General features: G+C 40.7%; 1 protein-coding gene across 3 annotated transcripts; it reads left to right on the forward strand.

Moving 5' to 3' along the window:
* The first annotated feature begins 20,612 nt into the window (after window positions 1-20,612).
* Window positions 20,613-78,187, forward strand: LOC126108719 (uncharacterized). Of its 3 annotated transcripts, none has more exons than XM_049914047.1 (4): window positions 20,613-22,208; window positions 38,194-38,302; window positions 53,843-54,020; window positions 77,266-78,185. In XM_049914047.1, the coding sequence occupies exon 1, from the start codon at window positions 20,652-20,654 to the stop codon at window positions 22,014-22,016; it is 1,365 nt and encodes a 454-aa protein (XP_049770004.1). In that variant the 5' UTR covers window positions 20,613-20,651; the 3' UTR covers window positions 22,017-22,208; window positions 38,194-38,302; window positions 53,843-54,020; window positions 77,266-78,185. The 3 variants fall into 3 exon arrangements, with proteins under 3 accessions (XP_049770004.1, XP_049770003.1, XP_049770005.1); XM_049914046.1 differs by having other exon boundaries at window positions 53,843-54,039; window positions 77,266-78,183; XM_049914048.1 differs by lacking the exon at window positions 53,843-54,020 and having other exon boundaries at window positions 77,266-78,187.
* The last annotated feature ends 34,994 nt before the right edge of the window (window positions 78,188-113,181 follow it).

A 113,181-nucleotide genomic window follows, 5' to 3' on the forward strand; every position in this document is an offset into this window, starting at 1 on the left:
CTACAGCGAAACGCACAGCAACAAACAACCCTGCAGGACTGTAGCTGGAAACAATCCCAGCTTCACCGAAACCTACAGGCTGTTTCCTGTTGACGCAGCGTCGTGAACTCGTGCCAGCGGGCAAGGTTTCACAGTAAAAGTAAAGAAAAAAGTCCGAAAAGTATTAATTTCTAATTATATAACATGAATAAAACATTTTTTATCGTTTTTTATCCGACTTCAGGCTTGAAATTAAGTCATTCTCGAAATTCTTGGAACTCCTGGGACCGATACCTTGTCAATATCAATGCTGATAGCAGGCGGAAACCTTCGATATTCTTAGTTCCCGATACGTATGGACTGGCTACATATATATCATTAAATTTTGTACGGAACCCTTGGTGTCCGAGGCCCACTCGCACATGACCAGTTTTTCGAGTACTTTTTACCCACTTTCGTGGCGAAATTTTGGTGGGACTTTGAAAAGTTATGTATCAGTTCACGAGTTACGTTTTCTGAAGCGTTCCGCTGACCGATTTCTCTCGTTATATCTCAGTTCATTGCTTGCGAGACGTAAGCGTGAGCAAGGTGCGCTGCCTTCCAGTGGCTCTGAGTCGCGCGCTCCTTGGCAGTAGTGTGGGCCCTGGCAAACATTTGTGGCCCAGAAATGTATCGCCGGACAAGGGTGTCCTGTAACGTTGTTGTAAATGCGGCTGTGACTACTCGTGTGGCCGCAATGTTGGCGGACTATATTGTCGGCATACAATGTCAGCAGTACGCAATTTTCATGCACCGTGCGAAGGTATCTTTCACAATGCAGGAATACGGGAATCTTAAATAGTTTTGTAAACTGAGGCTACATTGCTCCTATGGTGGTCACTTTGCTCCAGAAATGAAAAAAAGTTTCAAACTCCTCTGGAGGGGAAGTCTTCAATTAAAATCAATATCTTTCATCTTTCAAGCTTTAGATGGCATCACAGTCTTCCTTTCAGTACTTTCTGGATTTGCCATTTTGTGTTAATTTGCTGAGTGGAAGTCATGGAGTTGAAGTATTTTTTATCAAACTGAAAGTTGCGTTTGGAAAGTCGTCTCTAGCAGAAAAAAAAATTTATTACTGAAAGGGTAAGTATACAACCATTTGTTGTAGAATTTAATGCTGAATTAAATTTACGTAGTCTGATTATGTGGTTGCGTTTGTTTTTCTCTTATTCAAAAATAAATAAGTGAGGTTATAATTTCAACAATTGTGGAGCTACTTCGCACCACTCATAAAATGGAGCAAAGTAGCCCCACTCATTTCTATGAAATGTTTTTAGTTATATTTTTGTATTATTTCTCATAGATATGGTTCGTGAATACAAAAGGAAACCAGGATCATGTCAATACATCGATTATTCATCCCAACAGTTAGATCAATGCCTGGGAAGTATGAGGAACGGTACACTTTCAAGCAGAAAGACTGCAAATCACTTCAAAATCCCAAGATGTGCGATTTTTAACAAGCTTAAACAAAAAAACAACAAAACACCCCAGGAATGAAGCAGGTTGTTAATGAAGATGAGGAGAATGCGTTTATGTCGTATATAGAAATGATGAGTGGTCACAGCTTCCCCCTAAATTCTGCTGATCTGCATTATGTAGTAAAATCTTATCTGGATAGAACGTAGTGTAAAGTGAAAGCATTTTCCAACAATATACCACGGAAAAATTAGACAAAAGCCTTCCTTCAATGACATCCTCAACTGACTGAAAGATTTGCCGCCAACATCAAATACAGCAGGGCAGCGATTGATGAAACCGTGCTCGGTAAATACATTGAAAATCTGACCAGTAGCGACAGATCTGACATAGTCACACATCTGGAATTTCGATGAGACGAACCTCACAGACGATCCAGGTAAAAGCACAGTTATTTGTCGCCGAGGTGCAAAATACCCGGAAAGAATTTGTAACTTTTCTAAATTTAGTTGCTCCATTATGATGTGTGGCAGTGCAGCAGAGGAACTTTTGCCGTCCTATGTTGACTTCAAGTCTAGGCAGCTGTGGAACACATGGACGGAGAGAGGTCCAAAGGGATGCAGGTACAGTCATTATAATCATCTTGTGGTGTTGCAGTTCTTCTTATGTCCGTGTTTGCTATGGAAATAGGACGAGGAATTCCGCCTTATGCAAGACACCTTTCGGTTTGTTTTATCCATCAACTTTCAGCACCTTTTGTGCTATCTTTAGTGGCTTATTATATTTTATTACTGTAAAATTGGTGTTACATATTTACATTTAGAGAAATGTTTGGTTCAAAACTTTTAAAATCGTGAATGAATAATTGTTGTAAAATATTATACATCATTCATTTACAGTTCACAGTTGAGATATGTATTAACGACATGAAGCACTGTATGTTGTTTATTACATTATGTTTAAAGTTCAAGTTGTACCTTAATTGGCAAAAGAGTGGATGTATGCATTAGTTTAGATACCTTACATGAAGCTGTTGGGTACTTATGTTGGTAGCAAGTCTGCTACACAATCTACAGCTCGTCATCTGCAAACAGCAAAGCATATTTTTTATTTTTCTGTTTATTATACATTTACGAACGGAAATGAGAATATATCACATTTTTGTGTGTAACCTACGGCTTTGATGTTGTAGTATTTTCTCATATATTTTTGACAAGGTGAATACACTGATTTCTGCGACTTTTGGTCGTTTGACAACACATACTTCTACAGATTTTCAAACATTCCTTGATGTTACTCCAGGTGGGTGTAAAATTGATGTGCGCAACGGAAAATACTGAACATTAAAATGATGATTTGGCCCTGTCTGACTACATCCTGAAGCAGATCTTAGGAGCTCTTAATGTTCTTTGGCATATAAATTACAACCTCATCGTAAATGGATGGTTAAAGCAACTAATACTACTAAATGATAAACGTTGTTTCTCATTTTACATTTATTGTAGATTAAAAAACAACCGCTTATAATACAATTGTCTATATTTCCTGACTAAAAATTGATGATCAATTGCCCAAATCTGCCCATTTTTATGGCCACGTGATCTAACATAAATAACGTGAAATGACTGACATCATCTACGTACCAAACACTACAAGATAATCTACGGAGGTGTGGAACCTCAGTGGAAATAAACTAGCATGACCACAGCTGTTTAGCTTCATAGCCCTAATAACCCGAAGCAATTAGCATTATCATCGTATGTACTGCATCCGATTCGTTGGAATGATAGTTCTTGTACATGTCTACGATGATGGAAGAACTCCAGCCACAAAATAAAACTATTTCAAACACTAGGACAGCAGAAGGCAGTCCTCTGACTAATATACTCTAATACTGTCTTCTCCTGTCTGTGTTCTACAGACGAGAGACGCGAACTCCCAGCCACAAATAACGTCTCGATGTAAGTGTATTAAGAAGAAATGCTCTCAATCACTGAACGCTACGTTCTCAGTGGCGACTTCCAACCCAGAGGCCAAGTCCAGAATCGTATAGGTTCACAACAGTACAGTGCCTAACCCTTCTAACTGTAAACTCTCCTGAGAGCAAAGACAGCAAGCCAGCCTGTAGCAGCAAAGCTGACACTGAGCGACCGTCACGCAAGGGCGCTCGAAAACGGAAGGCCTCTTCTCTCCACCGTTGGCTCCCCAGCAAGGCTCGGCTCCCCACCCTCGTAACTCAGAAAACAAATCGTCTTCTCGAAACCACGGAATATTTTTCCTCTCTACAGATTCTTCTGTACGCCGACCAATCATATTTTAGTCTTTTGTCATCCAGTGCAGAAATTTTTCTAGGAAATATCTATACTCATACAATGGTACGCTTCTGAGTAAAATCCGTGGAAATAACTCAGCCTGCGTGATTTCCGAGGTGACACTTCCTCATGCAGCTTTACTGTATGATTTAATGATGATGGTGTCCTCTTGGGTAAAATATTCTGGAGGTAAAATAGTCCCCCATTCGGATCTCCGGGCGGGGACTACTCAAGAGGATGTCGTTATCAGGAGAAAGAAAACTGGCGTTCTACGGATCGGAGCGTGGAATGTCAGATCCCTTAATCGGGCAGGTAGGTTAGAAAATTTAAAAAGGGAAATGGATAGGTTAAAGTTAGATATAGTGGGAATTAGTGAAGTTCGGTGGCAGGAGGAACAAGACTTCTGGTCAGGTGACTACAGGGTTATAAACACAAAATCAAATAGGGGTAATGCAGAAGTAGGTTTAATAATGAATAGGAAAATAGGAATGCGGGTAAGCTACTACAAACAGCATGCCTACTACAGTAGTACAAGTTTATATGCCAACTAGCTCTGCAGATGATGAAGAAATAGATGAAATGTATGATGAAATAAAAGAAATTATTCAGATAGTGAAGGGAGACGAAAATTTAATAGTCATGGGTGACTGGAATTCGGCAGTAGGAAAAGGGAGAGAAGGAAACGTAGTAGGTGATTATGGATTGGGGGTAAGAAATGAAAGAGGAAGCCAGCTGGTAGAATTTTGCACAGAGCACAACTTGATCATAGCTAACACTTGGCTTAAGAATCATGATAGAAGGTTGTATACATGGAAGAACCCTGGAGATACTAAAAGGTATCAGATAGATTATATAATGGTAAGACAGAGATTTAGGAACCAGGTTTTAAATTGTAAGACATTTCCAGCGGCAGATGTGGACTCTGACCACAATCTATTGGTTGTGACCTGTAGATTAAAACTGAAGAAACTGCAAAAAGGTGGGAATTTAAGGAGATGGGACCTGGATAAACTGAAAGAACCAGAGGTTGTACACAGTTTCAGGGAGAGCATAAGGGAACAATTGACAGGAATGGGGGAAGAAATACAGTAGAAGAAGAATGGGTACCTCTGAGGGATGTAGTAGTGAAGGCAGCAGAGGATCAAGTAGGTAAAAAGACGAGGGCTAGTAGAAATCCTTGGGTAACAGAAGAAATATTGAATTTAATTGACGAAAGGAAAAAATATAAAAATGCAGTAAATGAAGCAGGCAAAAAGGAATACAAACGTCTCAAAAATGAGATAGACAGGAAGTGCAAAATGGCTAAGCAGGGATGGCTAGAGGACAAATGTAAGGATGTAGAGGCTTGTCTCACTAGGGGTAAGATAGATACTGCCTACAGGAAAATAAAAGAGACCTTTGGAGATAAGAGAACCACTTGTATGAACATCAAGAGCTCAGATGGAAACCCAGTTCTAAGCAAAGAAGGGAAAGCAGAAAGGTGGAAGGAGTATATAGAGGGTCTATACAAGGGCGATGTACTTGAGGACAATATTATGGAAATGGAAGAGGATGTAGATAAAGATGAAAGGGGAGATACGATACTGCGTGAAGAGTTTGACAGAGCACTGAAAGAGCTGAGTCGAAACAAGGCCCCCGGAGTAGACAACATTCCATTGGAACTACTGACGGCCTTGGGAGAGCCAGTCCTGACAAAACTCTACCATCTGGTGATCAAGATGTATGAAACAGGCGAAATACCCTCAGACTTCAAGAAGAATATAATAATTCCAATCCCAAAGAAAGCAGGTGTTGACAGATGTGAAAATTACCGAACAATCAGTTTAATAAGCCACAGCTGCAAAATACTAACACGAATACTTTGCAGACGAATGGAAAAACTAGTAGAAGCCGACCTCGGGGAAGATCAGTTTGGATTCCGTAGCAATGTTGGAACACGTGAGGCAATACTGACCTTACGAGTTATCTTAGAATAAAGATTAAGGAAAGGCAAAGCTACGTTTCTAGCATTTGTAGACTTAGAGAAAGTTTTTGACAATGTTGACTGGAATACTCTTTTTCAAATTCTAAAGCTGGCAGGGGTAAAATACAGGGAGCGAAAGGCTATTTCCAATTTGTAAAGAAACAAGATGGCAGTTATAAGAGTCGAGGGACATGAAAGGGAAGCAGTGGTTTGGAAGGGAGTAAGACAGGGTTGTAGCCTCTCCCCGATGTTATTAAATCTGTATATTGAGCAAGCAGTAAAGGAAACAAAAGAAAAATTCGGAGTAGGTATTAAAATCCATGGAGAAGGAATAAAAACTTTGAGGTTCGCTGATGACATTGTAATTCTGTCAGAGGCAGCAAAGGACTTGGAAGAGCAGTTGAACGGAATGGATGGTGTCTTGAAGGGAGGATATAAGATGAACATCAACATAAGCAAAACGAGGATAATGGAATGTAGTCGAATTAAGTCGGGTGATGTTGAGTGTATTAGATTAGGAAATGAGACACTTAAAGTAGTAAAGGAGTTTTCCTATTTGGGGAGCAAAATTGATGATGGTCGAAGTAGAGAGGATATCAAATGTAGACTGGCAATGGCAAGGAAAGCGTTTCTGAAGAAGAGAAATTTGTTAACATCGAGTATAGATTTAAGTGTCAGGAAGTCATTTCTGAAAGTATTTGTATGGAGTGTAGCCATGTATGGAAGTGAAACCTGGACGGTAAATAGTTTGGACAAGAAGAGAATAGAAGCTTTCGAAATGTGGTGCTACAGAAGAATGCTGAAGATTAGATGGGTAGATCACATAACTAATGAGGAAGTATTGAATAGGATTGGGGAGAAGAGAAGTTTGTGGCACAACTTGACCAGAAGAAGGGATCGTTTGGTAGGACATGTTCTGAGGCATGAAGGGATCACCAATTTAGTATTGGAGGGCAGTGTGGAGGGTAAAAATCGTAGGGGGAGACCAAGAGATGAATACACTAAGCAGATTCAGAAGGATGTAGGTTGCAGTAGGTACTGGGAGATGAAGCTTGCACAGGATAGAGTAGCATGGAGAGCTGCATCAAACCAGTCTCAGGACTGAAGACCACAACAACAACACTTCCTCGTTCCTCTCAGCTGCATCGAAGATTTTCATCGTTTCCAAAGTATAATCCTTCTGGCCAGCTACAATATTGGCCAGCCGCCTCTGTATTGTGTTTCCGCACCCAGGTGTCCAGACTGTCCGTCCTGGCACGGTCTTTTTTCCCACCCAGGGCTCGAGTTGCGTCTGCCGTTTCATCTCCACTGGCATTCCAACCTCTACTAGTATAGACAATCATTCATTACACTGTTTTGATAATAAACACATTCGATCACCTTTCATTCAAAAGCGTTAACAATTATTTACAAGGCATACGTGACAATGTCAGTCTTCTTTAAATATTCATATATACCATGTACAACCTATCAAATGATACATAATTGTGGTTGAAGATCATGGCAAAGTATGTAGACGAGTGCTTGTAAGGTGCGAAATCATAGCCACCTTACAACATGGGTAGAGTTTTCGCCGCCATTGCGTGTTGTTGTAGCTTTGTAGTGTTCATTTCTTTCGTGGCGTGGTTGTCTGGGTGAGGCGTCCAAGTTTGAAGTGTATTTGACGTTTTTGATGTTTTGTTGTGTGTGTGTGTGTGTGTGTGTGTGTGTGTGTGTGTGTGTGTGTGTGTGTGTGTGTTCAGCACTGTGGCAGAGAGAGAGAGAGAGAGAGAGAGAGAGAGAGAATGGGTGTTTTTTTTCTCATGAGTGGTTTTGGTGTGGGTGTTATTTGTATAGATCTTCAATTGTGACAAAGAAGGTTTTATATACATGAAGAAGGTATCTGTTCATTTGAACATATCCGATAGAACAGATACCATCGGTGACCATGCAGCTCGTTAGAATGAAATTACAATGAAATGAATACCCCTAGCTGCATACAGGCGTTGATATCAGTCAACGGGGACAGTTGAAACAGTGTGCCCCGACCGGGAATCGAACCGGGACCACCTGCTTACATGGCAGACGCTCTATCCATCTGAGCCACCGAGGACACAGAGGATAGTGCGACTGCAAGGACTTTCCTCTGACATGCCTCCCATGAGGCCCACATTTTCAGCTCATCGTCCCACACTATACTCATAGTGCCCCTATTCATCATATTCATTATTTGCAGCTTTATTGCCGATTCCCGTTTTGCTGTTTGCAGATGAAAAGTTGTAGATTGTATAGCAGACTAGCTACTAACATAAATACCCAATAGCTTCACGTAAGGTATGTAAACTAATGCATAAATCCACTCTTTTGCCAATTACGCTATAACTAGAACTTCAGACATAATGTAATAAACAACATAAGTGCGTCAGGTCGTTACTACATATCTCAACTGTGAACTGTAAACAAATGATGTATAATATTTTACAACAGTTATTCATTCACAATTATAAATGTTTTGTACCAAACGTTTCTCTAAATGCTAATATGTAACGACAATTTTACAGGAATAAAATAAAATAAGCCACTGAAGATAGCACAGAAAACGTCTGGGTAAAACGAAACCGAAAAGGTGTCTTGCATAAGACGGAATTCCTCGTCCTACAATCATTCTCGTTCAGGATGGTTTGATGCAGTGACATACAATGACTGATCTGAGACCATACTGCTGTCCAAGCTGAAGAAACTGGAAGGAAAAAAGCTTGTGATTGCTGCCAATCCCTCTACGCATTTGAACATCCCAATTTTCCAGACGTGTAGAGAAAATGGCATTAATTTCATGTGTCTTCCACAAAACTCGACTCATCTCACTCAACGTTTAGATGTAACCTTTCATCCCATGAAAGTTGCATGGCGGCAGGTACTGTGAGCGGAAGCAAACACTTGAAGGAATGAAGTGTGCTGTTCTTCCTAAACACAGTTTCCTGTTCTGCTGAAAAGGACTCTTTATGTGATGCAGTCAAATGTAAAAAGTAACCTCCAAAGTGGCTTTAGGAAGTTTGGGACATCCCTCTGTCATACTGAACCATTTCTTGAAAGTATCAGACACAGAGAGGTGCAACAAGACGATCTGAACAATTCATTTCTGCTCGTTCCTCAAAGAGAGGAAACTCTCAACATTCCTGGGGATGAAGGTCACCCGAAAAGAAGACAGATTATAGTCTCATCCGGAAAAAGTGTCTCTCATGCGACTAGTACTGGTAGTAGAATGATGGAGAATGTGGATGTTGCAGCAGAAACTACTTCGCAAACTCCTAGAGACCAACCAGAAAAATCATAAAAGAATGCAAATTTGGCAATCTAAGAGAAGTGAAGATCACTATACACAGGACTCTTCTGACGAAGAATGCTGGGAGGCATACAGGAAGAGTTGTCTTCTGGAAGTAGAGCACGAAGAAGAAGAGGAAAACTTACAGAACTCGCATGGGAAGAACATGGCGGACACTTCAGCTCAGGTTGTAGGATCAGTCTTTGGACCCTACTACACGATGCGCATAAACCGTATATCTATGCGGCAGCGCTCCAAGTGTGCATATCTGTGACTGCAGGCTGCTTCATGTAGACCTGTTACACCATCCACGCGCGATATACCCGGCGCACATGCGCAGTAGAAAGCAGTAACACGAGAAAAGCAAATAGAGCTGTTGATCTCTTGTAAAGTCGTTCGTTCTACTGCACGAAACACAAGGGGGACCATGTGACATGTTGGAACCTGATTCGTGCAAATTATTCTTGTGAGCTCAAGTTTACTGTTTAATAAGAAATTGCTTTTATCATTATTTATTAAGTAGTTGTTATTCTCTTATGTAGGTTACTAGTGTTCTTAATTAGAGGTCCAACAGTTTGTTTTATGTTACGAGACTTGGTTATACAGGTATATGTATATCTAGACCTACATTTATAAAGCATTTTGCACATGGAAGGCCCACTTGTTTTTGGAGCTTTTGCCCCGTCAGTGACAGTAAGTCTTAGGATTTGTGCAGAATGATGATGAAAACGAAACGTTGTTGAGTTCGATCCTGGCTGAAAAGAAGAGAAGAAGGCAGGAGATTATATTCACTGCTTACGAAAGAAGTGAGGCCCGAAGATCCGCAAGAATTTCAGAACTTCGTGACGATGGACATGGCCTGTTTCGAAAAGCTGCAGTCTATCACAGAAGATGGAATTAGCAAGTGTGATATAGTCATGAGGGAGATTGTCTCATACTCTCGACAGCAAGAATTAAGTCATATATTTATACGTTTTGTGATCGTACCAGTCTAGATCCCAAATAAATACCGGTAAATGCCCTGTTATGATGCTGGCTGGTTGTAACATTACGTTTCCTGGCGACTGGGGAATCTTTCACGAGTCTGTCTTTTACCCACAGAATAGCACAGCCGACCATTTCAGAAGTTGTTATGGATGTATGTGCTCCAATTTGCAATGCTTTAAAAGATCAATACTTGAAGGTACATTTGTGCTATGTTTCCCAGTTTGCAATATAGAAAAACTGGCAGTGATAGGGGAGAAAGTCCGTGCGACAGACGAGGACTGCAAAACTGTGAGTGGCACATACTCAGAGTTTTGCAGCCCACTCATATATATGATGTAGCTGACATGGGACATGCGATACTGGATGAAGAATTTGACAGAGCACTGAAAGACCTGAGTCGAAACAAGGCCCCCGGAGTAGACAACATTACATTAGAACTGGTGACAGCCTTGGGAGAATCAGCCCTGACGAAACTCTAGCATCTGGTTAGCAAGATGTATGAGACAGGCGAAATACCCTCAGACTTCGAGAAGAATATAATAATTCCAATCCCAAAGAAAGCAGGTATTGACAGATGCGAAAATTACCGAACTATCAGTTTAATAAGTCACGGCTGCAAAATACTAACGCAAATTCTTTACAGACGAATGGAAAAACTGGTAGAAGCCAACCTTGGGAAGATCAGTTTGGATTCCGTAGAAATATTGGAACACATGAGGCAATACTGACCCTCTGACTTAGATAAGTCTTAGAAGATAGAGTAAGGAAAGGTAAATCTACTTTTCTAGCGTTTGTAGACTTAGAAAAAGCTTTTGACTATGTTGACCCGAATACACTCTTTCAAATTCTAAAGGTGGCAGGGCTCGAAAACAGGGAGCAAAGGGCTATTTACAATTTGTACGGAAACCAGATGGCAGTTATAAGAGTCAAGGGGAATCAAAGGGAAGCAGTGGTTGAGAAGGGAGTAAGAGTGGGTTGTAGCCTAGCTCCAACGTTGTTCAATTTGTGTACTGAGCAAGTAGTACAGGAAACAAAAGAGAAATTTGTAGTAGGAATTAAAATCCATGGAGGAGAAAACAAAATTTTGAGATTCGCTGAGGACATTGTAATCCTGTCAAGAGACAGCAAAGAGCCTGGAAGATCAGTTTAACGGTATGGACAGTGTCTTGAAAGGAGGATATAATATGAATACCAACAAAAGCAACACGAGGATAATGGACTGTAGTCGAATTTAATCAGGTGATACTGAGGGAATTAGATAAGAAAATGAGACACTTAAAATAGTAAATGAGTTTTGCTATTTGGGAAGCAAAGTAACTGATGATTGTCGAAGTAGGGAGGATATAAAATGTAGACTGGCAATGGCAAGGAAAGCGTTTCTGAAGAAATGAAGTGTAGCCATGTATGGGAGTGAAACATGGATAATAACTAGTTTAGACAAGAACAGAACAGAAGCTTTCGATATGTGGTGCTACAGAAGAATGCTGAAAATTATTTGGGTAGGTTACATAACTAATGAGGAGGTCCTGAACAGAATTGGGGAGAAGAGGAATTTATGGTACAACATGACTAGAAGAAGGGATCGGCTGGTAGAAAACGTTCTGAGGCATCAAGAGATCACAAGTTTAGTATCTGAGAGAAGTGTGGGGCTAAAAATCGTACAGGGAGACCAAGAGATGAATACACTAAGCAGATTCAGAAGTATATAGGTTGCAGTAGGTACTGGAAGATGAAGGAACTTGCACAGGATAAAGTAGCATGGAGAGCTGCATCAACAACAACATAGGTCAATTCTATATACCGTTTCCAGCCATTTGATGATTCATTAATTAGATCGTTTTTTCAGCATATATGGCAATTGAGAACTAGAATGGACCTCAATAGAATGTCAGTTCTAGTTACCGATTCCAATTTTTGTTGTACACCACAGTAGTTTTAGAGAGCAATTACAAATGTTGTTACTGTGGTGTCGTGCCCACTTATCTCTTATAATGTGCCTAAAGGATGCTGGTTTCTCAGATAGCTATACAACAGCTCAAGTAAATAACATTAATGGTTGTTATTACAGTAAAGTAGATTGACGATACTTAACTCTGCGACGTAAGCAATTGGCGACATGCAAGTAATCAGTGTCCTTCTCTATATACAATGTCCATACAAGTAATTCACACAAGATCGTACGGATCACGGCCCTTCTAGTGCCTCTCTTCTAGTGCGTGGTTTCTGGTCTGGGTCTGCCTGTGCACGTCTTCCGCTGTCCGTCGAGGCTGGCAGGAGCGGCGCTTACATTCTCTTCGGGTAGAGGCCGCTCCTGCCGTGGCTGATGTCCTCTCACAGCCTTCTCTGCTCTTGCGTTCTTCATCATCGTGTCGGCACTTATCGTTACGCCAGCACAATTACGTTTCAGTGCACACAACTGCAAAAATAATTCACGTATGAGTCTTGTCGCGGTTGGAATATGTGCCTGAAATTAACCTACATAGGTTAATTATGAAACTTCCTGGCAGATTAAAACTGTGTGCCCGACCGAGACTCGAACTCGGAACCTTTGCCTTTCGCGGGCAAGTGCTCTACCAACTGAGCTACCGAAGCACGACTCACGCCCGGTACTCACAGCTTTACTTCTGCCAGTACCTCGTCTCCTACCTTCCAAACTTTACAGAAGCTCTCCTGCGAACCTTGCAGAACTAGCACTCCTGAAAGAAAGGATATTGCGGAAACATGGCTTAGCCACAGCCTAGGGAATGTTTCCAGAATGAGATTTTCACTCTGCAGCGGAGTGTGCGCTGATATGAAACTTCCTGGAAGATTAAAACTGTGTGCCCGACCGAGACTCGAACTCGGGACCTTTGCCTTTCGCGGGCAAGTGCACTACCAACTGAGCTACCGAAGCACGACTCACGCCCGGTACTCACAGCTTTACTTCTGCCAGTACCTCGTCTCCTACCTTCCAAACTTTACAGAAGCTCTCCTGCGAACCTTGCAGAACTAGCACTCCTGAAAGAAAGGATATTGCGGAGACATGGCTTAGCCACAGCCTAGGGAATGTTTCCAGAATGAGATTTTCACTCTGCAGCGGAGTGTGCGCTGATATGAAACTTCCTGGCAGATTAAAACTGTGTGCCCGACCGAGACTCGAACTCGGGACCTTTGCCTTTCGCGGGCAAGTGCTCTACCAACTGAGCTACCGAAGCACGACTCACGCCCGGTACTCACAGCTTTACTTCTGCCAGTACCTCGTCTCCTACCTTCCAAACTTTACAGAAGCTCTCCTGCGAACCTTGCAGAACTAGCACTCCTGAAAGAAAGGATATTGCGGAGACATGGCTTAGCCACAGCCTAGGGAATGTTTCCAGAATGAGATTTTCACTCTGCAGCGGAGTGTGCGCTGATATGAAACTTCCTGGCAGATTAAAACTGTGTGCCCGACCGAGACTCGAACTCGGGACCTTTGCCTTTCTTTCAGGAGTGCTAGTTCTGCACGGTTCGCAGGAGAGCTTCTGTAAAGTTTGGAAGGTAGGAGACGAGGTACTGGCAGAAGTAAAGCTGTGAGTACCGGGCGTGAGTCGTGCTTCGGTAGCTCAGTTGGTAGAGCACTTGCCCGCGAAAGGCAAAGGTCCCGAGTTCGAGTCTCGGTCGGGCACACAGTTTTAATCTGCCAGGAAGTTTCATATCAGCGCACACTCCGCTGCAGAGTGAAAATCTCATTCTGGAAACATTCCCTAGGCTGTGGCTAAGCCATGTCTCCGCAATATCGTTTCTTTCAGGAGTGCTAGTTCTGCACGGTTCGCAGGAGAGCTTCTGTAAAGTTTGGAAGGTAGGAGACGAGGTACTGGCAGAAGTAAAGCTGTGAGTACCGGGCGTGAGTCGTGCTTCGGTAGCTCAGTTGGTAGAGCACTTGCCCGCGAAAGGCAAAGGTCCCGAGTTCGAGTCACGGTCGGGCACACAGTTTTAATCTGCCAGGAAGTTTCATATCAGCGCACACTCCGCTGCAGAGTGAAAATCTCATTCTGGAAACATTCCCTAGGCTGTGGCTAAGCCATGTCTCCGCAATATCCTTTCTTTCAGGAGTGCTAGTTCTGCACGGTTCGCAGGAGAGCTTCTGTAAAGTTTGGAAGGTAGGAGACGAGGTACTGGCAGAAGTAAAGCTGTGAGTACTGGGCGTGAGTCGTGCTTCGGTAGCTCAGTTGGTAGAGCACTTGCCCGCGAAAGGCAAAGGTCCCGAGTTCGAGTCTCGGTCGGGCACACAGTTTTAATCTGCCAGGAAGTTTCATATCAGCGCACACTCCGCTGCAGAGTGAAAATCTCATTCTGGAAACATTCCCTAGGCTGTGGCTAAGCCATGTCTCCGCAATATCCTTTCTTTCAGGAGTGCTAGTTCTGCAAGGTTCGCAGGAGAGCTTCTGTAAAGTTTGGAAGGTAGGAGACGAGGTACTGGCAGAAGTAAAGCTGTGAGTACCGGGCGTGAGTCGTGCTTCGGTAGCTCAGTTGGTAGTGCACTTGCCCGCGAAAGGCAAAGGTCCCGAGTTCGAGTCTCGGTCGGGCACACAGTTTTAATCTGCCAGGAAGTTTCATATCAGCGCACACTCCGCTGCAGAGTGAAAATCTCATTCTGGAAACATTCCCTAGGCTGTGGCTAAGCCATGTCTCCGCAATATCCTATCTTTCAGGAGTGCTAGTTCTGCACGGTTCGCAGGAGAGCTTCTGTAAAGTTTGGAAGGTAGGAGACGAGGTACTGGCAGAAGTAAAGCTGTGAGTACCGGGCGTGAGTCGTGCTTCGGTAGCTCAGTTGGTAGAGCACTTGCCCGCGAAAGGCAAAGGTCCCGAGTTCGAGTCTCGGTCGGGCACACAGTTTTAATCTGCCAGGAAGTTTCATATCAGCGCACACTCCGCTGCAGAGTGAAAATCTCATTCTGGAAACATTCCCTAGGCTGTGGCTAAGCCATGTCTCCGCAATATCGTTTCTTTCAGGAGTGCTAGTTCTGCACGGTTCGCAGGAGAGCTTCTGTAAAGTTTGGAAGGTAGGAGACGAGGTACTGGCAGAAGTAAAGCTGTGAGTACCGGGCGTGAGTCGTGCTTCGGTAGCTCAGTTGGTAGAGCACTTGCCCGCGAAAGGCAAAGGTCCCGAGTTCGAGTCACGGTCGGGCACACAGTTTTAATCTGCCAGGAAGTTTCATATCAGCGCACACTCCGCTGCAGAGTGAAAATCTCATTCTGGAAACATTCCCTAGGCTGTGGCTAAGCCATGTCTCCGCAATATCCTTTCTTTCAGGAGTGCTAGTTCTGCACGGTTCGCAGGAGAGCTTCTGTAAAGTTTGGAAGGTAGGAGACGAGGTACTGGCAGAAGTAAAGCTGTGAGTACTGGGCGTGAGTCGTGCTTCGGTAGCTCAGTTGGTAGAGCACTTGCCCGCGAAAGGCAAAGGTCCCGAGTTCGAGTCTCGGTCGGGCACACAGTTTTAATCTGCCAGGAAGTTTCATATCAGCGCACACTCCGCTGCAGAGTGAAAATCTCATTCTGGAAACATTCCCTAGGCTGTGGCTAAGCCATGTCTCCGCAATATCCTTTCTTTCAGGAGTGCTAGTTCTGCAAGGTTCGCAGGAGAGCTTCTGTAAAGTTTGGAAGGTAGGAGACGAGGTACTGGCAGAAGTAAAGCTGTGAGTACCGGGCGTGAGTCGTGCTTCGGTAGCTCAGTTGGTAGTGCACTTGCCCGCGAAAGGCAAAGGTCCCGAGTTCGAGTCTCGGTCGGGCACACAGTTTTAATCTGCCAGGAAGTTTCATATCAGCGCACACTCCGCTGCAGAGTGAAAATCTCATTCTGGAAACATTCCCTAGGCTGTGGCTAAGCCATGTCTCCGCAATATCCTATCTTTCAGAAGTGCTAGTTCTGCAAGGTTCGCAGGAGAGCTTCTGTAAAGTTTGGAAGGTAGGAGACGAGGTATTGGCAGAAGTAAAGCTGTGAGTACCGGGCGTGAGTCGTGCTTCGGTAGCTCAGTTGGTAGAGCACTTGCCCGCGAAAGGCAAAGGTCCCGAGTTCGAGTCTCGGTCGGGCACACAGTTTTAATCTGCCAGGAAGTTTCATATCAGCGCACACTCCGCTGCAGAGTGAAAATCTCATTCTGGAAACATTCCCTAGGCTGTGGCTAAGCCATGTCTCCGCAATATCCTTTCTTTCAGGAGTGCTAGTTCTGCAAGGTTCGCAGGAGAGCTTCTGTAAAGTTTGGAAGGTAGGAGACGAGGTACTGGCAGAAGTAAAGCTGTGAGTACCGGGCGTGAGTCGTGCTTCGGTAGCTCAGTTGGTAGAGCACTTGCCCGCGAAAGGCAAAGGTCCCGAGTTCGAGTCTCGGTCGGGCACACAGTTTTAATCTGCCAGGAAGTTTCATATCAGCACACACTCCGCTGCAGAGTGAAAATCTCATTCAGGTTAATTATAGTTATCTTTTCCAATATTCTTTAATTTTTGTAAATATTTGTTTGTCATGTGCTGGTTTTCTTTTAGAATTTAGTATCTCGGTTTCTCCACATGTTATGCTACTGTTTCGTATTTGTTGTCATTCATTTAATTTTCTTGTTTTTCTGATACATTTTACTTTCTCCCCACCAAAAACCCCCACTTTTCTGCGCTTCTCCCGTTAGATTCAATAAGTAATATAAGATAAACGCTATTTTATAACAGTATGACTTCACCAAGCACTTTACTGCACTACAATAAAGGTTCTCTGTGCTTTCCTAGTCACATTGATTATTAGAATACATCTAACCGGATATAAAAAATTTTTAAATTCGTGTTAATTATTTTCGCTGTCTTCAGTTCGTTTCTATATAATTCATGACTAAATATAGAACTACGTGAATGTGATTGTGATATTATCATAAATTACATCGTTTGTTTACGAGTATGATCTCTTGCTTTCATAGATTGCCTATACATACCATTTTGTCTATAGGCATGTGTAGTGGTTAATAAAAAGGAAAAAAGAGAAGAGAAGAAAAGAAAAGGTTGAAAATGTGGGAAGAAATGGTGAATAAAAAGGAAGGGGGTTTTAAAATCGTTAATGACCGTGAAAAAGGGAAAGAATGAAACGCAAATCGGACTTCGTATTACAGAAAAGTTATCGGATTTCATGATTCGGAAAAGCTATTGTTGGGGTGGCCCTTGTGGCGTTTCTGAGCAAAAGTCAAACCAATTTCCACTAGAAAAATTATTTGAAAAAAAAAAAAAACAGAGAAGAACAAAACGTGATTAATAGGGGGAAATGGCGTACATAAGAGTTCATCCTTTACCATGTTAACATGTCTTCTTTCGTGCAGCATCCAGGTCTTCAAAAATCTTCTACTTCGTTTCTGCGTGAAAAGTAGTAGCTGCTCTGAAATCTTGCAATCTTCAAGGAATCACTAATTTATACAAATCAAAATCGTCTTGACATTAAATGCAATGTATTTTATGTTACTGCTTCCATCCTCTGAATTTCATACAAATTTCCACAATACGTCTGCACATCACTAAGTTGTTTTTCGTCTTAATCAGACCAAGACTAGCTAATAAGTTTTTACGTCTGCATTAAGCTTCCGCTCTCGAGAGACAAAAGACAGATAGAAAACAGAAAGAGTTACAATTTTAGCACCTTCATCTTCATATATATTTTCTCTGCCATCGAGCGCTCATAAAGCTGTGACGGTATAATTTATATCTGAGGGAACGAGTGTAGCGCGGCGAAATTCAAAGTCACGCTACATATGACGTCATTTCTCAATCGGACACTAGAATTTATCCCGATTTCGGGATGACGTCATGAAGCAATTCCTTGCAGCCCACAAGTCGTACGCCATTTTACCATTTTATGCACTGTGAAATCTATTATGCTCTTTACATTCAGTTGTTATGGTTTAACATAGGGAAATTCCGCAGATATTTGTAAAGTATATCTATGAGAAATTCTGATGTGTACTGTACAGAACATACGTTGTTAAAGTACTGCAGTTAGTTCATTAAATTCCAATAAACATGCATCATCAACTGTTATGGTGAGGGAATTTATAATACTTATTATTATTATTTATTATAAGTACATTAAGCTTTCAGGGATACACTGGTTAAATTGGTGGTAGCAGACACAGATGGCGACGAACCTGCACTCACATAGCAAAGATCTCAAACACAGTCACCAGAAGAACATTCATTATTCCACATTAACATTGTCTTTAGCATAAACAGAGTGCACAGTTCTCCAACAAAAATCTTTGATCACCTGAGCAATGATATAAAATGTCTGACAACGAGCAAAGTAAAATTTGAAAACACACTGAAGAAGTTTCTCCTTGACAGCTGCTTTTACTCCGTGGAAGAATTTCTATTACTGTATTGTGTAAAAGGTGGCAGATAGGAATTACAAACTCATATATCTATAACATTTTTCCTTTTTGTAATGTATATTGAAAATAAAAGAGAGTAATGCATGATGTCTACAGTGACTATTGTAGCAGAATATTGTCACACGATCTTTCACACAATCCAAAGAAATCGTGGTCATATGTATGGGCTGTTAGTGGCACCGAAGTCTGTGTCCAGTCCCTGGCGAATGAGAGGGTAGCAAAGCAAAAGCTGAAATTCTTAACTTCGTTTTCAATTGTTCCTTTACAAAGGAAAATCCTGGAGAATTTCCCCAAATTCAATTTTTTTTTCTTTTTGCTCTGAGCACTATGCGACTTAACTTCTGAGGTCATCAGTCGCCTAGAACTTAGAACTAATTAAACCTAACTAACCTAAGGACATCACACACAACCATGCCCGAGGCAGGATTCGAACCTGCGACCGTAGCGGTCGCTCGGCTCCAGACTGTAGCACCTAGAACCGCACGGCCACTCTGGCCGGCCCCAAATTTAATCCTCGCACCACTGAAAAGATGATGAAATAAGTATTAGTGTCAATGGTGTTGAGAAATAGCTGAAGTCGTTAAAAACTGAACACAGCTCCAGGGGCCCAAGGAATCCATACCAGATTCCATACCAAAACTATGGCCGAGTTAGCCCCCACTTCTAACTATAAGCTATTGTACATCCATCAAACAAGAAACATGCCCAGTAGATGGAAGAAAGCACAGATCACACTTGTCTATAAAAAGGGTGGTAGAAGCTATCCACAAAACTAACGTCCAATATCCTTGACATCGATTTGTTGTATAATCTTACAACATATTCTGAACTCAAGTACAATGAGGTATCTTGAACGGAATGACGTCATCCATGGCAACCAGAGTGAATTCCGAAAACATCAATAGTGTGAAACCCATCCCGCAGTTTTCTCAAGACATAGTACTGAAAGCTTTGCATCAGGGCAGTCAGGTAGATGCAGTAATTATTTCTTCATTTCCGAAAAGCATTTGACTCAGTACGACACCTATGCTTATTGTCATAAGTAGCCTATATGGGGTATAGCAAAAAATTTGTGATTGGATTGAGGACTTTTTGGTAGGAAAGATGCAGCGTGTTATCTTGGATGAAGAGTCATCGTTAGACGTAGGAGTAACTTCAGGTGTGCCCCAGCGGAGTGTGTTGGGCCCCTTGCTGTTCATGATGTGTATTAATGACCTCGCAGACAATATTTATAGTAAAATCAGGCTTTTTGCAGATGACACAATTATCTGTAATGAAGTACTATCTGAGAGAAACTGCATAAATATTCATTTAGATCTTGATAAGATTTCAACGTGGTGCAGAGATTGGTAACTTGTGTTCAGAAATGTAAAATTTTGCAGTTCACAAAACGAAAGAACGTAGTTTTTTATGACTATAATATCAATGAGTCACTGTTGGAATCATCCAACTCATACAATTACCTGGGTGTAACACTTTGTAGGGATACGAAATGGAATGATCACATAGGTTCAGTTGCAGGTGAAGCATGTAGTGGGCTCCGGTTTATTGGTAGAATACTGGGTGAGGGCAATCAGTCTACTAAAGAGATTGCTTACATATCACTCATGCGGCCCATCCTAGAATATGGCTGAATTATTTGGGACCCATACCATCTGGGTTTGCAGAGTGCAGATGTAAATGTATGCTTAGAAATGTTCAGAATGTAACCATATGTGCAACTTAATTTGCGATGTTAATGTAAAACGACCAGTTCCACATCATTTCGATCTATCGTGCAAAACTAACTTACTACATATAATTACTAACTAACAACTGGTAACATAAAACTGGTCCACTTGACAACGCGGGACACTTTGCGCAAGCATAACCACACCAGCAGACATTTCTAACCTAAAGATATCAAGAAAATCATTCAGAGACACGAAACTAATTCTCCCGTTCACAACAACAGCAATATTATGCGCCTAAACGCGTTTTTATGACACATTTAAGAATGTGGACGGGGAGATAATAAACCGTTTATCTACTCACCTTTGGCAAAACAATATCGCAGTTTTAAAACGAATTATAAAATTCATTTATAAATGGAACCTTAGTGTGTAAAATCACCAGAACACTGAGAGCTGACTGTGCGGCTTCAGGCCAAATCCGACAATATATTAATAAATAAATATTGAATTTTCTCTGTCCATAGATGTATAGCCTAGAATCTTTGACGTTTGCCCTGCACGTAACGTTTCTGTATTGTTATTTTCTGGTGGCTTGGTTGTGATCGCAATGGATGTTAAATGTGAAGTTGGTTCTAGCGATGGCAATTGCTGTTACACGGATTCTTCGTCATCCAGTGAACTCGACGAGGATAATGACCGTAGGGATCAAGGAGTTGAGATAACTAAACGGACTCTTAATTCGATTTTAGACGATAATCGACGTACGTTTGAATTTCTAAGAAGTTTTGGTGTTCTTGCTGATAAGTACGTATGTGCTACATGCCGAAAGCCAATGTCCTGTACTAAGGTTCCACCAAAAAGAAGTAGGGATCAGCTTATGTGGCGATGCCGAAAAGACAACGTGTGGAGGTCCGTCCGCAAAGGGACATGGTTTGAAAGTGCGAGGCTTACCATTAAAGCTATAGTTTTGATGACGTACTGTTTCTGTATGCGTAAGTCTGTGTTGTCGACAAGTCGCATTGCAGGATTGAGCGACAGAAGTGCCCTCGACTGGTTTCTGTCGTGTAGGGAAATTTGTTCAGCGTTACTGAAGAGAAGAGGAAAGATAGGAGGCCCAGGTGTTGTGGTTGAGATGGACGAATTGCCTTTTAGGCGTGTTAAATATGATTTGGGAAAGTGGATGGCAGAAGTCTGGGTTTGGGGAGCAGTCGTTTGTGGGAAAGAACACGGGCAGCTGGTTTTGAAAATGGTCGAGAAGAGAAATGCGAGGACTTTGCAATGTCTTCTCGAAGAACATATCGAGGACGGGACTGTTATATGTTCAGATAAGTGGAAGAGTTATGAGGGTGAAGGGGAAGTGGACCTTCAGACTTTTGCAGCTGATCACAATTATCAGTTTCGCAATAAATTGATCGGTACTATGGAGCAACATTGGGAGGGCATACAGAGAGTTGTGGGGAGAGGGAAGAGAAGGCTCGGTAGCTTGCAGGGCCATTTGGACGAATATGTTTGGAGAGAGAGTGTGTTTGGACAGGGGTGTGTGTTTCATTCTTTCATGCGAGGTGTGGGAACGCTTTACGTACCGTGTGTAGAGGACCCTACACCAGCACTGCAGGACTCGAGGCGTGTAGCAGAACACACTAAGCCGGCAGCAGGAGTGATAATACCGGTAGCAGTAAAGAGAGAACCTTCGCTGCCACTAACTGTTCTGTCCCCTCCATTAGCAGCTGGAGACGCATCGCCAGCAGCAGTAAAGCGAGAGCCTTCACTGTCACCAGATGAATTCGAAGACCTGACACTAGTAGCAGTAAAAGAAGAGCCTTCGCTGTCAGCAGCAGGTCCATCCTCACCAGTAGCAGCTGCAGTGCAGCCAAAGGAGAGGCCTACGAGGCACAGGAAACGTGTGGTACGCGAGGATTTTTGGTATCCCACCTCGTTTCAGGACTTTTGTGATGTAGGGTTTGAGGATTAGGACAAGGTTTTGGTGTAATGTTCCTTTATTTTCGGTTCATCTGCCAGGCGTGGCGTATCTGGCAAAACACTTTAGAATTGGTCATTTTGAAACTTTGTCTGTGTGGAGGCATTTTGTGTGATGGCCCTTTGCTCATTTGAACTGTCAGTTTATCCTCGTGACATTCGAGTGAAGACTGTTTGTAACTTTGTGGTAAGTATTCTGGAGTTTACCCTTCCATTTACATTATTGATATAGCATCATTTGCTGCACTGCAAAATGTAACAAATATGCCAGGTTATGTTGTAAGTACAAGAAGTAACTGTGAAATATCAGCTTTATTTTAGGAAAGATTGCCATCTTGCTATTTTATGGTACATCACTTCAAAAACACAGGGACTAAAAAAATGTTTTCGAACACATCGTACACTTATTATCCTGTCAGGGTTTTTCTTTTCTGATAGATATCTTTAGTTAATCAGAACCATCTTCTGTATATCATATTCTTGATGTCTGTCGAGGTATGGAATGTATCCAATAAATCAAAGATTGGAACCTGATTATCCTTAATATTGGGCTACTTGTTGCTCGTGTTTACCTGTCTGCATTCCAGAATCTCATTAAGATATTGGAGCCATTGATCAGAAACAATTTCACTCGACATTTGAATTTGCTTCTGGTTTCCTTTAGACTTTTTAATATCTTTGTATAGGAGACTTATATGTTCTTTATTTCACACTTTTCTCTGCTGAAGTTAGGTTTGCTGGTGGAAATGGTAGCTTATTGCTCCTTGTAGTATTGTGTGCATGAATTACTCTTAAATTACAGTGAATTATTGATATCAGGTTTGAACAGTAAATAAATCCGCCACGCGGCAATGGTTAATATTTCCAGTTACTTAAACAGATCTTTTCCTAAGTGAGGAGTCACCCCACGAATCATCCTGTAGAACATCAGCAAATGAAAATCTGAAAGAAATGTTAACTGCCTTCTTCCGCATCAACCTTAGCATTGGAGCCATCCACTTCAAATCGACTTAATATTTGCACCTCATCGTCTTAAATATTTGAATTTTCATTCATTGAATGCAGGTCTACCTAAAGAGTTGGTAGACAAAATGTGGTATTCTTCGATACAGCCATCATTGGGCTTTCAAACATCAAAAAATAAAAATTGCTCATTTTTCTGAGTAGTGTGAAATGAAATTGGTAATTTCAAAAAATCTGATGCTAAACAGATGACATTGCAAAGGTCTTGGTTTAAGCTTTAATGTAATATATACATTTCAGAAAATCATTAAAGCCCCCTTTTGCTTAAAAGGTGTAATATTTTTCATAAATGTGTTTTCAGACAGTAGTTTAAATGTCCAGATGGGAAGAGAACGGAGTCATAAGATATACTGTTAAGGTCATTGTATTATATAAAAGAAATACTGATTTTAGTTACAATCATGAAATCGGTACTTTTCTTCAAAAACCAAACAGCGGTATTTAGGTTATTAAAGTTGATTTACCTATTTATTAATCCTATAGTGAAACTGTTATGATAGTTAAGTATTAAAAACTACCTGAAATAATGAACATGATCTGCATTTTTGTAGTAAGCACGTTGTACACGAACTATTTCTGACAATAAAATAAAAAGGCTGCACAAAGCAATCACTTGGATGGTGTTACCTGTAGTCTCACTTGCACGACCTCTTCGATTTAGACATCTTTTTATTAGAATAAGTGATTAATGGTCTGGACAGACCCTTCCAGCAGGTATCGTGGGCTTAACCGTTGTTTGGAATCAGTCAGCTGGCACTAAGATTTCAGGCTTGGGAAAAATTAAAATAAAATACAAAGCAGCAAGGTTTATGGAAGAATATCGATATAGAAATCCTCGGGCTGAGAATAGTTTCCGACAATGCAGATAATCACCCGCTAGCCCTACTAGTCAAGGGCTTATTTCATTTAAAATCACCCAAAATAAAGAAATCTCATTGCCATCATGTCACAGGCGGGTCATTCCATGTCAGTTAAACCAATTTAAGAAAATGTTCCAGCTGATAGTCTCAGATTTAGCTGAAATGTTGCACACCAATGCTACCAGGTGTGGAGCACTCGTGTACAATATTTTAAGTTCCCCTGCCAATTAGTTCCAGAATTACGGCTTGTGAAAGAAGGTGGCGTGACCCAGAAATTGCAACCCGCATCTGGCAATCTATCTTCAGGCCCAACTTCAGGTCTCAATAATTTTGGAACTATTCCGCACAGTCCAGTGAAATTTTTACGGCCCAGTAATATCCACTTAGAGAACACACTCTATGAACCAAAACACCAACAACGTATTTCTGAGGGAAAATAATAAATTCCAAAATATGATTTAAAAAATGTAATATATTAAAAGGTATATATTGTAGGTACCCTCTGTGCCAAATATAAATCACTCAAAAACGGTATAAATTTTTTTTTGTGGTAAGCTTAATGTGGCCTAAACACACACAGAACTCATCTTGCCCATATCAGTCACACAAACAGAGTTACATGCACATAAAAATACAAAAATTTGAAAAATTACCTGAAAAACATGGATTTTGTAAGTGTGGTAGCACAAAAGGGACAAGTGATATCCAAGCCCAATTTCAAACACTGCATAAGTAGACCATAATATAATATGTGGAAAAATTTCAGCTTGTTATTGCAAGACATTTGTGTACAATAAAAGCTGACAGAGATGTATTTGGTTACGTTTCTTTTAACACAATTTAGCAAGTAATAGTGATGGTGTAGACAACTTGTTTCAGATAAAGCTGCAGCAATTGTTGGGAACCATTAGGCAACAGAAAGCTAAACAGGGACAGAATGAGTCATTGTTAGGCAGGAACAACAAAGGAAACAAGCAACCATTATAGGTTACTCGTGTTTTTAAGATCCTAGTTCAGACTGGGCAGTACTGTTGTGGAATGTCAATATGGAGGCAGAAGAGTGTACTAGTGGTGCTTTTGTTCAAACAAGTTGCAGTATTGATGGAGCACAAGCATCTGAATGTCATAAAACAACATATGGAACAAAATGTGGCATTCGCTTTGTACTGTACTGTATGATCTGGATGAATCGGACCAAGACTTGTTGCTATGGAGATCCGGGACACAGCCTGTGGGCACAAGAAGTACAGTTCCAGGAAACTAGTGTTTGTTATCATCATATGAAAGTGTTTCTGGATAAGTATTCTTTCCTACAAAGAAGTTGTTTTGATCCATTTCGGATTCATAAGAAGACAGTGAAGTGTAGCCTCGGAGAAATTTATATAACATCAGTTTTGAAAGTGAATCGGTGCATGGGACTTAACATGAAACCAGGACAAAAGTTATGTTCCAAGTGTGTTACACTGCTAAAAAATGAAGAATATTCTGATAATTTACATTACAGTGACGAAGAGTATCAGCCACCTACGACGACAGCGGATGAGCAGTTAAATACTTCAGTAACTGCTCTCAGTTTGTCTCCCATGAAGACACACAAAGTTGGGAAAAGAGACAGGCCCAGCTATGGTGGAAGAAAACTACAAGAAGCTCAAATGGAATTAAAACACAAAATAGCTGACACACTAGTGGCGGAAGAGGAAGAACTATCTGCTCCAAAGGAACAGAAATCGTGCCAGAAATGCTCCGATTTGGACAAAATTGTGCACGATTTGAAAGAAAAATGTGCCATATCCACATGCCAGAAAAAAGTAGCTATTCTTACCCTCGCACCTTCCAGCTGGTCTATTGACTTCACAGCAAAGGAATTCAGTGTTTCTACATATATGGTAAAGCAAGCTAGGAAAATAAAAGAAACCCAAGGAGTGCTTCCACAACTTCAGCTGGTTCTGGGTAAGCAATTGAGTTTCTTATAAAGAACGGACACACGTGCATCGCACAAGTCTCGAAACGAAGCAAAGTACAGTGGAAGATTTTGTTCAAATGTGTTGTCAGAAAACGGACAAACTGACCACACACAGCTTCACAGCAACAGCACAATCGGCTTATCTCCAGTTTTGTAAGGATAATTTGAAACGAGATGAAATTATGGTATTATTAGACTATTCTGAAAATTATGCATTTATAGTTCAAGATGCCATCCAAGGATATCATTGGGACAAAAGTCGAGCAACTCTCCAGCTATTTGCGATTTACTATAGAGGTGAATCAGGTGATGTGTCTGTCATGAACCTGTTCGTTTTTAGTGACTATTTAATTCGTGATGCCATTGCAGTTCATGCCCACATTAGCACTGTCATGGCATATGTGAAAAACAAGCTGCCTCACATGCATTTTGCGATATACTTCAGTGATGGGGCAGCTAGTCAGTACAAAAACTGTAAAAATCTCAAAAATTTATGCATGCGTTCCCATGATTTTCAGATTCACGCAACAAGTCGTGGTAAAAATGTATGTGATGGTATTGGTGCTACCATTAAGCGCATGGCATCACGAGCTAGTCTGCAGCACCCTGCAGAAGGTCACATTCTAACACCTCTTCAGTTATTTACCTGGGTACAGAAAAATGTCTCTGGCATACTATCATTCTATGTTTCGAAAGATGAGTTGAAATCAGTCGAAGAGTTGCTAAAAAGCAGACTAGAACACGTTAAAACTGTTGCAGGCACAAGGAGCCATCATCACTTCTCTCCAACGGACTCTGACAATGTGCAGATGAGCAGACTGTCCGGTTATAACTATAGGTTCGTGCAGAACATGTGTCTTCACAGTGTGTCTGACTCAGGATTCAGAAGCAAAAGCAGAAACTTACAAGCAGGTTGCTATGTTATTGCTGTTTGTGATGACAAATGGTACTTAGGATGTGTTGCAGAGGGCTGTGAAGCAGAGGGTGATGTATTTGTGAACTTCATGGCACCAGCAAGATCATTTCATTGGCCATGTTTGGCAGACAGGTGTCGGATTCCATTTGAACATATTCTTACGACAGTTCCAGTTCGTACCACAGTGTCGGGAAGACAGTACAATTTGCCACTCAATGTACAGAGTACACTAGCTAGTGTGGGAGAACTTCTGTTCAAAGCACAATCGACTGGTTTTTAGCAGTTAAGATGCAGTGAACATTAATGATAGGTTATGTTAATCTGTCTATATGTTGTTGCTTAGCGATTAAACAGTTGTGGGAGAGGATAAGAAGAGGCAGAACAGTTTACAATATGTTTTTACAAAATTGCGTTGTGGAACAATGGCCACATCACCAGATACACTTGTCAACTTCCATTGTACACAAATATCTTGCAATAACATTCTGAAATTTTTAGATATATATCATTATGGTACTTCCCCCCTTGAACCATGGGCCTTGCCGTTGGTGGGGAGGCTTGTGTGCCTCAACGATACAGATAGCCGTACCGTAAGTTCAACCACAACGGAGGGGTATCTGTTGAGAGGCCAGACAAACGTGTGGTTCCTGAAGAGGGGCAGCAGCCTTTTCAGTAGTTGCAGGGGCAACAGTCTGGACGATTGACTGATCTGGCCTTGTAACAATAACCAAAACGGCCTTGCTGTGCTGGTACTGCGAACGGCTGAAAGCAAGGGGAAACTACGGCCGTAATTTTTCCCGAGGGCATGCCGCTTTACTTGGTTAAATGATAATGGCGTCCTCTTGGGTAAAATATTCCGGAGGTAAAATAGTCCCCCATTCGGATCTCCGGGCGGGGACTACTCAAGAGGACGTCGTTATCAGGAGAAAGAAAACTGGCGTTCTACGGATCGAAGAGTGGAATGTCAGATCCCTTAATCGGGCAGGTAGGTTAGAATATTTAAAAAGGGAAATGGATAGGTTAAAGTTAGATATATAGGGAATTGGTGAAGTTCGGTGGCAGGAGGAACTAGACATTTGGTCAGGTGAATACAGGGTTATAAATACAAATTCAAATAGGGGTAATGCAGGAGTAGCTTTAATAATGAATAAAAAAAAAGGAGTGCGGGTAAGCTACTACAAACAGCATAGTGAACGCATTATAGTGGCCCAGATAGACACGAAGCCCATTCCTACTACAGTAGTACAAGATTATATGCCAACTAGCTCTGCAGATGACGAAGAAATTGAAGAAATGTATGATGAGATAAAAGAAATTATTCAGGTAGTGAAGGGAGATGAAAATTTATTAGTCATGGGTGACTGGAATTCGACAGTAGGAAAAGGGAGAGAAGGAAACATTGTAGGTGAATATGGATTGGGGCTAAGAAATGAAAGAGGAAGCCTTCTGTTAGAATTTTGCACAGAGCATAATTTAATCATAGCTAACACTTGGTTCAAGAATCATAAAAGAAGGTTGTATACATGGAAGAAGCCTGGAGATACTGACAGGTTTCAGATAGATTATCTAATGGTAAGACAGAGATTTAGAAACCAGGTTTTAAATTGTAAGACATTTCCAGGGGCAGATGTGGACTCTGGCCACAATCTATTGGTTATGACCTGTAGATTAAAACTGAAGAAACTGCAAAAAGGTGGGAATTTAAGGAGATGGGACCTGGATAAACTGACTAAACCAGAGGTTGTGCAGAGTTATAGATAGTTTCAGGAAGAGCATAAGGGAACAGTGACAGGAATGGGGGAAAGAAATACAGTAGAAGAAGAATGGGTAGCTTTGAGGGATGAAGTAGTGAAGGCAGCAGAGGATCAAGTAGGTAAAAAGACCAGGGCTAGTAGAAACCCTTGGGTAACAGAAGACATATTGAATTTAATTGATGAAATGAGAAAATATAAAAATGCAGTAAATGAAGCAGGCAAAAAGGAATACAAACGTCTCAAAAATGAGACTGACAGGAAAGTGCAGAATGGCTAAGCAGGCATGGTTGGAGGAGCAATGTAAGGATGTAGAGGCTCATCTCACTAGGGGTAAGATAGATACTGCCTACAGGAAAATTAAAGAGACCTTTGGAGAGAAGAGAACCACTTGTATGAATATCAAGAGCTCAGATGGCAACCCAGTTCTAAGCAAAGAAGGGAAGGCAGAAAGGTGGAAGGAGTATATAGAGGGTTTATACAAGGGCGATGTACTTGAGGACAATATTATGGAAATGGAAGAGGATGTAGATGAAGACGAAATGGGAGATAAGATACTGCGTGAAGAGTTTGACAGAGCACTGAAAGACCTGAGTCGAAACAAGGCCCCGGGAGTAGACAACATTCCTTTTGAACTACTGATGGCCTCGGGAGAGCCAGTCATGACAAAACTCTACCATCTGGTGAGCACGATGTATGAGACAGGCGAAATACCATCAGACTTCAAGAAGAATATAATAATTCCAATCCCAAAGAAAGAAGGGGTTGACAGATGTGAAAATTACCGAACTATCAGTTTAATAAGTCACAGCTGCAAAATACTAACGCGAATTCTTTACAGACGAATGGAAAAACTGGTAGAAGCCGACCTCGGGGAAGATCAGTTTGGATTCCATAGAAATGTTGGAACACGTGAGGCAATACTGACCTTACGACTTATCTTAGAAGAAAGATTAAGAAAAGGCAAACCTACGTTTCTAGCATTTGTAGACTTAGAGAAAGCTTTTGACAATGTTAACTGGAATACTCTCTTTCAAATTCTGAAGGTGGCAGGGGTAAAATACAGGGAGCGAAAGGCTATTTACAGTTTGTACAGAAACCAGATGGCAGTTATAAGAGTCGAGGGGCATGAAAGGGAAGCAGTGGTTGGGAAAGGAGTAAGACAGGGTTGTAGCCTCTCCCCAATGTTATTCAATCTGTATATTGAGCAAGCAGTAAAGGAAACAAAAGAAAAATTCGGAATAGGTATTAAAATTCATGGAGAAGAAGTAAAAACTTTGAGGTTCGCCGATGACATTGTAATTATGTCAGAGACAGCAAAGGACTTGGAAGAGCAGTTGAACGGAATGGACAGTGTCTTGAAAGGAGGATATAAGATGAACATCAACAAAAGCAAAACGAGGATAATGGAATGTAGTCAAATTAAGTCGGGTGATGCTGAGGGAATTAGATTAGGAAATGAGACACTTAAAGTAGTAACGGAGTTTTGCTATTTAGGGAGTAAAATAACCGATGATGGTCGAAGTAGAGAGGATATAAAATGTAGACTGGCAATGGCAAGGAAAGCGTTTCTCAAGAAGAGGACTTTGTTAACATCGAGTATAGATTTAAGTGTCAGGAAGTCGTTTCTGAAAGTATTTGTATGGAGTGTAGCCATGTATGGAAGTGAAACATGGACGATAACTAGTTTGGACAAGAAGAGAATAGAAGCTTTCGAAATGTGGTGCTACAGAAGAATGCTGAAGATAAGGTGGGTAGATCACGTAACTAATGAGGAGGTATTGAATAGGATTGGGGAGAAGAGAAGTTTGTGGCACAACTTGACTAGAAGAAGGGATCAGTTGGTAGGACATGTTTTGAGGCATCAAGGGATCACAAATTTAGCATTGGAGGGCAGTGTGGAGGGTAAAAATCGTAGAGGGAGACCAAGAGATGAATACACTAAGCAGATTCAGAAGGCTGTAGGTTGCAGTAGATACTGGGAGATGAAGAAGCTTGCACAGGATAGAGTAGAATGGAGAGCTGCATCAAACCAGTCTCAGGACTGAAGACCACAACAACAACAACAACAAACAACTCCCTTTCGACGAAATGTGATCTTCTTTTAGCAATACCCTCGATTTCTTTACTGTTTATTCGCTAGTGTTAAAAAACATTTGATTTTTTTTTACTCCGTGAAGCTGGTGCTAAGGTAGTTCTTCTTTAACAAAACTTCTGCTGAATTTCTCTTTAAATTTTTGCGTTAAAATATTACAGTTATTACACTGCAGTTTAATTTGCACATAGAAAAAAATACAGCGGTAGACATTTGCTATTTTGAGTGGATTGAAAATGACAAATGATAAGGAGCTGTCACACATAGTGTCTGCAAATGAAGGCATCTGGAATCCATACATACAATAGTTTAAATTTCACTACCAAAATGAAATACTTTTCAATAACAATGAAAAAGTTTTGTTTTATTCTAGTGAAGATCATTGGTTACCACTTGGTGACTGGTTTGAGAAAAACAAGCTCATAGTTAACACAAAGAAAACCACTTACCTAAACTTCCACCTAAGATCAAATAAAATTATGCCTGATATGAAATTACACGGTTCCCAAATATCCCCAAATACAGAAACATGATTTCTAGGCCTATGGATTCAGGATAATCTAAAATGGCAAACACACATTAGTAAAACTAATAGTAAGCTAAACCAAGTGTGCTATGCCATACGAATCCTCGCATACTGCACAAGCCCAGAAACTGTTCACGCAGCCTACTGTGCACAATTCCCCAGTGTAATGCAGTATGGTATTATATTCTGGGGAGACTCTACACATAGGCCAAACATTCTCCTCCCCCGAAAGAGAGCTCTATAAGAATGATGAACAAGACAAAGCCGACTGATAACTGCAGACCTCTCTTCCAAAAATTGCTCATCCTAACCCTTGGCAGCCTGTATATACTAGAACTATGCAGATTTGTAAAAAGTAATATTACAAAATTTAATAAAAATGTAAATGTCCATGACTATGGTACTAGACAGAAAATGAAACTCCATGTTAAAGAAATGCGCATCTCTGCCTTTAAAAAATCTCCCTTCAACAAATGCATTAAAATATACAATAGCCTGCCATCAGAAATAAAAAACAGCAAGTCCCTGACTGTATTTAATAAAAATTTAAAATAATTCCTACTTCATCATTGCTTGTACAGTGCAAGCGAATTTCTGCTCCACATGGGTGGAAAGAAACATGAAACAAATTGCCGCAAAGAATTTTGTAAAGATTAAAACATTAATGGAAGTATGTGCAAAAATCTTGCATATATATCATCTGCTACCAAGCACATTAAGTGCAGAAAGAATATCCAACCTGGTATTTTGTGTATATGTGTTAGAGGAATACAGCACTAAAATACAGATGTGTAACTGAGTATGTAATTTGTGTTTTCATAAATTTGTGTGTTCATAACTTCTCAGAAAATATGTTTGTGTAAACTTTTGGCATACTACTTCATGCCAGCAAATTATCATAAGGTTCAACATCAAATGTATGTATGTGCATCACCATATGCATGTCATGTACAGTATTGATTCAGATGACAACAAATAAACAGCTCAGTCTGTACATTCAGCACTGCCAGTTTCTTCAGACACATTTTTCACTGGAACATGTAGCACTTCTGATGCTGTTTGCTGGAATTTTAAAGCTAAGTGACGAGACTGGGATCGAATGTATTCTGGATATCTGTCTTGTGCTCTCTTGGTAATCTTAAATGGTGAAATCTCATGTAATTAACAACTTCCATTAAGTTTCTGAAAAGCTGTAGCTGGATCTGGTGTATATTCTTGATCTTCAACTTCACATTCATCCATCCCTGGAAGGTTATCCCCCATAGGAGATAAAATGTCCTTATGGGATATTATGCACAGCTTGGTGCCTGGGATAAGTCCAAGGGTTTTATATTTCCTTACCATGGTTAAAGAAATGGGTTTCAAAGATTTCTTAGCAGTCTTTTTACCATTCTTCTTAAAAGGGTCACCACAAATGCTTTGTCTGTCTTCAAAACAACCACCACCACCACCGCCGCCACCACTACTATTCTTCTTACATACAACTGCTGACGCAAGACCTAAAGAACATTTGTTTTCCATTGTGATTTTTAATCAACTGTGTATGTTGCAGAAAAGAACTGGATGGTTTGAAACTTTTCCTTGTTCTATAATTAGTCAAGAATATACTATGAAGAATCTGTAAGGGGGAAATGACAAAGAGTTAATGACCACTTCATTAAGTGATCTCTGATATTCACATTATGAAACAACTTTGTATTACAGTCGGACCCTTCAATATGTAAAACCCCTCAATATGATATTCTAAAACCCCTCAACTTGATAGTGTGACATATTTTACGACAATCAGATGCTAATATAGGAGTGTAGTAAGATTCATAATACATAAAACCTCCTGTTGTGGAATTGAATTATGTTTATTATAAGTTGTTTTATTTATTTTATGTGAATTAATGTATAAAAGTAATAAATTTTACATAAATAAAGAAAATATTTTTTTGTTTAAATTCTGTGAAAATATGTAAAACACTTATAACCCTAAAAATGTAGTATTTATTAATACTTAACACCCTTTAAAATGAAATACCTTAAAAATTAACTTTCAACGGTCAATAACAAAAGCAATGACAAAAATAATTGTTGTTGTTGTTTTTGTGGTCTTTAGTCCTGAGACTGGTTTGATGCAGCTCTCCATGCTACTCTATCCTGTGCAAGCTTCATCATCTCCCAGTACCTACTGCAACCTAACATCCTTCTAAATCTGCTTAGTGTATTCATCTCTTGGTCTCCCTCTACGATTTTTACCCTCCAATACTAAATTGGTGATCCCTTGATGCTTCAGAACATGTCCTACCAACTGATCCCTTCTTATAGTCAAGTTGTGCCACAAACTCCTCTTCTCCCCAATCCTATTCAATACCTCCTCATTAGTTATATGATCTACCCATCTAATCTTCAGCATTCTTCTGTAGCACTACATTTCAATAGCTTCTATTCTCTTCTTGTCCAAACTATTTATCGTCCATGTTTCACTTCCGTACATAGCTACGCTCCATAAAAATACTTTCAGAAACGACTTCCTGACACTTAAATCTATACTCGATGTTAACAAATTTCTCTTCTTGAGAAACGCTTTCCTTGCCATTGCCAGTCTACATTTGATATCCTCTCTACTTCGACCATCATCAGTTATTTTGCTCCCCAAATAGCAAAACTCCTTTACTACTTTAAGTGTCTCATATCCTAATCTAATACCCTCAACATCACCCGACTTAATTCGACTACATTCCATTATCCTAGTTTTGCATATGTTGATGTTCATCTTATATCCTCCCTTCAAGACACCATCCATTCCATTCAACTGCTCTTCCAAGTCCTTTGCTGTCTCTGACAGAATTACAATGTCATCAGCGAACCTCAAAGTTTTTATTCCTTCTCCATGGATTTTAATACCTACCCTGAATTTTTCTTTTGTTTCCTTTACTGCTTGCTCAATATACAGATTGAATAACATCGGGGAGAGGCTACAACCCTGTCTTACTCCCTTCCCAACCACTGCTTCCCTTTCATGTCCCTCGACTCTTATAACTGCCATCTGGTTTCTGTACAAATTAAAAATAGCCTTTCGCTCCCTGTAGTTTACCCATGCCACCTTCAGAATTTGAAAGAGAGTATTCCAGTCAACATTGTCAAAAGCTTTCTTTAAGTCTACAAATGCTAGAAACGTAGCTTTGCCTTTCCTTAATCTAGCTTCTAAGATAAGTCGTAGGGTCAGTATTGCCTCACATGTTCCAATATTTCTACGGAATTCAAACTGATCTTCCCCGAGGTCGGCTTCTACCAGTTTTTCCATTCGTCTGCAGAGAATACGCATCAGTATTTTGCATCCGTGACTTATTAAACTGATAGTTCGGTAATTTTCACGGCTGTCTGCACCTGCTTTCTTTGGCATTGGAATTATTATATTCTTCTTGAAGTCTGAGGGTATTTCGCCTGTCTCGTACATCTTGCTCACCAGATGGTAGAGTTTTGTCAGGACTGGGTCTCCCAAGACCGTCAGTAGTTCTAATGGAATGTTGTCTACCCCCGGGGTCTTGTTTCGACTCAGGTCTTTCAGTACTCTGTCAAACTCTTCACACAGTATCGTATCTCCCATTTCATCTTCATCTACATCCTCTCCCATTTCCATAATATTGTCCTCAAGTACATTGCCCTTGTATAGACCCTCTATATACTCCCTCCACCTTTGTACTTTCCCCTCTTTGCTTAGAACTGGGTTTCCATCTGAGAACTTGATATTCATACAAGTGGTTCTCTTTTCTCCAAAGGTCTCTTTAATTTTCCTGTAGGCAGACTAGTGAGATAAGCCTCTACATCCTTACATTTGTCCTCTAGCCATCTCTGCTTAACCATTTTGCACTTCCTGTCAATCTCATTTTTGAGACGTTTGTATTCCTTTGTGCCTGCTTCATTTATTGCATTTTTATATTTTCTCTTTTCATCAATTAAATTCAATATTTCTTCTGTTACCCAAGGATTTCTACTAGCCCTCGTCTTTTTATCTACTTCATCCTCTGCAGCCTTCACTATTTCATCTCTCAAAGCTACCCATTCTTCTTCTACCGTATTTCTTTCCCCCGTTCCTGTCAATTGTTCCCTTATGCTCTCCCTGAAGCTCTGTACAACCTCTGGTTTAGTCAGTTTATCCAGGTCCCATCTCCTTAAATTCCCAGCATTTTGCAGTTTCTTCAGGTTTAATCTACAGTTCATAACCAATAGATCGTGATCAGAGTCAACATCTGCCCCTGGTAATGTCTTACAATTTAAAACCTGGTTCCTAAATCTCTGTCTTCACCATTAGATAATCTATCTGAAACCTGTCAGTATCTCCAGGCTTCTTCCATGTATACAACCTTCTTTTATGATTCTTGAACCAAGTGTTAGCTATGATTAAATTATGCTCTGTGCAAAATTCTAACAGAAGGCTTCCTCTTTCATTTCTTAGCCCCAATCCATATTCACCTACTACGTTTCCTTCTCTCCCTTTTCCTACTGCCGAATTCCAGTCACCCATGACTATTAAATTTTCGTCTCTCTTCACTACCTGAATAATTTCTTTTATTTCATCATACATTTCTTCAATTTATTCGTCATCTGCAGAGCTAGTTGGCATATAAACTTGTACTACTGTAGTAGGCGTTGGCTTCGTGTCTATCTTGGCCACAATAATGCGTTCACTATGCTGTTTGTAGTAGCTTACCCACACTCCTATCTTTTTATTCATTGTTAAACCTCTTCCTGCATTACCCCTATTTGCTTTTGTATTTATAACCCTGTATTCGCCTGACCAAAAGTCTTGTTCCTCCTGCCACCGAACTTCACTAATTCCTGCTATATCTAACTTTAACCTATCCATTTCCCTTTTTAAATTTTCTAACCTACCTGCTCGATTAAGGGATCTGACATTCCACACTCCGATCCGTAGAACGCCAGTTTTCTTTCTCCTGATAACGACGTCATCCTGAGTAGTCCCCTCCCGGAGGTCCAAATGGGGGACTATTTTAGCTCCGGAATATTTTACCCAAGAGGACGCCATCATCATTTAACCATACAGTAAAGCTGCATGCCCTTGGGAAAAATTAAGGCCATAGTTTCCCCTTGCTTTCAGCCATTCGCAGTACCAGCACAGCAAGGCTGTTTTGGTTAGTGTTACAAGGCCAGATCAGTCAATCATCCAGACTGTTGCCCCTGCAACTACTGAAAAGGCTGCTGCCCCTCTTCAGGAACCACACGTTTGTCTGGCCTCTCAACAGATACCCCTCCGTTGTGGTTGCATCTACGGTACGGCTATCTGTATCGCTGAGGCACGCAAGCCTCCCCACCAATGGCAAGGTCCATCGTTCTTAATAATTATTTTTTAATTGGTTATATATTGTTAAAATTGAGTGGATTAATGATTGGTTTGAAGGTAATATATATTTCTAGTATATAAATTACATTTAATAAATAAATATATAAATCTTGATTTTTTTTTAAATTTATAATGGAGTGGATGATATCATATAGTGAATAAATAATAATTTAAAGTGTAGTAACTAATTATAAAAAACCTTTAAAATGGAGTTATAAATATAACAAAATTTTAATTTAATGTATTTTTAAATGAATTATCAAAAATCATAATATAATTTTGTATGAAACAAAATTATTTATTAAACAAAAGGGCTGGCAGGTCGATAGACACACAAACATACACACAATGTATGTGTGTATGTTTGTGTGTCTATCGACCTGCCAGCCCTTTTGTTTGGTAAGTCATATCATCTTTGTTTTTAGATATATTTTTCCCGCGTGGAATGTTTCCCTCTATTATATTCATTATGTACATTCTTACATCAAATTTTCAGAAAAATCTGTGGCATAAGGGCAGTGGCCACTGGGTGATGTCACATGAAAATACCTCAAGGCAATTGTCACAAATCCAGCAGCAGAACTCTTCTTTTCGTATTCTGTTATTCTCCCTATGTACGTGTTAGGTTCTCAGCATTGCTTTGCTGCACCTTAAATTTCTCTACATATTTATGAAGATGTTCCTTCTCTCCTTGCAGTAGCAAGTGAAATCTATTAGTTACACTAAATCTCAAAGTTGCTAACAATTTTTTTTTTTTTTTTCCTTTTCATTTCTTCCCGGAAGCCCTTCTCATCCCCCCTTTCTTGACCGTCATAATTCAGCGGTTTTGTGTTCTACCTGTGTGGTACAAAAACTGCTCCTCCTCTCTGACCTCCCTGGAATAACCTACAGTTCTGTGGAAGAGTCTTATTGTACAGCCCAGTGTCTACCTGACTGTAACCACTGAAACAAAACCACATTAAAGCACTCGCAACTTAACAAACCCATTATTAATGTCCGTACTTGACACATACGTCTAACCTTCATTGGGAAAATTGAAACAGTAGATTAAATTTAAATAAAAACAGTAGGTAGTGAAATACAAAACTGTATGATTTACAGATATTTCCCACTTATGAAATTAAACCTAGAAATACATCCGTTAGCACAAGAAGAAATAATACACTTGTTACATGATTTTACTATAATTATCCCAATACTAACAACTTCACTAATGTAAATATACTTAAATTATGTTTATTCAGTGAGCAGTACTTTAAAGTTGTTTGAAATCTAGTATTTATTTCATTATTTATGAAATTCACAACATTATGTTAACATAAGCTGCTATTAATCTGAGCCTCAGTTTAACTGTGTTTGTATTCATTCACTACAAAATCTGTGGATATCGTATTCCACTGAGCGTCATTTTTCTGTTATATTGGGGTGCTTTTCTATGTGATTATTGGGTTTAACGTTATGTGGTATATGAGGAATGGCTTCTTTGTTTTTAAAAGTCTGTTCATCTTAAAGTTCATAGTTTTTTGATTGTACTGTGGAGGAGAGGGTAGGTGTATTTCAAAAACCACAATACAAGAAGTACAGATATTTTCCATTTTTTCGGTACGACTGAAATATGTGGCAACTGTTTATAAATGGTTATTGGAAATTATTGTAACATAACATCGTATTAATTTTTTATGTTTCAGGTCTGTGAACTTCACTTTTAACCGAAAGTGTAAGGAAGATAGAATGCCAGCTGTAATAGCTGATCAGGAAATGATGCAGCTTCCTCATCGAGATCTAGATTTGAAACAGGTACGCCGTTTTTCAGTTCTCGATTGTGATTCTAGCAGTGAGTAGAGTAACCTGCAGATTGTAGCGCAATTGGTAGATTCTGTCGTATTTCAATTTCCATCTCAATGCTATGCCGATCCCTGAAATGTACTAGAGTATCCCGAGAGAATTAAAATTTTTAAAAGCACCCTAAAAACTATAGTATCGAGTACTGATGCTCGTGCGTGCCCTAGCGTGTGACGTGAACTCGAAAGTGCCCGTGTGGTCGAACTCGGTCAGTAGCGTGCAGTACGACATTTTGTTTGAAATAAACTGACAGCCTCCCTAGAATAACATTTTACAGTATATAGCATCGTTAGGCCGCAGAAATGGTATCTTGAGCAGTTTCAGTTTCTTAACAAATTGTCACCATTTGACCTGTTTGAGAAGAAAGCAGAGGGGAGGGCTCAGTAAAATACTAGGAAACCAAATTACGAAAACAAACTTCCGCACGCACAACTACCCACATTCGAATACATTAGACAGTAATATGTCAAATCGAAATCGAACAGTCGGGAGGGGTGCCGAGATTTTACACGCGTCAGCTTGCCGATTGTCGGAACCGAAGTTCGGTGTCGACTACGTAATAGTGAAACAAAATGTCGTGTGGCGAGGGCCTCGTGTCGGGTAGACGGGTCACCCGGAGCGGGTCTTTTTAGTCGACACCCCTCCCGCGAGACGCGTGTCGACGGGGACAGTAGAGTAATAGAGACGGCATGACACCCGGTCCCCGAGTGGAGAAAATCTCCGACCCGGCCCGGAATCGAATCCGGGGCCCCTCGTACGGCAATCTGCCGTACCGACTACTCGGCTGTGGATTAGAAAGTAGCAAACTTTCGTATTACGAATATAAGGTTAAATCCTCACTGCATAAAGTCGATTGTGAGGTACAGCCTTCTCAGAGTTAAAAACTAATGGAACTACTACGGGAGGTGAGCCAGACGTACACTAGAAGTGCATTAGACGGCACCTACCTACACGCGAAATCCGCGGATTGCGAACTGGTCACCGACCTACACCGGGCATCCGGTAAGAAATTTGAGGTACTGTCAGATGTGTCGGAGTTAACTGTTTTTCAAACTTCAACTTAATTATTTCTGAAATTAGTAAAAGCAAAAGTGAGATCGATACTCGCCGTAAAGGTGGCACGTCGACTTGCAGTCGGGTGCTACAAAAAGACACTTTTGCGTCAGCTTTCGACCGGCACCTCCTTCGGAAAAAGAAACGCGGACACGTCCGTTCCCACGAGCGAGTACACCCCACGCGCACGTGACCGCCACCTGTGGCAGCTCGGACCGGAGTGCGACTGTCGTGTAGGACAGAAGCGGCAGTCCGGAGGGGGCGGGACTGCCGTGCGGAGCTCTGCCCACTCTGGCAGGCAGAGCTCTCCTCCCCAGCACCCCGCCTACTCCCTCCCCTGCCCACTGCCGACTGCTGCTTCCGATCTGTGCGACAGCTGCATTCTGGTCTGAGCTGCCACAGATAGCGGTCGTGTGCGCGGGAGGTGTACTCGCTCGTGGGAACGAGTGTGTCTGTGTTTCCTTTTCTGAAGGAGGTGCCGGTCGAAACCTGATACGTAAGTGGCTTTTCGTCATGCCAGTCTCCAACTCGGCGTGTCATTTTTACGGTGAGTAGCAGTCTATTCTTTTCCTTATATTCTTGACATTCCAAACTAGTTTCTGTTGTTTGAAATCGATAAAGTTAATGTAGTGTTTTTTCTTCCACAGTGTGAATATTAAACTGTAGTAATAAAATTTATGATATTTATAATCTTTAACTATAACAGATCAAGATATTAAGGAAAATAAAAATACATTGACAAACTCCACCCGACCTCACGATGAAGTTGACCGATTCTCTGTTATGTGATAGTTGTAGATTGTTTATCACTCTAGGATGACTTTAATTGTTCTGGATCTGGTATGGTAATTAAATTTTAATACTAATTTCACAGTAACTTTCAAAGAAAGTTTTAAGAACAAAAAGTGTGAGCAGAAATTTACATTATGAAATTTCGAAGAAAAACCACCACCAAAAACTGTCTGACAACCCTCGTGTTTTACCGTGACGACTACGAATCCTGTTTTTGGCCTTCCTCTTGGAATTTTGTTTTCTCGGCTAACCTCATTAATGCTTATCTTTCCATTTAAAAATATCTATGACAGTCAGTTCTTAAATATCCAGGCTATATTTCTTCAATTCACCCAGTTTACATTTATTGTTGTTGTTGTTATGGTCTTCAGTCCTGAGACTGGTTTGATGCAGCTCTCCATGCTACTCTATCCTGTGCAAACTTCTTCATCTCCCAGTACCTACTGCAACCTACATCCTTCTGAATCTGCTTAGTGTATTCATCTCTTGGTCTCCCTCTACGATTTTTACCCTCCACGCTGCCCTCCAATGCTAAATTGGTGATCCCTTGATGCCTCAGAACATGTCCTCCCAACCGATCCCTTCTTCTAGTCAAGTTGTGCCACAAATTTCTCTTCTCCCCAATTCCATTCAATACCTACTCATTAGTTATGTGATCTACCCATCTAATCTTCAGCATTCTTCTGTAGCACCACATTTCGAAAGCTTCTATTTTCTTCTTGTCTAAATTATTTATCATCCATGTTTCACTTCCGTACATAGCTAGACTCCATACAAATACTTTCAGAAATGACTTCCTAACACTTAAATCTATACTCGATGTTAACAAATTTCTCTTCTTCAGAAACGCTATCCTTGCCATTGCCAGTCTACATTTGATATCCTCTCTACTTCGACCATCATCAGTTATTTTGCTCCCCAAACAGCAAAACTCCTTTACTACTTTAAGTGTCTCATTTCCTAATCTAATCCCATCAGCATCACCCGACTTAATTCGACTACATTCCATTATCCTTGTTTTGCTTTTGTTGATGTTCATCTTATATCCTCCTTTGAAGACACTGCCCATTCCGTTCAACTGATCTTCTAGGTCCTTTGCTGTCTCCAACAGAATTACAATGTCCCGGCGAACCTCAAAGTTTTTATTTCTTCTCCATGGATTTTAATTCCTACTCCGAATTTTTCTTTTGTTTCCTTCACTGCTTGCTCAATATACAGATTGAATAACATTGGGGAGAGGCTACAACCCTGTTTCACTCCCTCCCCAACCACTGCTGCCCTTTCATACCCCTCGACTCTTATAACTGCCATCTGCTTTCTGTTCAAATTGTAAATAGCCTTTCGCTCCCTGTATTTTACCCCTGCCACCTTGAGAATTTGAAAGAGAGTATTTTAGTCAACATTGTCAAAAGCTTTCTCTAAAGTCTACAAATGCTAGAAATGTAGGTTTGCCTTTCCTTAATCTTTCTTCTAAGATAGTCGTAAGGTCAGTATTGCCTCACGTGTTCCAACATTTCTATGGAATCCAAACTGATCTTCCCCGAGGTCGGCTTCTACCAGTTTTTCCATTCGTCTGTAAAGAATTCGCGTTAGTATTTTGCAGCCGTGACTTATTAAACTGATAGTTCGGTAATTTTCACATCTGTCAACACCTACTTTGTTCGGGATTGGAATTATTGTATTCTTCTTGAAGTCGGAGGGAATTTCACGTGTCTCATACATCTTGCTCACCAGATGGTAGAGTTTTGTCAGGACTGGCTCTCCCAACGCTGTCAGTAGTTCTAATGGAATGTTGTCTACTCCTGGGGCTTTGTTTCAACTTAGGTCTTTCAGTGCTCTGTCAAACTCTTCACACAGTATCATATTTCCGATTTCATCTTCATCTAAATTTTCTTCCATTTCCATAATATTGTCTTAAAGTATATCACCCTTGTATAGACCCTCTATATACTCTTTCCACATTTCTGCTTTTCCTTCTTTGCTGAGAACTGGGTTTCCATCTGAGCTCTTGATATTCAGGCAGGTGGTTCTCTTATCTCCAAAGGTCTCTCTAATTTTCCTGTAGGCAGTAGCTATCTTACCCCTAGTGAGATAAGCCTCTGCATCCTTACATTTGTCCTCTAGCCATCCCTGCTTAGCCATTTTGCACTTCCTGTCAATCTCATTTTTGAGACGTTTGTATTCCTTTTTGCCTGCTTCATTTACTGCTTTTTTATATTTTTCTCCTTTCATCAATTAAATTCAATATTTCTTCTGTTACCCAAGGATCTCTACCAGCCCTCTTCTTTTTACCTACTTGATTCTCTGTTTCCTTCACTATTTCATCTCTCAAAGCTACCCATTCTTCTTCTACTGTATTTCTTTAGCCCATTCCTGTCAATCATTTCCTTATGCTCTTCCTGAAACTATCTATAACCTCCGGTTCTGTCAGTTTATCCAGGTCCCATCTCCTTAAATTCTCAGCTTTTTGCAGTTTCTTCAGTTTTAATATACAGTTCATAGCCAAGAGGTTGTGATCAGAGCCCACATGTGCTCCTGGAAATGTCTTACAATTTAAAACCTGGCTCCTAAATCTCTGTCTTACCATTATATAAATCTATCTGAAACCCTCCAGTATCTCCAGGCCTCTTCCATGTATATAACCTTCTTTCATGATTCTTGAACCAAGTGTTAGCTACGATTAAATTATGCTCTGTGAAAATTCTTCCTGGCGACTTCCTCTTTCATTTCTTACCCCCCATTCAGTATTCACCTACTGTGTTTCCTTCTCTCCCTTCTCCTACTATCAAATTCCAGTCACCCACGACTACTAAATTTTCATCTCCCTTCCCTATCTAAATAATTTCTATTATCTCATCATACATTTCATCAATCTCTTCATCATCCTCAGAGCTAGTTAGCATATAAACTTGTGCTAGTGTGGTAAGCGTGGGCTTCATGTCTCTCTTGGCCGCAATAATGAGTTCACTATGCTGTTTGTAGTAGGTTACCCACCCTCCTATTTTTTTATTCGTTATTAAACCTACTCCTGCATTACCCCTATTTCATTTTGTATTTATAACCCTGTATTCACCTGACCAGAAGTCTTGTTCCTCCTGCCACCGAACTTCACTAATTCCCACTATATCTAACTTCAACGTTTCCATTTCCCTTTTTAAATTGTCTAACCTGCCTGCCCGATTAAGTGATCTGACATTCCACGCTCCGATCCGTAGAACGCCAGTTTTCTTTCTTCTGATAACGTCATTGTCCTGGGTAGCCCCCACCCGGAGATCTGAATGGGGGACTATTTTACCTCCGGAATATTTTACCCAAGAGGACGCCATCATCATTTAACCATACAGTAAAGCTGCATGCCCTCGAGAAAAATTACAGCTGTAGTTTCCCCTTGCTTTCAGCTGTTCGCAGTACCAGCACAGCAAGCCCGTTTTGGTTAATGTTACAAGGCCAGCTCAGTCAGTCATCCAGACAGTTGCCCATGTAACTACTGAAAAGGCTGCTGCCCCTCTTTAGCGACCACATGTTTGTCTGGCCTCTCAACAGATACCACTCCGTTGTGGTTGCACCTACGGTACGGCTATCTGTATCGCTGAGGCATGCAAGCCTCCCCGCCAATGGCAAGGTCCATTGTTCATGGGGGGGGGGGGGTTACATTTATATTCATGTGCATTTTCACACTAATAATTCTTGCGATCTCAGCTGTACGATGCAGCAAACAGGACTGTGAAATATGTGATAAATTTATAAGTGTTGCAGATACTTGCCACAACGATTTCCTCATTCCACCACTAGACCGTTATAGATGACAGGTCCCACATACACTGCGTCACACAGTTTGTGCATTCACTAGGCGAAATACTCGCCTCGTTCAGAAATGTCTGGTTACAGACAAACCGCTCGAGAAAAGACAGTCGACTTCCCCCTGAATATATCGAGAGCTCAAAGTTTTATTTGTATGTCAATAAATGACAACCTGTAATAAATTAACTTTTGTTGTTGCTATAGTTGTCACTGTGAGGGGTCAGTGCGCGTAATGCTTGAGACTCAGATGCACGAGTTGTTTTATACCAACCTTACAAATAAAAAGATTTAGCTCACTAAAACAATGTAAAAAAAGGCAGTCGTTTTGGGTACGATTAGTATTCAGATGAGGTTCGATATACTTTACATTTAGCCATTGCCACAAATGAAGACCTTCCGAACAGTAAGTTAAGAACTAACACGGTAAACTCTCTGTAAGCTGTGAATTTTAAAATTTTCCCGGCAAATTGACTGTTCAAACAAATTTCGGGCTTGCAGCCGGTTGTCGTTCAATACTTCGCACGATATTTCAACTGGGCACCTGCCAGTCATCTTCAGGTGAGCCGTCGCAGACTGGCGATAACGTCCTCCGCTCCGCAATATATAGAGTACTGTAACTATTCTGCGCATGCGTCGAAAACTTGATAGTTGAACCACACTGCCCACCGGCAGTGCCCTCGCTGGTGGAATAGCGGAACTCGGTCGCCCTCTTCGTTGCTGTTTGCCACGGCCGTCGACGCACTCTGTCGTGTTCGATTTGAGCAAATCGTGGAGATGATGGGATTCCGTGCGCTGTCCAGCTGGTAGCCGCTGTCACGGTTTAACAGATTTTCCACCAGTCGTATTTCTACGGATTCTTTAATAATGGAGTCCCAGAAAGACGTTGCTGTGGACAAAATCATTGTTTTCTCATACTCCATTGAATGTCCAGTAGAAATACAATGTTCAGCAATAGTGGACTTGCTCGGCTGCAAAAGGCGGGTGTAACGTCGATGTTCAGTGCAGCGTTCTTTCACAGTGTGTGTGGTTTGACCTATGTAAGCCCTACCACATTGGCACGGTATCTTGTACATTCTCTCTCTGTAAGCTGGCCCTCGGTAATCCTATCTATACCCGGCCTACAATTACTCGAACAGAAATGATGCGCACGACAATAAATTATTGTGCACAACAATGCCATTACTTAATTACGATGTTAAACTATGTTATGCCTGTGTGAAATTGTGGCTTTATTTACGATTTGGTACCACAGTTTTTAAAAGGAAACATGTTACACTAGATCTAGAGCAGAAACTTGAAATTTTAGTCGAGTCGAACCGAGGTTCTTCATGGCGAGATGGTACTGCCGAGTACGGCGTCGGATGGGCGACTATCTACGGCAGTGGAAAGAAAGATATTGTTTGACAGTACGAAACCCAAACTGAGAGTGAGTCAGGAGAATGGGAGATTACACGGAAGAATGAGAAGTATCCTTTACAGATGCTTCGTACGACTGTGCACTAGAGCAATTCCAATTAGTGGCCCAATAATAAAGGTAAAAGCAGCTACGTTTAACGAACGACTTGGCGGCAGTAACTTGTCTGCAGAAAGTGAAAGTCGGTTATTGAATTGGAAAAAAATGACACGGCGTATGTCAGCTTATAGTCACCGGGAAAAATCACTCGGCTGACAAAAAGGTGCAGAAGAGTTTGTGAAGAAGATACAGATGATAATGGTGGAAGAATATTTAACTGCATTTGTACAATGCAAATGTAATGTGCCTCTTTTACTAGCCGCTACCGTTGAAAACATTTGCTGCCGAGACCAGAAAGGAAGTTCATAAGTACAAAGAATGGAAACAGTGCATAACATTAATGGCATGTCTTAATGCAAATGGGAGTAATAAACTATTACTCCTGGTGACTGGGAAATTCCTACATCCACGTCACTATCGACAGTGACGGAAGTACGCTATCGGTGTAATATTGCTCTCTGAAGAAAGTGTGAGTAGACAGAGGTATATTGTCTCGGTGGTTTGACGAAAAGTTTGAACTGAATATAGCTGAACAAGGAAAAGCTTCCTTATAACTGACAATGCTCTTAATCGTTCTTCTGATGCGAGTCAAAAGTCCGACAATATGCGAGTACTCTTTCTTTCACCGAGTGGAGCAACCCCGATTTGGCCCGTCACTCGGGAAATTTTAGAATCGATTAAATTTTGTTATCTACATGTATTTCTCATATCCTTGCCGAGTGGATGTGAAAACGATTCTACCGAGGTGATGTCGAAGATGTGGAAAGCATTTAAATCACTTGATGTCATTTTCCGAACACGAGAAGAATGCTACCGTAACAAAGGACTAGAGAAAACTGTGGCGATTTGTCGATGCCGAGTGGAGGCTGTGCCAATTTGAAATTGCCAGCTGTTGACATTTTGTACGTCGAAATGTCCCACGATGGACAAATTGATGGAGGAGATGCTGCGAGATAGACCAAATTTTAACGGACAGAGATACAATAAAAGTGCGGAGTAAAGCAATGATGAAAGCGATAGAGAGGAGGGCACAGGAGGAGATAGCACAGAGCGCCTCACACTGACGGTGCCCAAGCTGTGGACTTCTTCCCGGAGAACGTATTGCAGCAACCAGACACCTGCAATACTGGCGTAGTGCCGGTATAGCTGTTGCACGATAAAGAATGCCACTGTCTAAAAATTTGGTATGTGTTTCATATTGACTGACATTACTTTATTTGTATGCGCACATATGAGAACTTAAGTTTTCTGCTAAAATGAAAGTATCTTTGGATTTAAAAAAGTATAGTTCCTATGTGTTTAAGTAAATTTCAGACACACTCAATAATCCAGCATATCTGTTAATCCGGCACCCGTATGTGCGAGGAATGGACCAAACAGTGAAAGTCTAGTGTATAAAAATATTTTCACGACCATTGTGTAGTTAAGTAATATAAAATGTTTTTTGACCTTAGTCGACTTCACCCCAGTGGTCAACTACACCACATTTCGTGGTACCGTTGTGCAGTCTCGAACTTCTCAGAAAGTAGCTCAGTGTACCGGTTCTCTCGTATTGGGAGAATATCGTAGACTTGCCACCGCTGGTGATTAGTTTTAAAGTAGCGGATGACACGTGTAGGCGGGCACCGCCTGGCCCGTCCCTAGTGTGTGGGTGCTCACCTGCACCAGCAGTTTTGTAATTTTGCACTAGTTTCCATTTCGTGAAGGGTACATCTCACAGTTTTGTATTGGGGATATTGTACTCTTATATTTGCAACTTGAAAGTTACCTACCTTTTGCCATTACAAAGCTAACTGTAGCTGCCAGTTCTGAGAATCATTACACGCATCTGTGACGGTCAGTCGTACTTTGACGAGTCACTTTCTAACGTATTAGAGTGTGTGTAGCTGTGTGCAGAACTTTCTTTGTGTTTTTCACTTGGTTTCCTAATATTTTACTGCTTACTCTTTTCAGGTCACCTCGCGATATCTTGTGTAGAAACTGAAACTGGCAGGGGTACCACTTGTGTGTCCTTAAGCTGAAACGTATTATTAAAAAATTGTTCATAATGTTTCCCATTCACCATACACGTTGCAGTACCTGTGTGGCAGATCTCACATTATTGACGAGTCTAGTTCAGATCGTAAATTTACAGGGCACCATTCGTGGGGACATTTGTGTCAGTATATTATCCTCGGGTGTTCCGTACATTTTATGAACACTTTTTAAAAACTTTTACCTGCTTCACTGTTGCCTGACTTCTCTTATATGCTCTATTGAAAGAATGAAAACAAACTTTTGAGCAGATATTATAAGAGAATGCTAAATGCACGTGTACACTTGAAACTGGCTCGAATGTACGAACTGTCCAAGATAGTGGTACATAATGCTGTGTTTTAAATAAAATGACAGCCTCAGTGGTAAAGGATAGTTTCTTTCAATTTTTTGTTATGAGTGTTGGGCACAAGTATAAAAAATGACATCTATCAACGTCAGATTTCTTTAGGAAACTGATAAAAATGACACCTGTAACATTCCACAAGATGTTTAATGATTACTCTGCTAATAATGCTGTTATACAATCAGGAAATGAAAACAAAAGTCAATGTAACAAATATTTTAATACTTCAGTCCATTCCAACCGAGCGGCCGAAACTTTGCACGGCACCTCCTCGCCACAGAAGTCTCAATGTATTTTTGGCTGACACGGTAGTGAGATGTCTGTACACTATCGGCTCTGTACGCATTATGAGCTGCAGGTCGAGGAAATTACTCGCACTCTTTCTGACCGTTTGCGACTGTCACGACCAGTTTGACACGGGACCAGAACAACTCGGTGCTCGGCCCCAAACGACCGGTGTCGGAAGAACTGCCATTCGATCGCCTCTTTTGTCTGCGTGCACTTGTGTCCGTTAGTCAAAAACTGCTCCTCGAGCAGAGCTGTTACCTTTGAGTTTTGTTTACGTCAGTCCTTCCGTGTACGCCCCCTCGCCCGAGCTCGCGTTCTTCTCTTGGTCACGAACCACCAGATCGCCGTCTGACCCCTCTTCATCTGTACGGCTGCTTCGCTTTTCTCCGAAGGTTTCTTTAATTTTGCTCTGTCCAGTACCTGTCTTCTACAGCTTTGCTTTTTTTTTTCTTCTAGCCGTTCCTGACACTTTTTGCGCTTTCTGTCGATCTACTTTTTTTATAGATCTGTACACCTTTTTGGCTACTGCACATTTATATTTTCTTCTCTCATCCGTCGAATTTAATATCTCGTCAGTTATCTGAGGATTTCTATCGAGTTCCACCTTTTTGGACTTTTCGTCCCTACTTTGTTCTCTATCACGTCTCAAAGTGCCCCGTATATCTCATTTCGTATTTCTCTAACCTATTTCGGTCAGTCGTCACCCGACATTCCCTCCAAAGCTTTCGACAGTCTCCAGTCGTACGAACCTATCCGGGTCCCATCTCCTTATTTTCCTATCTTTTAGCAATTCCTTCAGTTTTAGCTTGTAGTTTTTTTACAAATGGATTAGTCAAATTTCATGTCTGTGTTTTGCATTTTAAAATGCAGTTTTAATATCTGTCTTAGCACCGTATAACCTACCTGAGAATTTCTCGGGTCTCCCGGTCTCTCCCTCACATAAAAGCTGCCGTCCCTCCGATTTCTTGATCGTGGTCCGTATCCTCCAACTGGCACATTGTCGCCCGATTCTGGCAGTCGTGCTGGCGCCTAGCGCTGCGGTCCAGTACGAGCTGCTCCCTGCCCGAGTCGTGTCGGGTGTACCCGGCCCTCAGTTCGGGGAGGCGCATAAACTGGGGATGCCGCAGCGTGCGGACACTTGTCTCGCAGCCTGACACGGTAGGTTGATTATCTTGTAGTAGATATAAGGGGAGGGCAGTGAATTCTCTCGCAATACTCCTCGTGACACGGGACCGGAGCTGTGCAAGTGAACAGTTGTGTACACACCTACTATTTTTCTTGTCGTCCTTTTCCAACTACAGTGTTTGAGTCCCACATCATAATTAAATCATCATAGTTGTTGTTGTTGTTGTTGTTGTTTGATGCAGCTCGCCATGCTCCAAACTGCCTCATCACTGCGTAGGTCGTGCACGCAGCGTCCACTCGAACGTGCTTATTGCAGTCGATCTGTGACAGAGCCAGCCTGCATTGTCTCGGAGATAAAAGCCTTGTAGAATAACTGCGAGTTCTAGGAAGCGCGCAAATGATATTCACTACACAGATCTCTAAATGACGTGGGGTGTAATGATACTTTGACTACCGCGCCTCCGCCAATACAAAGATATAATTTACGATCGCACCTGCGGAAGAGCGCTGCGCCAGCGGCCGATTTTTATAAATAATTTTGATTTTTTTTTTTTTTTTTTTTTTTTTTTTTTTTTTTTTTTTTTTTTACTTAGGTTTTGTTTTTAACAGCTAATGGGTTACTCTCTCTCTCTTGTCTTGATACGAAAGACGTGTATTTTTCCACGCTGTGTTGAATGTGCTTTTGGGTGGAAATTAAAATTATATTACAAAGCGAGGTTGTTTCAGTAGTGATTCGAGGTGGTTATCGCCAAACTTGTGAATTGATCATGACAGTGACAACTTGAAGAAGTTTTCAACAGACGGAGAAAAGTGAAAGACGGGTTGTCCTACAAGGGAATTAGAAGGACAGCCGTGAAGACTATATATTGTAATTAGTACTGCGTTTCTAACAAGATTATAAGGTAAATTTCCACTAGTTTTTGATGCTATTTCTGTACAGTCGTTTTTTGTAGTGTTGCCGACCCGGACTGCCCTGCACGGTCAAATTACAGCACTATCTTAATCAATAATACGAAGCCTGCCTTATCCATAACTAAAACCACCAAAATTCAAAACCCAATCAGATTTTCTATTTTAAATTTTCACGGCAAAACCCCGAGTAAAGGAAACACCACAGGGGGACCGATGACCTCACAGTTTGGTCCTTTCTCCCCTCTTTTAAACCGACCGACCTAAATGACGTGGCACTTTTCCACATTTAATACCACCGTAAAATCTACAATGATCGTGTTCAGTTTCACGTCAGACATTTTTATGCAAGTACGTACGTCCACCTCTCCATTTCACTATACACAGACGTGGCATTAACAACGTAATCACTGTGAAGTTAAGAGTCCTTTGTAGACTCTGTATTTGCAGAACAGGGTGGCCGCAAAGTACGTAAATGGTCCACAGACTCGAGTTTTTGAGACAGTCACCGAGACAATTAAAAGTATAGTGTGTAACATGGTACGTTCGTAAATTTGAAAGAATCGGTAGTCACTATGCGAGAAAAGTACACTGTATAAACTGCACCTACGATCTGGTTAGATGTATACGGTCGAAAGATTTTCGTAGAAACGTTGAAGTGAACTCCGCGGACACTTTGTACAGGTGTCGACAAGGTAACGGTGAGCTGCATCTTTTGTATACAGAACCGACACGTAGAGATGTGCCGTAAACTTGAGAACTGACTCTGGTGTGACCTGGACTAGCTGCAGCAACTCGGGATCCTGCACACGTGTCGTACGAGTGCTAGCTGGTCGTGTACTGAAAATTTTGGGTGACGTCCAGCTGTATAAAGACTGGCATACGAACGTATTGTGATCTCAGAAACTGCGGAGTCATTTGAAAAATGGCTAGGTCAGATTTTTCCCCTGAGGATAGAATAAGGATATTAACAGTAACTTGGTTTATGAAATATGTGGCGGTTTAGAAAACCATTTTGTGTGTCTGCATTTGGAATTCCACCCTTACTGTTACGAGGGTCGTATTGAAAACTGTGGAAAATTGTGCAAAAATCTCTATCGATGGCTTAATTGATTAGTGAAGTCTGCCTTCTTTTGCTTAAAACCCAGGTCAGCAAAAATATAATGGCAAAGGTCGGAATATAATATGCACAGAAGCAAAATTTGCAAGGGAAAATTTCGTCGGGTAATTAGGGTAAACGAAATTTTAATATGTTACAGAAAACTTAGACGTACGTGACTGGTGTCACTACATCCATAAATGCATATTAGCTCAGTCGTGCTGTAGTAAAAGTTGAGTTATTTGTATCTCTCAATTACTGAGGTTTCCAGGAAAAATAGACACCTCATTGTGACTGGCACTTTGTAAAGAATGCCTCAAATAATGAATTGAAATGGGGAATGGCTTAGTTAAGATTTTGAAAATATAATGTAATTATATGAATATAATAGAGGGAAACATTCCATGTGGGAAAAATATATCTAAAAACAAAGATGATGTGACTTACCAAACGAAAGCGCTGGCATGTCGATAGACACACAAACACACACACAAAATTCAAGCTTTCGCAACCAACGGTTGCTTCATCAGGAAAGAGGGAAGGAGAGGGAAAGATGAAAGGATGTTGGTTTTAAGGGAGAGGGTAAGGAGTCATTCCAATTCCGGGAGCGGAATGACTTACCTTAGGGGGGAAAAAGGACAGGTATACACTCGCGCGCGCACACACACACATATCCATCCGCACATACACAGACACAAGCAGACATTTGTAAAGGCAAAGAATTTGGGCAGAGATGTCACTCGAGGCGGAAGTACAGAGGCAAAGATGTTGTCGAATGACAGGTGAGGTACGAGTGGCGGCAACTTGAAATTAACGGAGGTTGAGGCCTGGCGGGTAACGAGAAGAGAGGATATACTGAAGGGCAAGTTCCCATCTCCGGAGTTCTGACAGGTTGGTGTTGGAGGGAAGTATCCAGATAACCCGGATGGTGTAACACTGTGCCGAGATGTGCTGGCCGTGCACCGAGGCACGTTTAGCCACAGGGTGATCCTCATTACCGACAAACACTGTCTGCCTGTGTCCGTTCGTGCGAATGGACAGTTTGTTGCTGATCATTCCCACATAGAAAGCTTCACAGTGTAGGCAGGTCAGTTGGTAAATCACGTGGGTGCTTTCACACGTGGCTCTGCCTTTGATCATGTACACCTTCCGGGTTACAGAACTGGAGTAGGTGGTGGTGGGAGGGTGCACGGGACAGGTTTTACACTGGGGGTGGTTACAAGGGTTCTGGCTGCTACCCTTGTAACCGCCCGCGGTGTAAAACCTGTCCCGTGCACCCCCCCCACCACCAGGTGTTGTCGGGATAAACAAAACTGGCATTCTACGGGTCAGAATGTGGTATGTTAGATGCCTCAGTCAGGTACTTAGGTTAAAGAACTTGAAAAGGGAATGCGGCTATGTCGAATTTAGATATAGTGGGAATCGGTGAAGTGCCGGGGTGGGAAGGACGTGATTTGTGGTCGGGTGAGTACGGGGTTATCGACGAGAAATCCGATAGCGCTAATCTAGGAGTAGCCCCGGTAACGAATAAGAGAACGGGAATGCGGATAAGCTGCTACGAACACTGCAGTGAACGGGTTACGGTAAGTGATACGGGTACGAGGCCACCAGAGCGGTACGAGATCGTACTTCGACTCACTCCGTACACGACAGACGGGTCGAAAGAACTTTTAACTTTCCCCTCGAGTAGACACCGGAAGCGAAGTCCGGAATGCAGACACGGTGCCGTCTGACGTCGCCTGTCCGATTTCCCTCCCGGCACCGACAGTTTCACCTCGCCGGTAGTGGCTCGACTCCCTCTGCCGCTCCCGACTCCTGAAACGCGAGCCTAGGAACGGTCCGGCAGTTACACCTGTACGCATGTAACACACTCGTTCTCCGGAACTGGCAGTACGCCGACTCCTACCCGTGCGTTTACATATGCCGGCCGCCTCTGCTGACGAGTTTGACTGTAGTGCCAGATGAGACAGCTGGTAAGGAAATTATTATGTTACTGTCTCCTCACTTTCTCCCAGATATGGGAATGTAATGTATTTTTGTTTTGTGGTTTCCAGATGTAGAAACATATGGAGAAGGCAAATTGAATTCTCAAGTATGTCGTATATCACAGATCCGTTGCCACCCGTCCAGCCCTGCCTCCCGTCCTACACACCCGTATCCGTACAGCTACATCGCACCGGCTTAGTAGTGTGCGGTGGGGGGGGGGCACGCGTGCGTGTGTGCGTGATGTGTACCTGTACATATGTCTGTTTGCAGTAATTAGTAATATTTTCAGCATACTGGTCGGAAGCTGCTGTTCTTGCATCTATTTACAATTCTTAGACAGAAGTGTAACAGGTAATACGCGTGGTACAAAATGCACGTGCTAAGCTAAAACCGTGTTTCCATTTAGATATCCCTTTCCCTTCCTAAAGAGGTATTGTTTAATGCATGTCATTCTCAGAATTGAACTGCACAGTTATTTAGTAGTACTGGACATAACATATGTTTAATTATTTCCTGTGACAGTCACATGCCCATTTATGTTTATTTCAGGATACCAGTTAGACGCGATCAAGTGTAAGGCTGTGATTATACACCAGAGAATGGCCCTACCGGTCCGACTGCCGAACAATCTGATGTGTGTGGGAAGAACTGACAGAGTTGCAAATGGTGCCTCTTCGTAACAATGCAATGACATTTTCTTCTGTTGGAAATGAGCCCAGACCTTCACGTAAGGATAAAAGTTTGTGGTAAATGCCATTTCAGTAAAAATACAAATCAATATAAATTTAATTTTCATTTTATTACCAGAGGGAAGTAAACTAATTAACAAAACGTACAACTGCACCTGTAGATTTACAGTCCACTCCCAATACGGGCGACTGACGTCCCAGGCGATCAGCCCGGCTCACTCGAGTGTCAAAGAGTTTACTAAAGAACTGACCCGCAGACTGTAATAACTCAGTTGGCAGATTAGTGAAGTAATTTATGTATAAAGAAACTGCATATGGCATTGTCAAAACAGGTCAATTATCTTTTAAATCTGATAAATGTTTATGCAACGATTTTCACGTATGTGAATTGTGGCGTTACGCGGTTGAGGATTCAAATAGAAATGGAGGTAAATAATAATTAACACAGTGCACAGTAGCAACACAAACTGAACACGTGCGTGCAAAGTTCGTTTAACAGCGCACTAATCGCAAAATTCTTAAGCAGACACTGAAAGCCGGCAGCACTCGTCGCCACTAACAGTCGGTTTGAAAACGAGCAGACGAGTCCCTAACAGTCGGTCTCGATATTAACTGCAGCAAAACTGCCGACGTACCGAGAGGGCCGTTAAAGTACGAGCCTCCGGTCGCCAAAATTATTCGGAGTCCGACACTCTGCACCCGAAGTACGTAACCGGTGCACCCGCTCCGCCATCCGGACGACCTCGTCGGCCGCCGAACCTACTTGCGCCGGACTGAAGGCTCCGACAGAAGTAAGGTGCGGGCAAAAGACTGCCGTCTGTTCTCAAATACTTTCCACGATGTCGCACATTGCAGAATCCGTATTATGTATCGAAACAGTGACAACTGTTTCAATGACACACTATTTACGTGTGTACAAACAATGTTAGAATAATCTACAATCCTTACATTCATTTTGTGACCCACTGTTACAAAATCGACACAGTTTTTTGGGAAACTGAGAAATGTGCTGGTGTTCAGTTTTACAATACGAAATAGTTATGTTAAAATTACAAAATACGGTCAGCCAGCCTGGAGAAAATTTGTCCTTTGAGCCTCTAGACACACGTTCTTTCAAGCAAACATTTCACATTCATTATTTGCACTTCTGTAGCAATTTAATATAACTGTTATTAATAGTCATTTACATACAAAACGATTTAAGTATATCTAGTAGTTATCTGTAGGCAGTCATTATCGGGGACGATTTGTACCGCGTGTAGCTCGTCGAGGATTTACATTTGTGTCACATATGCATATCTAACTTTCACAGAATTGTGTATAATGCTCGAATGATAGAAAATCCGGGATGGAATATAACATTATTGTCACGTATAAGAAGGTGCAATTAGACGAATGACGAACACTGACTTCACTCGACAAAAGTTTATTCGGCGAGAGTGTGAAGCGATCCGCCCGTGGCCAGAACACGTACGGTATATGTACAGTTACAGAACATTCCGGTACAACGATTCTCGACATTTGGGGATACTTCTAGAATGTACTCGAACCGAATATAGAAATTAAAATTTTACAGTTCGGGCGAGTTTCAAACTCTCGACCCTCCGCGTGACTGTCTAGTACCGTTACCACTACACTACAGTGACCGTTCTACTCGACTTCTCCCGCAACAATATTACGAAAAGGAAAGTCGCCACTCACCGTACAGCGGAGATGCCGTGTCGCAGGTAGGCACGAGAAGTAGTCCGTTCCGAATAAAGCTTTCGGCCCGTAAGGCCTTCACGAAAAATACACACACACGAGCACGCGTGCACACAGACGCAGACGCGGGTGCAACTCACACACACACGACTGCAGTCACATTGCGAGCAGCAGCACTGGTGCACGGTGGGGGTGAGGAGGAGGCCGGTGGGGGGACGGGGAGGGGGAGGGACGGGGGACGGTGCAGTGCTGCTAGAACGAGGTGGAGGGGGCAGGACAACTGTGTGCAGTGAGGGGGGCAGGGGAGAAGTGGGCAGAGCGGGGGAGTGGAAAAGGAGAGAAGTGGGGACTGCGTGCGACGCCAGGAGTGTCACGGGAACATAAGGTATATTATAGGTAAAGTTCCCACCTACGCAATTCGGAAAAGCTGGTGTAGACGGGGAGGATCCGTACGGCACGGGCCGTGAAGCAGTCGTCGAAATGGAGGAGGTCACGTCTGGCGGCGATCTCGGCGACATGGCGGTCCGCCGCTTTCTCGGCCACAGTTCGTCTGCAGCCGTTCGTGGACGGGGAGCTCGTCAGTTGTCGTGCCCACGTAGAATGCGGCAGCTCAGTTCGTAGATCCGGTTTGACAGGTAGCCCTGCCTCTGACGGGGTAGACGGTGTCTGTGATCGGACCGGAGTAGGTGGTGGCGGGAGGACGTACGGGACAGGTCTCGCGTCTAGGTCTATTACGGGGGTACGAGCCACGAGGTAAGGGATTGGGAGCAGGGGTCGTGTAGGGACGGACGAGTACACTGTGTAGGGTCGGTGGATGGCAGAATACCACTGTAGGAGGGGCGGGAAAAATAGTGAACGGGACATTCCTCGTTGCAGGGCACACAAATCGTATACACAGTGAATCGTAATGATGTGGCACGTGTCTGCTGTCAGCTGCACTATTTATTATAGCTACTTATTTAGCTTCATTTTCCCACAAATCATATGCACAGTCGTAATGGTGCGGCAAGCGTTGCAGATTAATTTGTAAATATGGCTATGTGCTGAACATTTTATTGGTCTTTCTTTCTTCTTTCTTTGTATAGAAAACGTACCTGTCTTACACCCATTTTAATCCGACCACTTCACTCTTGGTCTTATTTTTCCCTCTTGTTCTTGTACATATTGTACGAGTATGTTAATCGACTTTCCCTATAGCTTGCTCCTATTTTCTCAAAATTTTGACATCAGTATAAACTATCTCCCTACGAGGGCGGATGATATCTCGCTGCAATGTAAGCCCAGGATGGCTGCTGTGAAAAAGATATGACACCCCAGACCATCTCTCCTGTTTGTTGGCGCATACGGCGGGCGACAGGCAAGTTGGTATCCCACTACATTTGTCTGGACCTTCTCCAAATAGGTCTTCGCAGGTCATCACACCTCAGTTAAAAGTGGGTCTCATCTGTGAAGACAATTTTATTCCAACCAATGAGATTCTCGGAAGACGTTTCTGGAAACGTCCCGAACAGTGGTGGGATACCAGCCTGACTGCCATATAGCCCGACAACCCCTTTGGGTTTTTCTCTCACGGCACCCTTACAGTAGAGCGGTACGTCGACTATATTCTAACGCATCATTTTGTTGCCCTTCGTGGCAAGTCATCCTGGGCTTACATTCTAGCTAGATAACACCGCCGCCGCTCCACCCCCCCCCCCCCCCCCCCCCCCCCCCCCCCCCCCCCCCCCCCCCCCCACGCGCACACACACACACACACACACACACACACAAGGCAAGGGTTTCCACTGATTCTCTTGGTGCTTGCCAAACCTTCTCTTTGCCAGCAAGATCGCCAGCTCTCTCTCAAAATGAGCATTGTTGGCAGGCCCTACCATCAATTATGACGATCTAACGCCTCAGTTGGACCCTATTTGGCACGATATTCCTCAGGATGGGACCCATCAACTCTATTAATCAATGCCAAGCGGGCAGACGTTGTTGATTTGCCCAATTTGTAAAGTTTTTCTCTTGAACAAATCGTACAGGTTTTCTTTAAATGTAACCATTAGTTTGTCTGTACACGTACATCACATTTACAAATTTCTGTCTCACTCGGATAGTTCTTTCGTGGTGCGCCTTTTTTTTAAAGTGAAGATGTGTGTGATATTTTCGTTCTTATATCAATACTTATATTAATTCTCGATTGCACTCCACGAACCCTGGATCTTGCCATTGGTGGGGAGGCTTGCGTGCCTCAACGATACAGGTGGCGGGTACAACCACGACGGAGGGGTATCTGTTGAGAGGCCAGACAAATCTGAGGTTCCTAAAGAGGAGAAACAGCCTTTTCAGTAGCTGCAGGGGCGACATTTTGAATGATCGACTGATCGGGCCTTGTAACATCAATCAAAACTGCCTTGCTGTGCACGGTACCCTGAAAACAAGGGGAAACTACAGCCGTAATTTTTCCTGAGGGCCTGCAGCCCTACTGAATGGTTAAATGATGATGATGATGGCATCCTGTTGGGTAAAATATCCTCATTCGGATCTCCGGGAGGGGACTACTCAGGAGGATGTCATTGTCAGGATAAAAGAAACTGGCGGTCTGTTCAGCGGAGAGTGGGATGTCAGATCCCTTATTCTTTCTTCTTTCTTTCTTTCTTTCTTTCTTTCTTTCTTCCGTCCTCTCTTCTTTCTTCCTTCCTCTCTTCTTTCTTCCTTCCTTTCTTTCTTTCTTCTTCTTTCTTACTTCCTTCCTTGCTTTCTTTCTTTCTTTCAAATATACAGATATGGATATGATTTAGTAATTTCATCTCACCGCCTTTTACATTACAATAATAGAAATTCTTCTATGGAATAGAAGGAGTTGTCAAGCAGAAACTTTTTCAGATTGTGCACCCTTTCTTGTGCTGCTAACAACACATTGAGTAGTGAATGTCATTTTTCCATTCAGTAATGTGGTTATGTACATCACAGTCCCTTTCGAGCTTTAGTGGATTACTTACAATAACCTTCACGAGAGAACGAATATACTGGGACGCAGTAGTCGGAAAGCCCAACTTCTTAAACAAATGTCTAAGAGATAGTTGTGGGTGAGCATTCACGTATTATCCTTACGGCACATTTTTGAGCGATGACGATTTTCTTTCTTAAAGATGAGTTACCCCAGAACACTGTTCTGTATGACATTATCAAATGAAAATATGGAAAAAAGTCAGCCTACCGATTTGCCTCTCCCGAGACTTGCAGTGATTCTAAGTGCAGATGTTGCTCGACTGAGTTGTTTTAGGTGATCCGAAGTGTGTTTCTTCCAGTTCAAAATCCCATCAGTATGGATACCTAAGAATTTTCGAGTTTCCACCCTATTTATTATTTCTTCACTACGTGCTACTCTTATCATTGGTGTAGTACCTCCAGACCTGCAGAACTGAATATGTTGTGTCTTTTTAAAATTGAGGGTGAGACCATATGCAGAAAACCAGTTTGTGATACTTTTAAGAACACTGTTTACAATTTCTTCTCGTTACTGTGTGAATGCTCGGATCGATTACAGTACTGGTGCGATCTGCAAAAAGAACTGACTCCGCTTGTGGTGTATTACGCAGGCGATCATTTATATATGTGAGGAACAATAGCAGATATACGAAGAACAGTAGTGGACCTAAGACTAAGCCTTTTCAATTATTTAATTTCGACGTTTAAGAAATTTCCAAGTCGCTGAGCTGCAACTGATAATAAATACTAAAGTCAGACATTTTGCAGGCAGTAAGCAGACGTGTTTCGTAGTGTGAAAATACAGCGGTTGTCAACGTAACTAAAATAAGTGGAAAGCATGTGAGCTTATACATCTTGTCAGCATTTGTCACGTACACTGTCTATATGAAGGAACAAATACAGTGTCTCGTTATGAGAATGTGTCGTGAAACTGACAGATTAATAAAGCACTCTTAACCAAAACCATCTGGATACATCCATCTTTTGTAGCGTTAACAAATATACTCCTAAGCGTAATGCATAAAGTAACGGGGAAAACTGAGAAATGCAACACTTTATTAAATGTGGAAAGGAGACAAAGATCTATAAATTAGCAAATTAATTACAACACTATCTATTTGTGAAGACAGATACTCCTCCCTAAGAGTATATCTGCTTACGCTACCAAGATGCGTGCACAGGCCTTTAATATAGTCCTCGGATTGGTTGTAAGTTACTGATTTTATGAACATTGCAACTGCTGCATTTTGGACACGTGGGTAGTTTTTGTCCACAATCAGTCGAGATTATTTCTTGAAAGTACTGTGAAACACGTACTTATTGCCTGTGGAATGACCAATTTTATATTTATTATTGCTTGCAGTTTAAGACACTTGAGAATTACTTAAATGCCGAAAATGAAAGTGCAGATATTGTAACAAATTGTACAGTCCACTGCAAAATGTTGTCACTCAAAAAATTCGACGAGACTGTGAACTGAGACAAATAACATTTTGTCAGGCATAAGACAATCTGTACGAGAAAGCAATCGAGATAAGAGAAGCGGCTCTTTTTCATTGTGATGGCATTCAGAAAGAGCTGAAATTGTTGTTTTTCAATACATAAGTCAGTGTCTATGATTAAATTTAAAGTCCCCACTGATTTTAAATAAAACCCAAATAAATATTCTTCACAACACGAGTAAAATTTATTTTCACTAAATAAGATGTAGTGCCAATGTTAATGTGAAAAAAGGTATAATTGAGATAGAAGCCTATAATCTTATAGTTGAATGGGGAAGAGAAAGAAAAAATTAGGTTTGCGCAAAAGTTCATTGCATTTTTCCATAAGTTTAGCAAAGACAAGAGATACACATAATAGAGACTTTAGTCATCAATGATATATTTTCTTTCACTACCTGCAAATTAGCAAATTACGAATGCTTTAGTAAATTGCCAATGCTTTTCGACCTCCCGATTAGAAATCTTGTGGCTGTGAGAAGAATGTGTGTTCAGAGCACATTTTGAACCAGAAAGAAAGTTCCTTGAAGGTCGTTTGATGGAAAACGGAAAAGTTGGAAATTTGAGAGTGCAAGATCAGGTGAACGAGGTGGGTGCAGAACGACTTCCTAGCCAGACTCCTATGTAATGTTTTTTGTCAGTCTAGCAGAGAATGTGGGTAGGCATTATTGTGGTGTTGTTGTCAGTAAATGTCGACGATGAATGTTGCACCTCAGTGAAGCAGTTCGTAGTACACCACACGGTTGCTGTTGCACCGGATGTACAACATTATGTTTTGTGGAGATGTGCAGGTCTTTGTTCGGGGAGTTGCTGCTTTGTTTGGCCTCGACCATTCCTCTCTTTTTATTATATTAGTGTAAAGACACCATTTCTTGTCACCTGTAATGATACACGATTGGAATGATCAGTGTTGTTCACGAGCCAATTATTAATAATGAGCGAGCAGAGATGCACATATGGCCACCCATTAATTTTTGTGATTTTGGCTTAGAGCGTGCGGTACCTGTACACTTGATTTTTGAACCTTCCCCAAAGTGTGCAAATTTCACATAATGGTGAAATGATCACAGTTCTCAAGTACACTCAAGTGAATCATTGTGAACTAATGCATTTAAAAAATCATCATGAAACCTAGACACGGATAGTCACTAATGTCAAAATGATCCTCCTCGAAATGAGAAAGGCATTTTCTTGCCGTGCTCTGTCCAGTGGCATACGTGACGCGAATAGTTTCTGGCTGCCTCTTCTGCTGTCATTCCTCTATTAATCTCGAACAGAAAAATATGTCGAAAATATTCTGATTTCTGCTCTTGGCACTCCATTTTATAGCTCTGACAGCTCCATTAACTTTCTCCAAATGATGAAATGACAGTATGTAAATTTAGAAAGCAACAGTGAACTACAAATAAAAATGGACAAAGCTCAGTAGAAATCTTTGGATAATACACAATATATTAAATTTAATTGATGAAAGGAGAAAAAGTATAAAATGCAGATGATGTAGCAGGGAAAAGGTAATCTGGCTGTCTATAGAATAAAATTGACATAAAATATAAAATGGTGAAGAAGGTACTGTTAGGGGAGAAATGCAAAGCACATACTTGACTAGGGGAAAGTTAGATGCCACTTATGGGAGAACTTGAAGAATCCTTTGGGGAAGAGAGAGTAGTTGTACAAATGTCAGGGACTCGGTTGGTGAGCCAGTGCTAAGTGGGAAGTCTGAAAGGTGGAAGAAATATGTAGAAGGGGGGCTTTGTAAAGGAAGGAAACTGAAGACCATATGGTGGGAAGGGAAGAAGAATAGACAAAGATGTGATGGAATAGATAATATGTGAAAATAATTTGACAGAGCACTGAAAGTCCTAAGTTGAAACGACCCCTGGAGTAGAGGAAACTGCCTCAGAATTATAGAGAACCCAGAGAGAGAGAGAGAGAGAGAGAGAGAGAGAGAGAGAGAGAGAGAGAGACTCCTAGACTGTGACTAAGCCACTTTTGTGCGATATCCTTTCTTGCGGGAGTGCTATTCCGGCAAGGATTGACGAGAAGTTCTGTGAAGTTAACTTCGTACAACTCGATTAAGTTGCAGGTGGATTACAGTCAGTGAAATGAGCGACTGTTCCTCACAAGAGCTAGTGTTCTATAATTAAAACAGTTATCAAACTTTTTCTTAATACCGTGCGTGTAGTGACAGATCGATCCACGAGCTCAGTCGGGGACGAGCTAAATCTGGCACACCAAATTGCGGTTTGAGGTCAGAGCTCAAAAAACTGTTTGGATAACTTTTCAGATTCCACGAACCAACGCAGAAATTTTACAAGTACGTAAACATCACACTGATACCCAGGATCCGAGACCATGAGCCTTCGTAGAAATTTTACACGTCTTTGATGCCTTTCTGCCAGTAGTGCCCACAAACGTGACTGTCGACAACTTCTCAGAGTTCCTGATCTCCTGTAGAAAGTCTACGAAATGGAGACTTATCACCCGACGAGGGATTCGTGACCGACGCTCCGCTTGTCGGCGCGCGCCACTAGGTAACACCGCCACTCCGTAGGTGTACTGAGCCCAGGAGACAGGCTGTGTGACCCTGGTGCTGTCAGTGATACTTTTTACCTTCGCTACTTTCTCGCGCAGTTGTCTTTCCAGAATTTTCTCAATGCGGTAGGCCTGCTGTGCGAAGCCACCAACTTTTACCACGTGAATTCTCCTCAATCTGCAAAGTATTGAATGCTGGAAGAGAGCTTTGTAGTATTCGAGCTATTAAATGACGTAGCTGTTTTGTAAATAGCTGTTATATAATTTATTGCTTGTATGTAACGACTAGTGAACCCAACGCAGTTTTGCAATTGCCAAAATTTACTAGAACTGGATATACATTCTGATCTCCTCATAAACCCCCACCCCCCAATAATGTCCACCCCCCTCTCTCTGTCCATTTCCTCCCTCCCCCTCTCTATGTCCATTCCCCCCCCCCCCCCCCACACACACACACACACACACACACACCACACACCACACAGACACTCTTCTTTCCATCTCCTCTCCCCATTCGCAGACCTCAAGCCTGTTTTATTATTTCCAACGAAAACTTTAATGAGAATTGAAGTTGCTGAAAATAATGGGTAAATCAGTTGCTATTATTGTTATATGGGGTACGAGAGACTTCTCCAGCCACTCCATCTATGAGGATGGTAGCTTCAGTGACAATATTTCACACAATTTTAATCTGCAAATAGGTGGGGTTACAAAGTTTTGCACAATACAGGTTCCGTAGTAGTAATCATAAGGTGATAAGCTGTATATACAGCTTTTGTTTTTTCTGTTGAAACTGATGCAATGAAGAAAACAAAAAAGCACGTAGTTGTGTATACTATTTGTGTCTAAAATTACATGTAAGTAGTATGAATAGTTTTTCGGCCACCAGCAACATTGAGGAATTTATTGTGCTCGGTCAAAGACGACCTAGGCCTTAGGAAACATGGCGTGTATAAAATCCCGTGCCAATGTGGAAAATCTTATATCGGATAGTGTAATGGTACTTTGACGTCCGCGCCTCCGCAATACAAAGTTATAATTTACGATCGCGCACGCAGAGGAGCGCTGCGCCAGCGACCGATTTTATAAATAATTTTGTTCTTTTTTTTTTGCGTAGTTGTTTGTTTTTAAGAACTAATGGAGGACTCTCTCTCTCTTGTCTTGAGACGAAAGACGTGTATTTTCCCGCTGTGTTGAATGTGCTTTTGGGCTAAAATTAAGATTACATGTCAAAGTGATGTTGTTTCAATAGTTAATGAGAAGAAGAGATAATAAAATAAAAAGGTAACACCACAATTGGCGTCCTAGTGACAGGACGTGCAATCTTCGGATTTGATACAAGTGCAATCTTCGGATTTGATACAAGTGCAGTTACTATAAATTTTGGACATTTTATCTAATTTTAACCACTTAATAGCATCAGGAAATGAATTTGGACTAAGTCTCATTCATTTAAATTGTAATGTTACGTGCATGAAATTTACAACAATATTGTTTTCCTGTTATTAATTTGTGTTAATTTTCATTTTCATGTTGAGGAAATTAATTTGGTAAAAAAAAAAAAAAAATGGAAAAGAATAACGTTCCATAAAATAATTTGCACGGACGCGAAAGAAAAATTTTGGATTGAAAACTGTATATTTGACGCTACATTTGCAACATAAGACTGACAAAGAAAAAAATGGTGAGTACAGCAATTTGCATTTTTTCCAGTTTCAAGCAGCCATCTGTACTTCCTTTATTCCGATCCATTTATTTCGAAATTATTTTTTTCAAATTGTAGTTAAAATTGATTTACTACTATTATTGCAAATGATAAGTGAAGAGCATATTCGCAGTCATTTATTTGTGCGAGGGAAATTTCAGTGCCAATTTAATAAGTCAATTTCTAATTAGAAATCATATAGAAATATCCATTTCCATAAGAGAAATTTCAGATTTCAACATATCATATTTTAAAAAAAATTTTTTTTTACCATTGGAAAATTTTATTTGCAATTAATTATGAAAATCGCAAGATGGACGCTAGACGCGTAGAAATTGTTTCCGCGGACGAGCTTAGTGAAAGTGACACATTGCAAAACATGTCCGACAGTCAAATGAATATTGAACTTAATAGGGAGGATGTTCAAGACATAATTTTACCAGATCGATTAAGACAACAACCCCTATATTTAAACAGATATACAGGCGAATGGAGAGTGAGTACTACGCGACAAAACGTGACATTGACAACGTCAACTTCAGAACCAGACATCAATCAGACACGAAAAAATGACGAAACTAAGACACAGGACTCTGACATGCTCAACCAGATTCTGAAGTTACTTGGTGACCAAAACAGAAAATTTGACACTTTAGACAAAAGATTTGACGCTTTAGACGAGAAAAATGACAATTTAAAACGTGACATTGGGAAATTTGACACTAAATTCGATGAACTGACACGGGACATAAAACAAAATTTTGAAAAACAATCGAGACAAATTGCCGACTTGACAGAAACCACCAGTAGTCTTGGAAGGAAATTTACTGACTTATCAGACAAGGTTACGAGACAAGAAAAGGTATTTGTGGAATTCAGTGACGAGACAAAAACTGACTTACAACGATGTAATGAGAAATTGTTAACAGTAGTTTTTGAACAACAGAAAACCAGTACCCAAGTTGACGAATTACGACAGTCACACAATTCTGTAAAAATAAACCAAGAACACTTAGACCTGACGATTACAGACCTTTCAGACAGATTAAATGATGTAACATTGGAGCAGAAATCCTTACAGGAAAAGTTAGAAAAGCTTGAAGACAGAGCAGATGTAGCATCTTTAAAGAATGACACAACTCTAGCAGAAAAACTTGTACATGAATGCAAATTATGTGATGATTATTTAGATGAGAAGTTTGAGACAATGACACAGATCATTTTAGATAAGACAAAGGAACAGGTAAAGGGAGAAACAGATAATATTCAGAAAGAGGTACGTAAACTTAAAGAGAATGTAATACCAAGTTCGTCAGTGATACCAAAACCCGTAACAGACAACCAAAACATAAATGAGAATCATAATAATGCTAGACCCAGCACACAGCCGAAAATAGAATTACCAATGAGTGATACAAATCCCAATGAACCATTTTCAATGCTACCACAAGATCAAAATTACTATCAGACATCACCACATATTATGCACAGTTTGACACAAAATACAGGACCCATAATACCATCGGGAGTAGCTGATGAAACATTAGTACGACATGGATACTTTCAGACATTTTCATGTGATGAGAAAGACAAAGTGCATCCGATTGTTTTCATCCGCTCTTTTGATGGTATTTTCCCGAGACATTGGTTAGAAGCCGACAAAATTCGATATGTTACAAATTTGTTACGTGGAAGAGCAGCTAAGTGGGGAGCAGCAATTAAAAGACGATGTTTAACATTTGAACAGTTTGAACAAGCATTTCTTGAGGAATTCTGGTCGATCACAGAACAGCAAAGTTTAAAACGAGAAGTATACAATCCAGAAATTTACAACCCGAAGAAAGAGACTTTACGACAATACTTTGAACGCTACCTAGACAAAACATTATATTGGACAAAACCAGCAGATTTACCAGATGTAATTAGAACACTTAAAAGCCACTTACCATTTCCTTACCGTGATAAATTAATAGGAGTGTCCGAGGACAACATAAAGAATTTTTTCAGTTATGTTGATGAGATAGATGTTGTTTACAGAGATGAGATCAGGAATTTCAATCAATTGTATCCGATCCATCCAAGCAATTCGCGTACGCACAACAGAAATGACAGAGGCTATTGGAATCCGCCTCCGACACCACAACAAAACACTCAAAGAAACAATTCACACTACACTGGGACAAATCCATTCAATATTAGGAGAAACAACTCGCAGCATTGGCAAGGAAACAGTAATTATTACTATAATGGTTATCCGAACAATAATTACAATCAGAACAATAACAGTTATATTCAAAATAACAACAACAGAAGAAGGAACCGAAATTATAGAGATCAAAGAGAGGATAACAGGTACCATCCAGGATATTTTCAGAGAAACAACATCCAAACATGTATTGCAGGAATAACAGTAATGACAACACCAGTTACAGTCATGGGCGAAATAATGTATGGGGAAATCACAATGGACAACCGCCACGACACATGCAATACAGCAACCCTCAATTTGTACCTAACGGAACTCCCAATGCGACGCGGGGTAATGTCAACAACCAAACAGCTGATACTTGGGTGACGCGCGACAGAAATGTAAATATTATTGAGTTGGGCAATGAACCCAACCCGCAGCAACAACCGAATTTGCCGGAAAACGAACGACGACCGAGCTAAGCGCTCGAGTTACGGTCAGTAGGGAGCAGAGCGCAACGGAACCGACGATTTGTTTTCTCCGATATGATGACAGTAAGAAAATAGAAAAGGAATTATATCAGGATGTAGATTTTAATAGTACTAGTAAAACAAAGAAGATTATTCAGGCTATAACACGAGTTATGATTGGTAGTTATGAAGTGGAAGTAATGTTAGATACAGGAGCAGCAGCAAGTGTCATTTCAATGTCCTTATATAATGAACTCAAACAAATAATGAACATACAAACATTGCCAGTACAGAATTGTCACATTATAAGTGCCACCGGTAACAAATCAAAGAATGTGAAATTTCAAGTGCTAATTAACTTCACGTTTTCAAATATACCACTCAATTACAGTTTTCTAGTAGTAGACAAATTAGTTATGCATTGCATATTAGGAATTGACTTTTTGAATGAATATCAAGCAATCATAGATTTAGGAAAAGGGAAATGTCATTTAACCGTAAACCAACAACAACTGACAATAGAGTTAACACAGGGTAAAAACTTAAACAGTAAACAAGGTAAATTTGAACAGTTACATTTTGTGTATCCACCAGCAATAAACATATGTGATTTAACTTTTAATGAAGCTGTATCTCAGGGAATTAAACCTAATGATTTATATGAGAAATGCACAGAATCTGAATATCTGACGAAGGAACAACAACTTGAATTACTTGAAGTTTTGCAGCAATTTGCTGAGGTATTTGTGGAGAAACCTGGAATTATTAGAGGCTATACTTATGAGATGGATGTTAAACCACACAAAACATACTGTAGAACATATTACAATATTCCTTGGTCAAAGAAACCCGCAGTTTTGAAAGAGATTGAAAAAATGCAAGCTTGGGGTATCATTGAAAGGTCACATTCACCATATTGCAGTCCGATCCTAGCAGTTAATAAAGAGGATGGTAGTGTAAGATTAGTGCTGGATGCACGAGAAATTAACAAAGTTATAATCCCAATCAACACACGACCTATTAATTTGGAAGAACAACTTTTAAAATTTCATAATGTACAGTATTTAACCAATATCGACCTCCGCTCATCATTTTGGCAGGTGAACCTCCATAAAAACAGTCGTAAATACACTGCATTTCTATGTGAGGGACGTAGTTATCAATTTTGTGTTCTACCCTTTGGTCTACGAGTGAGTGCTGGAGTATTTATTGAAGCCTTAGATGCTGTTCTTGGACCACAATTGTTATCGCAAATCACAGTTTATGTTGACGACATTGTTATTGCCACCACTACTTGGGAAGAACATGTAAATCTTTTGAAGCAACTTCTGACTAAATTTTCTGACGCAGGTGTCACTATCAATTTATCAAAGACGAAATTAGGGAGGAGAGAAATCAAATTCCTTGGTCACATCATATCAACTGAAGGCATTTATCCAGACTCAAGAAAAATTGATGCAGTAAAGAATTTTCCATCCCCACAGAATCGTAAACAACTCAAAGCCTTTCTTGGTCTATCTTCATTCTTCAGGAAATTTGTACCCTACCACCTTCTTAACAGTCCACATTTTCTATCTTTACTCAAAAGAAATAATATTTGGAAATGGACAGAGTTCTGTCAGACAGATTTTGAAGCGATTAAGGATGCTTTAGTTAATGCACCGTTGTTATGTCATCCTGACATGATGTCAGACTTTTGCCTAGTAACAGATGCAAGTTCCTATGGACTCTGAGCATTTTTATTCCAAATTCATGTAGAAGATGAACAAACAGTCATCAAACCTATAAGTTTTGCTAGCCGCACTCTCACTGAATGCGAAAAGTCATATTCAGTGACCGAGCGCGAAACACTTGCCATAGTATGGGCGTTTCGCAAGTTTCGCTACTTTCTATGGGGAAAACATACTAAGCTTTATACTGATCATCAAGCTCTTTCTTTCCTGCTATCATGCAAGTTATTACATCCACGTCTTGCACGCTGGTGTGCATCACTACAAGAATATAATTTTGATATTATATATATAAAAGGAGAATCCAACATTATAGCCGATGCTCTATCTCGTTTGCCACAAGGCCTACAAGAATTGTCAGATGTGACAGAACAAACATCAGATTTCAAAATTTTACTCATGTATGATGGTACATTTGCACCTTACTACAAAAACATGTGCAGGAAGTTAGCCATATTGCAGGACAATGATCCCAGGTGGATCCAGATAAAGAATAAATTACGTGCAGGAACAGACCCACATCTTGAAAAATATTACACGTTACACAAAGAAGTATTATTTCACCGACGAAACCCTGAATCACAGCATTGGTGTGTTTGCTTACCTGAAGCTCATGTTGATGATTTTATTTTATTTACACACAGAACTTGGGGACACTATGGTGTAACCAAATGTACAGATAAGATTATACAATATTGCTATTTTCCAAATTTAAGGCGAAGAGTATTGAGTAATATTAGGAAATGCATCATATGTCAGAAAGCCAAATATTCTAATCGCACAAGCATGAATGAATTGCACCCAATCATACCTAAGAGGCCATTACAGCTAATTTCTTTAGATATTGCAGGACCCTATCCACAAGCACGTGGAGGAATGAAATACATCCTTGCTGTGTTAGATGTTTTCACAAAGTATTTAAAATTATATGCTTTACGTTCAGTTTCTACCACTGCTATTACCAGACGTCTATTAACAGATTATTTTATAAGAATAGGAAAACCTGAAGTTATGATCACGGATAATGCAGCATATTTTACCAGTTTAAAATGGAAGACATTTATTGAAGAACAGAATGTTAAACATATTTTAATTTCAAGATTTCATGCAGCAGGTAACCCAGTAGAAAGAACATTTCGAGAATTTGGACAGTTTATGAGAACACACACACCAGAGAAGCACACAAAATGGGTAGAATACCTAGCACCATTTGAACAAATAGTGAACAATTTAACTCACATTTCTACTGGGTACACACCAACTGAATTAATTATGGATAAAACAGAAAGAAATGAATGGACAGACCCTCTACCTAAATTTACAGCAACAACAAATCATGTTAGTTTAGAAGAAAAGGTAAGACAAGCTTACACAACATTATGTGACAAAGCTAAGGAAAGAAAGCAGAAATATGACAGAGGTGTCAGGAAAGCACAAACATTTCAAGTTGATGAGTTAGTTTTACTAAGAACACATCCTAAACCCACAAAACTGAAACATTTAAACAGGAAATGGCAGATCTTATACTCTGGACCATACCGAATTGCAAATATTCCACACCCTGGCTGTTATTCATTAGAATATCCATTAACACATAAACCTAGAGGTCTACACCCACACAGACATTTGAAAAAATACATACAGTAAAATGTTAGCTACTGAGGAGAAGATAATGAATATGATATACAGTTATGATGAGCCTACATTTAAGTTATACAGATACTTACAATCTAACGAATGCAGGTAAGTCTAGAAAGCAATGTGAACCATCCAATAGCTAATAAGATATTTGGTTATAAGAGGAGTTGCTATTGAGGCATATACACATTAGACGAGGCATATACACATTAGAGGAGGCAGAGAACTGAACAGAATTATTTTCTTTAGGAGGCATGTGATAATAGTAATGTTGATATGAGTGATGTGAGTGACTGAATGAGATGAGTGAATGTAATTTTAGTCTAATAAGAGGATAAATAGTAATATGGAGAGAGGTAAATGGAATATAAGATGAAAAAAAAAGGGTATTATTATTATTATTGTTGTTGTTGAAGCAAAAAGTAAGTGATGATGAATAAGAGGAAAATATATATATAATGCTGAGGGAATAAGTATATGTTATTTTGTGAAGAATGAATAATGGGTAGGTGAGAATGTTATGAGTAAGTGAGAATATGTTGAGAGGAGAGAAACTAGATTTGAACAGTATATCACATGTACTCATGGAATACAGAATGAAAGTAGTGGAAAGATTATTATTTATTGAAAGATTGGTATGCCTGAGATAATAACTTATGTGGTGTCTTATATATTCTTATAACTAAAGGTGAAAGTATAGATTTATGTGGAAAGAATTATTTACAGCAGCCACTGTTGGAAATATACCAGAAGATTTAAATCTATAACACTTTAACACTAATCTAATGGGAACTTGTAATGAAATTTTTGGAGTTATGTAGGCTTGACACTTCAGATTGGAAGAACTATTTAAGAGAACATATTTAGCAGTCATCTAATGACATAATTAAAGCTCATCTACTGAACTGAACTGATGCACCATTAAATAGAAAGGAGAATAAGGAGAAAACAAAACGTCAGTCCTCTGTTGCGGCTCATACTCTCATCCCTTCCTGAGAAAAATTTATAGATGTTGACGAAATATTGGACATTATATAATTCGTGATTATCTGACAGTATGGAGAGACATACACAAATATTTATTTACGAATAGAATTTTACAGGTACCACAAGGTAAATACAGAATGGATATACAGCATGGAACGCAGCAGCAATTATCTAAGAAGATTTATTTATTTATTAAGTAAAACATTTATTTATATTGCTTAATACTCATGAAAGGAAGGAGATGAACTACACAAACTTTATAGGAACATGATTGACTTGAACTATATATATATATATATACACACACACACACTTACCACACTGATGTACATACTTGTAGGATCCTAAGATATTTAGAGGGGCACCGCTCTTAGAAACGGTAATAGAGGGGTACCACTCTTAGAAACAGCAATAGTGGGGACACCACACTTAGAAACTGTATTAGGTATAGGAACTTTTACATTATATTAAGTTAACATGTATTTTATTTATCATATTTTATTTTGTGTAGTCCACTGTAGGAGATGACTTTACTAGTATTTATGAAGTAGTCAGCAACCATCCCATGAACCTATCCTCCTACAGAGGGCTGTCTTGAAGCTTGAAATATGTGTAAATTTTATTCCAGGAGGCAAGACGAATTTTAAGTTGAATATTCTAGCGAGTTGCCACAATTATCTTCAAATGTTGCAAGTGTAACGGAAAAAGAATGAGCTAACAAATAAAATGTATATTTCAATCTGAATGTAATGTAATTCACATGTCAGCACAATGATATTGAATGTAACGTAAAAAAAAAAAAAAATTGACTATATTTTTCATTTAATTCTGTATATGTACCATATGACAATGTATCTCATGTAATGATTAATTGTAAATATTTGTATATTCATGTACTTGTTGTATCGAGAAATGTATTTTAAGGAGATGTTAACGAACTGCAAAGGACTTGTGCATGTAGCACATGATTCATATAAATGGAACTGAAAATGCAAAGAAGAAACCAACGTGATGGAACACTGGTCAAGAAATATTTACGTAGTGTCAATATGCTTTGAAGTGTATGGTGTTGTGGAAGCCGGCAGGTCTTCAGGTTGGTGTAAAAGACAAGCTCATCACCTGTCGTAGGCAGTGAGGTGTTTCCTGTGCCCTCATTGACCATTTATACCCCGGTAGACGCCACCAAAATTCGACTGCTGGAGATCACAATTTCGTGTTGACACATTGAACAAACTTTGGATTTTCTTCAAGTCACACGTAAGAGATCCAGGCAGTACACACACACTCAGAATCCGATACTACGTTTAAAGACATTGGAGCAATATAATAGAAACATTTATTGTTAGAATTAATTCCATTGTAAACATGAATCATGTGGACTGAATTCAAAAGCTGTGCTAAGCAACGCTGCAATTCAAAGACATTAATGTTATGACTCCTAAAGAAGATACACACCAAAAAGACTGTATACAAAGACTGATATGCAAAGCGAATTGTGCTCAGAAATATTTTTTGTAATATGTAAATTTCTTATTTCCTCTTATATGTATGTATCTATGTAAATTTTCTATACTGCCACGCTCGCTTGCGGAGCGTGTCAGTAGAGGAGGCATTGTAATGGTACTTTGACGTCCGCGCCTCCGCAATACAAAGTTATAATTTACGATCGCGCACGCAGAGGAGCGCTGCGCCAGCGACCGATTTTATAAATAATTTTGTTCTTTTTTTTTTGCGTAGTTGTTTGTTTTTAAGAACTAATGGAGGACTCTCTCTCTCTTGTCTTGAGACGAAAGACGTGTATTTTCCCGCTGTGTTGAATGTGCTTTTGGGCTAAAATTAAGATTACATGTCAAAGTGATGTTGTTTCAATAGTTAATGAGAAGAAGAGATAATAAAATAAAAAGGTAACACCACAATAGACATGCCGAACCGTGCAAAAACGTCGCATCAAACACCGTCGTCATACGGGCGTGGGGCAACCTGTTAAAACAGCAATAGCGGAGCATTGCCCGGACACGGGACATCGTACGCTTTACGAAAAGACAGAAATTTTATCCCCAGCGTCATCTTTCTGGGACTGTTGGTAAGGAGGTCCTACACACCCGTACGGCAGACAATCTTATCGACAGGGATGCAGGTTTTCAACTGAGCACTGCCTAGAATCCAGCACTGGCTGCCATTAAATCGAAACGGGGAAAACGAGAACTTCAGATTCGTTGAGTGATGCGACGCACGACTTGAGATTTTGTTCAGACTTTAACCCCGGGAGCGACCGGCGGCACAGCCGTTGCCCGTAGCGCACGTGCGGATGGCCTTTCTGCAGCTCCCAGCAGGGGTACCAGGAGCACCGCTTTCCTCCAACTACGAGCATCTTCCCGTGCACGCTTATTGCCTGCTCCCGGCACAATAAATTCTCCCAGCGCAGCCGCACGATCGTCATCGGTCGCGCCTTGTGGCAGTGACAGCAGCAGTTACCACCACCCGATTTTGTCAGGCAGTTGCATCGATGAGATATTGTGCAAATTACACGGTACGAGCCTGCGGCAAACCCGAGAAGCGTATTTGCGGCAGATCCGTCGGGAAAGCGTGAAAAGTCACAGTATGAATATATGTGGGAGAAACGGTGTATATAATTGTTTAACTGCACTGGTATTGTAGTTGACTGTGACAAGGAAAATGGTACTGCACATTTTCACAGCACAGCATTTTGTTTCTCACAGTTGATTTTAACAGAAAACATGTGCGTAGCTATTTAAAAAAGTATGGAGTGCTCATCCATCTGAATGTATGTTGAGTATTAATATGTAACATATGTCTGTGTGAATGCATAGTAGAGTACCGTTTAATAATTTGAAGCAAATCAGTCCAGGTCTTTTTGAGAATTTTTCTGGAAACATTTCCCCCATTTATATGTATTTCACATACCTTTAAAAAAATTGTAGTCATTGTCAGTTCATAGGTTTATCGGGTATCTTGTAAAATTTTGAAGTAAATCGGTCTAGAACTTTCAAGATTTCTGCTAACAATATTTTCTCTTCACGTATTATTATACACATATTTATATACGGCATGTATTTAAAAAATATGTAACCTGTGTCCGTCTCAACATTTATTAGAGTATCGTATGAAAATTTGAAGTAAATTGCTCAAGAACTTTTTAAGATTTTTGTTAATAATGTTAAACATCGACTTCTCATCGTGTAGTAGTATAGATTTTAAATATTATTTGTGTAACACAAATGTGTCAAAAAGCACTGCAGCTTATGTCTGACCCAATATTTGTAAGAGTTCCGTGCAAAAATTTGAAATAAATCGGCCAAGAACTTGGTGCTTGCAAAAACACACACACACACACACACACACACACACACACACACACACAACGGTGTTAAGCAAAGATGTGCGTACCACCCCTATATGGAGTCGATCTGTGGTTACAGAACCTAAAAAACTACACGTACTCTGTCCGATAGAAAGTGTCCAGACACCCGTCAATGGATATTAATACAGGCGGTGGCCCCCCTCCACCTTTACGGCAGCACGAACTCTGCCGGGGACACTTTTGGCGAGGTGTCCGAACGTCTACGGAGGAACGGCAGCACACTTCCCGTTCCTCGAAGTCCGCCTCCGTAGCCGCGCACCCGACTGTCGTGCTGAGGTCCCGTGTCGCAATCTCGGCAGTGCGGCGGGCACGGCCCGCACTCGGCCACGAGTGTCCACCCGAGGGGCCTCTCGACCGAGAGGTAGCCGTTTCGACCGGCGGAGGACGACGCGGTGGTCGGTCGAGACCGAATGTGGAATTTTAAATTTTTATTCTTCCTCGAGAGCCAGAGAGAGAGGAGACGCCGGGTGCAGGGATCTGGAACCTAGTTGACGTCGAAACTTGTCCCGCAGCCGTTTAGCCGGGTTCAGTCGGGAACTCTGGGCGAGTTGGCCCATTTTGGTAACATTATCGTCCACAGATCGTCATTTCTCAGACGCCGGTTTGACAGGGTGCACTGACGCGCCGACAGACTTGGTCGTCACCTCTGAACTGTTAGTCTACTGTATACGGTACACAGTGCTGTGTGATGTGTTTGTATCCTCCTGCATTTTCTGTTTCCTTAAGCACAACAAGAGGAACACAGTCTCGCTACGAGAAACATCCCCGTACTGAAATACCGTGTCCTGTGTACTTAGATGTCAGTACTAGACACAGTGGCGGTCAGTTCTCGGGGCTATTTGTGAGACCCGAAACGTTCAGCAGGATTGCCAGAGAGTGCGGCACGAGTGTGACTCTGCACCTTTTGTTTTCGGGTGTCTGACATCCGGTGACGTCGCCGTTTACGCCGTCTCCGATGTCGCAAAGTACCGGCAGTAGGCGCGGGAGGAGTCGCTTGACAGTCGTGCCCGTCGTTTTTAACTATCTACGTGCCGTCACTGTGCGGGCCGGACTGCCTGTAGCACTTCAGAATTTGCGAGTTATTCCTTTGCCTGTGGTAGATGACACGAGTGTGACTAGCATTAAGCAGAATAGTGATAGTTTATTGGAAATACAGTACAGAGATGAAGTTTATACGATCTCTCTGTCCTGTATTAACGTATACCTGAACTCGTTCCACGTACGTCGAGGTTTTCTCCCTTCCCGGGATCTGCAGAATGCCGCGAACGGACGGAAGAGTGTTTGAGTGGGTCGGAGTGGCGTGTACTGCAGAAATGGAGAGGTTCGCACAGGCTACACTAGCACCGTGTGTCGTCCCTTTTATATTTTGACTGGAATCGGGAAATTTAATGCCAGTTTTCCGATCTGGTATGTAAAGATAACGACAGTGACCGTATCGGAATGTGCCGTACTGCGAGCCTGTAAAATCGGCGATTCAAATTTCCTGTGACAGGCTTCTAGGGACTGTAGAGCAGAATCGGAAAACGAAGTTTCGATAAGGAGGTTGTGTCCGGAAGCACCGTTTAGACGTAAAATCAGTTAGAGAATCTCCCGCCCGATTGTACGCGTGCGGCCACCCGGTGAGGTCCGAGTCGCGTGCCGCAGGAGCGTACGCCACGGATGGGTCGGGCTCTCTCCTGCGTGACGAGGGACGTCCCCTTCGAAGTCGAGAGTGTGGTGCACCACGGCCAGCCGGCCGACCCAGTTTCGAATGTACCGATTTCTGTAGTCGTGGGACAGAGGTGTTACGTGACGTCGCAATTAGATGTGAACTGACAGTGGTGCCCTCTTCTCAGTTTTTGTGTTTACTGTGACGTGGGAGATACGAAAATTATCTGGCACTCAAACTTATTTCGTAGCCAAACAGTACATTTTCAGACACAGGTTCGTATCAAAACTTCATTTACTAAGTTCCCTGAGAAACCTGCAATAGGAATTTTGAAAGTCTAGTAAATGAGGACTCTAAAGAGCTCTTTGCTTTTTATATTTCGCAAGGAGATAGTGTGGACAAAAAAAAAAAAAAAAAAAAAAAAAAAAATTCAGCAAGCATACACAGTAAAATGCATACAGTAAGAGGTATGAGTACTTCTTCAGTAGAAGAGATATGTTTCACACTAGCAGAGATAAATGAGTGGTCATAGCTCTTTAAAGTAGGCCTATGCATTTTAGAGCCAATGTTTACTAGACATTTTTTACTTATTTTATGTTTAAGGAACCTGTTGGCATTTTTCTGACACTGTATGGAGGGGGTGGGGGGGGGGGGGGGGCAGGTGGGCACATGTATGTGGATAAAAATGTATAAATAATTGCAACACCCTGTGTGTGTTACACACTTAGTACAGTATTTTGTGTTACTTTCTTCTTCTTCTCCTTCGTCTTCTTCTTCTTCTTCTTCTTGGTTTTTCCTTTGATTTATTTCTGTTTTGTTTTTTGCAGATTCAGATTTATGACACAATGCAGAAAACAGAAGATTTCTCACAGAATAACATTCTGGTACACTTGCACCAATGACAAAGCAGTTACAGCAGAGGTAGAGAAATTTAAATACTTAGGGACATACATTGACAAAAGTGGACTGGGTAATAGCAAAGTAAAACACAGAATACAACAAAGCAGAAAAGCATTGGATGCATCAGTTCTTTTGTGGACCGAGAACAATTCTAACGACAATAACAAAACAATGGGTAGGCTAATAGTCAAATCTGACCCGTGCTACGGATCGGAACCACGGATTTTAAATGTTCACCTTTAAAGAAGACTAATAACTGTGGAAACCGATTATTTGAGGAGGAGCTTCAGAATATTGAGACTCGAGGAAGAAAGTAGTGACGAGTTGAGAGCTCGAATGAGCGCAGATGAAACAGTGGTAGAACTGGAAGAAAATCATTCAAGTGGTATAGATCAATGGGGGTCAAAGAAAATTTTTTAAGGGAAACCACGTGACAGATATAAATGCGGCAGACCGTAGCGTTCTCGGAAATGAAACATCGACTAAATAATGGAATGTTGAGGTGTGCACGAAGAGCGAGCCTCAGTAGAGAGGCGTGGCAGAAGACAACAACAAAGAGCATAATGTTTTATTTATGTATGTATTAATCAATATAATAATAATAATAACTGTAATAATAAATAAGAAAGCTCTCAGTTTCACAATATTTATTTCAGTTAAGGTATTCTGATGTCACAATTAATTGATTTCAGTGTTCATATATAGACTCTTTGTTATTACAGACAGTATTATCTTTTGACAGTCAGACAAGACCTGAATGACTGACACAAATGCCACAGTACATTTACAGGGCTTTTACATTCCATTTGTTTCTGATTATTACAATAGAGCAGAATGAGGCTGTGCATAGTGTGGCTGCCCCCCCCCCCCCCCCCCCCCCCCCCCGCTCTCTCTCTCTCTCTCTCTCTCTTTTCTTTCTTTCTTTCTTTCTCAGGTGTTGGCCGGCAGACTCCATCGTGGTGACCAGTGCTGCAGATTGAGAAAGATGATACGGCAATATCAGGACGTGCGGATTTGTTGGCATTAAACTAATGTAAATACATTGGTGTGTAAAATTGTAAATGCTTACCTGGCATCGTTCAGCTGGGAAGGCAGTAGTGTTATCACAAGCCTTTGTCATGCTCTCTGCTGTGTAACCACAACAGAAATAATCAGAATATTATTCGGGAAATGTCAGTGTGTTAACATTGAATGCTACCTGTAGTGGAGGAGAGTTCCTTTTACAAAAGTCCTGTCTTTGCAGAACCCATGGTATCAGAAAGGGAAAGAATGAAGTTGGTGTGTTCTATCCAGCAATAATTTTTTTTTCCTCCCCTATCCCCCAACTTCTGACCCCAGTGTGATATCTACTTTTTCTCAGTCTTTGCTAATTAAAAAGGTGAAATATTGCTTTCTAATACTGGTAAAATTGTGACACAGTGAAAATGTTTAGCAGCAGATAAATCTGACAGACTTTCAGTAAAATTCGACATGCTTCCAATTTAGTTCCCAAATAAATCATCAACATATTGTCCCCTGTTTTCTCTAACAAAGTTTCCACGTGAAATTTATATGTAAGAAAAATCACATATCCAGGTTAATGCGACAGAATAAGTACAAAGGCTGTCGCAAAACAGTGTATACACTCTTTGAAAATGAATGCGCCTTTAATTGAAGCTGATATAAAAGATAATTTTTTAGTGTTGCATACATTAAGGTGAAACTTGAGGTGGTATATCCTCACAATGACTGATGCTTATCAGTGACAACAGAACAGAGTGATGATGTACCTTTTGTATTGTTTCTGGCAGTGTGTCGTCACAGGCTCCTGTCGTATCGCCGCAGACGGAATGTTGTCGCAGGCTTGCTCAGTACTTGCTGGAGGTAACTTTAACCTACCGAGTATAGACTGGGACGTCAGTGGATTCACTGCGGGAGGTGCAGACAGACAGTCTTCCGAAGTACTTTTGAACACGTTTTCCAAAAAGTGTCTTGGGGAGCAGCCCACACACAATGGAAATATCTTAGATCTCGTAGCAACTAATAGGCCGGACTTTGTCGACAGTGCCAGTATAGAAACGGGGACTAGCAATAACGGTGTCATTATAGCGACTATAGTTACAAAAGTTAATAAATCAGTCGAGAAGGCTAGGAGAGTATTTCTGCTAAGAAGAGCAGATAAGCAGCTAGAATCTCACATAGACAATGAACTGTAATCATTTAGTTACAGAATGATGGATGGAATTATGGGCAAAGTTTAAACATATTGTAAATCATGATCTGTAGAACTAGGTGTGTAGTAAGTGGATTAAAAAGGGAAAAAAACTCACCAGGGTTTAATAACAAAATTTGGAAGGGAAGTGCTGAGGAAGCAAAGGCTGTTGCACTCTCGGTTCAAAGGTGAGAGCACAAATAACAACAGGCAAAGATTAGTAAAGATTCACGTGTCTGTAAAAAGATCTACGCACAAAGTGTTCGACGACTACCACCATTATACCTTAGCGAGAGATCTAGCCGAGAACGTGAGAAAATTCTGGTCCCGTGTAAAATCACTTAGTGGGTCTAAGGCTTCGATCCAGTAGCTCCTCGACCAGTCTGCTGCGCCAGTTAAAGATGGAAAAACTATAGCCAAAATTTTAAATTCCGTGTTTAAGAAATCATTTGTGCAGGAGAATCGTACACATATACTGTCATTTAACCGTCACACCGGAAATCCTGGCTGACAATTTGCTTTGGACAGAGAGGTGCACTCCTGCATACAATCACAGTTCCGTAGGCATCTGAAAATATTTTTCCATTATGGCACTGACCGTCTTATCTCACAGTGGCAGCTATGGCAATTACTTTTGAAATACCAAACATTTTAGTTACTTTTTTAAATCTGTTTTGTTTTCATTTGACTATCCACAATATTTTCCTTTATTATGACATTTGGGCTATTCCCATCATAATACACTACTGGCCATTAAACCTGCCACACCACAAAAATGACATGCTACAGATGAGAAATTTAACCGACAGGAAGAAGATGCTGTGCTATGCAAATGATTAGCTTTTCAGAGTGTTCACACAAGGTTGGCACCGATTTCCCATACACAAACAGCAGTTGACCGGCATTGCCTGGTGAAATGTTGTTGTGATGCCTCATATAAGGAGAAGAAATGCATAGCATCACGTTTCCGACTTTGATAAAGGTCAGATTGTAGCCTATCGCGATTGCGGTTTATCGTATCGCGACATTGCTGTTCACATTGGTCGAGATCCGATGATTGTTAGCAGAATATGGAATCGGTGCATTCAGGAGGGTAATATGGAATGCCATGCCGGATCCTGACGGCCTCGTATCACTAGCAGTCAAGATGTCAGGCATCTTATCCGCACAGCTGTAATCGATCGTGCAGGCATGTCGCGATCCCCGAGTCTCGACAGATGGGTATGTTTGCAAGACAACAACCATCTGCACGAACAGTTCGACGACGTTTGCAGCAGCACGGACTATCAGCTCGGAGACCGTGGCTGCGGTTACCCTTGACGCTGCATCACAGACAGGTGCACCTGCAATGGTGTACTCGACGATGAACCTGGGTGCACGAATGGCAAAACATCATTTTTTTTGGATGAATCTAGGTTCTGTTTACAGCATCATGATGGTCGCATCCGTGTTGGGCGACATCGCGGTGAACGCACATTGGAAGCATGTATTCGTCGTCGCCATACTGGCGTATACCCGCGTGATGGTATGGGGTGTCATGGGTTACACGTCTCGGTCACCTATTGTTCGCACTGATGGCACTTTGAACAGTGGATGTTACATTTTAGATGTGTTACAACCCATGGCTCTACCCTTCATTCGATCCCTGCGAAACCCTACATTTCAGCAGGATAATGCACGACCGCATGTTGCAGGTCCTGTACAAGCCTTTCTGGATACAGAAAATGTTTGCTTGATGAACTGTGGTATCTTGTTGAAGCTGCATGGGCAGCTGTACCTGTACACGCCATCTGAGCCCTGTTTGACTCAATGCCCAGGCGTATCGAGGCCGTTATTACGGCCAGAGGCGGTTGTTCTGGGTACTGATTTCTCAGGATGTATGCACCCAAATTGGGTAAAAATGTAATCACATGTCAGTTCTAGTATAATATATTTGTCCAATGAATACCCATTTACCAGCTGCATTTCTTGGTGTAGCAATTTTAATGACCAGAGTGTATATAAGCTAAGTTCAGTGTTCCTTGCAAGAAAACATTATGCCTAAGTGGAACATTTTATTGCTAAAACCACATTTTACATGTTCTAAGCTTTTACTGACAATTGCAGCCCCTGAAATGTTGTCATAATTGAAAATCTGTTAAGCAATCTAGATGCTATACTCGTAAACAATTGTTACGATTGCAGGCTCATTTGGAGAATGTAGTTCCTGTGTTAACCCCCTATCAGGCAGTGTCACTCAAGCATTGTCAGAGTTGCTCACATTTTCTGGCAACACGTTTCAAGTTTAGTCTTCGGCCAGGCGGCGGTTGTAGTGAGCGACATTCGAGCCCTCCAATCCAATCACATTCTGCTGCCCGTAGTGCAGAGTTTCCGGGCAGTGTGCATATTTAGGAAGACACTGTACGAGCTTACGCGAGTCGTCTGCAAGGATATAACAACTCGATTAGAGCCTCGATCTCTGTCACATCTATAAAATGGGCATTTCTTTCACACTGGTATTTTGCTCGCTGATATTTTTTGGTGAGCTGATCTGTGTAATTCACAATAACCTGCATCACTGAAACATCAGAAACTTTCTCCCAAGTTCTCACCCCAGGAGCTGAACTGTTGTACCACTCAGTGTGTTTTGTTTTCCTCTTTTCCAGCACATTGGGGTTTTCTGCCATCGCAAACTGTCGATAATTTTATCCCTCTTTTTCTCGAAAATGATGAAATAATTGGTCTCCATCACACGGATAATTCAGCACGTAATTATCCTGACCGTTTGAATCCTCGGTCCAGTCTGTTTCTGAATATCCTTTTCGTTCGTCGACAATTTCTCGTCCATCTTCATCACTCAGAGCTAGATCAGAGCCACCTTCTGTTTCCTCTAGCAGAAGACTATTACCTTCTTTGCTGTGATTGGGGTTATTCAAATTGTACGGTTTTCACTTTCTCATTTTTACGTGTGAAAAACATGAGGACTGTGGAACTCACAATGATCCCACAGAACTAGAGTTGTTTTTAAGGCTATTAAAAGTTTCAGTACCACAAACGAACGGTCACTGAAGAAATGTATCATACATTATCTCACGTATGTATCACATCAGCTCTCATGAGAAAGAGTATAGAGAGAAAAAGTAATAGTAGAATTACTCGGGAATGTGCAGCAGACCCGATTGGTCTCTATGCCAATAAGGAGCGCACACGTGTCGATTCGATACTGAATGGAGATAGGGAAGTTATTACACGACCTGCAGAAGCCGTCGGCAAATGTCACCCCCTCCTGCGGCCAGTATGACAACAGGCAATGATCAAATATGAAAACAGAGGAGATTTTACAGGTCTTGCATTCCCACGGGTTAAATGTGAAAATTTTTGGTTAGTTTTTACCGTTACTGCTATTAATACTGCTACGCGTTTCGGTCGGATGAACCTCCACTGTCAGGTGAAATTATGTCATTTAATTAATATGTACGACCTTTGGGTAATCTGTGCTGCTGTCCAGTAGCATAAGACAAAAAGCAAAACATTATTTTAGTATGAGGCTCAAAATTGTGCGGGTCTTTAGATTGCAGATGCCCAGTAACACGAATTTAAATGCCATTCAGTGGTCACGAGCTCCTTTCCCTGTTACGTTTACATACACTTTGTATATGCTGAACTGAGGAAAGGTAACTTATTAGAAAATGTAACACTTGTAAAGAACGTCCAAAATAATAATTAAATGAATACAGCAAAGGCTGTTATTTATTTCAACTTTTTCTTTGGTTGACACCTAATTTCAGCTTTTTTAAGCCACTGTCCAGTGTTTAGCTCGAAAGGGGATGCTACGTGTATTTGTTTTCACATTACATATATCCGTTTGTTTTGGTTTACAAATTTAACTTTTCTCAATGTTTCGACAGTGCACCAAGTATTAAGAACAGTTAAATTTGTAACAAACAGAAATTCGAAAATTAATACTGTGCAATGATGTTTACTGCACTAGGTTTACAATTCAGAGCACTTTAATTGCACTTCAGTATTAAACGACCTGCTGCATATGGCCAGATCTGATCTCATTCACTATAATTTGTGGACAGATGAAGGGTAAGCTGCATGCTATGCTCAACTGAATTCCTGTGGTGGTGATTGAGTGCAGTAATCTAACACTGAAGTGACCCAGAAGTTTTCGTGTGGCAAGTAAATCATTAACACAGTTGCTAATTACACTGTCCTTCCACGTAGGTGGTAATATCAAAATGAGCATGCTGTGCACAGTAAGTATCACTTAGAAATAACACAGTCCACAGTCTGTAGCAGAAGGCATTATTAGAAGACTAACACATTTCATGATGTTAATTACAAGTTCACACTTAGTCATTAAAAACATTTAGAATTTAGATAACTCCTGTGGTACATCGTCCAGATACTTCTCGCTTTGTAACCTGCCACAGACTGACTGAAGTGGCTCCCAGAAGCCTCCCTCTCTTTTATAAGATTACAATAATTACGACTTCTTTCAGCTGTTGTTCTTCGCTGTCTTTTTACAAAAAAAAAAAAATGGCAATTGCTATTCAATTCTGCTGCCTTATTTGACAGAATATAGTCTCAGTAGTAATGTTTTTATGGAAGGTCTTAATTACTCTGAAACTAAACTAGCGCAAAAGTTACCAACGCATTTCCAGCATTAGCTGAATAAATGCTTCACTTATCGATATATTCTTTTGATCTACTTTATCTGAAAGTTAACAGTTGAGTATATGTTTACATGTGGACAATGATGATGAAGTTTGCAATCAATGGTATTTTTAATTATCACAGTTTTTAGGTAAACTAATTACACCAACAGATTCTGATTGACTAAATAAGTGTACTGGATAATAAAGTTAAATCGGCTAAGCCCTGTGTAATATGAGACATTTGTGGTATTATGCATATGTCACATCAGTGATGATCTGTAGGAGATACTTGCAAACAAAAAATATTGTTGGGGAAGGGAGGGGGGTGGGGTGTGAGAAAAGCATAGCAAGGGGGAAAATCCACCTGCTTTGTTACAATTGAAACTGGAAAAAATGCCACATTCACTTAATAAATTTATACTTGAAGAATCAAGAAGATGTTATAACACACATGCCATATTTTAATTATTATTATTATAATATTATGTTGATACTTCTGAGTGTGTGGGTGGGGAGCCTCAGAGAGAGAGCATAGTTTTGATTATGACAGCTGTGAGTTGTTAAGCACGGGATCCCGCCTCCCTTCCTTTAATTTTTAAATAGGCTTTTGGCTTATGCCACAAGAAATGGGAGGAGCTACAGGAAACCCAGGTTAAGATACATGTTCTGCGTCGGGTTACTCTCCCCTGACCCCGAGTTTTGGGTGACCTTTCGTAATAGTTCTCATTTCCAAAATCTCATCAGTTCATCAGGCCTTGCCCTTCGTCTCTCTTCCTTTCCCTTCAACCCTTCTGCCAGAAAAAGTAGCCACTGGCTTCAAAAACTCGTGCATTTCCACATCTTTTTTGTGTGTTTCTTCCTGCCACTGCCTGGTCAGTAAATTTTTTATCAGTCCTATTTTTGTTGTGGTCTTTAGTCTGAAGACTGGTTGGATGCAGCTCTCCGTGCTACTTTTCATCTATGAATAACTATTGCAATGTACATCCATGTGAATCTGCTTAGTGTATTCATCTCTCGGTCTCCCTCTATGATTTTTACATCCCACACTTTCCTCCAGTGTTAAACTGGTGATCCCTCGATGTCTCAGGATGTGTCCTATCAACCGATCCCTTCGTCTAGCCGAGCTGTGTGACAAATTTCTTTTCCCCCAATTCTGTTCAGTACTTCCTCATCAGTTGTACGATCTACCCGTCTAATCGTCAGCATTCTTCTGTAGCACCACATTTCAAGAGCTTCTATTCTCTTCTTTGCTAAACTGTTTATCATTCTCTTTTCACATCCGTACATGGCTACACTCCATACAGATACTTTAGGAAAGACTTCCTAACACTTAAATGCATATGTGATGTTAACAAATTTCTCTTCTCCAGAAAAGCATCTCTTGCCATTGACCATCTACATTTTATGTCCTCTCCACTTTGGCCATCATTTATTTTGCTGCCCAAATAGCAGAACTAATCAGCTGCTTTAAGCATCTCTTGTCCTAATGCATTTCCCTCAGCATAACCCGATTTAATCACTACATTTCATTATCCTTTTTTCTGTTGATATTCATCTCATATCCTCCTTTCAAGACACTGTCCATTCCATTCTGCTGCTCTTCCAGCCCTGCGCTGTCTCTGACAGAATTACAGTGTCATCAGCAGACTTCAAAGTTTTTATTTCTTCTCCCTGGACTGCAATTCCTAAAGGAAATTTTTGTGTGGTTTCCTGCACTGCTTGCTCAGAGTACAGATTGAACAATATCGGTGATATGCTACAAGCCTATCTCACTCGTATTATATATATTTATTCTCCAATTGGTATACGTAAATGGATTCTGCTGATGTGGGGATGTAATTAGTCGTGTCATTACTTGATGTAATGTATCTGAGAAATGGTCGAGGCAATGTGTGGATTATGCCTATAAATCATTTAAACAGACAGGTATGCTCTTAACGTGACAGGCATGGGTGTGAGACATGCCAGGTAACTGCTTATTCAGAAACCACCTCGGATCAAACAAAAAAACTAATTAACAATGAAAATAATCAATTTTTGACAATATAAGGTAATCAGACAGATAAAAATCTGCTCACCGTGCGGCGGGAGAGAAACACAGACACAAGAGGTTTCACTTACGCAAGCTTTCAGAGCCAGTGGCTCCTTCTTCTGGCACAAAGTTTGAAGGGGAAGGATGAGGGGTGATGAAAAAGGGCTGGGAAGGTTTAGGAAACAGGGCAGATTTCGGAAAAGTCATCCAGAACCGCAGGTCGGGGGAGACTTCTACAGGTCCGGGTGATTCTTCCGAAGTCTCCCCCTTTTCCTAAACCTCTCCAGTATTCTTCCTTCACCCCACTTCTTTCCCTTTCAGCCCTTCCACTGGAAGAAGGAGCCACTGGCTCTGGAAGCTCATGCGAGTGTAACCTCCTTTTACGTGTGCGTCTGTCTGCCACCGCTCGGTGAACAGATTTTTAATCCTAGTACATTGAGTAAACTAATTCTTAGGTGAATACGATCTGTCACTCTCCATCCGAGATAACGTGCTGCATATTCCCTACCGAGAAATCGTCAGTCCAGTCACAAATTCTTTTTCGTACACCACGCGAAAATATTTTTGTAGACAAACACTGGTGTCATCCCGTGCCAAATGCTTTTTGGAAGCCAGGAAAAAATGGGTTTACCTCATTGCCCCAGTCTGTTGCTTAAATTTATTTATTTGTCCATATAAATCTCTTTTTTCAGTACATACAAGCTGCATCTGAAACGTTTGGTGAAAGGTTTGAGAAAATTGAGGAAGCAAGAGTTACAGACAGATTACCTTCACAGGCCGTCAGATCAATCACCGTCAGCCACAGTGCAGTTCTGACAGCGGCTACAATGCTGTCGGAAATTGTCGACAGCTGCTCCTCATGGAATTGCTCGGAGCCTCGCAATCGCACGAGAAGTTTGAGCCCTGGGGGCGACACCCACACCGGAGAACTGACGCTCTCCTCTGGCCCTCGCCGAGAAGGGATCCCTCGGGACTCTGCCGACGGGCAGTCGAGCCACAGGTCGCAGAATCTCAGGGAGACCGGTCCTCGCAGAAGTCTAAATCGTCCGAGGACGAGAAGTAGTCTCCGAAAAGAGTGAGCTTCCGATAGCCCCCGTGCCCGCGCGTTCCGACTCTGTAGCCGAGGTGGCGTTTCCAGACCCCGATTCAGAATAAATGTGTACTTGTGATGTATCCTCACGACCAGTGGCAGCAGCTGGCTCTGAGGCGCCCCCACAGGATACTGGTACCGTGATCTCTAGTGGAACTGTAGCAGCTTTCTCCACCATTTGTCCTAGCTATGATTAGATTAGTACTTGTTCCATACATCATAATGATGTGGAACGTGTCAGGTTAATAAAAGGTGTCTATACAAGATATTACATTAGACAAAATATTACATGACACTCAATATATATATATATATATATAAATATATATATAGTTATAATAGAAGAAAACATTCCACGAAGGAAAAATATATCTAAAAACAAAGATGATGTGACTTACCAAATGAAAGTGCTGGCAGGTCGACAGACACACAAACATACACACAAAATTCAAGCTTTCGCAACAAACTGTTGCCTCATCACGAAAGAGGGAAGGAGAGGGAAAGACGAAAGGATGTGGGTTTTAAGGGAGAGGGTAAGGAGTCATTCCAGTCCCGGGAGCGGAAAGACTTACCTTAGGGGGAAAAAAGGACGGGTACACACTCGCACACACACACACACACACATATCCATCCACACATATACAGACACAAGCAGACATATTTAAAGACAAAGAGTTTATCCAACGAAGTAAATACAAATTCCGTATTGTTCATCTTTGAATGTAGCACAATTTCAGTGTACTACGAAAATCTGACTGGCAAGACTGTTTGGGATGTTTGTCAATATGGCCAACTCTACGTTCTGAATTTTTTCCTATCTGTGAGAAGAGATGGTTGCTAATAGGAAGCTGATGAAATTTGAATCACATACAGTATTCTCTTCACCATAAGAATAATACGAATATAAACATTTTGCCATGTATTCTTTCGTGATTGCTGCTATCTCATTAAAACCCTGTCTGCCTAATAAACTACGAAACTAGAGTGAGACAACAGCAAACGCGGAAGAATATACGTATCGTGTCGTGTTTATATTCGTATTATCCTTATGCCTAATAGTGATGCAGTCAGAAATGAAGCACGGCAAGTGACTAGATTTTTAAATCTAAGATGACTAATTTCTGTGCAGAATTTGATGTAATAAAGAAGCGGCCACAAAGATTTTCAAACGGAGAAAAATTTTCGCCTAACTCTCGTTCAGAACATGTTCTATCATACGCAGTCTATTATTTTATTCTTGTTGATCATTATCAAAGAAAGCAGCAGTGTAAGTAACAACAAATAGCAGTCTCTTGCCATTGTTTTTTTTTTTTTTTTAATTGTACGCGGCGGTAGCGCGCACAAAAGCAAGCCATGCGGCGTGCCGCGACAGGCCGTAAAGACGCGCTATCAGAATGCGACAAACAATGCATGACACAGTGCAGTAATGGATTTTCAGCTTAAGAGTGACGCAAACACCTATAACAAAGAAAACGGCACTTATCAGATCAAAGCAAAATAAGCAATCGATTCAAACCAGACGACGCACGTGAAAAAGGAAGGGTACCCGTATAAATACGGACGGAGCGCCTGACACATAGCAATGGCTACCTGCTAAAGCTTACGACTCGAACCAAACTACTCTAGCTGTACCGTCATTCATTCGACCTAAATTGTGTCTCATATTACAATGGATCAACTTTGTTTCGATTTGGAGGTGCGGCCTAAAACTTTTCTCTCCCCTTGAATTTCGAGTCTCAAATTTCAGGTGCGGCTTAGATTCGGGAATTTTTTTTTTCCTTTATTTCGAGTCTCATTTTTCAGGTGCGGCTTAGATTCGAGTAAAACTGAGAAGTTCCTGTAAATTTAGGTCGCTTCGCTAAGATGTCAACTTTCTGATTATAGGGTGTAGTGTTACCTTTCATTTTATTATCTCTTCTTCTCATTAACTATTGAAACAACATCGCTTTGTAATTCAGTTTTAATTTTCACCAAAAGCACATTCAACGTCGCCGAAAAATACACGTCTTTCGTCTCAAGACAAGAGAGAGAGAGAGTCATCCATTAGTTCTTAAAAACAAAAAACCTACGCAAAAAAAAGAACAAAATAATTTACAAAACCGGTAGCTGGCGCAGCGCTCTTCTGCGTGCGCGATCGTAAATTATAACTTTGTATTGCGGAGGCGCGGACGTCAAAGTACCATTACAATGCCTCCTCTACTGACACGCTCCGCAAGCGAGCGTGGCAGTATAGAAAATTTACATAGATACATACATATATGAGAAAATAAGAAATTTACATATTACAAAAAATATTTCTGAGCACAATGCGCTTTGCATATCAGTCTTTGTATACAGTCTTTTTGGTGTGTATCGTCTTTAGGAGTTGTAACATTAATATCTTTGAATTGCAGCGTAGTATCGTTGCTTAGCACAGCGTTAGAATTCAGTCCACATGATTCATGTTTACAATGGAATTAATTCGAACAGTAAATGTTTCTATTATATTTCTCCAATGTCTTTAAACGTAGTATCGGATTCTGAGTGTGTGTGTACTGCCTGGATCTCTTACGTGTGACTTGAAGAAAATCCAAAGTTTGTTCAATGTGTCAACACGAAATTGTGATCTCCAGCAGTCGAATTTTGGTGGCCTCTACCGGGGTATAAATGGTCAATGAGGGCACAGGAAACACCTCACTGCCTACGACAGGTGATGAGCTTGTCTTTTACACCAAGCTGAAGACCTGCCGGCTTCCACAACACCATACACTTCAAAGCATATTGACACTACGTAAATATTTCTTGACCAGTGTTCCATCACGTTGGTTTCTTCTCTGCATTTTCAGTTCCCTTTATATGAATCATGTGCTACATGCACAAGTCCTTTGCAGTTCATTAACATCTCCTTAAAATACATTTCTCGATACAATAAGTACATGAATATACAAATATTTACAATTAATCATTACAGGAGATACATTATTGTCATATAGTACATATACAGAATTAAATGAAAAATATAGTCAATTTTTTTTACGTTACATTCAATATCATTGTGCTGACATGTGAATTACATTACATTTAGATGGAAATATACATTTTATTTGTTAGCTCATTCTTTTTTATTTTATTTATTTATTTATTTTTTCCGTTACACTTGCAACATTTGAAGATAATTGTGGCAACTCGCTAGAATATTCAACTTAAAATTCATCTTGCACCCTGGAATAAAATTTACACATATTTCAAGCTTCAAGACAGCCCTCTGTAGGAGGATAGGTTCATGGGATGGTTGCTAAGTACTTCATAAATACTAGTAAAGTCATCTCCTATAGTGCACTACACAAAATAAAATATGATAAATAAAGTACATGTTAACTTAATATAACGTAACAGTTCCTACACCTAATACCGCTTCCAAGTGTGGTGTCCCCACCATTGCCGTTTCTAAGAGTGGCACTCCTCCATCACCGCTTCTAAGAGTGGTGCCCCTCTAAATATCTTAGGATCCTACAAGTATGTACATCAGTGTGACACACACACACACACACACACACACACACACACACACACACACACACACACATATATATATATATATATATATATATATATATATATATATTTAAAAAGAAAGATGATGAGACTTACCAAACAAAAGCGCTGGCAGGTCGATAGACACACAGACAAACACAAACATACACACAAAATCTAGCTTTCGCAACCAATGGTTGCCTCGTCAGGAAAGATTTAACCAAACAGCCCTCGAAAAAAAAAAAAAAAATCCACTCCCAGATTTAACCAAACAGCCCTCGAAAAAAAACCACTCCCAGATTTAACCAAACAGCCCTCGAAAAAAAACTCCCAATCCGAAACCTCTGTCCTATCCAAAGGCCTCACCTTCAGCCCCACTCCCAGATTTAACCAAACAGCCCTCGAAAAAAACACTCCCAATCCGAAACCTCTGTCCTATCCAAAGGCCTCACCTTCAGCCCCACTCCCAGATTTAACCAAACAGCCCTCGAAAAAAAAAAACTCCCAATCCGAAACCTCTGTCCTATCCAAAGGCCTCACCTTCAGCCCCACTCCCAGATTTAACCAAACAGCCCTCGAAAAAAATCCCTCTTTCCTGACGAGGCAACCATTGGTTGCGAAAGCTAGATTTTGTGTGTATGTTTGTGTTTGTCTGTGTGTCTATCGACCTGCCAGCGCTTTTGTTTGGTAAGTCTCATCATCTTTCTTTTTAAATATATTTTTCCCACGTGGAACGTTTCCCTCTATTATATTCATATATATATATATATATATATATATATATATATAGTTCAAGTCAATCATGTTCCTATAAAGTTTGTGTAGTTCATCTCCTTCCTTTCATGAGTGTCAAGCAATATAACTAAATGTTTTACTTAATAAATAAATAAATCTTCTTAGATAATTGCTGCTGCGTTCCATGCTGTATATCCATTCTGTATTTACCTTGTGGTACCTGTAAAATTCTATTCATAAATAAATATGTGTGTATGTCTCTCCATACTGTCAGATAATCACGAATTATATAATGTCCAATATTTCATCAACATGTATAAATTTTTCTAAGGAAGGGATGAGAGTATGAGCCGCAACAGAGGACTGACGTTTTTGTTTTCTCCTTATTCTCCTTTCTATTTAATGGTGCATCAGTTCAGTTCAGTAGATGAGCTTTAATTATGTCATTAGATGACTGCTAAATATGTTCTCTTAAATAATTCTTCCAATCTGAGGTGTCAAGCCTACATAACTCCAAAAATTTCATTACAAGTTCCCATTAGATTAGTGTTAAAGTGTTATAGATTTAAGTCTTCTAGTATATTTCCAACAGTGGCTTCTGTAAATAATTCTTTCCATATAAATCTATACTTTCACCTTTAGTTATAAGAATATATAAGACACCACATAAGTTATTATCTCAGGCATACCAATCTTTCAATAAATAATATTCTTTCCACTACTTTCATTCTGTATTCCATGAGTACATGTGATATAGCGTTCAAATTTAGTTTCTCTCCTCTCAACATATTCTCCATTACTCATAACATTCTCACCTACCCATTATTCATTCTTCACAAAATAACATATACTTATTCCTCAGCATTATATATATATATTTATTTTCCTCTTATTCATCACCACTTACTTTTTACTTCAACAACAACAATAATAATACCCTTTTCTCATCTTATATTCCATTTACCTCTCTCCATGCTATTTATCCTCTTATTAAACTAAAATTACATTCACTCATCTCATTCAGTCACTCACATCACTCATATCAACATTACTATTATCACATGCCTCCTAAAGAAAATAATTCTGTTCAGTTCTCTGCCTCCTCTAATGTGTATATGCCTCCTCTAATGTGTATATGCCTCAATAGCAACTCCTCTTATAACCAAATATCTTATTAGCTATTGGATGGTTCACATTACTTTCTAGACTTACCTGCATTCATTAGATTGTAAGTATCTGTATAACTTAAATGTAGGCTCATCATAACTGTATATCATATTAATTATCTTCTCCTCAGTAGTTAACATTTTACTGTAAGTATTTTTTCAAATGTCTGTGTGGATGTAGACCTCTAGGTTTGTGTGTTAATGGATATTCTAATGAATAACAGACAGGGTGTGGAATATTTGCAATTCGGTATGGTCCAGAGTATAAGATCTGCCATTTCCTGTTTAAATGTTTCAGTTTTGTGGGTTTAGGATGTGTTCTTAGTAAAACTAACTCATCAACTTGAAATGTTTGTGCTTTCCTGACACCTCTGTCATATTTCTGCTTTCTTTCCTTAGCTTTGTCACATAATGTTGTGTAAGCTTGTCTTACCTTTTCTTCTAAACTAACATGATTTGTTGTTGCTGTAAATTTAGGTAGAGGGTCTGTCCATTCATTTCTTTCTGTTTTATCCATAATTAATTCAGTTGGTGTGTATCCAGTAGAAATGTGAGTTAAATTGTTCACTATTTGTTCAAATGGTGCTAGGTATTCTACCCATTTTGTGTGCTTCTCTGGTGTGTGTGTTCTCATAAACTGTCCAAATTCTCGAAATGTTCTTTCTACTGGGTTACCTGCTGCATGAAATCTTGAAATTAAAATATGTTTAACATTCTGTTCTTCAATAAATGTCTTCCATTTTAAACTGGTAAAATATGCTGCATTATCCGTGATCATAACTTCAGGTTTTCCTATTCTTACAAAATAATCTGTTAATAGACGTCTGGTAATAGCAGTGGTAGAAACTGAACGTAAAGCATATAATTTTAAATACTTTGTGAAAACATCTAACACAGCAAGGATGTATTTCATTCCTCCACGTGCTTGTGGATAGGGTCCTGCAATATCTAAAGAAATTAGCTGTAGTGGCCTCTTAGGTATGATTGGGTGCAATTCATTCATGCTTGTGCAATTAGAATATTTGGCTTTCTGACATATGATGCATTTCCTAATATTACTCAATACTCTTCGCCTTAAATTTGGAAAGTAGCAATATTGTATAATCTTATCTGTACATTTGGTTACACCATAGTGTCCCCAAGTTCTGTGTGTAAATAAAATAAAATCATCAACATGAGCTTCAGGTAAGCAAACACACCAATGCTGTGATTCAGGGTTTCGTCGGTGAAATAATACTTCTTTGTGTAACGTGTAATATTTTTCAAGATGTGGGTCTGTTCCTGCATGTAATTTATTCTTTATCTGGATCCACCTGGGATCATTGTCCTGCAATATGGCTAACTTCCTGCACATGTTTTTGTAGTAAGGTGCAAATGTACCATCATACATGAGTAAAATTTTGAAATGTGATGTTTGTTCTGTCACAATTGAAAATTCTTGTAGGCCTTGTGGCAAACGAGATAGAGCATCGGCTATAATGTTGGATTCTCCTTTTATATATATAATATCAAAATCATATTCTTGTAGTGATGCACACCAGCGTGCAAGACGTGGATGTAATAACTTGCATGATAGCAGGAAAGAAAGAGCTTGATGATCAGTATAAAGCTTAGTACGTTTTCCCCATAGAAAGTAGCGAAACTTGCGAAACGCCCATACTATGGCAAGTGTTTCGCGCTCTGTCACTGAATATGACTTTTCGCATTCAGTGAGAGTGCGGCTAGCAAAACTTATAGGTTTGATGACTGTTTGTTCATCTTCTACATGAATTTGGAATAAAAATGCTCCAAGTCCATAGGAACTTGCATCTGTTACTAGGCAAAAGTCTGACGTCATGTCAGGATGACATAACAACGGTGCATTAACTAAAGCATCCTTAATCGCTTCAAAATCTGTCTGACAGAACTCTGTCCATTTCCAAATATTATTTCTTTTGAGTAAAGATAGAAGATGTGGACTGTTAAGAAGGTGGTAGGGTACAAATTTCCTGAAGAATGAAGATAGACCAAGAAAGGCTTTGAGTTCTTTACGATTCTGTGGCGATGGAAAATTCTTTATTGCATCAATTTTTCTTGAGTCTGGATAAATGCCTTCAGTTGATATGATGTGACCAAGGAATTTGATTTCTCTCCTCCCTAATTTCGTCTTTGATAAATTGATAGTGACACCTGCGTCAGAAAATTTAGTCAGAAGTTGCTTCAAAAGATTAACATGTTCTTCCCAAGTAGTTGTGGCAATGACAATGTCGTCAACATAAACTGTGATTTGTGATAACAATTGTGCTCCAAGAACAGCATCTAAGGCTTCAATAAATACTCCAGCACTCACTCGTAGACCAAAGGGTAGAACACAAAATTGATAACTACGTCCCTCACATAGAAATGCAGTGTATTTACGACTGTTTTTATGGAGGTTCACCTGCCAAAATGATGAGCGGAGATCGATATTGGTTAAATACTGTACATTATGAAATTTTAAAAGTTGTTCTTCCAAATTAATAGGTCGTGTGTTGATTGGGATTATAACTTTGTTAATTTCTCGTGCATCCAGCACTAATCTTACACTACCATCCTCTTTATTAACTGCTAGGATCGGACTGCAATATGGTGAATGTGACCTTTCAATGATACCCCAAGCTTGCATTTTTTCAATCTCTTTCAAAACTGCGGGTTTCTTTGACCAAGGAATATTATAATATGTTCTACAGTATGTTTTGTGTGGTTTAACATCCATCTCATACGAATAGCCTCGAATAATTCCAGGTTTCTCCACAAATACCTCAGCAAATTGCTGCAATTCAAGTAATTCAAGTTGTTGTTCCTTCGTCAGATATTCAGATTCTGTGCATTTCTCATATAAATCATTAGGTTTAATTCCCTGAGATACAGCTTCATTAAAAGTTAAATCACATATGTTTATTGCTGGTGGATACACAAAATGTAACTGTTCAAATTTACCTTGTTTACTGTTTAAGTTTTTACTCTGTGTTAACTCTATTGTCAGTTGTTGTTGGTTTACGGTTAAATGACATTTCCCTTTTCCTAAATCTATGATTGCTTGATATTCATTCAAAAAGTCAATTCCTAATATGCAATGCATAACTAATTTGTCTACTACTAGAAAACTGTAATTGAGTGGTATATTTGAAAACGTGAAGTTAATTAGCACTTGAAATTTCACATTCTTTGATTTGTTACCGGTGGCACTTATAATGTGACAATTCTGTACTGGCAATGTTTGTATGTTCATTATTTGTTTGAGTTCATTATATAAGGACATTGAAATGACACTTGCTGCTGCTCCTGTATCTAACATTACTTCCACTTCATAACTACCAATCATAACTCGTGTTATAGCCTGAATAATCTTCTTTGTTTTACTGGTACTATTAAAATCTACATCCTGATATAATTCCTTTTCTATTTTCTTACTGTCATCATATCGGAGAAAACAAATCGTCGGTTCCGTTGCGCTCTGCTCCCTACTGACCGTAACTCGAGCGCTTAGCTCGGTCGTCGTTCGTTTTCCGGCAAATTCGGTTGTTGCTGCGGGTTGGGTTCATTGCCCAACTCAATAATATTTACATTTCTGTCGCGCGTCACCCAAGTATCAGCTGTTTGGTTGTTGACATTACCCCGCGTCGCATTGGGAGTTCCGTTAGGTACAAATTGAGGGTTGCTGTATTGCATGTGTCGTGGCGGTTGTCCATTGTGATTTCCCCATACATTATTTCGCCCATGACTGTAACTGGTGTTGTCATTACTGTTATTCCTGCAATACATGTTTGGATGTTGTTGGATGTTGTTTCTCTGAAAATATCCTGGATGGTACCTGTTATCCTCTCTTTGATCTCTATAATTTCGGTTCCTTCTTCTGTTGTTGTTATTTTGAATATAACTGTTATTGTTCTGATTGTAATTATTGTTCGGATAACCATTATAGTAATAATTACTGTTTCCTTGCCAATGCTGCGAGTTGTTTCTCCTAATATTGAATGGATTTGTCCCAGTGTAGTGTGAATTGTTTCTTTGAGTGTTTTGTTGTGGTGTCGGAGGCGGATTCCAATAGCCTCTGTCATTTCTGTTGTGCGTACGCGAATTGCTTGGATGGATCGGATACAATTGATTGAAATTCCTGATCTCATCTCTGTAAACAACATCTATCTCATCAACATAACTGAAAAAATTCTTTATGTTGTCCTCGGACACTCCTATTAATTTATCACGGTAAGGAAATGGTAAGTGGCTTTTAAGTATTCTAATTACGTCTGGTAAATCTGCTGGTTTTGTCCAATATAATGTTTTGTCTAGGTAGCGTTCAAAGTATTGACGTAAAGTCTCTTTCTTCGGGTTGTAAATTTCTGGATTGTATACTTCTCGTTTTAAACTTTGCTGTTCTGTGATCAACCAGAATTCCTCAAGAAATGCTTGTTCAAACTGTTCAAATGTTAAACATCGTCTTTTAATTGCTGCTCCCCACTTAGCTGCTCTTCCACGTAACAAATTTGTAACATATCGAATTTTGTCGGCTTCTAACCAATGTCTCGGGAAAATACCATCAAAAGAGCGGATGAAAACAATCGGATGCACTTTGTCTTTCTCATCACATGAAAATGTCTGAAAGTATCCATGTCATACTAATGTTTCATCAGCTACTCCCGATGGTATTATGGGTCCTGTATTTTGTGTCAAACTGTGCATAATATGTGGTGATGTCTGATAGTAATTTTGATCTTGTGGTAGCATTGAAAATGGTTCATTGGGATTTGTATCACTCATTGGTAATTCTATTTTCGGCTGTGTGCTGGGTCTAGCATTATCATGAGTCTCATTTATGTTTTGGTTGTCTGTTATGGGTTTTGGTATCACTGACGAACTTGGTATTACATTCTCTTTAAGTTTACGTACCTCTTTCTGAATATTATCTGTTTCTCCCTTTACTTGTTCCTTTGTCTTATCTAAAATGATCTGTGTCATTGTCTCAAACTTCTCATCTAAATAATCATCACATAATTTGCATTCATGTACAAGTTTTTCTGCTAGAGTTGTGTCATTCTTTAAAGATGCTACATCTGCTCTGTCTTCAAGCTTTTCTAACTTTTCCTGTAAGGATTTCTGCTCCAATGTTACATCATTTAATCTGTCTGTAATCGTCAGGTCTAAGTGTTCTTGGTTTGTTTTTACGGAATTGTGTGACTGTCGTAATTCGTCAACTTGGGTACTGGTTTTCTGTTGTTCAAAAACTACTGTTAACAATTTCTCATTACATCGTTGTAAGTCAGTTTTTGTCTCGTCACTGAATTCCACAAATACCTTTTCTTGTCTCGTAACCTTGTCTGATAAGTCAGTAAATTTCCTTCCAAGACTACTGGTGGTTTCTGTCAAGTCGGCAATTTGTCTCGATTGTTTTTCAAAATTTTGTTTTATGTCCCGTGTCAGTTCATCGAATTTAGTGTCAAATTTCCCAATCTCACGTTTTAAATTGTCATTTTTCTCGTCTAAAGCGTCAAATCGTTTGTCTAAAGTGTCAAATTTTCTGTTTTGGTCACCAAGTAACTTCAGAATCTGGTTTAGCATGTCAGAGTCCTGTGTCTTAGTTTCGTCATTTTTTCGTGTCTGATTGATGTCTGGTTCTGAAGTTGACATTGTCAATGTCACGTTTTGTCGCGTAGTACTCACTCTCCATTCGCCTGTATATCTGTTTAAATATAGGGGTTGTTGTCTTAATCGATCCGGTAAAATTATGTCTTGAACATCCTCCCTATTAAGTTCAATATTCATTTGACTGTCGGACATGTTTTGTAATGTGTCACTTTCACTAAGCTCGTCCGCGGAAACAATTTCTACGCTTCTAGCATCCATCTTGCGATTTTCGCAATTAATTGCAAATAAAATTTTCCAATGGTAAAAAAAATTTTTTTTTTCATATGATATGTTGAAATCTGAAATTTCTCTTATGGAAATGGATATTTCTATATGATTTATAATTAGAAATTGACTTATTAAATTGGCACTGAAATTTCCCTCTCACAAATAAATGACTGTGAATATGCTCTTCACTTATCATTTGCAATAATAGTAGTAAATCAATTTTAACTACAATTTGAAAAAAATAATTTCGAAATAAATCGATCGGAATAAAGGAAGTACAGATGGCTGCTTGAAACTGGAAAAAATGTAAATTTCTGTACTCACCATTTTTTTTTTTTTTTTTTTTTTTTTTTTCAGTCTTATGTTGCAAATGTAGCGTCAAATATACAGTTTTCAATCCAAAATTTTTCTTTCGGGTCCGTGCAAATTATTTTATGGAACGTTATCCTTTTCCCTTTTTTTACCAAATTAATTTCCTCAGCATGAAAATGAAAATTAACACAAATTAATAACAGGAAAACAATATTGTTGTAAATTTCATGCACGTAACATTACAATTGAAATGAATGAGACTTAGTCCAAATTCATTTTCTGATGCTGTTAAGTGGTTAGAATTAGATAAAATGTCCAAAATTTATAACAACTGCACTTGTATCAAATCCAAACTGCACTTGTATCAAATCCGAAGATTGCACTTGTATCAAATCCAAAGATTGCACGTCCTGTCGCCAGGACGCCAATTGTAGTGTTACCTTTTTATTTATCTCTTCTTCTCATTAGCTATTGAAACAACATCGCTTTGTAATGTAAATTTTAATTTTCACCAAAAGCACATTCAACACAGCGGGAAAATACACGTCTTTCGTCTCAAGACAAGAGAGAGAGAGAGTCCTCCTTTAGTTCTTCAAAAAAAAAAAAAACCTACGCAAAAAAAAGAACAAAATTATTTATAAAACCAGTCGCTGGCGCAGCGCTCTTCTGCATGCGCGATCGTAAATTATAACTTTGTATTGCGGAGGCGCGGACGTCAAAGTACCATTACAAGGGGATGCCAGCAGACCGGTTGTCTCCCCTCTCCGTTTACAGTGAATACATTCCAACACCACATCCAAAATATAACGGTTGGTTGTTTATTCCATCATCAATGTTAAGTATTTTCAAGAACTCTCTGGGAGAAGGAAGTTGGGGATACAAACTTAATTGCTCCCAAAATTGCAACAGTCTCCGCCATAAAACTGAAGCAGTTTGTAGGCTTTATCGATTTGGATCCGAGGACATCAGTATATAACAGATATAACCAAGCCACTGAACTTCAGTGAGACAGTTAAATCTGCAGTTTATGTTAACAATCGTCAATCGCATCATATTGTAATAATAGACATGCTCTAATATTGCACAACAGACAGACAACAATGAACTCGGATGCTAGTTTTGTGGATCATTTCTGCTGTCCATCTCGTGGAATGCTGCGACCTCTGCTTCCTTCCGACCACTGGGCATCAGAGGGATCTGTGGCACGTTACGGTTAACACGGGACCAAACTCAGTTGCGAAGCCAGTACAGAATCTGACGGGCCCGGAGCCTCTTGATTTCAGTTGTTTCTCGACACCAGTGATACGTCTGTGCAGTGGTGCGAGGGTTGACCTGTGGCATTTCTTCTGTGCCGTCCTCGCTAAAGGAAATTTGAAGCCGACCGCAGTTCACCATTTGTGCTTCAGCTGCGAGGCCTCCGGTTGCAGTTCCGGTGTCATCCTCGAGTGTCTGGGAACCGAGTTTGGTGTCACTAACACCCTTTACATACGACAAGAATTTCTTTGGGTTTTGCGCAAGATATTTCGACAATATTCTGCTGCGGTAGTCATCGGATGTTTTTCCCATTGCCCTTTTGACAGCCAAATGTTTCGTTTGGCATCTGTACTTTGTTTTACACCTGTTATGTAGCAGTCCCCTTTTCACTTACAAGGTTTTTTTACGGAGACTGTATACCTTGGAGGATCCCTTCAATCTCTAACAACGCTACTGCGCGCATATTTATCTGGTATAGGGTCAACTATTCTTGTAAACTTGAGACACAGTTGTTCTGTGTGCTCCTGTGCAGTGCTAATTCTTTCAAGTTCCTCATTGAGCTGTCACACTACTGCCTCTTCATGTAGTTTGCTGAACATGTAAATCTTTCTATTTATCTTAGTTGCCCTTTGTACTATGGTAATGTTTGTAGCTACAAGTCCCTTGTAGTCAGCGATAACAGTTTGTATGTGGACATCCTTGAAAAGATTAGGACTATTTATTGCCATTTTATTAGCTCCAATATATTCGCATCACGAGCGGACTTTTGATCGTGTCTTGTCACTTGCACCATTGCAGAACTCTTTGACATATTCTCAGGTCGAACATCATAAATTTTCCTGAGACAGAGAAGTTTAAGTCCACGGATCTGCACGGTTTTAGAAAGCGTTGCTCGTTCAAACTCGGCTTGCCCTTTTCTCACGTGCTATACTGTGTACTGTGGAAGAAGGGTAACAGGCAGGTTCAATATGCGTAGATTTCTTGAAAGTGTCTGATATGGTGCGCCACAGCAGACTGTTAATGAAAGTACGAGCATAGCGAATAGGATCCCAGCTACACGAGTGGCTCGAAGACTTTTTAAGTAATAGAACCGGTACGTTGTTCTCGACGGCGAGTATTTGTCAGAGGTGAGGCTACTGTCAGGAGCGCAATAGGAGTGCTTTTCCTTTGTATAGGCGTAAAGGATCGCGTGGACAGGGTGGGCAGCAACCTGCAGTGTTTGCTGTGGTGTGTGGGAAGGCGTTGTCATTGAGTGACTGTAGGAGGGTACAAGACGATTTAGACAAAATTTATAGTTGGTGCGATGAATGGCACGAAGCTTGTATGTTGAAAAATGTAAGTTAGTGTGGCTGAGTAGAAAAAAAAAAAAAAAAAAAAAAAACAAGGCCATAATGTTCAGATACAGCATTACTAGTGTCCTGTTTGACATATCTCAGCGTAATGTTGCAAAGTGATCTGAAGTGAAACGACCACATGAGAACTGTGGCAGGGATATGAAATGGTCGACTTCTGTTTATTGGGAGAATTTTTTTGGAATGTCTGGTCGGTTTGCAAAGGAGACCGCACATAGGACGCAGTGCGACATATTCTCGAGTACTGCACGGGTGTTTTAGATCTGTCCCATATCGGATTAAAGGAAGACATCGAAGCAATTCAGAGGTAGCCACTAAATTTTTTTCTGGAAGATCAGAACAACACGCAAGTGCTACGGAGATGCTTTTGGAACGGAAACAGGAATCACTGAAAAGAATGTGACATTCTTTTCGAGGAACACTTTTTCAGAAAATGTAGGAACCTGCATTTGAAGCTGATGCAGAAAAATTCTACTGCTGCCAACATATATTTCGTTTAAGGACCATGAAGGTAAGATACAAGAAATTAGGGCTCATACAGAGGCTTAAAGGCAGTTGTTTTTCCCTCACTCTATATGCAAGTGGGACAGAAGAGGAAAGGTCTAGGAATGGTACAGGATACCCTCCGCCACTCACCATACAGTGGGTTGTGGAGTATTTATGTGTATGTAAAAAACTATAATTGTCTCAGTAAATTGCTGGACAGTTAAAGTCTCCTCAGCTGATGACTGTACGGTTGACGAATGTATGCACTAATGAACTGAGCTATTCTTTAAAGTTTTTATCACATATAATATTGCGTGTGGTAGCTGATATAAAGTTACAACTGGCCATTAAAATTGCTACAACAAGAAGAAATGCAGATGATAAAGGGGTATTCATTGGACAAATATATTATACTAGAACTGACATGTGATTACATTTTCACGCAATTTGGGTGCATAGATCCTGAGAAATCAGTACCCAGTACAACCAGCTCTGGCCATAATAACGGCCTCGATACGCCTGGGCATAGAGTCAAACAGAGCTCGGATGGTGTGTACAGGTACAGCTGCCCATGCAGCTTCAACACGATACCACAGTTCATCGAGAGTCGTGACCGGCGTATTGTGACGAGCCAGTTGCTCGGCCACCATTGACCATACGTTTTCAGTTGCTCAGAGATCTGGAGAATGTGCTGGCCAGGGCAGCAGTCGAACATTTTCTGTATCCAGAAAGGCCCGTACGGGACCTGCAACGTGCGGTCGTGCATTATCCTGCTGAAATGTAAGGTTTCGCAGGGATCGAATGAAGGGTAGAGCCACGGGTCGTAACACATCTGAAATGTAATGTCCCCTGTTGAAACTGCCGTCAATGCGAACAAGAGGTGACCGAGACGAGTAACCAAAGGCACCCTATATCATCACGCCGGGTGATACGCCAGTATGGCGACGACGAATACACGCTTCTAATATGCGTTCACCGCGATTGCCAAACACGGATGCGACCATCGTGATGCTGTAAACAGAACCTGGGTTCATCCGAAAAAAAATGACGTTTTGCCATTCGTGCACCCAGGTTCGTCGTCGAGTACACCATCACACAGGCGCTCCTGTCTGTGATGCAGCGACAAGGGTAACCGCAGCCACGGTCTCCGAGCTGATAGTCCGTGCTGCTGCAAACGTCGTCGAACTGTTCGTGCAGCTGGTTGTCGAGTTGCAAACGTCCCCATCTGTTGATTCAGGGATCGAGACGTGGCTGCACGATCCGTTACAGCCGTGCAGATAAGATGCCTGTCATCTCGACTGCTAGTGATACGAGGCCGTTGGGATCCAGCACGGCGTTCCGTATTACCCTCCTGAACCCACCGATTCCATATTCTGCTATCAGTCATCGGATCTCGATCGACGCGAGCAGCAATGTCATGATACGATGAGGCGCAATCGCGATAGGCTACAATCCGACCTTTATCAAAGTCGGGAACGTCATGGTACGCATTCTCCTCCTTATATGAGGCATCACAACAACGTTTCACCAAGCAACGCCGGTCAACTGCTGTTTGTGTATGAGAAATCGGTTGGAAACTTTCCTCATGTCAGCACGTTGTAGGTGTCGCCACCGGCGCCAACCTCGTGTGAATGCTCTGAAAAGCTAATCATTTGCACATCACAGCATCTTCTTCCTGTCGGTTAAATTTCGCCTCTGTAGCTCATCTTCGTGGTGCAGCAATTTTAATGGCCAGTAGTGTAACTTTGTACTCGAGCTTGAAACAGTCTTGGCCAAACTGTCACTTGATGAGATTACTTAGTTCAGCTGAATTCATTAATAACAGTGCAAAATAAAAAAGTCGCTAAGTGCTCTGTGTATCAAAAAACAGAAACGTCAGTACGAAAAGGATGGGCCATCCACATGACAATGATAGTCCGTGTACATCTGGCACCGGTGCCAAAATTCCGTATCTTACACAATTTGTATTGGTCGTCATTACCATCAAGATCCTGTGTTTGAGACAAATTTATTAATAACTATTTCAATATAAAAAGTGAAACAGTGGAAGAACTGAAACGTTAAAATGTGGGAAATGGAGAAAGAGCCATCAGCACCACTCGATTAATTTGTACATTACTTTTATTTCAGAAGTCATCGGTTAGATGGTGGTGCAGTGCTTTGCCATTTTTTGGAGAACAAACAGTTTTGGAAAGCAAACGGTGTCACATTATTCCTTTAGAGAATGTTCCCTTTTTTTCCTTCTCTGGTTATTTCCACTTCATCTTGTGTGTGCTAATTTATCAGAAGCTCCGGTAATATAATTCTTGCACACAGACATCCATGTGTTCTAAATTACATTTACACCCTAAGAAGCATCAGAATAAAAATTTTCGCTATTTAGCGACAAAATTTCCATTTTTTGTATCAGATGGACAAACTGATCTTGTAGTTAGTGATCTTTGATTGTCATCTTTAATAGGTGATGCACAGATGGTATTGAGCTGAGCACTACGATAGCGCACAGTCTGACCGAGTCGCAGTGACTCGGGTGTCCCACTGTCTCCATTGAGAATGACATGCTGCGTTCTGTTATCTAGGAACGCTTCAATCCAATCACACAATTGGTCTAATAGTCCATATGCTCTTACTTTGTTCATTAAACGACTGTGGGGAACTGTATCGAACGCCTTGCGGAAGTCAAGAAACACGGCACGTACCTGCGAACCCGTGTTTACGGCCCTCTGAGTCTCGTGGACGAATAGCGCGAGCTGCGTTTCGCTCGACCGTCTTTTTCGAAACTCATGCTGATTCCTACAGAGTAGATTTCTAGTCTCCAGAAAAGTCATTATACTCGAACATAATACGTGTTCCAAAATTCTACAACTGATCGACGTTAGACATATAGGTCTATAGTTCCACACATCTGTTCGACGTCCCTTCTTGAAAACGGGGATGACCTGTGCCTTTTCCAATCCTTTGGAACGCTACGCTCTTCTAGAGACCTACGGTACACCGCTGCAAGAAGGGGGGCAAGTTCCTTCGCATACTCCGTGTAAAATCAAACTGGTATCCCATCAGGTCCAGCGGCCTTTCCTCTTTTGAGCGATTTTAATTGTTTCTCTATCCCTCTGTCGTCTATTTCGATATCTACCATTTTGTCATCTGTACGGCAATCTAGAGAAGGAACTACAGTGCAGTCTTCCTCTGTGAAACAGCTTTGGAAAAAGACATTTAGTATTTCGGCCTTTAGTCTGTCATCCTCTGTTTCAGTACCATTTTGGTCCCAGAGTGTCTGGACATTTTGTTTTGATCCACCTACCGCTTTGACATAAGACCAAAATTTCTTAGGATTTTCTGCCTAGTCAGTACATAGAACTTTACTTTCGAATTCATTGATCGCCTCTCGCATAGCCCTCCTCACACTACATTTCGCTTCGCGTAATTTTTGTTTGTCTGCAAGGCTTTGGCTACGTTTATGTTTGCTGTGAAGTTCCCTTTGCTTCCGCAGCAGTTTCCTAACTCGGTTGTTGTACCACGGTGGCTCTTTACCATCTCTTACGATCTTGCTTGGCACATACTCATTTAACGCATATTGTACGATGGTTTTGAACTTTGTCCACTGATCCTTAACACTATCTGTAATTGAGACAAAACTTTTGTGTTGAGCCGTCAGGTACTCTGAAATCTGCTTTTTGTCACTTTTGCTAAAGATAAAGCACTTTAAAAAATTTCACTGGATTCTTTGTCCCTACCACCCGTTATGAACGTTCGAGTCTCCCAGTCTATATCCGGCAAATTAAAATCTCCACCCAGAACTATAACATGGTGGGGAAATCTACTCGAAATATTTTCCAAATTATCCTTCAGGTGCTCAGCCACAACAGCTGCTGAGCCAGGGGACCTATAGAGACATCCAATTACCATGTCTGAGCCTGCTTTAACCGTGACCTTCACCCAAATCATTTCACATTTCGGATCTCCGTCAATTCCCTTCGATGCTATTGCACTTCTTATCGCTATAAACACGCCTCCCCCTTCACTGTCCAGCCTGTCTCTGCGGTATACATTCCAATCTTAGTTTAGGAAATCATTACCGTTTACGTCTGGTTTGAGCCAACTTTCTGTCCCTAGTACTATATGGGCGTTGTGACCGTTTATTAATGAGAGCAGTTCTGGGACATTTCTATAGACGCTCCTGCAGTTTACTATTAGCACATTAATATTGTTATTCCCTGTTGCATTTTGCCTACTCCTACCTTGCCGCATCTCAGGAGGCGTCTTTTCGGGCCTAGGGAGGGACTTCTCTTAACCTAAAAAACCCCATGTGCACTCCACACGTACTCCGGTACCCTTGTAGCCGCTTTCGGCGTGTAGTGCACGCCTGACCTATTCAGAGGGACCCTATATTTCTCCACCCGATAGCGGAGGTCGAGAAATTTGCACCCCAGATCTCCGCAGAATCGTCTGAGCCTCTGGTTGAAGCCTTCCACTCGGCTCCAAACCAGAGGACCGTGATCGGTTCTGGGAATGATACTACAAATAGTTAGCTCTGATTCCACCCCGCGAGCGAGGCTTTCCGCCTTCAGCGATTCCGCCAACCGCCTGTATGAACTGAGGATGACCTCTGAACCCAGACGGCAGGAGTCATTGGTGTCGACACGAGCAACAATTTGCAGTCGGGTGCACCCAGTGCTCTCTATCGCCGCCGGCAGGGCCTCCTCCACATCTCGGATGAGACCCCCCGGCAAGCAGACAGAGTGAACACTGGCCTTCTTCCCCGACCTTCCCGCTGTTTCCCTAAGGGGCTCCATCACCCGCCTAACGTTGGAGCTCCCAATAACTAATAACCCCCTCCCCCCGTGTGCCTGCTCGGACCTTGCTGAAGGAGCAGCCACATGTCCACTCACAGGCAGAGCGGGCGATGCCACACGGCCAGCCTCCACATTTACCCTCCGCCTCGTGCGCCGCGAACGCCACTGAACCCGCCACTCCCCTCGGGGAAAGGGTGGCCCAGCCGCGCCCGGTACCCGCGAAGATGTCTCGACAGCAGGGACAGTGGGTGAAGCGTGTAACACCTGGGGTGTACCTTGCGACACACCAGACTCCCCACTGCCGCTACACTCCGAGGCAGCAGCCTGAAGACGGCTGACCGCGGCCATCAACACGCTCAGCCGTTCGCGAACAGTGGCCAGCTCCTCCTGCGTCCGTACACAGCAGTCACACATCCTGTCCATCATAAGGAATCAATTTACTGTAGAGAGTTAATCAACTTTTAACTAGACTGCTAATTCACTAAAGGCGGCTGATTGTTGAGTAAACTGTGATTGCTAGCCACTTCTTGCAGAAAACAATGAACATAGCACTACCTGTCTCTGGACTGTATTGAAAACAAACACTAGTACTACTGGCACTATGGTTGACTAAAGGGACTCTCTCTGACTGTATTCAAAACAAACACGAAATCTATGGAACACCATTACTAGCACTTGACAATTAAAGCTTCCTAAAAGCAAGAACACACGGAAGAGAAAGTGACAAGTAAGAAAAATACAGTTAATACTTAAATTAAGGTAGCTCGCTGCACAGCAGGCGGCAGTTACGACGACACTGACACTACTGGCCTCTGAGCTTTTCTATTTCAAATTCAATCCGAATCAAGACGATCTGTCGTCAAACCGATAAGTTTTGCGAGCCGCTCGCTCACTGAGTGCGAGAGGTCGTACTCGGTGACGGAACGGGAGGCTCTTGCCATTATTTGGGCATTCCGTAAGTTTCGCTACTTTCTTTGGGGTAAACATACTCGCATATACACAGACCACCAAGCCCTTTCTTTCTTGCTATCATGCAAATTGCTTCATTCATGGCTCACCCGGTGGTGCCTTTCACTCCAAGAATACAGCTTCGAAATTATTTACATTAAAGGTAAATCAAACGTAGTAGCCGATGGCTAGTCCCGTTTGCCGCAAGGCATACAGGATTTTTTTGGAACTTTCCGAGCAAACATCAGACTTTAACATCTTACTTATGTACGATGGTACGTACGCCCCATACTACCGCAATATGTGCAGAACTTCGCTTCACTTCAGGACAGCGACCCCAGGTGGTCAAACATCAAAAAGAAATTACGTACAGATCCTTCTTGCCATTTGCAAAAATATTACACGATACACAAAAATGTACTTTTTCATAGGCGTACCCCAGACTTGCACCACTGGTGTGTGTCTACCAGATGCACATGTTGACGATTTTATTCTGTTCACACACAAAACTTGGGGGCACTACGGAGTCACCAAATGCACTGATAAAATAGTACATTACTGTTATTTTCCCAATCTGCGTCGGAGAGTGTTGCAAATTGTTTGTAAATGTATCATCTGCCAAAAAGCAAAATTTTCCAACCGATCATCTTTCAATGAATTACATCCTACTGTACCAACCCGACCTTTGGAATTAGTATCATTGATGATGATGATGATGATGTTTGGTTTGTGGGGCGCTCAACTGCGTGGTTATCAGCGCCCGTACAATTTCCCAACTTTTGCTCAGTCCAATTTCGCCACTTTCCTGGATGATGATGAAATGATGAGGACAACACAAACACCCAGTCATCTCGAGGCAGGTGAAAATCCCTGACCCCGCCGGGAATCGAACCCGGGACCCCGTGCTCGGGAAGCGAGAACGCTACCGCGAGACCACGAGCGGCGGACAGAATTAGTATCATTGGATATCGCTGGACCTTATCCCAGAGCTCGTGGAGGTGTGAAATACATCGTTGCTGTACATGATGTCTTCTCAAAATACTTAAAGTTGTATGCTATCCGCACTGTCAACGCATCTGCTATTGCTAGACGTTTGACTAACAGCTACTTTGCAAGGTTTGGCAAACCCCACAGCACTATCACGGATAACGCACCCTATTTTACGGGAAGAACATGGAAATCATTTGTTGCCACACATAACATCAAACATATCCTTACGTCAGCATTTCACCCGGAAGTGAACCCCGTAGAAAGGATTTTTAGAGAGTTTTGTCAATTCCTGAGAATACATTCACCTCGCAAACACAAAGTGGATTGAATTTTTAGCACCCTTTGAGCAGACAGTAAACAATTTGCCTCAACAGGATACCCACCACAGGAATTATTATTAAACAAACCTGAACAGAACAAGTGGGCTACGCCCATTCCAAAGCTAACCGCATCCACAACACATACACCTTTGGAAGAGAAAGTAAGACAGGCATATACTACGTGCAATAAAGCCAAGATCAGGAAAGAGAAGTATCGCAAACATGTTACGAATACACAAACCTATCAGGTTGATGACCTTTTTCTTTTGTGTTTACATCCCAAGTCTACAAAATTAAAACAACTGAAGAGAAAATGGCAGCTATTTTATTCAGGTCCTTTCAGTATAGCAAGCATACCTCACCCAAGTTGTTACTCCCTAGAATACCCGTCATCTCACAAGCCGAGGGGGCTGCATCCCCACAGACATTTGAAACCCTTTGTGCACTAAAACAACATAATATAATGATAACTAAGTTGAACATGAGCAAGTCGCTGTGAAAACGAGATCTTAAATATTTGTATTGAATACACGAACATTAAATTATACAGCCTAAGAACACAAACGTTAATTTATGGAAATTATATACTGCAGTTCTACTTGTACATATAATTATGAGGAGAATGTAAACCCAGGTAAGTACACTTACTGAATGAGAAGATATTCATATAGGAATGAGATCTACACAGGTTACATTTGTTGTTAATTGTAAATTATAAGGTAAATCAACAACTAGTTAGTTATTTCAAGACACTCTAATGACAGGAGATAATAGCTATTGAGATCAGTAATGACACGTAGCAGAATGAATGAGGATGTAAGAATGAATGATCAGTATGAATGAGTTAATATTTAAGTTAATATAAGAAGGTAAGTTACTGTGAAGTAGTTGATGGAGACAAGAAATTATTTGAGGAAAATATTATTGGAGTCTTATGAGAATGGAAGTGCCAAATGGCCCCACGTATGTGATATATTAATGTTTGATGAGGAATATGTTTAATGTTTAAGAATATATATATATTATGATGAATATGTAAGTAAGGAATGAGTGAGAATGTTTTGGTAATATTTGTGCTACATAGAGAAGTGAGTAAACAGTCTACATCTTTAAGATTACATAAGAATTTCAGTTGAAAGAAAACATTTGTGATGAGTTAGAACACGTGAGTACAAGACATTAAAGGTGAATCTATTTACAGTGCCCTTGAAAATGAACGAATGCAAGAAAAGCAGAGTGAACATATTGACGATTGCAGCTGTTGAAAGAAGTGTAATAAGAATGTAACTTGGAAACACATTAGTTTTAATTTATTTCAGAAGTGTAACTTAGTAACCTTTCGTTAAGTTTTGTTAAGCCACTGTGTGGAAGAAAACATTTATAGTTCGTGTTCAGACAGGAGAATGATATTTTAGGGAACTTAAGTTGAAATATAGTTTTTACACATCCCTCATGTGAATACATTTGTGTATACGAGAGTGAAACTTAGTGACATGTAGGCCTTTATTATACTTGCATACAACGGAAAACCCTGAGGAAGCAAAAGATAGGAGAGTTATTAAGGCCGTTTTGCGACTTGTACAACACCTCCACTTAAGTGAACAGATGACAGATTACATCTACCGTATTAACCCGAATCTAAGCCGCACTCGAATCTAAGCCGCACCTGAAAAATGAGACTCGAAACAAAGGAAAAAAAGATTTCCCGAATCTAAGCCGCACCTGAAATTTGAGACTCGAAATTCAAGGGGAGAGAAAAGTTTTAGGCCGCACCTCCAAATCGAAACAAAGTTGATCCATTGTAATATGAGACACAATTTAGGTCGAATGAATGACGGTACAGCTACAGTAGTTTGGTTCGAGTCGTAAGCTTTAGTAGGTAGCCATTGCTATGCGTCAGGCGCTCCGTCCGTATTTATACGGGTACCCTTCCTTTTTCACGTGCTTCGTCTGGTTTGAATCGATTGCTTATTTTGTTTGATCTGATAAGTGCCGTTTTCTCTGTTATAGGTGTTTACGTCACTAAGCTGAAAATGCATTACTGTACTGTGTCATGCATTGTTTGTCGCATTCTGATAGTGCGTGTTTACGGCCTGTCGCCGTTCGCGGCATGGCTTGCTTTTGTGCGCGCTACCGCCGCTTACAACTAAAAAGAGGCGAATCGTCTCATTAGCGAAGCAATGTCAAGAGACTGCTATTTGTTGTTGCTTACACTGCTGCTTTCTTTGAGAATGATCAACAAGAACCAAATAATAGGCTGCGTATGATAGAACTTGTTCTGAACGAGAGTTAGGCGAAAATTTTTCTCCGTTTGAAAATCTTTGCGGCCGCTTCTTTAGTACATCAAATTCTGCACAGAAATTAGTCATCTTAGATTTAAAAATCTAGTCAGTTGCCGTGGTTCATTTCTGACTGTATCACTATTAGGCTAAGAATAATACGAATATAAACATGACACGATAAGTGTATTCTTCCACGTTTGCTGTTTTTGTCTCACTCTAGTTTCGTAGTTTATTAGGCAGACAGGATTTAAATGAGATAGCAACAAACACGGAAGAACACATGGCAAAATGTTTATATTCGTATTATTCTTATTGTGAATGGTGAAGAGAATACTGCTTGTGATTCACATTTCATCAGGTTACTATTAGCAACCATCTCTTCTCACAGGTAGGAAAAAATTCAGAACGTAGAGTTGGCCATATTGAAAAACATCCCAAACAGTCTTGCCAGTCGGATTTTCGTAGTACATTGAAATTCTAATACATTCAAAGATGAACAATACGGAATTTGTATTTACTTCGTTGGATAATGTATGAAAATGCAGTGGTCGAAACTCGGGGCGGAGAAAAAAAAGCTCGTCTTCTACCTTTTTTTAAATTTATTTACTGACGCAGAGGTTTTGGCGCCAGTATTTATCTTTGTGCCTACAAAGCATGTCTGTGTAGCGCTACATATATTCGACGGCAGAAGTTAGTTGTGGCGGCACCTACCAACATTTTTCAGAACTTCCGCTTGCTTTGCACTAGATTCTAAGCCGCAGGCGGTTTTTTGGATTACAAAAACAAGTGCGGCTTAGATTCGAGTAAATACGGTACTTTGAAGACAGCATTTGACTTTTCAGGCTATGCAAGGTAAGTGCAAAGGAGCAGTGACCACCCGTGCAGCCGACGTCGAGCAACGGACGCTGAGAAAGAGACATTTTACTGCCAATTATAATACTATGTTCTTTATTTATGTTTTATAGAAAGAAATGATATATATACACACACAACATACATGATGTTTAACCTTCACTAAAGTAGAAGAAAGTTCATGGTTGAACTCTTGAGAGGAAATTTGATATGTTATTATATAATACACATTATGAGAGAGACAATCTCTGTGAGATATATTTTCCATTTGTATGGACAGTATCCACAAGAAGTGGAGATATCGAGGAAGTACTGAGCAGATATGCGGTTTACTCATGCAAGGATTTGTTAGGGTATAATACACTTAGTCATATGAACAGTCAGAACAAAAACAGAGAATATGTCATGATGTTACACTACACAGACTTGACGTAGGGACACTTACATTTACCCACGATTTGGTAAATTGTAAGCACCTCCTTTCACACACCCCTTGAAGGTGATGCAAATGTTTTAATGTATTATGGTCTCTTTTTTATGTAGTAGCTGTAGGATTTGGTAGTTTATAGATAGTGAATAGTTTCTTCCATTCTATCTTTCTTTCTTTCTCCATTATCCTACCACCTCCTGCAGCTGGGTATTGTTTGTTTATGGAATGTAAGAATATATTGTGTGACAGTAAACTTTCAGGTATGAATAAACAGATATGTAGAAAATTAAGTATTTTGAAAAAAGATTATTGATGGCATTAAAAGCCTAGCCAACCACTAGCCAGATATGGAATCAAAAGAAAGAAATGAATAATAAATGAAGGAAAGCCCGAGCTTTAAATAATAAGTCTGATATCCCTTGACATGCCCAAACCTGAATAAAGAAACTCAAAATGACCATAAACCCCAATAAAAGAAAGCCAATGGGACTTAGTATAATTTTTTAGTGTAAATATTTCACATGCATATTCTTGTGAATTTATATGTATTTGTATATGTGTTAAAACTTTGCATACAGTTAAC

Source organism: Schistocerca cancellata, chromosome 11 (assembly GCF_023864275.1).
Source record: "Schistocerca cancellata isolate TAMUIC-IGC-003103 chromosome 11, iqSchCanc2.1, whole genome shotgun sequence".
Classification (NCBI taxonomy): Eukaryota; Metazoa; Arthropoda; class Insecta; order Orthoptera; family Acrididae; genus Schistocerca; species Schistocerca cancellata.

Excerpts from the sequence above, each read along its gene's own strand:
- LOC126108719 (XM_049914048.1), top strand. The coding sequence starts at position 20,652 with ATGGATGTTAAATGTGAAGTTGGTTCTAGCGATGGCAATTGCTGTTAC.